The sequence below is a fragment of the Haliotis asinina genome, chromosome 6, assembly GCF_037392515.1.
Source record: "Haliotis asinina isolate JCU_RB_2024 chromosome 6, JCU_Hal_asi_v2, whole genome shotgun sequence".
Taxonomy (NCBI): domain Eukaryota; kingdom Metazoa; phylum Mollusca; class Gastropoda; order Lepetellida; family Haliotidae; genus Haliotis; species Haliotis asinina.
The window spans coordinates 8,311,181-8,455,359 of record NC_090285.1 but is presented as its reverse complement, the minus strand read 5'-3'; the positions used below and the strand labels follow the sequence as shown (position 1 = coordinate 8,455,359).

Genomic DNA, 144,179 nt, shown 5'->3' with positions numbered 1-144,179 from the left:
GTCGGACATTTGTACACTTGCTTGCTATGATATGCTGCATTATCCATAACGATGACAGAGTGCACTGGAAGGTTTGGGATCAACTTTTCCTGGAGCCGTGTGGAAAAATTATCAAAGTTCATCTCGTCATGATAGTCTGCTGATTTGAGTTTGTAATCAAAAACAAGCAAAGCATTTGGAACTAAACCGTTTTCACCCCCTGCATGAACCACAATAAGCCGAGGTCCGGTGCTAGACGGAGGTTGAACCCCATTTATTACGACTTCACCCTCAAGTTGCCAACACTTTGGGACAATGTGGTGTACATGCAACCATGTTTCATCTTTATTGCACGCAAGTATGGCAAACGCTTGGAAACAATGTCTTTACGCTCCATTAAAAGTTTACGGTTTGACTGCGTTTTTCGCCACCCAAACCCCATGTCTTTGAGATGTTTTCGAAAACTTTCCGTAGAACCCTTGTAGTTCAACTGGCACTTTGCCATATCATACATCGTATCCAGAGTGGGTAGTTGTTTTTTTACGCCATATAAACTTTGTACAAATTGACGGACTGCACACCGGTCGAAAGCATCAAGTTTGTAACTGCAGGTTTTGGGTTTGCGCAACTTGGTGGGACTGATAAATGTAGGTCCACTCGCACTCCTACCGCTCTCTGCCTTAATGCGCTTTAAAGTTGCCGTTTAGAGTCCAGTAGCAAGGCTACTTTGTAAAAGAGAATCTGCTTTGGTTGCACAATTTTTGTCCATATACATGATAACATTGTATGCTATCTCCCTTGCCTGAGAATGAACTATTTGCCCATGTTTTCCTAACTTGGACATTTTTTACTACAACTGAAATCTGTTTAACAGTACTGAGACAGGTGTAAAATAGTAGGAAGACAGGTGTTACACAGTAGCGAGACAGGTTTTAATCAGTAGCGATGTTTCATGTCACGGTTAGCATGTATTGCACGTGCATAATCGTCAAGCTACCTGTAGCAGCCAAGTGTACTCGCCCAATTCGTTGTACCACCTCTCTTGTCACAATTGCGTTTAGTGCGCAGGATCATCTAATATGTCTCTAGCGGTAGAATTGTTTGCTGTGATATTCCAACAAGAAGTGGTGTCTCGCATGAAGGCAAGTGAGAATGTTACATCACACCAAAACCATGTGAAACTGTTGCATCACTTGCCTCGCATGGAGCGCACCTGGAAACGATATCTCACACGAAAAGCAGGTGAAAGTGCCGCCGCGCATGACGGGTTCGTGAGGGTGCTGACTCGCATGAAGGACGCATGATAATAGTGTCTCACATTAAGGGCACGTGAAAGTGCTGAATTACATGAAACGCACATGGAAGTGCTGCCTCTGAAAAAAGGGGCATCTGAAAGTGATATCTGACATAAAAGGCAAGCAAATGTGCTGCATCGCATGCTGGGCACGAGAACGTACTGTTTCACACAAATTGCACGAGATGTCCATGGAAGTGAAAACACTTATGAGACTTTCAACACAGTGGCGAAGTACATAAAATATGGTGATGATAATGGTAAGTGAGTAATGCTGATTATTATTCTTGCGATACTACAGCTGGTGACTAGCCCGGATAACCACAATCATCCGAATGCACACACCTTGTGAAACAAATACACCAAACGGATATGTCAGGAGTTACACTCACCTTCACTAACCACTGAAGACTTTTATTTATTTTCTTTATGGTGAAGAGCTCGTGGTGCTTCAGTGCGTATATTCCAGGTGGGAAAGGACACTCACATGGGATGTCGTTCTCTTCAAGTTGTTTCGGACATTCTACGGTCTTGTTCACGTCAGGGCCAATCAGATCGCATAGATCAAATTTGCTGGAAAAGGGTAATGCATTAATAATGATTTATTAAATTCCGTTCCGTACATTAAACAAACAAGCCAAACTTGTAATGATGGGAAGTTGTTTTAGGGTAAAACTAGGTAATTGTTTTAATAAAACGTAGGTGCGATTTGCAGCTTACCGCAGGGGTAGCTTAAAAAGTTTGCTCGTCGGGTCGAAGACACAGTTTGATTCTCCACGTTTATTCCTGCCGTATTACTGGCTAAAGGTGGCATTAAAGTAAACTCATTCACGCGATTGGCAGTTTAACTTAGCATACTATATGCGCATAGTATAAGTAAATCATGAAATTCACGAAGGGAATGCATTGTCCTTAATTTCGAAGACCAATAATTATGTCAAATACTGCAGTTCCTCGCGAACGTCTTAAATGTATGGAAACAAAACAATAGCTTTGTGAAATATGACACTGGTTAAAACTTACTTATGAATTGACTTCCCAATACAGTTTATTTTTGTACGATTCGAGCATGAGTGAGTGAGGTAAAAGATATTTCAACATCACAACACGGACAACAGAAACGGGTTTCATTTTACCCATATAGGGAATCAAACGCGTGACTTAGTGATGCATCGTAGCAGTACTGAGCATTCCTCACATTATTTACATCATTCAGCTTAGCGTGTGAGGTTCCAGGTTAGAATTGGTCTTGAGCAACCCAGACCCGTGAAGGATCGGGGTAGAATAGGCCTTCAGCAACCCATGCTTGCCATAAAAGGCGACTATGATTGTAGTAAGAGGCGACTAACGGGATCGGGTGGTCGCTGATTTGGTTGATACATGTCATCGATTCTCAATTGCACAGATCGATGCTTATGTTGTTGATCACTGGACTGTCTGGTCCAGACTCGATTATTTACAGACCGCCGCCATATGGCTGGTATATTGTTGAGTATATATCACTTCAGCAACCCAAGCATGTCAGATCCGACTAACGGGCTCGGGGGATCTGGCTCGCAGATTTGATTGAAACAAGTCATCGTATCCCAGTTATGTAGTTCTATCATCATGCTGTTGATCACTGGATTGTCTGGTCCAGACTCGAATATTGACAGACAAGTGTCAAATAGCTGGAATATTGCTGAGTGGGGCTTCAAGCAGCAATCAGGCATTAGTCATCTTGCTTTTGCGTCAGTCACTCACTCGCCCTTGAGTAGCAAAAGTATGTATCAAAACTTACAGGGTTTGTATCTCCACCCAAAAGAAACCCAACTTCCTCTCGATCATCACATCCGCGGTAATGTTGCCCTCGATGGGCTGAGAGATGTTGACCGCTCCCCATACCGTAACGTTGCCTGGAATTACTACAGCTGTGGGATCCAGATGGGCGTCTGTGATAGACAGCAGCTCTTCAGTCTTGTTTTGACCTGAATAATAAATGGTAAACAGAAAAGGTCACTTGGTCTTTGCTGAGGTACTTCACCAGTGATGATTGTTCCACTTGTGTGTTAGGACCCCATTTGTGAACTAGTTTTAGCCGTCGAGTATTGTGTTTTATTGGTGGTAATAAAGTTGGCCTGCAGAAATATGGATATATATAATATATATGATGAACAGGTGACACATGAAAGGCAGTACTAAATATTTTTACTACATTAATCCGACCTTTGATGTTATTGTATCCAACTGCCAAATGTCAATGCTGTTCATGACTGGACTGTCTGGTCCAGTCTCACCTAGTGACAAACCACTGTCATAGAGATGGGAGATTGCCAGATGCGGCGTAAAACAACATACAAACTAGAACTATAGCCCATGAAGTTATTCCTTTACAGGAAGTAGCAGAAAGTTCAGATGTAAAAATACAGGAACCAGATAACACTCACTGCAGTCAACCACTTTGAAAGCGGATTTGGCAGCTGTTTGACCAACAAGGAGAAGGGTGATGATGCCGAGAAATGCGAGTGTCGCCATGACTTTGGGAGCGGTAAGAGTTATGTGTTTCCCAGTAAGAAATAAGTGTAAGCACTGGAATGGAATGAGGTCAGCTATCTGTCACGTTAGTGGAGAACTTGCACTAGATCAGTAACCTTTGTACACCAGAGGTGCGGCCCAAGAATCTTTGTAGGAAGGTTATCAGTGGACACTTAACACTAGACCACTTTCTTTGACAGTCCTGAAAAACAAATTTATGGTATGATATTTTTTTCATTCTCATTGGTTCGACAATGCTTAATCACCCGGACCGAGCGAGAGGAAATGCTATATAAATGAGAGAGGTAATGCTATCCATGTGTGAAATACACTTAATGTTGGGAAGCGCACGTTAAAGTTTCAAAGTATTGTCATCCCAAACTAAGCAATAAACAGTTACAACTGATTACATGTTACTTAGTACATCGTCCAAATAACCACAGTGGGGACCACAGGAGTTTATGTGTTAGGGTGGGGTTGGTGTGAGGTTAGTTATGTCTTCCTATTCACACCAAATTTCAAGCGTCCATTTTCACTGATAATCGAGGGTGTACCTCAGAAGTAAATGTTGGAAACGTCATTTCCTTAGACCTTTAGAATGGTCCGCTATTTGAAACTGGTAGAAAGTAACCATCTTACAAAAGCAGACTCTGGGAATTATTCTATGACGGAAATAGACAGTCACAGATTTCAGAGATTGGGAACCTACAGTGTCAAATGTGCTTATCTTCAAACTCGTTCTTATCGCGGTATCCGATAGACATCTGTTTTGTCATAAACCTTCACTGCACGTGAAAAGAAATAAACGATCAAGTGGACAAGCGGTGTGCAAAGTTAGATTACACGCGTGCTTACTATGTGTGGACCAATTCTTGGAGAACTAATCAGGTTAAAAAGGAGAAGAAAATAACCACAATCGCCCAAACGGAAGTGAAATTTTGTTACGAAATGTAGGCGAGTGTAGACTTGAAGCGCTCGTTAAATACGCCTCCGACTGCAATAGACGCCAAAGAGCGTTTACTTAGGTAATGGGTAGATATTGCAGTTAGTGTTTGTTTTATGAGACAGGGTAGCTGACAGACATGTTGGGAGATGTGTAAACCGTGGTTGATAGCATGAGCATATCATAACGTCGGGATCCGATGTTACACATTCAGTAAGGTCCTAACCCGATGAACCCCGTGGAGGTCCCGGAGTAGAATAGGCCTTCAGCAACCCATGGTTGCCATAAAAGGTGGCTGTGCTTCTCAGAGGCGACTAACGGGATCGGGTGGTCAGGCTTGCTGACATGGTTGACACGTCATCGGTTCCCAAATGCGCAGATCGATACTCATGATGTTTATCACTGGATCGTCTGGTCTAGACCCGATTATTTACAGACCGACACCATATGGCTGGAATATTGTTGAGTGCGGCGTAAAACTAAACTCACTCACCCCCTAACCCAATGAGGTGGTGTGAGCTGAAACAATGCGTCGAGACTTACGGTATGTGTATGTGAGACTGTCCGTTTGTTCAGCCAGCAGTGTCGCTTTTTAACTTGGATATTTTACTCAGACAAAGGTCACGATCCATGTTTGCTACATCCACTTATGTCATAACACCCTGGTATCGTACTCTACCTTCAGTTGTTGGCGGTCTATAGCCCGTTTTTATAGTGTATCGTCCTCTATAGTTAAACTGTTTTAGATTTATTTACTAGTTTTAAATATCTATCTGCGATATATTAATCTAGTTGTTTTACTGTAGTTTGTTGACAGGTTTTTGACCATTTACTAATATGTATAATATTAATGGTTCTCTATATTGACAATGATTCATCAACGTATGCTGTATCGTCATATCTCAGTGTGTCAGTCATTGGATCGTCTGGTCTCGACGCCATTGCTTGCAGACCACCACGGACAGTTGCAATACTGCTGAAGGCGGCGTCAGACACATTTTCAGGATGCAGTCCGAATTATACAACCGACTCTTTCTTAAGCTTTCTTAAGAAGGAGTGCAGGAGTTCAAACTTTCTTAAAAGCCACTTGCCACAAGGCTTGCCACAGCGCAAGTGACTTTAAGAAAGTAAATTTTCCAGACTAATTTTCCACTTGGCCTGATTGTTATGACATAGTCCTGATGATGTAATTTGAAAGTAAAAATCAGCATGGCATTTGGTGTTGTTTGGTGGACAATTTATTGAGGAGTAATAAATAACAAAGAAAGGTAACTCTACTTAAAAAAGCTTTGTCATTGAGACATTTAGTGGCTACATTTTGAGCAGATGTGAAATGAAATCGATGCTTGTTTGCAGTTTGAAACCATAAGTGAAAATTATCTATTATCCCACGGACAAGTAAGATACAATTATTTGATTGCCCGAAGTGAAAATTGACTTGTCCTGGGCGTCGGGTGATGGGATTTTTTAACCCCCGCCCCCGCCGTGTATTGCTGGGAAACTGCTAAAAGCGTAAAACCATACTCGTTCGCTCGCTTTGTTAAGAATATGGAGGGGATTTTGTCGTTTTATTGCGTCTACAAATTGATTCGTTTCCATCTTTTTTTCCAAATGTATGTCTCTTAGCTAAAAGTAATCTGATGCTGAGACATGTCCAAAATATATCAGTCGGCAAATATGATAGTATAGGCGTAAATGACATTCATGATGACAAAAGTAATGTAGGACAATATGTGCTGGCTTCAACTGACGGAATCATCAGCATCAGTATTTTGTTCTTTCCGAGAAAGATTTCTTCATCCACTCGGTTGTGATACTGTCCCACGACACACATCCCCTACACTGAGACACTACTTCCTTCCGTTCATGGCACCTCCTCTCCCTCCATACTCCACATCTGCACATCCTCTCCACCGAGACATACCACATCCTTTTAAAGCAAACATCCGCCGCATCGAGGCACTCCAAATATGCTGGTGGTTGTACATGGAATCCTTGCCTGTTCAACTGAGTGTCTTTGAATAGTGTGAGCATGTACCTGTGTTTGTCTGTTTGTTTGAGGGAATGAATGAGTTTAGTTTAGTTCAGTAATTATTCAGCTATATGGCTGCAGGAATGTAGGAACGGACGAGCGAATGACTGAATGAATGAATGAATGAACTTTTGTTTAACAAGTTATCAGCTACTTACATTTCGGGTTTACGTCAGTATACTATCTCTATCCCTGCGGTTGTGGCCTATAGATACATCTAATTCAATGCAGACCAAGACAATACAAATCAGTGATTTATATTACAACCAAAACCCACGCTCTGCCCACAAGTTCCGTAAAGTCAGTTTGTACATCAAACAACTTGGAGCCGATTTCTTCACAAGAATCGTCATCGGCCAGGAACAGTAAGTCGCATCCTGTTATTTGAAAATCCATCTAATTAGATAGTTTGGTCAAATAAACATGCATAAACTATTTACCCATTTTGGTTTGATTGCTGCTTTGATCTTCAAAGTCTGCAAACTGAAATTAAAACATTAAAAATGTACCATATGACCGATTCCTCTAGAATATAAAGGAACGTGACTCCCAGGAATTCAATGATGTGGTTATTTATCTAGTTCTCCCATAATCGGTTGGCTTTGTTTATACCCTTTAAACAGTTTCATAGAAACCGTTTCAGGCACAATAAACATATCCCTATTGTTTGAAGATGAACAGGATTCTCTTCTTGATTACTTCAAAATATTTTTACTTTTGCTCAGCTCATCGGCTACAAATCAAACATTCTCATGTTTACTAAATAGATGAATAGTGGAGTTTTGTTAACCGTATCTGTCAGCATTAGTACGAGATCAAAATCCTAGATATCGCCGAAGGATCTCTCGTAAGTCCTATCTTCTCTACATTAATTACGTTTGTATAATGCCCTAGACCAGCGAACGGTCTACAACGGAATCCATTTTATTTGTTTATAATTACATCTTTGATGAGCACGCTCCTCACACTGTCTGGGTAACTGACGATGTCGCGGTAATGTAATCAGGAAAACAAACATTGTTCTAACTGTATTTGAAAGTAAAAGCTCAATGTATTTATCTCTGACATTGTCCAAAATTTAGAAGTTGGGAGAAGGTTAGTCTGAAAGTGGATGTGTGTGGTATCTGTTGTTTAACACGGCTATTAATAAGAGAAATATCTTCGATTTTGCTTACAGAGGACGTACGTGTATGATCACGGTTTTCTTTCGCTGTACGCTGTTTCGGGTCCGTAAGAACATAGGTTCATGGGTGTCTGCTAAAGACTCTGAAGACTTCCATCGTTTCAATTATCATGTTTCGTTCTTATACAGCCTAGTGAACTGTTTAAATTGTTGAATGACGCACGAATACTTTACCAGGTGATGTACCGGGCCTAGTACCATAGGTTTCCTTCTCCACCTCGTCGCCTCAGATCTCATCCAACGTGTCCAGTCAGCAAGATGTCCTCCACTAGTTGTCCAGCTGTCCAGACGTTTCATGAGCATTCCTCCAAGGAATGGAAATTAAACAATGAGGCCTCACCTCTTCACCAGTTTGCATTATATATAAAATGGACGTATATGACCTTAACGATTTGAAGAGGCGACTAACGGGATAGGGTGGTCAGGCTTGCTGACATGGTTGACACGTCATCGGTTCCCAATTGCGCAGATCGATACTCATGATGTTGATCACTGGATTGTCTGGTCCAGACTCGATTATTTACAGACCGCCGCCATATGGCTGGGATATTGATGAGTGCGGCGTGAAACTAAACTTACTCACTCACTCACTTTACGATTTGACCTTAAAGATCCAGGTTGGAATTGGTCGTCAGGAACCCCTGCTTGTCGTAAGAGGCAACTAAAGGAATCAGATGGTCAGACTCGCTGGTTCCCAGTTGCAACGATCGATGCTCATGCCGTTGATCAGTGGGATGTCTGGTCCAGACTCGATTATTTACAGACCGTCGCCATATAGGTGGAATCTTGCTGAGTGCGGCGTAAAGCTGAACTCATTATTTTCTCGTAAGCAATTTTCATGTAATTATTGAAAACATCCGCTCATGACAAATCATGAGGTTTAGGAGTGAACAAAATGAACTTCTCATTTATATTCGTCGAGCGACAAGCATTGTAGGTCAGAACTGACAAGAAAGATGAGAACGTTCTTGCACTGGTCAAAGAAGATGAAGACGATGAGCCACAACGTGTGTGTAGGAGGGAAGCCTCCAAAGGATGGATATCAACGTACTTCACTTATTACCTCCGTAATTAAACCATTATTTTACCGATAATACAAAGATTGTGTGACACATTTGTCTTCTGTGTAATTGGGCAAAGTCGCTATTTCAGTAAGTAGACTGTTCATTCAGCCCCGCATAATGCTTCAGTTATATAAGATGAACCCAAAGCCTTGCAATTTCATAAGATATAGCTTATTTCCTATAATTACACCTCAATGCAACATGTCTATTCTTGTAAAGTTATTTTTTGTGCTATGATACGTTTACTTATAAGAGATTTGACAGTTCCTTCCTCGCAGACGTTAATGCAACGATGGCAATGAATATGGAATGTCTTTCCGTGCCACTTCGCAGCACAATCGGCTCCATTCTGTCGGGTCACATGACCATCTGGTTTGGCGTTTTCAACGGCAGCGTGAGCTTACACGTCTCAACAATTCTGTGAGGACAGATACTTGCAACTGACAGCTAGTTTTGGTTTAATTATGCAAAAACGTAAAATGGGAAGCAATAAGTAATTTAAACAAATAACGTCTTCGTCCGTTTGGCTAAAGTACGTATCTTCAACTAGTGACGAAAGAACTATCTAAATCATCTGACGCTGATATGGACAGCTGATTGAAAATTGAAAACGAAACGAAATTCCATCTGAAGTTGACTGGAAGAACAATGCGAAAGTGAGCGAGGTCTAACACCGACTTTAGCTAAATAACGGCAAAACCACATCGTTGGACAACAGGTATATGTGTCAACTGTTGAACTTAATTATGTGCAATTTATGTGTGAAAAGTTGAAACGCGGGCGCAAAACGGGCCTAAAGTGGCTTTTCATATGCTATGCAACGAACAGATCATTTAAGCAAATGTGAAGCTGTCACCATTTCTACGATTTATGCTCTTGATATCTTTAACTGGATTGTCTGGTAATGACTCCATTATACAGATACCACCAAGGCGGCGTAATACAGCACCCAACAAGACTTGGTATACAGTTAACGTATACCTCGATGTAACAAGCTTATACAGCGAAGAGCAAAATATATACATTCAAACGGTAGCAGGTAATGCAGGGCCACAAACAGAAGCAAAGTTGGTGGCGTAGAATACCTGAATGGGTGATCGTAAGCTGGAATACGGACAATTTTGAAACCTTCGGTTCAAATGTAGCTCATGTGACAAAAGTCTTTATTCGGAACATGCCTCAATTTGTCCATCGTTGAATGGGTACCCGTTATCATGAGAAGGCAGACTGTATACTCCCCATGGAGAAGTGACTAAAACTACTGCAGTCCAGTGACAGGTGATGTAATGCTTGTATCTAATATAGAGTGAGAGGGTGAGTGGTTTTACGTCGTTTTGAGCAAGACCCCATCAATGTCACGAGAAACAATGGAATTTGGCTTAGCATACTGTATCCATGTGCTGAATCGAACCCAGGAATTTGGTGTAACGAGTCAACGCGTTAACTATAAACTTGCCGACCAAGATCCCCCTCCCTCACGCGCCCACCCACCTCAGAGTAATGAGAAGCATGCACCTGTGTTGAGCGGGAATACAGCTTAGACATTAAGTTTTCGGTTTGATTCAGCCAAAAAACACAAATGGTTCTGCCATCTTGAACCAAAAATACCTGGTGGGGAATTCTCGTCATGTAACAGTTGAAGCACAGCGTGCTGCAGGCGAAATTGGACGACGCAGTCAAGAAATCACCTAATTAATGAATTTCAAAGTAACCAATGTTTCCTTCTTCGAGATCCCAGGGGGTAATTAGGTGGGTTACCTCCTCCACATGAATCCTGAAACAGACATATTATTACTATCGCTATTTCTGTCCACTGCGTGATGCATAAACATGCACGGCTCGTTCGTTCGTTGTCCTAAGTGTCACCCACCGACTACCAAACATTGGTTTAACAAATACCCTTTTTATCGTCTAGACGGTGACAATTCTCCTGGGCCATTCGACCAACCCTAAATGTTAATGAAATTATACCGTCACCGCCTTACCTGAATATTTGTTTCTGTCCAGATTAATGCCTAATGTCAATGGTGTGATTAATTGTTCAATTGTTCAGTTGATGCACATGTGTATTCTTTCTAAATATTTCGCCAAGAAAGTGATTGCGTTTGTGAAAAAGAAAGTGATTGTGTATGTGAAAAATGCTAGATCAGGCAAACGCTTAGTCGCTCATATTATATAATTTTCATGAAAACTTATTTCCATAGGACTTGCTTCGTTAAGGTGTCTTGAGAGTCCCTGAAGGGCAGATGTAGAACAGGCCTTCAGCAACCCATGCTTGCTATAAAAGGCGACTTTGCTTGTCGTAAGAGGCGACTAACGGGATAGGGTGGTCAGACTTGGTTGACACACGTCATCGGTTCCCAGTTATGCAGATCGATGCTTCATGTTGTCGATCACTGGATTGTCTGGTCTAGACTCAATTATTTACAGAGCGCCGCCATACAGTGGGAATACTGCTGAGTGCGGCGTGAAACTAAACTCACACGTTTACTCTTGTATATGGGAAGGCGATAATGAAACAGAAATGATAGGGTTAAGGGAGCGTGGGACAGATTTGGGCAACGAAACTGACTTTGATTACCAAACACATTTGAAGGACAAGTTTACTATTGTCTATTGAAACATATATACGCGCGCATTAAACACCTGAATTCAAGGCCCAAACAGGCAATCATATTACCCGAGCAAACTAGAGTGCATATTGTTACAACGCGTAACTGAAACGTTGAAAGAACTAGATGTGCAACCAACAAAAACACAGAAAGGTGGTGCAAGTAAAATTGTATTCTAAAGAAACTAATCTAAGTTCACTAATCAGTACAAATTCAGTACAAAGGTCTGACAATACACGTTCAGAGGCACTGTAGTTAAAGAGCAGTGATTAGGGCAACAATGTGTGTAATATTGCAACACGCAACTTCGCTTGGAAGGAACAATTGATCGGATCGTGACACCGAAAAAAAACTGCTGGTCTTCTGGTAACTGTAGTCATATTATGTATGGAATGAGGCGCAGGAGTTACCTCAAGTAATATACACAATAACAATTTGATAGAAAATCCTACGTCAATGCAGAACATCAGAGGAGGGCTCTAGTACAGTCTAGTACTCTATGTAAATATAGTAAAAGTTTAAATATAGCAACACTGCCCTTCCCTGAAACTACAGGTACAACCGTATAACCATACATAGGTGCACTATGTGTAACACGTGCTTATCACAATATCACAAAAAGCATGGGTCGCAAGTTCAGGTGTTGCGAAGGCGTCAAACTCTTCATTAAATTAAGAGACAACAGTACTAACAAGGTCCTAAATAAACATAGCAAGAGGAAGGCCTTCCGAAAATTCACGATCACAAGTTATCGATGTCGATGCTTACTAAAAAAATTTCCGCAAATTTATACGTTTGTGACTTGGCCTGATACTATACGGCTGCCTGGGAAGTAAGGCTCGCGCAAGATCTGGAAGACCAATGGCCGTGTACTTTCGTGTTTCAAGAGGTAATCTCATGACCCACGCCGAAGAATTGCGCCGGCAGTGGAGAAATGGAGTACAAGGGTGCCGTTGTACCAGACAGCCTTAACCTTAAGACAGTTACGTCTATGATAAGATATGGGAGTTACGGTAACCACAGCTGTAAGATCAAGGCGGCTGTAGATCTGAGGTTTCACCAACAAACAAGGTTCTATTCTTGTTTCTCGACACGTGAGCTCAAACCTATACCAGAACCCAAAACAATCAGCCGGTAGTCATCTTCATGTAAACGTTGTGCGCTATCAAACATACATACCGATATTTTCTAGACCATTCAGATCTCTCTAAGATTTCACAAAATTTACAGCGTATAAACCTCCAATTCTGACTAAGATAGTTTGGAGATATGACATAACCTTCCCTCCGATTGCTTTGGTGCTCAAGTTTTGAATAAACATTGATATCGACAGGTGAACACTCCATCTACTTGACTACCCACACCTACTTTATCGAAGAGCCGATGTAAACTTTTATCAGTCTTGGCCCCAAGGTCTAAGTGGCCTAGTCGTGGTCATTACGTGTCGATTTTGTCTTATGAGACTATACATGAAAGATCAATCACCTGCGTCTAACAAAGATGCCACTAATCCAGATGAGGGGAGGCACAGGCGTGTAAACAACATTATACAGCTGTCCACCTTGGTGTCCACCTATTGCTTATTGGATATCGATACTCTACTTACAGATATTATCCACCCACGTACGTATTAAGCTCGTGTTCACTTGCGAGACCTCAGTGTGTCGAGGTGAAACTCATGGAAGACAAATCCCAAGCTTGTTTCTGTCCTTTATGAAAGATGTCAGAAGGTAATCCCATCTGGATACCCTAGTTTTCGAAGAAATTGTTCCATACTATCATCTATACGAGATGGGCTTCTTAAGACGTGTTGACATTCAGTAAGATAAAATATTTGATTTTCATTTTTTACTATCTCTGAAATAAGTGTATCGCGAAATAGAACAATATTTTCAGAAGATGATATGTCGATTCACTCAAACTAATCTTACAACACAACGCTGTGCAAGATGAGACAATGTTTCGACCATTAACAGTGTTCTAGTCCTTTAATGTATTTAACATTATATGACAGAAGCAAAATCGATGATCGATGGGGCAAGGATGAAGAAGAGAATGTCAAAGTTCTGGTGGACATAATCATGTAGCTATGTCAATAACCTACACACAGGTAGCCAGGAAGCTCCTCGTTCCGGACTCAACGTGGACACGATGACTTGTTGTTCAAGAAGACTCGCTATTCGGGAAGACCTGTGTATGAGATTCCAGTTATTGATAGCACGTAGTAAGACAGGTGGCTTCGTAGGTTTCGACCTCGTCGTTGGTATCATCGTTAATGGTTAGTCAGGAAGTGCCGTTAGTCCACCTCCGCTTGGCTGGAAAATCTTGATATTCCTAGGATTTATTCGTAAAAGTGTAATTGTTAATTATTGTTGAACTAAGACTCTACCAAGCTTGTTGCACCTCCAATCGAAACTATACACGATAATTATTAATCAAATCATTAATCCAGTGTGAATGATTTTCTTCATGATTATAATAACAAGTTTTGATACATTATGTCATTAAACGTTCAGCAGAGTTTCAAAGTCACCGTGTCAGACGATAAAAAAACGTGAATGATATTCCCTGAATTCAGTTGATCTAAATCGGAAAGGAAGGGAATTAGCAACGGTGAATCACGGATCATTTGTCCTGAGCGAAGAAATGACGCAAACACCAAGCCTTTGGCAAGGCACTAACCTGATTCTTTTAACAAGTTGCGGATAATTCGTTATTCTACGTTTCAAGTAAGTTATTCTATATATTACACGATGACAGTGTCAGCGAGGAAGACTGCAAGAAGACACATGACGACGCCATTCCAGCAAGAAAGTCCTTGAAGACAATCTGTTGTTCAGTGTTGTGAGTTGTGTTGTTGAGTGAGTGAGTGAGTGAGTGAGTGAGTAAGTTTGGTTTTTACGCCGCTCTTAGCAATATTCCAGTACCATCACGGCAGGAGATATCAGAAATGGACTTCACACATTGTGCGCATGAATCGTACCGGGTCTTCAACATAACGAGTGAACGCTGTACCCATCAGACTACCCGACCGCCTTCGATACAATGCAAAAGGTATTACATAACATAGTAATTTTGGGCATGCCGATAGCAAGGACATGTTCATAATTTATGCATCCGTGAGGATCCTGTTTAGAATATTGATCTTCAGTAACTTAAGCCTGTCATAGGAGGCGACTAACAGGATCAGGTGGTCAGGTTCCTTGACGTGCCTGACACATATCGTATCCAGATTGCGTAGATCGATACTCATGATATTGATCACTGGAAATAGCAAACAAACAAAGTTTATGCATAAAGTTTACTACAAATATTAACGATTTTATGGTTATTCGTTGGTCGAATGGACACGATCAAACACATTCTCATTTTCTTCTTTAAATGTATAACATACATACATACATACACATACATACATACATACACATACATACATACATACATACATACATACATACATACATACATACATACATACATACATACATACATACATACATACATACATACATACATACATACATACGAAATGCGTGGCTGATTTCGTCTACTGAATGTGTAATCGTACAGGCACATTGTGTCTACACTTGTTTATTGTTCACAACAGATCTGTAACAAAGGTTACCATCTGCGAGATCAAGGAAAAGTAAACAACGGTGACATATATACTACAAACACATTAACAGATTGGTCACGTGTCACTCATCTGGTCTAGAGTAAGGATATAAATAGAATCGACAACACCTCTGTTTTGGGAACCCCGATTATACAATATTACACAAGTTTGTACTTTAAGTGGCAATAAAACATAACGATATCAGGTCTCAGTGAACAGCCGTCTGGGCCCCTGGAGTTAGGACATATTAATTTTGTTTTACGAAATACAGTTCTTTCTACCTCCACAAATAGTGTAATGAAGTGCACTTGGCCCTGAACTAGTATAGTTAACGTACGAGGACGCTTGCAGTAGTCCAGGGGAAAAGGTATTTTATTACACTGTACAAAGGCGTAGGGTGAGCTGTATTCATTTTATAAAGATGCCATTTTTGATACACACGGGAATTAATCTAAGCATAAAACAAACAAAACAAGCGACAGTGTCTTTAACGTAACTTAGCCATCCCCGCTCAGGACTAAATCGGGGGCTCTTCCAAATTGCCCCCTGCGGTACGAATCCCGTTTTCGTGAAAACAAATGATATACAGTGTGAAAATGGTCCACGTTCGGGTTATATATCTTTTCTATGTAAATTTTGGTTGCGTCTATGATTATCATAAAACACTCTGGACAACACACTTGTCTCTGTTTAATTGTGATTGCGACATTTATCCGGCAAAAATATGTTAAACGTAATGTTTTCACCAGTGACGTTGGCCAAGTGAAACAGCTGCAAACGAAAAACGCTTTACTGTAGGAGGCTAACGAAGCGATAACATTTGACATGCATCGTGAAGTCGGTTACCGAGGGTTCGTTTCATTACAAGGGGAAGGCGGGAATGGCGTAGTGACGTCAATACACTGTGACGTAATGAATAAAAAGTTAACTTTTTGTCTGGTTAAGTACCGTCAGCGCCTTTGATCGTTCAGCAAAGCATCTTAGAAACCATTCTAAATATGGAACGCTGCCCCATGTCACTGAATTGATAAAGCTTATCAAAACATTTAAAGGCAAACAGATGGAGATGGTTCCAATGTGATGCATCGGGATGTAAAACTGATGTTAGATGCGGTTTCCTGTTTAATTACACCATACGCAAATACTAGGAGAGAACTGAATGTTAAGTGAACCCTCAATCACACGAACACTGCTTATGTGAAAATCACTAAACCTTTATAAGTTAAGCTTACACATTAGTGTAGAAATATAGAAAGAAAAGTTCTGTAACGTCTAATATGGTCATAGAATGCTTTTGTATGCAAACACGTTTATTCCTTACAATTATTTTACAGCTCCTTATGTTTTAATGTACACTTTTCACAGCAAATGTTTTTGTTTTCTGTGATAATCAAGAGCCTTACTTTTCAGTGCCCAAAGTTCGGGCCAAGTGAAGAAAGCCAAAGCCTTCATTATGAAACCAGTAACGTTTCTTTCTCTTCGATGTGAATGATTTCAAGAATCACGATGACACGTTCACACAGTAACCAACCAATACTCGCTTTACTCAGCCCTTACAACAAGTATGGCATGCTGAAGTTCTGAAAAATGTCGATTTGGAAAATTCAATGTGGCCGCTGACATAACGAAAGAATTATACCCGCAAACTAGATTTCGTTAATCTTGAATGGAAGAGCTTTCATCTTGATGGCTTCATATAACACTAGTTGTTGCGACAGGACCATGTGTTAGATCTTTGTTGTATATGGTCTGATATATTGATGAATGGTGACAGCATAACGCAGTCTGGCTTGGATTATCATCAGTCATAGTACGCCAACTAATAGCAGCGGTTTGATTCAGGCAAGCTGTACATCAATATTCACCTCTCAAACGCAAATTAAGTACTCCATAAAGTTGCTCAATTACGTTTGCCAGTTCTGACTTAATGAATCTATGAGCATAAACTTCAGGGTTGTCTGAGATCTGAAACGAACTTTTTTTTAGACGCTCAGCAGGCTGATGTGAAGTTCCCAGCATGCATCTGCTACGTGGTATGTTGTTCATCAATCGTTTGCATAAATACGGGGAATGTCATTATGTCGTTGAAGCTAAAACTGGAATGAAAATAAGAAACGCTGTTTCGTCTTTTCGAACGTGCGGGCACATCTTCATCTGACAACAACTTCTGTTTTCAATATGCGACATTACAACAAGTGTGATACCTGCATCCATGACCTTCGTGTCTAGGACTGGATCTGATCAATGTACAAAATTCTGCACGTTTTGTGTCCAGCACATGACTGATGTGAGATACCTGCAAACCTCGTGTTCAGCATGCATCATATTACAAGACAAGGAAAGCATTGTGTCGAACAAAGGTTAGGATCAATGTACGATACCTACAAAGTGGGTGTCCAAATGCCATGGGATAAAATACACCTCTCCCATTCAGAACAAGACATGACTGATGTAGAACCTGAAAAAAACTCATGTTCAGAAGTCCATATGACTGATGTACAATAATTGCCCATTGGTCAGATCTCCACATGACTGACCTACAAGACCTACAAGAGTCGTGAACAATGGGCTAATTGAGTATATGGCCTAAAAGCCTCGCGTACAATGTGTGTATAACCTACAAACCTCGTGTAAAATGCGCTCAGTATATGACCTTAAGGCCTCGTTAGTGTATGAACTACAGACCGCATGTACAATGTGTTTGGCTCATGACCTTCAAGCCTCGTGTACAATGCGGTGAGTATATGACCTACAGGACACATATACAATGGGTTGAATAACCCTATAGGTCTAGTGTACAATACTAGCATTTGCTGCTACTCACAATCACCCCATTTGCATTTGACGTCACTCATAATCACACTGAAGTTAACAGTACTATTCATTATCGGATACAGTTTTTTGAGGAGGGTGGGGGTCGGGTTTGGAGGGTTGAGGAGGGGGGGAAGATTGGGGGGGTGCGTGTTGGAGAGGCGGGGAGCGGAGAGGGAGGGGTATGCAGACTATTGAGGAAGGGTACACATTTCATATTCACCCTACTTCCAATGGTCATTAATCCATGTTTCAGGACAAAAGGGATTGTGACCCCTTTCTGGATCCACTTTTGACTGTTGTCCAATAGGACGGCCTTTGAAAGTCACCTGTTTGTTCGTAGATAAGCGATCCATGTACGTCAGGTTTAATCGCTGTAAATACGTAGTGCTACGTTTCGGAGATAACTCGCACATCTTCATTAGATGACGTTAGATTATCGTGTCTCTGAGCTAAAGTAGTCATCATCATGAATAGTATTTTTTAATTTACACACGAAACAATAGAATGGATTGTGAACTGTAAACGCTATTGAAGCAAGTGTGAGATGTAACAGAGTGGTATATTTGTGATGTTCAGAGTCGTTGCGTCGCTGCCTCTGTACACGAGACAACTACGACGTTGTAATGTTATTGTGGACTTTTAACCATGATCAATCTGTCTCTTATACTGGTAGTGAGAAACATGGTACTAATAGCGACCGATATAAGTCATTTACTATGCTTTTGGTCCGTCTACCGCGTTATTAATGAGCTAATTCCGGTTGGTGGATTTAACCCAGCGTCACCTATGGCAGTGTAACTGTACTGTCCGGAGCGGACGCCTACGCATCGCAGACGCGATTTATAATTGGTGATATTGCCACAGCTTAATCACACGCATGTGCACATGCGCTTTTATAACTACAGCTCTACAACACGCACGTGCACATGCGCGTCTGTAGCTATAGCTACGCGGATATATTGCTACAGCTTAACTACACGCACGTGCACATGAAGGTCTATCGCTATAAATTAACTATACGCCCGTGCATGTCAAAGTCTATCGCTGCAGATTAAGTACACGCACGTGCACATGCGCGTCTACAGCTACAGCTACAGCTTAACTACAAGCACACATGCGTCTATTGCTGCAGCTTTTCTGCATGTATACGCACACGCACCTGCAAACGTATTAAGGCCAAACACCCCAGTGTCGAAATTTGATGTGTTGAATCTACGGTTGTGTCGAAGTCAGTAATCATTTTGCTGTTATGTCAAACGTCAGTTACATATTTACGTTGGACACCTAACGTCGACCCCACCAACCGTTTATTGACTTACAGTGATGTGCCATAATTATGTCATAATATGGGCAGCGGTAGTAATAGGTAGGGGTCAACTTAAAAGGCTTGGTGTGCACAATCTACAAAATGATGGGGGATCAAATTTCAAAGGGAACATTCTCATGGGTCACAGATAATGAAGGGGGAGTAACTCTATTCGTCTGCTTCATGTAAACCAAGTTCAAGGTCAATTTATCAAAATGGGAAAGAGAAGGAAAAGCTTGTCAAAGGAGGTTAGGAAATAATTATTGAGATGAATTTAGGTGGGATTTAAACACGCAAACATGGCAGATGCCATCCAGAGAGATCAAAGCACCATTTCAAAGTTTCTAAAGAGAGTTCATGTGGAGAATAATGAAGAGAACATGCCCAGACGTGGCAAGCTCCCAGTTTTGACAGAGAGGGAAGATAGGACACTTTTGAGAACTGTCATAAACAAAAGAAGGAGATCACTCGAGGATATTAAGTATTGTAAATAAGACGTTACCAACTAAAGGAGGTAAGAGAACTGTTCAAAGACATCTCCACAAGCTGTATCATAATAAAGGATTACTGAGGAAGAAATTGACAGTAAGTGCTGCGAAGAGATTAAACAGAATGTAATGATGTAGGACACATTTTTATTGAAAAACCCAGACTGACTGGTCCAAAAAGATATTTAGTGACGAAAGTCAAACTGTTCTTGAAAAAAATGTCTCTTTGGAGAACGCCTGGTGAGGAGTTCAGACCATATTGTGTTGGCAGCAGGGTCCCTTATTCTCAGGGGTACTATCCTACCATGGAGTCTGGACACTGGACCAAGTTGGTGGAAATATCAATAGTGAGAAATATATGTCTATTTTGGCCGAAAATCCGTTTCCTGCCATTGCCCAAAACTTCACAATCGGTAATTACCTTTTTTCAAGATGACAATGCCTCAAGTCATGAGTCTTACTTCACAAAAGACTTGAAAACAACTAATGGCCATCATATATAATCACCAGACCTGAACATCATACAAAACCTCTGGCTGCTGATCAACATCAGGCTACAGAGAGTTTCTCACACCATCAAACACAGGGAGGAACTTTTTTTCAAAAGATTCTCTGAGTCAGGATTTGGCAGTCAATACCTCTGCATCATGTTCAGGCACTATACTCATCTATTCCAAGAAGAATAAGAGCTGTGAAGATAAATAAAGGCTATACCACAAAGGATTAGGCGTCCAAGGTTTATTTTGGGGGTAAGTAAGCTTTAATGTTTACTGTTCTGTGACTCTCTAAACGTTTTGCCCGTAAACATGGCGGCGATTTTATGAGTGAGTAAGTTTAGTTTTACGCCGCACTCAACAATATTCCAGCTATATGGCTGTGGTCTGTAAATAATCGAGTTTGAACCAGACAATCCAGTGATCAACAACATGAACATCGATCTGTGCATTTGGGAACCGATGACGTGTCAACCAAGTCAGCAAGTCTGACCACCCGATCGCGTTAGTCGCCTCTTACGACAAGCATAGTTGCCTTTTATGGCAAGCATGGGTTGCTGAAGGCCTATTCTACCCCGTGACCTTCACAGGTGCCATTTTATGACATAATTATGGCACATCATTGTACATCTTGTCAATATTCTGTAAAAGCACGACAGTGCTTACATTTGTACCACCTATATGATCCTCTTTTATTTATACGTTAAACATATCTTGCCAAAAACAGGCAATGCCATTTTCTTCTGGGCATTGTGTATTCATTACACATTTGGAAAAAAACTCAACTATATCTATATTTCAACGTTTTCAGATTGTCAACGGCCCATGGGTCACTGACCTCATTTTCAGGTTAGATGACGCCATCATTATTAATCATCCCATGGCTTAAGATTGTAATCTCTGACTGGGACGCCAGACGACCCAAAACTGTCCCTAAGGCAGCCACTTTCACGTCCATATTGGATCCTGTCCCTACTTAGCCTGTACCCCTACTCCATCTTCATTAACGGCCGACACCACCGACAGATACACGTATCGTGGACGTTGACCACGTTGGCTCCAGGCGGGTATTACTTGGCACGAACGTTGTTATCCAAAGCCATGTTTAGAATGATTCATTGTCGTGGTCAGAGTGACCCTTGCGTCCGCATCCATTGAAAAAGACCACCGTGGATGATTGGCTTGTTGACTCGTTATGTTAGTAGCCCCCTATGTATTAAAGGCATAACATACTGGAGTGAGTGAGTGAGTGAGTGAGAGGGCAAGCGACCGAGTGAGTGAAACCATAGTGTTGTGTGAGTGTTCCTAGAACAAAGGCTATCAAGGTATTTAAGCTTGCGTTAGGTACATATTACAATATTCTATAGAGGACCCAGATTTATTAGTTTGTAAGACCAACAACACTTTCGCGAAGGAAGGCAACGTATGGAAGAAAAGCTATTTCGTTACAGTGAGGCCTCTCACTGTAATAAAGAAGTGGTTCATCCATATATTGCTATCCTCCCTTATTGGGGTCGCCTTCGTGAAGAAGTGGTTAGAGCGTCCGCCCGGTGTAGGGTATTCATTGTTAACTACGGCATGGTGTCTCAGTAAACTAGCACGCATCGACTCGTACAATCGCCCACACATGCACGTCGTATATGAGCGAAATATTCTTAGGTACGACGTTAAACACGATTTCCCCTCACCTCACATTCCTTTACTGCTCTAACTTCTAAATGCCTGTCAAACAAGTAACCGTTTGACGATGACTTAGTTGAAGAATGACTACATTTCGTTCTTAATATTTTCGATATTATCGACTGACATTTACAACAGCCTAATGATCATAGTACTATAATTATATTTACGGAATGTTAAACTGGCTTGAAAATAGCAAAAGTATGCAACAGTTCAGTCTAAGAAATTTCGAGAAAGCGTTGGTGTAGAATGTTCAATTCAGATAGTGTTATGCGTAGGATTTAAGTGCCAAGTTTTAAGTGTTCTTGTATAGTCAGACTCTTGTATGGACACACAAGCTGGTGGCAAATATCACATGCTCGGCTTTGCTATTCATAGGAATATTTTCTTGACGAATTGGTTTCTGACTTTACGCTGTAGAAATGTGTTCTTTGTATTTGGTTGCTTGAGGGGAAATGTTTACATATTGTTTATGCATAACATTATGAAATTATGAATCCAAATAAGACTGTTAACTGGGCTTATCATATTATGGCAGCTAACTGTCATTATTTGCTCCATCTTTTATGGTAAAATTATCAATTTTTATTATGAAAGAGCATGGATCGGCGAATTGTTTATAATAAACGAACTGGGACCTTATGAATTATGCATAATATCTGACCTTGACCCCTGTTATGGCAACATAATATTTTTAACGTATGCCCCAACATAACAAGCTCATAAAACAAGTCGAATAAGTTTTTATCAAAGGTTCAAATTTCAACAAATTGCCAAGTTGTTTCAAGAAGCCACAACCTCATTTAATCTGAGCCTGCAAGCAAGAATAACTTGAAATAGAACGCGGTATCACAGCGCAATAAACGCAGACAAGGCGTTGCAAAAATCAACAGAAGCAATAATTAACAAATACATTCCGAAGCTTTTATCCTATCTTATCTCTACCACGTACATCGGAGCGAACAAATCCCCTGATTCCACTTCTAACGGTTTTTCTATTAAACGCTTGTGTATTCTGCCCTTTCCGTGCTGTCAATGAAGGCTCTGTCGCGAAAGACATCGCCATGCCTCCTTGTAGGTTTCCTGCACTTCAAGATTACCAAAGCAGCTACCTATCATAGGCTGTGTTTGTCGAGAGCGGGAACCAACTGGTGAAGATGAGGTTCTGTCATCTATGTTGTTTGTTCTAGCGACAGGTGTCGCGTACGGTTAAGTCGGAAGGGGTGAAGGGGACAGCTGCCACAATGGAGCGGGTCACCAGTATGATAGAGACACCGGTGGAAAGGAGGTCAAGGTGCACTTTAACCCAGTTGTGACGCAAGTTCAACAGATGTGGATCATGACGAACACACATGTGTCTAAGCATGAATATCGCGGTGTTGTTCACCGAACTAGTGACCGAATTAATCTAGTAACATGGAATAGTGTTCCTGTTAAGCAACATCGTATCCCTGTAATTTGGGATGAAAGCCCGATGGACATTAAATGTTTTCTACCACGGTTAAGGAGCACACAAACTGCATTGTTAGGGAAAATAGGGATTCGAACCCATATACATTCAGGTTTCTAGCGTACCAAAGAGACGCTTCCGTTCATGATCGAGGCACCTGCCCAATTTTCTATGTTTGCCGCGTTCAAAATACTCCTACACGACGTGGTTTTATGAAAAGCAGACACACACATTCTTTGTAACTAGGCTTTTGTTTGGACGTAAATGATAGTATTACTCAAACAATGCTATCGCTTGTTCGAAAGCAACGTGTGCATAAGTTTTAAGAGTAATAAGGCAAAACAGAAATGGCGGCAAAAACGATATCACCAGTCTCATGCAAGACATTATTCGGAGCTATGACTTGACATGTGACAGAAACAAGACAAGATATTCATACATTGTTTGTGCGTTTTCGAAACCTGTTGTTTTCACGGGCCGTACGCGTCCTGAGTTTAGATTAATTATTGCCAGAACGGTACGACATTACTTCGCAAAAACAACTTTAGGACACGTACAGTGATATGCACACGTTGGGTTCAACAGTCACCGTTAAGCGCACTTGGCTTGACGCAGGTAGTCTCACATGTTAGGTTGATAAGACTTAATTCAGTAGTGCAATGTGCACAGGATCACGGTTTAATTTTACAGCTGTGGTCCACTTGCATGGTTGTGCAAACTCCAAGGGGGTTATATACTGATATTTTTAATTCGGTTGTTACACTCTTCGTTAATACAAGTGAAGATCCTGCATAGAATTGTTCTTCAGTAACCCATGCTTGTCGTAAGAGACGACTAACGGGATCTGGAGATCAAGCTTTTAGTTAACACATGTCATCGTATCCCAAATGTGTAGATCGATGCTCATGCCGTTGATGACCGGTGTCGCTCTGTCATCCATCACTAGGTATGATTGTTGTCACTGAATGACTGAAGGAACACTGATTAGACGACTACCTCAATATTCTGTTACTTTCAGAGTCATAACACTATGTGCAAAACGCCGTATGTTTTAGCCCTTGGTATAAAACAAATAACGGCCTCAGTTCTTGGGATAGCTCAGCTGACCAAGGCATTTTAAGAGCATGTTTATGAGGATGCTGATGACGTTTTACATCCTCTCCATGACGTCACACGGGAAGAAGGGAAGATGGGCCGTCAGTGCCTTACGCAAGCTACATCCGTCAAATTCTAAATGGATTTCTTTTTATCTTGAGATGATTTTGGAAAACGCTGACTCTGCCATTTCTTAAGATTTGATGCCAGCCGAACGCTGTTTCCATGCACACGTCACCACAGGATTAATGCGGATGCGGCCTATATCGCGCAATAAGCTCTCAAAGTGAATTCTTGCCTGACGTATTTCATCTTGACAAAATTGGTGTCACGTGTTCAGCAGTGCACAGTGACACAGAATGTGAAACGGAAATTAAATTGAGCCAATAAATTGGAAAACAGTTTGTTATGTTGTCCCGAGCTTTGGAATTTGTAGTAAAAATATTTTGTGACATTAAAATTTAGGCGCGAAACGATCTTTCATGAGCAAGTATGTGCACTTTGTAAAATAAATGCAAACAAACAGAATTAGTAAGAAAGTTGTGAAATATTTTAAATGTCTGAAATCTTTAAAGCCGAAGTATCACATTTGGCTCAGGTATTGTGCTAGGTTATAACCCCTTTGCCGAGTGAGCATGTAGTAGTCATGACTCAGCATGCAACTTTCGTCTCCATACCACGTTCGAGATATTCAAGGGGTGGTTGGGTAGCCCTGTGGTTAAATCGATGACTCGTCACGCCGAAAATCCGGGTTCGGATCCTCACATGGGTACAATGTGTGAAGTCCATTTCTGGTGTCCCCCACCGTGATGTTGCTGGAATATTGCTGAAAGCGGCATAAAACCAAACGATCTTTGGCGATCTTTGAAATAATATAAACTCGGTATCAAACGTGCCCACCCCACACAGTATAATATATGGCGCTTGGAGTTATTCAGTACTTGTTTGTGTTGGCAATCTTAAAGATTCGGGTTAAAACGAACGAATGAGTGAATGAGTGAGTTTTATGCCGCTTTTAGCAATATTCCAGCAATACCGTGGCAGAGGACACCACAAATGGGCTTCTCACATTTTACTTATGAAGGGAATATATTCCCAGACCTTCGCCATGACGAGCGAACGCTCGTTTGTACTGCGATCGTCTAACGCACGTCTAACGCACGTCTTTGTCAAAATGGGTTCTCCTGGTTTCTTATTTACATGAGACCTTGACGAGAAAACTGCTCACAACTTTATCTAAAGTTCATGTAAGGAATAAGTAACAGAAATCTAAAAGTGATTTATGAATTATTTACGGTTCTTAGTGAAACCAAATGGTTTAGTTTAATAAGCAACTCCTTCTTTAATGCTAATATGATGTGTATATTTGTCGAGCTGAAGTGTAGTTCATTTGCATACGTATCGTTGTCAGCTGCCGTGACAACTGACGACCGATGATTGAAGCGCCATCTGCACTCAGCGGGACGTCAGGAGCTCAAGGCCAACGCGCAGTGTGTACTTCTTATGACGTAACAACATTACTACAATGGCGTTAATTAAAATATCAATTACATTTTTCAATATGCAAGTACATGAAATGATGAATTTCCATTACCAGTTCCCAGACCCGACAGATGGATTCAAGCAGAGTGTGATGGGGGTAGGTTACTTGACAGGGGGAGGGTCTGACCTGGATGCGGTGCCCCCTGAGGTACGAGACACTAGCTTGCGCTGAATGAGGAAGAATCTGTTTATGGCCAGCCCAAACTGCGACCGTGATGGCGGATGGTGCGTCGGGAAGGAATATCTGACATGCCATCACGCTGCACTGCTCTCATAAACCCCTGAGGAAAATCTTTGGGAAACTAGGTTTTGTTGTCGCTCGGTACAAAAACGACTGTTCACGTACCGGACCTCGTGCAATGTCTGGCGGCTCCATTTCACAACGTCTACCGACCTTGACCTTTCTCCGCCTGAGAATGAGCTGAGACCAGTGCGCTTTCAGGGGATAGCAGCAGACGACCGTGCATCTGCAACACATCGGTAAGTTTAAGTTTTAAGACATGTTTTACAATATCGGCTATTAAAAAACAAATTGCATATAAGAAATGTAAAAACTGTTTCCAACACTATGTGCGTTTTGAATTCCAAAGAAATGTACATGTGTTCCATGTTTTGTTCTCAGGAATTATGACACAGATTCAATAGTTGGATTAAATGTTTGCACGAGTACAAAAATGGCTATCACACATGGCGGCGTTATCAGGCTCTATGATTCCATTTGCAAAGACACAACAGTCTGATCTGGTGTAGAGCTCTAACCTTTACAGGAACGTTATCACTGAAGAAGACGGCACTGTCAATCATAATGTGCATGTTTAGTGAAATCTGACAAGGTAGATATGCATAGGGCGGGAACAGGGAACATTTTCACCTAGCTTACAGTCATAACATTCATGACGGACAACGACCTCACTGTGCAACCGAACGACCTTGTACATCTCTAGCCTTGTGGAAACCATGCTTGTCTAATATTATGTATCAATACGGTATATACACTATGGGCAGTCTATACAACGCAAGGTATTCATTCATCTAGATGTTGATGTGTTTGCTTGGGATTATGTACTCCGTTTAGCATTAGCGTGTTTTGAAAACGCCATGTCTTTGGGAAAAGGATGACGGGACTGCCATAACGTGATGCACTCAGATAAACACTGAGGTTTGAACATGTCTTGATGTACACAGGTAGACATTGTTTTGTCCATTCACAGTGATATATTCAAATTGACATTGATATGCTAGTGTAACGTGATGTACTCAGATACATTGTCGTACTGGTGTCCTGCTAGGTCGACAGGCCAGCCTATCGTGATGTTCTCGAGTTGTATTAACCGTGTTAGTGTATCGTGATGTCCTCAGGTTAAAATTACCGTATTAGTGTATCGTGGTGTCCTCAGGTTAAAATTGTCGTGTTAGTGTAACGTGGTGTCCTCAGGTTGAGTTTGCCGTGTTACTGTATCATGGTGCCCTCAGGCTGAAATTGTCGATTGAGTTTATCGTAATGTCCTCAGGTTGAGTTTGCCGTGTTAATGTATCGTGATGTCCTCAGCTAGGTTAGAATTGTGGCATCAGTGCATCGTGATGCCCTCATGTTGAGATTGCCGATTGTGATATTGTAATGTCTTAAGATTAAAATTGCCGATTTGAAGCATAGGGATGACTTCAGGTTAAAATTGCTGATTAAGTGTATTGTCATGTCCTCATGTAGAAATTGTTCCGTTCGCGTATCGTTATGTCCTCAGGTTGAAATTCTCAAGTCAGGTTGTCCTAATGTCTTCAGCTTGAATTTGTCGTGTCATTGATATGGGATGTCCTCAGGTAAACCTTGCCGTGCTAGATGCTCACGTGTTTTAACTGCCGTAAAAGTGTATGGCGATGTGTTTAGGTGACCAGAACTATGTTAGCTCAGAGTCAGATACTCGGGCAGAAAGAGATTATTGCAGTGTGATGTTGTCAGGCATATATTGTGTTTCAGTGTGTGCTGTACACATATTTTCGTGCATGTATGAAATATGATGTACTAAGTAAACATTTGCCGGGAGCTCGGAAAATCTGACTGGCCAAAGCACTGACACTGTTTATGAAAACAGATTATCAATCACAGGCCCGTACGTTCCAAATGTTTACATGTAACTATGGCAATGTTGGCTGGACCTGTCTAAAGGTCATCGCCCTGGCCGATCGAAGAGTGACCTAATACGGCGTGTAGTACTGTTTTGTGGTCATATCCTTGTTGGAACTGCCAAATCGAAGAGATACATTCTGGTAATAAGCCTGCAGTGATGAACGCTAGTGTATCTAGAGGCGCCAGCTGCAAAACACACCAACGGGTATCTCAGAAAAAAGTGTACTGTGAACAAACGCGTTTAGCACACATACAATACATGGTTAGATGCAGGAACATATGCATCAGCGATTCTATAAGTTCTAAAATAAGTACACATTTGATGTGTCTCAACTGGTTTGCCTTAACACGTGGCATGAACCATCGCCTCACACACAATATATCCATGACGTAAACATGTTTACAACAAAGTGCCAATGACTCTCTTATCCTAACGATACAAACATGTTTTGAATTTAAACATGTTTACGACTTAGAGCTGGCACTATGTATTGACCTAATAACGTAAACATGCTTAGAATGTAATCATGTTTACGTCAAATATATGGCCGTGTATGATCCTAAATATGTTAGCACGTTTTGAAACATGGGAAAATATTTGTAACATATATGTACAGGCGGTTATATATCAGGTCACAATATGTTGACAAGTTATTTATAATCAGATGGCGTTTATAATTCCATTGTTATTGAAACTGAAATGTAAGAATAATCTGATGGTATTAACGTATTGGCTCTTTTGAGTTGGTTGTTTTGGAAATTGGAGCATTGTGTAAAAAATCATTAATAAATACACCCGAAAGCATATAAATGATTACATTACAACACAGAAAATATGTTCACACACCTAAACTGTTATGGTTCAAGTAACTGAAAGGAATCTCACGCTATCTGTTTAAGTTATGATAAGGGGGTACACCTGAGGCTTCGATTTCCATCGATTAATCGTAAAATCGCATTTCAAACCGATTTGTAACCCCCGGTGTGGTAGCGCCACACGTTTCACTTTGATTCGGGATTTCAAACTACGGAGTTTCATTTCCATTCTGATACTCTAAAAGAGAAGAGATTTGAGATGAAAAGTTTGTTCTATTTTCGTGTGACATGACTGTCCTGATGACAGGCTCAATTCAATATATTTGAGCAATCTATTGAACATGTATTTTCCAGCAGATTTGAGTGTGCACCTTGTAGTGGCAACATACCATGTTTCAGGTATATTGATGATATTCATTAGATATTCATAGAATTGTTTACATAGCATATCCTAGAAAATCCTAGTTACTTACAGTAACTAGTTATATCGCTAGTTAGGGTGGTTTAACTGTAGAAAATACTGAAAACTTTAAATAATATCACCTCTTTCGTATCCTACCCAGTATTGTAGATGTCATACCTTGATCGATGTGGCTGACTTATCACAGTGAATATGCCCACATTTTAAATTGCACACGCAATTCAACAGTTACTATATTTGTGTTTTAAAATTAAGCAAAGCAATACGTAGAGGTGAAACAATGCTACACTCATTCATGCTGCTGTCAATATCATTATTAACAAATAAAGCGTTCTGCTGTTTTGCCTACTTCATGATCAATATATCGTATGGGGCGAAGGGGTAGCCTAGCTGTTAAAGCGTTTGCTCGTCACGCAGAAGATTTGGGTTTGACTCCTCTGGAGCGCCCCACCCCCACCCCCCACCCACCCCCCACCCCTTCAACCTAATGATACTGCTGGAGTATTGCTAAAATCAGCCTAAAGCAATGTTCACTCATTTATCCATGACACCATTGCTTCCCAATATCTAACGACCCTTCTCCACATGAAAATATACTTGTTGAGTAAGCGCATGTAGCAATAATGTTGTGTATTTACACACAAGTCAATTTCAGCATGAACACTCATTTCTTTTCTTGGAGAATCTGTAACTAAGATCCCAGACGATTTTTCCTTGGTTCTGGCAGCCCTTGCTTCGTGAAGTTCAAATATCCTTCGGAGAAGAATCGTGCCGCTGTGAATATTTTTTGTAAATCAAATAAAGGCTAGAGTCTGAGTAACTGAATATAAAGCTGCACGACTTCATCCACGTTATGAGTATTGTCTCATGCGTCAAAAGGCGATGATATCAGATGACTGTGATATGCAGTGTATGCTGAATGTATGGTATACGTTTGACCACAAACCCATTTCTGATGTCCCCTGTCACGGTAGTGCTGGAATATAACTAGACGCGGCGTAAAACTGCACCCACTCATATATTCACCCATACATTCGTATTCACTATTTTACGTTTGATCCTTCATCTAAGTGACATGTTCCATTTGAAATGTAAACCAATAGGAGTGGTGATGTGTGCTGTAAGAACACCTGGAGTCATGGATTATCAACTTTGTAGCCTGTCGTTCCCTGGGGAAAACACCCCGGCAACACGTAACGGGAACTGGGTCGATGAAGACGCTTCGGGGAAGGTGACTATAGCGATTTGTCTCCTGCGTTATATTCGTTAAGCTATGGTAGCCAGGAACGTTGAGAAGGAAGGTCACTCGGTTTGTGTTCAAGAATTGGGACCGGTGTCGCCCGTGGTATTGTTGGTGGTATAATGGAGACCTGCGAGGGCTCGTGTACTTTATTGATGCCTGCCCACTAACGGCATGCCGAACACTCTCAGACTGCCTGCTAAACTACTGTGTAAAAGACCAAATTGCGTGTTGGATAGTGTATAAAAGACCAAATTGTGTGTTGGATAGTGTATGAAAGACCAAATTGCATGTTGAACCAATGTGAGAAAGTGCGCGGTGAAAAACTGTGTGAAAATCCAGATTGCGTGTTGTCCGAAAATTTTGAAAAGCCATATTGTGCGTTGGACCCTTGTGTTTAAGAGGTCAAATTGTCTTCTTTACCAGTGTGTGAAAGGTCAGATTGTTTCCAGGACCAGGCTGTGAAAGTTCAGATTGCGTGGTAAACCATGGCGTGGAATGCCAGATTGCGTGGAGAGCCTCTCTGTGTGAAACGCCAGTTCGCGTGGTCAGCCTCTGTATGAAAGTCCAGATTGCATGGTGAGCCTCTGTGTGAAAGGCCATCTTCGTGGTGAGCCTCTGTGTGAAAGGCCAGATTGCATGATAAGCCTCTGAGAGAGAGTCTAGACCGCGTGGTGAATCTCTGTGAAAGTCCAGATTGCGTACTGGACAACTGTGAGACAGGACCGACTGCGTGTTGAAACCCTGTATGAAATACCTGTTTACTCGCTAAATCAGTATGAGAAAGACAAGATAGCGTGCTGGGCCACAGAATGAATATGTCCTGAAGATAAGGGTATGATGTTGTCTTACGCCTTCCATGCTAGACCCTCGGACTGAGGACTGACCGTGCTAGCCCTAAAGCCCTCTAACAGTTCCTGTTGTGGGGGTTTGTTTTTTGTTTGGTTGGTTGGTGTCGGGTTTTTTTCTGTTGTTGTTTTTTGGTTGGTTGTTTCTTTTCTTTTCTTTTTTTTTTTTTGTTGTTGCTTAATTTGTGTTTTTAAATTTTGGTTAAGGTCCTCTTATATACAGACTTTCGTTGTTGAATGCGGAGTTAAAGAAAACACACCGAACATGGTCAAAATCGGGGATGTCGGGGCATGTGTCAAACACATTTCCTTCCCTCTCATAAAAACCTTGTAGAAGGGCTTAATGTCCATGATGTTTCCATACGGTAGTCCGTGTACACAACATCGTATTACTTTGTGATGATATCAGATGATGAAAATGCCATTGAATGGTGGCAAAGAGATTCATAAAATACATACACTGAATTCCCAAATGTTATCTGCGTCACCAACCTTGTGTCACCAACCTTTCAACAACAATTTGCTATACTGACTCATCTTAAAAAATGTCTTGAATGTTAATGATTTCACCATCAAGTTTTCTTTTGACTGGAAGTTCCCGCAGGGCTATGAATTGATTATTTACTCTTTGATGATATAACAAATGGTTAGAATACGAGAGCTAGATGATCTCTGCTTTCCTCTTGTCTAAGGTACAGCGCTTTGGCTAGGTCGCTGAATCAGCGTCATCAGTTCCATGGCTCAAATACTGTGTCAAAAATTGAATCTCATTAGTCAGAACTTATTCATGACCGCTGAACTAAACTAATGGACAAGATAATGAAAGCGAGTTCTTTTTCATTATTTCCGAGGGAAATATCAAAGAGGATTAGCCGTGAAAGCAAGTGAAGTCGTTGCAGTGAAAGTAGACCCTGGTTTCGAAAGGATAAATGATAATTATTCATATTCATCAACATTTGCCCCTGATCATTTGCATATAGATAGAAATTGGAAGTTTGTCCAGAAGAATAACGTTGATATTAAAAGCAGGTTTGCTGTAAAAAACGTCCGTTGGATAGAGCAGAAATCTGTTCCAAGAAAGACATAGCATTTTCACAAGTATTGATTAACCCGAAGCACGACGTGTTTCAAAAGATCATATTTTTATAATTCAATTTCAAGCACTCACTTAACCTCTATACTTTTCTCGCTTAGGTTTTGTTAGCCTCGTTTTCAAATTGGCTTAGACAGGTTAACCTGAAGGTGATTTGGTGAGGAACAACAGCTACAAGCTGGAACCATTTGTATTGTGAAAACCCATGATTATAGTTGGACGGTACCATAATGTATCCTCTGTTTCACTAAATGTCCTGAACTATCTTCTATGCACACTAATCGTGCAAATAATGTCTTCCAAAGAAAATTGTTCCAAAGACAACTTTCGGATGTCGTACTCCAAACAAGTATAATGTTTCTCCCTAAATGAAAATGAATGTCAGTAATGGCACCTGGAGACACCATCAATCAGCTCAACTAAACCACCAAGGCTCTTCTAGAAGTATACCGCTTCGTTTCTTCGATATCGTACCTACATTACTTACGTGCTGTCATTCAAGAAGAATATCTCCAGACAACCGCTACGAAGTACCTTCTCACCCTAGGGTAATTAACTATCGATAGTCGAACTGTGTCGAGTACATTCATTGAACACCTAATTATGTAACATTCTGCCCTCGTTTCTTTAGTAGGACACACTGTCATGTCCCCGCTGCCCTCGACCCTCGACTCTAAGGCTCGTCTTGTGGATCGCATTTGATATCGACCTCTGTCCAATACCGCCCACTCTCTTAACCTTGGGTTGGTTGGAGAGTAGGAGGGGAGGGTGAGGGGAGGGGAGAGGAGTGTTTCACAGCAGAAGAGGAAGGAATTTCCTTGTTTTTATGGCCTTGAGATATGATGACGATGCAACAGTAGTAGGTATGTAGTGCCTGTACAACCACACTTTTGAAATATCTAATTTAAGTTGTGTCAATGGGAATCTGTGCGGTTGTAAAGTCATAGTTCGCAAAAAGGTTTCACACATTTTGGTAAAATGAGAGATAATTAAGGATAGTTCCCGGCGGACGCCAGCAGTCGCTTATTGTGCTTTGTGTACATGCGTTCCGTTATTGGTGTGAGGCATACATATATATATGTGTATTTTTGTGAAGGTTATGGGTTTATAGGTAAGGGTATTAAAGCACTCTGTTTGTTACCTTTGCAACAAAAATGGCTCGACTGCCATATGAGAGATGTTGTTTCTGATTATTTCAATTTATACGATACTGTTTGTGAACTTGTGATCACACCTTTTGTATTAAAGCTATGTATCAACTTTTGTGCATTTACGAACATGTACACAAAGTTGGAAAGTGTGACGTAATTATGTATTTGGTGATGATGTCTCTACCTAGCGGGTAGTATTTTAGCCTAATACAGTGGTTAAAGCGTTCGCTTATGACGCCGAAGACATGGGTTCGTTTCTCAATATGAGTACATTGTGTTACGCTCATCGCTGGTGTCCCCCGCCGTGATATTGCTGAAAACGCCCTAAAACTAAACTTACTCACTCCATTATATCACATGTGCAACCCATGGAGTGAGTGAGTTTAGTTTTACGCCGCACACGGCATTATTCCAGCTATTCCAGCGGTCTGTAAATAATCGAGTCTGGGCCAGACAATCCAGACGTCAATAACATGAGCACCGATCTGCGCAATTGGGAACCGATGACGTGTGTCAACCAAGCCAGCGAACCTGACCACCCGATCGCGTAAGTGGCCTCTTACAACAAGCAAAGTCGCCTTTTATGGCAAGCATGGGTTGCTGAAGTCCTATTCTACCCTGAGATCGTCACGGGTCGCAACCCATGGAACCTGTGAAACTACATTTTATCAATCAACCTGGTATAGTGCAAACGATCACAGCAAAGATTAGTAAAATGTACCTGACACATGAAGACAATCATAAAAAAGAACACAGTACTGAGTTCAGAACTTCGTATAGTCATTGAGAAAGCATGTTCTTAACATTGATTCAGTGGATTATTATGCAGCATTTGAAAAAAAAATATAATTTGTAAATCAGGATTTAATTTTTGAAATCTGTGTCGCGTTGGCAAAATGTAACAGTATCTTAATGTCTTATCTTAACAATGTGTACACCGTATTAATAACAAAAGAGGCATCACCGTGGCTGGGTTTTTCCATCGTTCAGAAAAGAGCGACAAACAAGACGTTTCTGTCGCCAACTGTTGATTATGTTTCCTGTGCTCATCAGAAGCTTGTGTGAGTTCTGAGCCAGCTGCACTTGAAGACACAGGTCAGTTCTGTCACATTACAAAATAGCCCTAAGGCGCTTTGCCTTTTGTCTTTGATTCCAAACGGAAAGCCTCTCAGTTATTTCCTGAGTTTGCTCGTCGGAGATTGCAAACATTGTGTCGACTAATGTGGCTCGCTGTGACATTTTCATCATATTTCTATAACATCGTGCCAATGGAAAATGGCACAAAGGTCATTGACATCAGTCGCGGTAATAGAAAAGACTTATTTCAAATACCTCAAGGGAATCATTCTTTGGGAAGGTCAAAGGTCAAGGACAGATGAAATCTTACTAGTTAAACAATGTCAAAATAATAAATGTTTGTTATTGTTTTTAATTGTTGCAGGATTAAAAAAGTTCCTTAAAAAGTTCCTTAGACCGTTTGCAAGTACGGCTGTAATTGTTAACAAGTGTAGTGAGTGAGTGAGTATAGCTTTACGCCGCTTTTAGCAATATCCTGTAATACTCGGAAAACATGTTTCTTAGGAAAACATCACTGATTGCATACATGTAGAAGTACTCAACTGAATGGTATCCAAGATTATCGGCAAACTGTAATATGTGATTGGATTTGCTTCAGATAAACTTTGAGATGCAAGTAAGCTTCGAAACTGTCAAACTAAACTATGTTTTGAGAATTAGGCAAGTCGCAAAAATATCGTGACGTGAAAACGTCTGTTGGTCGCCACTCGCAAAAATGTCATGACGCAAAGATTTCGTGATTTACAGTATTAGTATCACGGCGGAGGACGCCAACAATGGGCTTCACACATTCTATCCATGTGGGGTATCGAAACTGGACCTTCGGCGTGACGAGCGAACGTTAGCCACTTGGCATCCCTACCGCGCCTCCAACAAATTACAAAACCGGAAGTTATAAACCGACAGTGATATCACTTCATTGTTCTTAAGGGACACTTTTTTTCTTAATATCCCTCAAATCCGATACAATCTCGCATCCTGTGGCAGTTATCTAAATAGTGTCCCTCTGACCCTGGCATTATTTTAACAGCGTCTTCCTGTCCCCGAGCTTTTAATTATTACTTGTTTTGAAGACTGATACGACTTTGTCTTGCCATCTCTGAATATGATCGTAACTATGGCATATTGACCAATTCGAACACCCGGTATCGAACCCGCAAGCTTTCGCTTACTAGTCTGGTTAGTCTGTCGTACAGACCCTGAAGAGAATATATCCACGAAAGCCCACACAAAGCTAGAAAATGTGGCAAGTCTAGATTTCCTTATAAGAAAGACTCAGAGCTCCATTTCATTATAGTATTTTATTTTTACTACGAACGTTTTTCAGTAAAATATGTTTATTTCAGAGACCAGGTGTTAGTCTATAGTTTGGTTGTTTTATCCACTTGGCTTCATAGGATCGCTGTGATGACTGAGGTTGTTTATCGGCATGAACCGTGTGTTCCTCGCGAGGAGTGCGGGAAGCGCTCGTGCAGGGCACGGATGGTCTCATCCCGTTGATTTCATAAGGGATTACGAAATATTGACGTTATATCTAACGTATATGTCTTCGAGAGGCGGGCATTTTTAGAAATAATGTCCACAGGTCATGTTATATCCTACACTTAGTATCGAGAATGTTTCAGTTGACAATTCGGTGGTAGATCTTTCAGTGTGACAGCAGCGGTCAAATGGAATCAGCTCCCTGACTCTTTAAAGAAATCTGATTCTCTTTCATCATTCAAAGCCCACCTATCTGTTCAACTGCTATCATTGTCTTTGCTAAAGTGCTTTGAGCGTGCATAGATGTGTGAAAAAGTTCTATACAAATGGAACTATTATTATCATTATTAACAAGTACTGATAACCGTTTGCAAGATGTATCTGTTGACGACTATTAATTACCATGAATGCACACTGGTGTATACAAAGCCCGTGGTCCGGTCTACCAGTTACAAGACCTTCATTTTTGTGCAAGTCGTGATGGCTGAGTGGGTTTGATGGCTGACTGTGAGCCGGCGATCAGGTTTATAACTGAGAAAGCATAATCCTAAATATGACTTTGGCCATCTTCATAACTGTTTCTAAGTACAACGGTGTATCTATTATTAAGTACACTACGATTTGTCGGTACGAGAATGTATCTATGTTGTCAAAGCGTCTCAGTACAAAGATAAATTAATGTCTTAACAGTTCATCGACTGACACCATCTTCGCTCTATCTTAACAGCTTCCCATTAATACGGTGCCATTTAAAAGTTCAGTCTTTCAACAAGATCATGTTACCTTGAAAGTGAAATGTTAATTGGTCTGCGGAGTGAGACAAGTATTGGTCTCTTAAGCTAACCCAAGGCCTGGAAGTGACGATTCCTCACGTCGCGCTCGATTAGAATTAGTGCTAATACCGTTACATAGGTATGTCAGATTTGTTGTCAAGGTGACCAGAACAACCTATACAATAAATAGTATATTTAACTTGTCCCTTTAATGTGTTCAGTATCATATTAGAAATCTTAAGAAAGTTATAACCCAAACACGTTGTCTCCTATCGCTTTACCTTTATTCCCTCAACGACTCAAATTTTCGATATGTACGTAACGTGTATGCATATCAATTGAGAAATATTGGAATGATAGCAATCCGGGACCCAACGGTGGCCGAAAGGTTCCCAGGTCGGATCACAGGCCCAGGTCGGATGACAGTTGTATAACATATTTAAACACTTGACTTAAATGACGCTGCACACACACACACACTCTCTCGCTCTCTCTCTCCCTCTTCCTCTCTCTCTCTCTCTCTCATAACATACAATGGTGTGTACAACTGATTAATGGTTTATGTATAAATGAATACTTTTGAAGGTATTCCCCACAATCAGATTATCTCTGCTGCTACATAAGCACCTAAGAATCCACACCTCGAATGAGCCAATCAGATCCATCTTGCAACATGTCAGGTTTATTCCGGATCAATTACATTCCAATGAATACAGAATTCCATTTAACAATTTTCCAATGAATGAATACATTTATGACTTTATGGCTCCAATGTAATGTCAGCTGTTTGGGATTCCAATTTCCGCTTGTTAAAAACCGCCCTTCCATCCACTGTAAAGCAGTAACATAATATATGAAATGGTGTAACAGTCATCCAAACAATGGTATTCCAGTCAGCTATCACACAGTATTATATTCAGGAGGTGACGTTCCAGTAAATCTCTATATGGTCTCCCGGTCAATCTGCATATGGTTTCCTTGTCAACTGCAATATGGTGTTCTCGTCATTCACATCATGGTGTCCTAGTCCGTCATTATTGATGCGAGGACCTTGTCTGTCATCAAGCGGTCTTTTATTCAGTCATCATGCATTGTCCAAGTCAGTCACTACTCCTGTGACCTAATCAGCTCCCACATGATTTCCTAGTAAGCCACCATACCCTGACGAAGTCAGTCACCATCCTGCGTCCTAGTAAGCCACAATCCTGTGACCTAGTCAGCCATCATCCTGTGACCTAATCAGCTCTCACATCCAGTGACCTAGCCAGTCCCAACAAGCTGTCTTAGTCAGTTTCCGCATGATGTCCAAGTAAGCCACCATGCCATGACCAAGTCAGTCACTACTCCTGTGACCTAATCAGCTCCCACACGATGTCCTAGTAAGCCACCATCCTGTGACCTAGCCAGTCCCCACATGCTGCCCTAGTCAGTTTCTGCATGATGTCCTAGTAAGCCACCATACCGTGACCAAGTCAGTCACTACTCTTAGGAAGCCCCAATCCTGTGATCTAATCAGCCATCATCCTATGACCTAATCAGCTCCCACAAGATATCCTAGTAAGCCACCATCCTGTGACCTAGCCAGTCCCAACATTGCCAGTTATCACTTGACGTCCCGATCAAACACCATATGGTGTCTCAGACAAAGACTACAATGTCTTCCACACATTGAATTACACGATTCATATTATAGTTTCTAATTAAAAAATTAAAATGAGACGATTACACATAGTTGTGTTCTGTTCACAATGATAGCCATGATATCTACTCTTCAATTCTTTGATACGGCGCACATGAAGGTCTTGCGCAGCTGAATATAAGGTGAGACTCACACGTTTGGAACAAATACGCTATTCAAAATATGTCAAAGGACAAAGAGATTAACAAGTGCAACGAAAAAGACACCCGGTGGCTATTACCTCAAATGACAGATTAACCATAGTGACATGAATGGACTTGGTAAATTGAAACGTCTTGTGAGTAGTATACATAGTTACAGCCTGTTACCTCAAGCAAAGTTGGACAAACACTTTCATCCATTGTGTACCACTGAAACTGGCATGGATGGCCCGGTCAAATCAACCAAATCGCCCTATTTTCCTCTGTAGTATGTATACATATGAGCGCATGTTTGAATTCTTAACTCACCCCGATGGAGATCCTTGAATCCTCATCACTGCAGTCGTATTCGTAGGTTTGAGAAAATAGTGTGATGTAAAGACGTGTATCACTTAGCATTTTCACATGAAACAATTCGCCAGAAGGTAAAAGAGGAATTGTCTAAACCGGCGTCCCTGTGTTTCACAGGGAGACTATTGCTATATTCTCCTTATGACTACAGTCTCAGACCATACATTTCTATGTGAAGAAAACCTCAGTCATTTCAACCGTCAAATCGTAACTCGTTAGTATGTTGACAAAAATACAAAAAAACTTCCTGACATAATTTTAAACCATATCTTAAATAGTTTGTGTTAAAGACAAAATTTTCGTTTGTTTCGTTGAGTTTGTGGGTGTTTCTTGTATTCAGAGGTAGCCAAATTGAAAGACACTGAGATTTTCCCCCAGGCTCCTGGTTTTAGTATCTCAATTCATATCTGTCATTTGGAGCAGCCAGAATATACAATGAAATGTAGCATGTAATCCAGAGGAAGGATGGCACTATAGTAGTCCTGACCTCTGATTTCTGTGATTTGTTTAATGATTTGAGGCTTTACAGATCAAAGGTATGTAAAGCCACAGAACGCATTTACCAAGGCTGGGTGCCCACAGTGCGTGGTTATAATTCTAACCTTCACCTACACATTCAGATGTCGATGTGGTTTCAAAATGTTCATGAAGCAGGTATTGATCATATGTCACTGTCAATCGCTTCACCTACTAAACGTTTCCTGGTAATATACTTTTTAGCCTAGAATAATCGTTAGGTCAACGAGATAAGAACTATGTCGACGACTACTTGAAATCATATATCACGAAAAGGATAATCCTCAACGTATTGCCCAGAGCAACGGTGCCGGCGGTAGTGACGAGGAGATGGTTGATGAGGTGGATGAGGTGAACGCATTACTGACGCCAATGAGACCATGTCCTTTTCCCATGCCCTGGTCAAACACCTCTGGAGCAGATGCGGCAACTATACCCCTGTGCTCCTCACTATAAACGATTGTGACTTGTCGCTACACAGACGTCCGGATTGTGCAAAGGCGATTTCTGAAATGATTCCCGAAGCAGATCTTCACGATACTTTATAAGCTTCTGTCAGGACTACGCGTATCAGTAACGACATTTCAACATCGTCAATTAGTCATGACACACTTAGAAAGTGTGTACCCCATTGCCAACAGAAGTGTTGCATTATATATACATGTATGAAGTACAACGTATACGCATCTGCTCATATACCATTCATTACATGAGTGTTGCATACTACGAAATTGTATGAAATACAACATTTATTATGTGTCACTGATTACATAAATGTTACATAGTACGTAATTGTAGGAAGCGTAACGCCTATATATGTGACTGATTACATGAGTGTTACATATTACGTAATTGTAGGGAGCATAACGCCTATATGTGTGACTGATTACATGGGTGTTACATAGTACGTAATTGTAGGAAGCGTAACGCCTATATATGTTACTGATTACATGAGTGTTACATATTACGTAATTGTAGGGAGCATAACGCCTATATATGTGACTGATTACATGAGTGTTACATAGTACGTAATTGTAGGGAGCATAACGCCTATATATGTGACTGATTACATGAGTGTTACATAGTACGTAATTGTAGGAAGCGTAACGCCTATATATGTGACTGATTACATGAGTGTTACATAGTACGTAATTGTAGGAAGCATAACGCCTATATATGTGACTGATTACATGAGTGTTACATAGTACGTAACTGTAGGGAGCATAACGCCTATATATGTGACTGATTACATGAGTGTTACATAGTACGTAATTGTAGGAAGCGTAACGCCTATATATGTGACTGATTACATGAGTGTTACATAGTACGTAATTGTAGGAAGCGTAACGCCTATATATGTGACTGATTACATGAGTGTTACATAGTACGTAATTGTAGGAAGCGTAACGCCTATATATGTGACTGATTACATGAGTGTTACATAGTACGTAATTGTAGGAAGCGTAACGCCTATATATGTGACTGATTACATGAGTGTTACATAGTACGTAATTGTAGGAAGCGTAACGCCTATATATGTGACTGATTACATGAGCGTTACATAGTACGTAATATATGCTATTGATTACATACGTGTTGCATAGAACCCACTTGTAGGAAGTGTAACGCCTATATATACCACTGATCACATACATGCTGCATAGTACGCAATTGTAGGACGTGTAGCGTCAATATATGCCATTGATTACATACGTATTCCATAGTACGTAATTGTAGGAAGTGTAACGCTTTAATGTTATTGATGACATAAGTGTTGCATAGAAACCACGTGTAGGAGGTGTAACGCCAAAATATACCACGGATTACATACATCTTGCATAGTACGCAATTACAGGACGTGTAACGCCTAAATATGCCATTGGTTACACGAGTGTTTAAAGTACGTAATTGTAGGAAGTGTAACGCCTATATCTGCCTTTGATTACGTAAGTGTTGCATGTGACTTAGTCGTAGGGCGTGTAACACCTATATATGCCACTGATTACATAAATGTTGCATATTTCGTAGTGTTGCATAGTACGTGATTGTAAGAAGTTTAGGGGATATATATATATGTGACATTTCTTACATAAGTGTTGCATGTTACGAATTTGTATGGAATACAGCATCTGTATACACCATTGATTACATGAGTGTTGCATATTATGCATATGAAATTGTATGAAACACAACATCCACATGTGCCGTGAATTACGGAAGTGATGCATATGAAGTAATTGTATGAAGTGAAACGTATGAAGTAATTGTATGAAGTGAAACGTATGAAGTAATTGTATGAAGTGAAACGTATGAAGTAATTGTATGAAGTGAAACATATGAAGTAATTGTATGAAGTGAAACATATGAAGTAATTGTATGAAGTGAAACATATGAAGTAATTGTATGAAGTGAAACATATGAAGTAATTGTATGAAGTGAAACATATGAAGTAATTGTATGAAGTGAAACATATGAAGTAATTGTATGAAGTGAAACATATGAAGTAATTGTATGAAGTGAAACATATGAAGTAATTGTATGAAGTGAAACGTATGAAGTAATTGTATGAAGTGAAACGTATGAAGGTGAAGCCTAACGACTACATATGTCATCGTTGCATACTAATAAACGTTAGTACTTATATACAGTAATTATGAGAGACATGTTGCATATTGGCTCGTCGAATGTAGCACAGTGCTTGCAAGCATGTACTTCGGTGGATGTCGACATGCAGCATAATACTTTGTCAACCCCACCAAAGTACGTCTGAAAATCTCCTAGCCGTTGATGATGATGTTATTGTTGTGGCCTTCCGGTTGTATTTGAAATATTTGACCTACATTAATTATCTAAGACATCGAGCTGAAATTGGTGAGATTACACACATGAAATTTTATTTACATTAATTATTGACCTTGGTTTTTAGGGTGTAGATATCGAATGGCAGTGCATAAGAACCAGCCTTGACTATCGCAAGAAATAAATACCGTTTGGTGTAAATAAAAGATGGCTGGGAAAATTCTGTGTCTGCGTCACTAAGCACCAGTGTGTTTACGAAAAGAACAAGCATATCTTATATCATTCTTGAACATTCACATACAACTGGCGCGGAAATGTCGTGGCTTTATCCCCATTCAGGTATCAAGGTTAAGAATAATTTGAGTTGACATTTAGAGAATGTATGCAGTTGATTCCGGCGGAAGAAATCCACTCTTTGCGATGCTGCTGATGTCTGATATATAATCTGTTCAGATTCCTCAGAATAAGAAACTAATTAAAAACAGGTAGTTTCCAAGAGCCCAATGTCGTTTGGCAAAGAGAGCAGTTGGCTTGCATAATTCAAGAAATTGTGCCCGTGTTTGGCATTCTTCAAATGTGACCGCCATACACAAACACAAGAATGCTATGGTTGCTGATTGGACCTAAAAATGCTCAACATATTTTCTTGATCTCCGTTAGGGCTATATAAGTACCGATTCCCGTGCTGGCATAATTAGAGAGCATCCCTGTGCAGTGTATTCGTCATTAGTGATTTCTCTGGTTGACACGAGGGTGATACGAGTCTTCCGGCGCTGACTACCGTTTCCAGGGCAATGAATGTTGAAATATTTCAGATGATCATTGCAAATGCACGGTATGTGCAAACATTTTACAAGTCTACTTTCTTCACACACATAAGACATGTCACCCTTGTTTATCTAGTGTATTATTTTCAGTGAGAGTATCTTCAACTGGATGTTAGGTGCAATGGAAATGCAACAGTCGGTATTAGAAGCCTTGACTTGGTAAACCTTGCAATGGTTAACTCAGTACAATACTCTTGTTAACACTTGCATACCTTCACTTGCAATTTATAATACAACCACTGTTTTGTCGTAAACCATTAGGAACGATTATGTCAGTAACGTCCACTGAAAAATATAAACTTCAGTTTACACACACTAGTGTAAATAGAGCCACTTACGTCAGGCAACTCTTCTAAACAAAATTTTGCAAAATATTCCATACGGTTTAAATGTAGTGTGTACACCTGAAGTAATGTATTGCAAAACAAATTCGTAACGTTGAAAGGTGTATTGTCATGAGTTCCATAAATGACAAAAATCTGAAAACCTGAGAATTCTCATCAAAACTTAACTTAAGGCAGCTGTTTACATGCACGATATTTCCGCATGCCTTTCAGCAATTTGATGTATGACCCTCATGCAATTCATTTGTACAAGGTTTATATTTTCGGCGTATGTAGAAAGATGTGCAGCTGTTCAAGCGTGAGAGCGAGAGACACACGCAATCAAAATAGATACACCAGCAACAACTTCTGTATTTCGGTACGGTGATGGAATAACAGCATTTGGCAAAAACTTTAACCCTCGCTATTATTTACGACCCAGTATCCTAAGATGAACTATGCTGGAAACATAGGTTAGCAATAAAGAGGTGAAATAGAACACTGTAGTTATAGTTTTTAAAAGACACAATTTCTGAAGTAGATTAATACAGTCTTATAAACAGATGGTCTATTTCTCTTCGCAACATCAGCACTGTCAGACTGACATTCAGAATCTGAAGATACGCGGAGGTTGGAATTGGTTTTCAGCAGACCTATGCTTGTCGAGAGGCGACTAACAGGGTGGGGTGGTCAGACTCGCATGTACCAATTCCCTAGATTGATGTTGGTCATGAATGGATTGTCTGTTCCAGACTATGTACTGACGCCATATAGTTTGAATATTGCTGAGTACGTCGTTCGTTAAATTACCAACAAACCAACCAGCCAGAATCAGAAGTGGCCCTCCATTGCAATGAAATGAGGACATTGTAATCGCTGACCTTGCTTACTGATATTATTGAACTCCCATTGTGCTTGCTTTCACTCACCGGTTCGACTGTGCAGTGGCAACCATGATGCTATGGAATATTGCCAACTGAGATGGTAAAAAAATCCATCCTTCCATTCATTTAACTAGGCTCTAGTACATCATAACAAACACGGCTATCAGAAATATCACAGTGCAGCGATGCCCATGTCAGTTTCATTTCATCCAACGATTTTTCAACACTACGTGTTTCTAATCATAGAGTAAGACTGGTGTTCTGGCTAAACTGGAAGACAACTGCCAGCTAAAGGGATGGTGTAAATCCTAGCCGTGAACGTGCAGGTGGCAAAAGCACTTTCTAAGTCCCTACGGTCTCTAGTATACTGAACGACCATCTGTTGTCGATCCATAGCCCTTTTTTTATTTTTTTATGGTGTTGCATCAACAGTGAGAAAGTTTACAAATTAGTTTTATGTATAACTGTGGTTTTGCTGCCCTTTGTTATTGCGTTCTATAATTCAAATTTCTATTTATCGTGTATTTTGCCCATGTTTAAGTCACGATATGACTCAAATATTGCCCATGAGAGTTTAAATATTAACTCATTCACTTACTCATAAGGAAGGTACCATTAAATATGTCGTTACTGATCAGCTCATGTACGTATGTAGGCGATCATTTGATGCTTTTATGAGACAAGACGTCTTCATCGTGATCCCCAGTAGGTTGTACACATATGAATATTGCTGTATGGCTTTGTTTTAAACACACTGGTGATAACATCAGCAGGTATGTAGGTGTAGGATCACATCATTTCTCTTCAAGACTGTGCCAATAGCAATACTTGTTTATGTACATGCATTCAATTCTACCATGTTGGATCAAACTAATGGATCAAATGGATCAAACTAATGGATGAAGAGGACTGAATATCCAGGTTGCAACGTAGGCAATCTATAGCATATTTTCATATTGTCATGCATAGTTGAAATGTTTTGAATTTAATGACTACTTTTAAATTTATGTCAGTGGCAAACTATTTGTTTTACCTTCCTTCGTTGACAGGAGTTTTATGCTTTACCTGTAATTATTATTAAACTATAACTCGTTATAGTCACGATATGTCACGATATGTCACGATATACTGCCGATTTGACAAAATATGAACTCACTTACTCACCAGATTGCAAACTATATTTCGTTATTCTGGACCTTGAACAATTAAGGTCACTAGCGTATTTACCAGCTTATTTTGACGCATGGCTCATCTTAGCGAGATTCATTTTTCAAACGTAGAGAGCATGGCGTTGCGCACGTCATCATTTCAAAATCCTTGCTAGAACCGTAGTTCACTGTGGCAAGATAACGTTTCTTCGCGTAGCTAATGATAACGCTTTTTTCATATTGCATAGCTCATCGTGTTGACATTCATTTTAGATCATGGTAGAGAGAATCGCCATCAACATTATCTTTAATTTCAAAATATAGTCAAAGCGTCGTATACCGTGGGTTCACTGCTATCGGAGGTAACATTTGGTACCAGGATATCATGTATTATGAAAGAAATGCTGTGATATTTCAAACATGCACCTACCGAGCTTCAGAAATAGACATATCGGTAGTGTGTGCCTATCCTAATACATGTCAGTCTGTTTGTAGTCTTTCATAAGGTGGTGTACTTTATTGTGGTCTCAGAACTTGCTCCTAGGGGATACGTGGATGACACACATCTGAACAGTTGCATCTACGGTGATCCCAGCTTTTTTTATTCGCATGAGACTTTCATAATGACGAGTACTTTAAAAGACTTCAAGGGTTCAACACATGGCTGGTACAATCAAACCCTTGTGTCGAACGGTTGTGGCGAAGTAAAACTTGATTTATGTGTATTCATTAAGCCGTCATTGTGCAGTTGTGTCAAACTCGGAAAACTCAAAGTATTTCCGTAGATCCCTTCAAATCGATTGTTTAATTGTATTAGTTTAAGTCGAAACCTATGGTGTGTTGCATTAATGTTGAAGCCTATAATGTTTTGACGAAAAACTGGAACTAAAAAGAAATTATACAAACTAAATTAACACATAATGTTACAAAATAGGGGTATACATATTGATTTCAGATTAGCAAAGTTGAGCCAGTACAGACGGTATAAATAATCCAAGCGGTGACAACAACCGTCACAGTCCATTTCATTCTGACAGCGTGCCTCAAGCTTGTTAATCGATTCCTATTACACACTGCATTCCCGCCCTCTGGGGCACCAGGGTTGGATAAACTGCCCGGCTTGTTGACGGGCTAAATACGATAGTCCTGTTCATCCTTCGAATAGTCTGACCTAATCCGATTACAATCCCACGTGTTGCAATGAGTGAACTTCCGTTATTGGACGTTTCACATTAAGGTAACGAACATACGACACGTTGTTATCGGGGGTGTTTAGAGTTATAGGCGATAGCTACAGGTCCAGAATCAAAAGACCACGCATTCGTAAAATCAGTTATCTAAAACAGATTTATACACATACTTTACACCTTCAGTTACAACAACACTGAATAATGATGTATCTTAAGTCACATATTGAGTGTTGTTGGCGTTGGGGAACCAGAGCTGTATTTACGAAGCCAGGATGCCTCAATCAAGGCAATAACGTTTGACAAAGGTCCTTAATTCTTCATGCATCTTCTTCCTGGATATGACGTCTTCGACGGGCACGAACACTTTCCAGATCCACAGTTGTATTGTCTCCATCAATTCAAGGTACAGATCTACATACTGATGAATTTTTACCTACTGATTCTCCCAAATTCTTGAATAACAAGAATGTAACGTCTTGAGAGTGGATTGTCCGCCAAGGTGAATGAGCAAGTTTAGATTTGCGTCATCTTTAGTAAAATTCCAGGGATATCCCTGTGGGAACACTAGAAATGGGGGCCACCCGGGTCTTCGGACGCTGTACCCACTTGGCTACCCGACCAAACCTTCCAGTATCGAGATCGATGTAGTATCACATTACTACCATACACCATCTTCTTTAATGGATGTGGGAGAAGTTGCGTGGCTCTGTATGTTAGATCGTCGTTGTTATCGTCTCAAGTTAACCATGTTTTTTTTTTCTGGTGCCTTTTTGGCCAACGCAAGCAGGAAGCAAATACCTCTATCACTCACCTTCAAGGCTATTATCATCCTAGTCTTGGGCCGAAGACAGTATTTGATTTTGAAATGACGTCATTAATGTATTAAACCCTGCCCAAAACACTATTCTTAACGTGGTATAGTATTAGCATGCGTTTAAAAGGATAAGATAGGAGTCTGCTGTGCTGTTTGTTCTATTTTCTATCATGTAGGGACGAACGATGGTGCGTGCGTGGTTGGTGGAATTGTGGGGTTCATTCGAAAAAAAGCAATGACCTTGAAACATCTGGATATGGACCAAAACTAATGCAGTAGGCTGTTCATTAAACAAATCGTCAGCTCCAAACATGGGCTGAGTGTTTGGTTATGTTTTGGTTTCTTTTTTGTTGTTTTTCGTTTGTTTGTTTTTCGTTTGTTTATTGAAAAGAATCCTGGTTGGCATGAAGCTGAATCTCACTTTCACTTGATGTTGTTCCCATAATCATGAATAGAAATATAAAGAAACAGAATTTCCTCTGAATGAAATGAAACCCCCATGAAGAGAGTAACTATAATCACAATATGTTATTGTTGAACATTAGCACATGAAAGTTTTTTATTGAAAATATTTCGGTATGAATAATTTCATTTCCAAAAACGTTAAATTATGTATAGTGAGATAATGGTAAACGAACAAATATCTCGTACTTTATAAATGTAAGGGTATCTGGCACATGTAGGGTTATATACTTTGCACTAGTAGGATATTCGTATGCTTGGTGCATCTATAAGTACTTCACACATGATGCTTGTACGATTGTGCAAAGTAAGGTACGAGAACGAGTACATCATATGGACGACTTATGCACAATAGAAAACATCATTTTTCTCAACCCCGGTGTCGTCAATGAGTCATCATCATCATTATCTATCCATTCTTATCAAACTTGTCCTCTGCCATTCAAACAAAATATGACATGTTTAGATATAACGGAGATGAGTGTTTGATTCACAGCACAATCAGTGTGAGTGAGTGAGTTTAGTTTTACTCAGCAATATTCCAGCCATAATTATGACGGCGGTCTGCAAATAATCGAGTCTGGACCAGACAATCCAGTGATCAACGACATGAGCATCGATCTGCGCAGTTGGTAATCGATGACATATGTCAACCAAATCAGTGAGCCTGATCACGCGATGCCGTTACTCGCCTCTCACAACAAGCATACTCGGCTTTTATGGCAAGCATGGGTTGCAGAAAGCCTGTTCTACCCCGGGACCTTCACGGGTCTCATTGCAAAGTCACCACTACGGAGTGAACTGCTCATGCCCATGCCAGTATAGACAGTGTTAATTACAGTTAAAATTGCTTACTGGGGCTGGAAAGTCGTGCAGGAAGACGGCATAGACAGGTGCCGGATTGGGCAATGTTTTAATGATCATATTATCATTGTAAAATGGCGGGAGCCAAAAGTTACGCCGACTATGACAGTTTGCCACATCAGACATGGCCGGTATTGGCAGGATATTGGCAGGAATTTTGGAACGCGTCGGCAACTGGGTATAGATTTTTTACGTTTGCAACGTTGGGATAAATATGATAATGCATTGAGGGGACAAATAAAGGATAGCATATTCTACCGGTTCTTCAGAATCTGTGAATGGCATACCTTGTGAAGAAAACTGGAGACAAAGAAGGCAACACTTGTGCTTTCAAGTGATACCTTATTTTTCCCTCAGTATATTTGTAAATTTATAGTTCATTAATCTATTTTTTCCTTGCTGACTTTTGAAAGTTCCATGACACTTTTTCTAATATATGTCAGTGTGTTTAAAAACCCCTCTTCGTCCAAACATGCGTCTAAAATATTCATTATTGAGCAGCCACAGGTACACGCGTTCATTGCGTGCAGACAGCGCCGTCTAGCGGCTGGATAAATGGCTTAACGTAATGAAATCCTAATGACCTGACAGAACTGCGTAAAGGACAGACCATAGTTCCTGATACGTGAGACCTCATAGTAATAATCACTGCAATCAACTGCACCTAAGGATGTCTACCAGAGATTGTGAAGAGAATGCGATCATCTATCATTAATGATGGTCTGTCCATCGAGGAATTGTTTAATCCGAGCACTCCCTCATCAGTATGCAGAAAATACGATGTCATGCACGCAATGATTATCAGCTTGTGCGTCTAAAAAACGTCTGAAAAAATATCGGGTTTTCACAGTCTTCGCAATACTTCGAGTACATCTGAACACATTTGTATTGCCTTTCGTTCCCACTTGTAATTTGTCGTAACGTTCAAGAATGGCGCGGAGAGTGGGAAGCGTTTGTCAAGGAAGGCAACGATCTGATGTCCAGGAGTAGTCGATAATCAAGGATAGCGACTGTACTGTTTCCCCACTGTTCACAGTGGCCTCCAGAAACTGTAAACACAGTCAGCGTTCAATGACCATCGCTTTCCGGAAAGTACTTAAAGTATATAAGTACGCTGCGCAGTATATTTCTGTTTTCAAGGCTTTCCGAATTCCATCGGTCACTGCCTTTTACACGTAGGTTGTGATCGAACAAGAAATTGGTATTCACAAATTAACCTCAGAATGGTTGAAAACTTAATAACACGGCTTGACCTTTACCAGATATTGCAAATTAAAGTCACCATAACACAATAGATACTGGGGATTCCTGGAAATGTGTGATAAATTAGTTGTTTTAGTCACATGCATCTCGTATTGCACAAATACTGATACTGTCGACGGAAGACTAACCTTCTAGTTCACGACATGTCACCCTGATACACAGATGGTCCCAAAAATACTGTGAAATTACCTTTTCATTGCTTTGAAAACGTTTCCGCATATTTTTTAACTTTCCTGTAGTCTATTCACTATGAGAAGGGTTGCATGCCAAAAGAACCTAATTCATTTTTTACAACTTCACAGGAGAGAAGAAAAACTAGAGTGTCGAAGCAGAAATGGGCTGATATCATAACATGAAACATGCAATGAAGGATTATGAATCGTTACTCACGTTTTCAGTAATATTTTAACATATGTTGCAAAAAAGACATGAGTGACTTCTCCATTACCCGAAAGAAAACGACCGAAGTCAGCACCCTTTATGTCACAAACGTTACGTGCCAAAATATACTAATTAACTAAAATACTAAAGTATTTTCATTATTTCGGTGTGAAGAATTCAATGCAACGAACTTCTTGAAAGAACAAAGGCTTCCTCGAAACTCTTGATGAACACATATACAACATTAATATTATTCTATAATTTATTCAGTTAGTTTTGAAAGGCAGAGTACCTGATCTGGGTTCAAAAACAACTCATCATCTGTAGCAACAACTGTCATCACAAAACTCTTCATCATCTTCACCTTCATCCTCATCACATTCGAGAGGTAGTGACTGGTAGTAGCGACGCTTCTCAACATCAATAACGTACGGAATATGTTTGTGAATGTCTTTCCATTTAGATTTTTTCTCATCTTTATCTGCTTTTTGGTTAGTTCCTGGGAATAGGCATTCCTCTTGAACTCATGAACTTTTTTCGACAGTTCTCGATGACTTATGTGTATACCGATATTTCACATCTGTATTGTGTGCAATTCTCTTCATTGTGCATGTGTCAATATCTAGTTCCGCACTAGCCTCATAGCTGAATCACCTGACTTTGCTGACAGAGACACGGTCACCATTTTGGTCTTTGAAAGTTGTCTTGATGCTGTTTTGACAGACGGTGCCAAAGTCAGTTCTTCTCATTTCCATAACAGAGAATGGTCTTGGGTGCGTCCTTACCTCTTTGATCACTGGTGTTATATCGCTTGGTACTATCGCCTTCTCAGCTTAAGTCCTTTGTTGTATCAAACCAAAGTCTCTATTGTCTGCCAGACGTTTGTGTCCCCTTAACAGAATGTTATGACCAAGGAGATCATAAACCTGATCCTGAATGAGACCACCATGCCATGGTTACGATTCTGTCCTCTGCAGCCATCAGAGAACATTATACAGGGTTTTGCACCGGTTCTTGTGTTTGCAAGACCTTTCTTTACACAACCCTACCTCTGCGGCCGGTTTCTTGGCCGTAGTTTTTGGATAAGCAGACATTATTCCATCGTGGTTTACGTGGTCGTGTATACCGAATTTGTATGAATCGAGTTGTCTGTTATAGTACGTTTCACTGTGAGCGAAAGTTGAATATCATGAGGTTCTGCTCTTAGTCAGTTGTGTACATATTTATACCGTCAATTGTATAGTTATCTTTGTCATAAATACAGTCATTATTCTCCGAGGAAAGTTTTGCTTTGTTGGCATCATTGCGCATTTCACTGTAGGATTGTTCAGCCTCATCAAGTGATATTCTTTTTTCTGCTTTCAGTTCTTTCTTTTCCTCTTCACCATCTCCCGATTTTAGTTTGGCATCAATCATGTCACATGTGCCACATGTGTCTCTTCGTGGAAGACCAATGGACAGAGAATATTCACTGAAGACATTCCTGTATACACGGTCTGTTAATTCTCCTGAGTATTTTTCACCTTGCTGAATTCGTTGCCAAACATCGGGATCATACTTTTTGATACAAAGCTTCCACATTCTCCTGATATTTAGGTTGTGTAGCAGATAACGCTTGTTTGGATTATCATTTGGCGAATAATGAGATTTCATTGGTGCATTGGGCTGTTTCGAGAACACGATAAGGTGTTTTATTTGAGGGTGTGTGTCTACCTCACTTGTTTGGTGGGGGTGATATTGGATTATCACTCTCCAGGATAACCCTCAAACATGATCTGTCTATCACATGCACTCGAAGGAAGCAGCCACAGCAGACTGCAAGCCTTTGTCCGTTGAGTAGCCCCACGTGGTAGCTACGAGGACATGAGTGCTGTCTAGCAACCTGATTTCTGTCTCTCAGCTGCTTTTTTCAGTCTCTTGATCAGTCAGTCCGAGGAGGTACATGTCTTGGTCTCTCTTGGTGGGTAATCTGTAAAGGTCATCACAAATTCTCTTAGCGTTATCCTCCATCTTTTCATTTCAAATTTCTTTCCGCAGTCCATAGACAATAGTTCTTTCTTTGCTACGATTTCATGCTTAAAATTTACGTACTCCTGTCCACTAGATCGCTTCTGTTTTCTAATATTCTTTTTCCACGCATATGGATATGCTTTCTTTCTTTTTCTCATATTATTCATTTCATTTGATCTTGTTCTTGTCTCTCATTTGAAGATGTTTGAATTTATGTAGTCAGATGCGTGAGAGTGTTCATCGGAGATTGACTGTTGATGACTGTCGAGTACGTCAACATGTGCTGCGATAGTATTGCCATTGACAAGAGATGCTGCTTGAGGTGGACCAGGAATGGAATTACGATTGTTTGTTGATTGAGATACTTCTAATCCAGACATATAACAAGACCATGGAACTGCTTCCTCGTCTGACGGTGACTGGGACATTGAATCTGGTTCATAGTCTGGATCATTACACAATCTTCATTTTCAAATACGCTACCCTGTAATACGTTTTTTATCATTTAGAACCTGCTTCTCCTTGGCACTTTTGACAGTATTCATCACTACACTGTCATTGCTTACAAGTTCCTCGGTAGTTTGGTGGCAGGACCACTGCTGTCCGTGTCAGTGTCCTCGTCAAACAGGAGATTAAGGAAGTCGTTTGTTGATAATCTGTTCATTATTTCAGTTGTCTGTTTTTACAGCGCTGAGATCTTGTTAGATAGAGTAAACCCATCAACGATGGGTGAGAAATGATTGATACCATGTACAAAACATACAGCACTAACGAAGTCATTTGCAAGTATGGTCCACTGATCAACTTCCTCATTTGGAATTACACCTATGAATGCAAGTGTAGTCGTTTCCAGGAGGACCTGGCTGGTGACACTGCTGGTGAATTGCAAACTTCAGTGTATTTTAGCCGCGGTATGGCAAAGGTGAGTTATAATGATTTTTCTCTGTTAAATCATGTAGTCTAAATAATCTATAGTGTGATCCTGATTGCAGTGTGCAGTGAGCAGAAGCTTCTCCACATTGCTGCATAATAGTTTGAACATTCATAATGAGTATCTAGTGTTGAAAGGCAGACACAACTTTGAAGATTGAGGTAAATGTATTTCCACCAAAGTTGAGAGCTTCTAGAAATCTACAGACAAAAGCTATGTTCCTGAATGAGGTGGTCGGTTCAAAGTACTGAAATATCTCTTTATAAACATCAGTTGGAAGACTATCCATCACGACTTAATGATACCTGAAAGAAACCAAAGTTTTCATTGTACTTCAGTATGAGTGAAAAGTAATTTCATACTTCATTTATTGAGGAATTTGTCACTCGCACATGGCTGTTGGACGATTAAAGACTTTGAAGCACACAAAGTGGAAGTTAAAATTAACACCCCGATTTAGAATGGTGTCAATTTTGGAAGTAAACTCGTATTTTGAGAGGAATCAGTGTCTAGACCTGAAAATAAATATATCAATGACTTCAGAATAATTGTTTTAGTGTACTAAGTTCATTTTATTAAAAGGTCGACATCCGGGATGGAAATAATCTTCAGCTACCCAAGCTTGTCGTAGGTGGCGATTAACGGGATCTGTGGTCAGGCTTGCTGATTTGGTTGATGTATGCCGTTATATATCGGCTCCGTAGATTGATGCTCTTGCTGTTGATCACTGGATTGTCTTGTCCAGATTCGATTACTTAGAAAACGCCTCATATTGCTGGTTATTGCTGTGTTCAGTGTTCAACAACAAACAAACAAACAAATTTAGAGAAGGACCATTTTTTTGTTTCTACAGATTGCCCTGCCACCCTCTGGAAGTTGATGAAAATGTTCAGAGGTCAGTTCTCATTCATTGGTTTTCGTTTAGTTAGTAAACATGGACTCGCGGGAAACAAATTTCACTTTTGGGAAACAAAACTGACAATACGGTTCCAGAAGTGAAATAACCGTTGATGTACTATGTCAAACACTTAAGCAAGTGGCATCATTAAATTGTGGTGTCTCTGACCCGGTGCCACTTACCCTTTGTGATACGCATACTGAACGACTGATGACATAACCTTAATTGAAGCACTTTCCATCCGAAATATAGCATTCCTTGATTATCTTGACTTACTGCAAAATCCGAGGCCTGGCTTTTGTCTTTAATGTCTATTTTCCTCCCGGAGGACTGGGGGTAATTATTGGGATGTGAACGTCAGAGCTGGTCGAAGTACTGTTATTTGCCGATTCAATGCCACGCGTAATGTCTGGTTGATTCCATTCGCCGCTATTTCAGTAAACGCTAATCCTTTGTCAATTCCTTAAACGCCTCGCCATTATTCCAAGAAATATGTGGTTTCCTGTACGTTTGGCACCTCCATGTCCTAGTGACACAGATATCTCCCACCATTAATCCAGCTTTCCCTCCCTCCCCCGCCCACCATTTACTTACTCAATCCATACGGTATGCTGACGTACAAGTACGTTGTCTTTTCTGGTGGTTTGCAGATTCTCACTTGTCAATTGTCCCGCGGCGACCATCGTTGACTCTCAGCATTCTTCCGCCCCCGCGACAGGCGCCATACTCCGCCCAGAACCCGTAAAAGTCAAAAGCTTCCCATCATACTAGGGTGAATTGAACAGGGGCCGTCTACCATCAGCCTTTGCTATTGGTCGTCCCTCGACGACAGTCGCCATTTGTGTCTGATTTATCTGAAATTGTTCTTAAACAAAAGAGACAACCTCCAATGTTTTAGTATGTGCGTACGTTCATGCGCGTGTGTGTGTGTGCGAGTGCGTGTGCGTGTGCGTGTGCGTGTGCGTGAGCTTCGTAAACCCATTTGCACGTTGCTATTAGTGATCTTGAACGGTCGTAAACCTCATTTCATCACACCAAAGCCTTTGGCTCCGTTTCGTACCTTGACCTACTCTGCCCGGAGATACCACGAAACAAACCGCATACATGTAGTACATTAACCAATTTGTCCCTAAGTGTAAACCCTGGAAGGAGGTGACGAACATATATCTCCCACACAGAAGACCGTTCATGAGGTTACTTCCATTCTAACCTACGGGCTGTGGCAGTTAAGGCGTCCTCTTACAAACAATGAAGTGCGTCATCATTACACTGTGTTCCAAGGTCATTGAGGCTGTTCCTATGTTCACACATGAACTACACTAAAAAATATGTTTTGAAATGTGTATGTGATTTGAAATCGACCTCGTAAGAGTTACTTCGTCAGCAAAATAATGATAAAATGTGTATGTATGATCAATTAACAACGTGACATAGCAGAAATTATCTCACTGATTGAGTTAAAACTTAACCTCATATCGGCAATATTTCAGCCACTTAATGATGAAAATGGTTTTGCATACACAATAAAGTTAAGTTGTAACATAATCAGTCATCAAAGCTCAGAAAAATATCTTGACTATCTAAAATTAGCATGTCAATCAACTATTCTTTTAACGAAGACAATGCAATATATAAAAACAGGCTGTAGATTTTCAACAGCTGAAAGTAGATCACCATACCAGGGGCCATAGGGACTTACAGTGCATTTACCACCTGTTGTTGGATTTATACCATCCCTTCAGCCGCAGGGAGTGTCCGGAAATTTAGCCGAAATTTAAAATGACAAAAATGCTACGTTCAGAAAATGTGGTAGGTTTAAATGTTACTTTGAAAGTTTTGGTACTTAAGAGGACAATAATTTTACGATACTTTAACCTCTTTTGATGATACGGCCACTAACAATCTAACTACCAATCATAAAAACAGCTTTTATCCGTTTACTAAATTTATGTCACAATCTAGGCAATGTTTGTTTTTCTTAAAAAAGAAACAATAACTAAATGAAAATTAGCAGAAGTAAACTTCTTAACACTTTTTATATTGAAATACGCATCCATTGTGATGGATAAATCACAGGTGTGATTAGAATGAATAGTGCAAAAAACAAGTGGCGCGACAAATAAGACTCAAATTAATAATTATCTTTTGTGTAAGAACGTCGTTCTTATAAACTAATGGCAACCTAGTGGTTAAAGTGTTCATCCGTCTCCCCGAAATCCTGGGTTCGAGTCGCCACACGGGTGCCTCCACAGCGATATTACTGTAAGATTGCTGAAAGTGAAGTAAAACTAAACTCAATCAATTAATCATTAAATGTAAAAGCCAGAGAATCAATCTTGTTTTTTGCTTTGTGAGTCTCCACTTGGTGCTGAAAACGTTTGAAAAACAACAACTGACAATTATCAGAGATCAGCTGTTTTGAAAATGGCAATCACGTCTTGCTCTATAATTTATTATCCCAAAATTTCAAGCCAAGACAGTCGGACTGGTAACTTGAAAATATCACCAGTGAGGATGCAAACTTGCCTGTCTGGTTTTCAACAATAAACAACGAAAATAATCAGGTTCCTGAATACTGTGTTTACTGCATGTAAGCTACTCGGCCTGCTTGTTTTATTTTCTGCCTCAGTCAAAATCAAGATCGGACAAATCTGAGTCATTGTCTGAGTCGGCAGTGCAATTTGTTTCAGCAGCAGGAACCTCATCATCATCCGCAGCTTAATGCTGTTGAATCACAACATCGCTCTTCAAAGCTTTATTTGATCTGGGTAAGAAGTCAGGTCTTCTGTGATGATTTTGAGTCCATCTGAACCTGTCTGGTGATACTATGAAAAGTACACTGTTAGGGAACTTAGGGGTAAAAATGTCTACCAGACCACCGGACTGGCAACTTTTGAAATACGACCGTCCGAGATGAATTTTGATCGTTCCGGGCGGTCGGGTAGGCGGGAATTTCAAACAGGGTTATAACATAGGGTGTGATACTTCAGTACAACAATGTTTGAAAGTATTCACGTCTGCAGTATGTCAGGCTTATCGTGACCATGTAAGCTATATATTAATAAAAACTAATTTAAACAACATATACCTGCCAACAAAGGACAGTAACATAACTAGAACATACCAGGTATGCATGTAAAAAAACAAGTAACCATAAAATGATGTTTATGCATCTGAGTGAGTGAGTGAGTGAGTTTAGTTTTACGTCGCACTTAGCAATATTCCAGCTATATGGCGACGGTCTGTAAATAATCGAGTCTGGACCAGACAATCCAGTGATCAACAACATGAGCATCGATCTGCGCAGTGGGGAACCGATGACATGTGTCAACCAAGTCAGCTAGTCTGACCACCCGATCCCGTTAGTCGCCTCTTACGACAAGCATAGTCACCTTTTATGGCAAGCATGGGTTGCTGAAGGCCTATTCTACCCCGGAACCTTCACGGGTCTTATGCATCGGACTCCAGACATCATAAAACCAAGATATATATCGCCAGCAAATGAAGGTACATTACCATACCAGGGACGATGGGAACCTACAATGTTCACCTGTATAACAAGTTTCGAAGAATTCTTAGAATTCAATTACGAAGTAATCACCGGAAGAACTAAAGAAACACACGTGATTCGGGAAATTCAGCGACGAAGTAATCACCTGAAAAAGTAAGGAAACAGCAAAGATTCATAGAATTCAATGGCTAAGTCCTCCCTTGAAGATGTAAAGAAGAAAGAAGGATTCGTAAGATTCTTAGAAATGAGGTACGATGTAATCACCGGAAGAACTAAAGAAGTACACAGGATTCATTAAATTCAACGACGACGCGATTACCTGAAAAACCTAAAGAAATAGCAAAGATTCATAGAATTCTATGGTGAAGTAATCAGCTGAAGAACTAAAGAATTACAAAGGATTAATATAATTCAATTGCGAAGACCACGCCCGAGTTTCGAGCACGTGTATATCTACTGCTCAAGTGGCAGGGGATTATTCAATAACACCACAGGTCGATGGGAGTGACCGTGGCTGTAGACGGTGACATTTGCGACGTCCAAGGATATCCCAAAAATGTGTGTCACGTCTGTGCTGGGTACGGTGGCGTGGTCACACCCTTCTCGTGGAGGTCCTCAGAAACAATAGGAGCCATGAATTTCGAATGCTTTTGTGCTCTCAACCTCGAAATTAATGCCAGTTGGCGCCTTTTTAGATCGGCGTCTGTCATCTTTAATATTTGTGTCATTATCGCAAACGTATTTTGCTTAGTACTGACAACGAAACCTACTCGTACAACAATGCTCAGTGTTCTTCCAACTTCCAAAATGCCAATTTCACGTAAGCGTCCCTTGACGTGACAGAACCTGCATGTAAACATCCTTTAATTGCAGTCGAGGTGACAATATCAGAGGCACTGATCATATTGAGGAGGCACTGCACATGCAAAACGCTTGCAAGAAAGTGGCGAAATTCCAAGAACTTTATAACACACTGTAAACGTAATATCATTTTTCTTCTAAATCTATATACAAACATACAAGTTGGTTCACAGATAACACCCCAGTGCCATTATAGGAAGACAATAACGTTCAAGAGAATCTTGGAACTTTTACTGTGAACCTTTTACATGTTTTATTGCGTCTAGAAGTGCAATAACTGATTGTTTTCAACAACATTAAGAGTGCTGGCGTCATAACAAGAACCAACATGTTGATAGTATTGTTCGTGATTGTATCCTGTCAGCGATAATATTACACTCCCGGAAACTAGAGAGAGCAGACAACAGATTGATGTTGTTGTCACCAGGTCTCAGTAACAGTTATCATCTTAAGCGGGATATAATTGTACAGTGTGGAAATGTCAGGAATCTTCGATCAATACCACATACATCCTCATGCCGCCAATGTATGTGAGAAAGTGGATCCCAGGTTTAAACAACCGCTAATTACCTGCTGGCATGGCGGGGTGACGAAATGGGTTCTTGGTGCAGACAAGGCACAGTTAGTCAATGCCAGAGTGTCTTTTGCTTATAACAGGCATTAGAAAGGTACAAACGATGCTGCCATTTCAACAAAAACTTCAAACAGCATTATGCGATCCTGCTCAAAGGTCGTTTGATTAAGGTTGTAAAATTCAAGGCCTCGGTGAAGCTTTGAAAAGGGTTCTTGGTAGACGTGTGGACGACATTTCAAACTTTGACCCATCAGTCACAAAGGTTATGTCTGATTCAGTTCCATAGTAATCTTGTTCTATATTTTCCCGTAATTCTTTTGGTGCAAACTTGACTAACCTTTGCATATGTTGTGATGGATGTCACTGTTCAGACATGAGGTGCTTGGCAGATGTCATTGCTCAGACATGAGGTGCTTGGCAGATGTCATTGCTCAGACATGAGGTGCTTGGCAGATGTCACTGTTCAGACATGAGGTGCTTGGCAGCTGTCACTGCACAGACATGATAGGGTCATCTTTTCACAAATGTTCCAACTAGCATCTTCGTGATTTGATTGTTATTCTCATACGACAGCATGCTACGGAATCGAAATGAAGGATATTCGTTATCAATATAGAACGTGTTTGTTGGTTATGTTGTATTTGCTAAAATATACTGAACAAAAATAGTTAGGGATATATAGTCTCCTTGCAATACGTAGAAGGGTGTTCACTTTGGTTCGTGGAATACAGATACATGTGGCATTCCCATGAAAGCCAGTGAAGCTCGACACATCCTTAGCTTCTATCTTTAACGCCACTTCGTTATTTCATTGTCTAATTACCCGTGAAGATTCCAGGTAGAATTTGGTCCTTAGCAACCCACGTTTGACTTAAGAGGTCAGACTTGTTTACTTGTTTGACACATGTAATCATTCCCCACCTGCGGAGATTTATGTTCATGATATTGATCACTAGGGTTTTCTGCTCCAGACTCGATTATTGTCGACCTTAAACAATGAACAAAATTCAGTAACTAATGTTAATTTTGTAGGTCGCGGATGGTATTTCGAAACAACTGTTATATTCGAGTTTACACTTTCTTTGTGAAGTAGAGATCCTAGTACTTTTTAGGGTTTGAGTCACATCCCGTAGCCAAACGTACACTTCCAGAACCATCCACCAAATCGACTGAGTGCTCTTAATACATGTATTTCGAATCAAAATTAAAGTTAACGTTTTGAACATACACAAAATGTATAAGCAGCTCCTGAGAACTTGTAATTCAAGAACATGAGACCATGATCTACCAAGGTCAGTCCGCCATTGGCGATATTTTTTGTTTGATTGGAATTATTAGAAGCTGGTAAGTAATAAGAGGGTAAGATCCTTTATGGATAACAACTTCTTTATTACATATGATGCGACGTTTCGGTATGGATCCTGATACCGTTGTCAAGCAAGAGTTGAGTAATACATCTCAGAGTCAAATCAGGAGACACAAGCCCTCAATCAACAGAGATCAGAGATATCTCATCCCAACTGCATACAATGAACTCATAAAAATAACAGATTAGAGCTCACCAGCCACCATTACTATTTACCCTATCAGCCATGTATACTTTGTCATAGCTACAGCCACTATTGGCTTCCTCTTATTGTCTCATCATTACTACCACCCATTGTTGTTGTTGTTAATCCCCCGCCTTTAATTCATACCTACATGTTGTTATTACTTTATCCCTGTCCATGTATATAAGTCGGTTCTGTGATGTATTACTCCACTCTTGCTTGACAACGGTATAAGGATCCATACCGAAACGTCGCATCATATGTAATAAAGAAGTTGTTATCCATAAAGGATCTTACCCTCTTATCATTGGCGATATTGTGCGAAATTTTCAACTTTACGTTTCTTTCCATCAAGAGAACATGGGGATATTTTATCATATGGGAAATAACACGCGATAATCTATTCATTTTCCAGGGTTTTGATACTTTCATTCTAATTATTATCTAGACAATATGCAGTTTATTCATTTAAGCATTATTAGGCAGACCAGCTTGCAACAATGATGGCACCAAGGCACCAGCGGTAGAGATCACCAATAGCGTTGGCGTACATCAGCAGTTGACAACTGATTGCAAGGACGCATCTACAGCTTGATCTTTCAAAATGAAACCCTTATTTTAATATATGCCACCTCCTCGAGCTCTCAGTCTTTACAAACACTACAACCTTTGGCTTCTCATATCCACCTCTCCTTTGTGCTAAGGTGCGGAATGCTCATCCGTTTACGCACACCATAACATAATCAGTGTCAACTTCACTTGTTTACATTCATTCGTGATTGGTGAGTTCTTGAATACGTCGCTTCCATTTCCTTCCCCCTGTTCGTTGATTTTGGTTAAAGTTTCGAATAAGCAAGACCACCCCAGGCATTGAGGTGTTTGATTCAGGAATTATTCCCTTCACGCTCGTCGACTGATGATAGTTCTTAAGTTTGCGAATCTGATTGCCGGTTTGGATTAGGCCATACGTTTCATGGGGAATTGTCAATCACTCGAAAGCTACATCTAATAGGTTATTACAGTAAATGTGTTGTCAGTGTTCGCCCCTCTTACTGTAATACCTCTCTGGTGTTTAATCGAGTTGTGCAGTCCGTTGGATGACGCTTTGCACTCTCCGACATCCCATCCTTCATCAATACAGACCGGGTCTTACCTTAATGAGGCTCTACCAAACTAGTTCAGTGGGTTAGTAACAGATGCGACTTGAAGTGTACTGTGCGTCAGTAATGTTCCATGTCCCAATGGTCTCGTTGCTGCCACAACCCTTCGAAGTCAATGTTACTTTACAATCATTCTGAGGTACTGGTTTAGAAATCGGAACTCCTTGTGTTCAGTGCCCTATAAAACCAAAACTAGGACAAAATGTCTGGGTTTACGTGCCTTAGGAATGCCTTCAGCTGCAACAGCTGAACCACGTCACAACTCTCAGGACTGTGGCCATTTTGTGAGAAGGGTTTTGTTCCAAATATATGCTAAGAATGAAAAAAATGAAACATGTTCGCCCATGAGCCGGCCCTTGGGTAAACAGTGGCCCCTGATAGAAAATATTTTATTTTGCAGAACAAAGCAGAACATACATCCTGTGTACAAATGCATAGGATGTATCTTCTGCATTGTTCTGCTCTGTTATACTATATACACTGCTCTTTCTCCTGTCGGTTCCAAAGTAATTGTTTTGTATTTGGTTCGAGAATGTCCTCTTGTGCACTAGATGTTGTACTGTGATATGAAGTATGTCTTGCTATGTGTTCTGTTGTGGTATGTAGTATGATCTGCTATGTGTTCTGTTGTGATATGTAGTATGATCTGCTATGTGTTCTGCTGTGATATGTAGTGTGTTTTGCTATTTGTTCTGCTGTGATATGTAGTATGTTTTTGCTATGTGTTCTGCTGTGATATGTAGTATGTTCTGCTATGTGTTCTGTTGTGATATGTAGTATGTCTTGCTATGTGTTCTGTTGTGATATGTAGTATGTTCTGCTATGTGTTCTGTTGTGATATGTAGTATGTCTTGTTATGTGTTCTGCTGTGATATGTAGTATGTCTTGCTATGTGTTCTGCTGTGATACGAAGTATGTTTTGCTATGTGTTCTGCTGTGATATGTAGTATGCTTTGCTATGTGTTCTGCTGTGATATGTAGTGTGTTTTGCTATGTGTTCTGTTGTGATATGTAGTATGCTCTGCTATGTGTTCTGTTGTGAGATGTAGTAGGTTCTGCTATGTGTTCTGCTGTGATATGTAGTATGTTCTGCTATGTGTTCTGCTGTGATATGTAGTATGTTCTGCTGTGGTATGTAGTATGTTCTGCTATGTGTTCTGCTGTGATATGTAGTATGTTTTGCTATGTGTTCAGCGACAGTTCTGCTATGTGTTCTGCTGTGATATGTAGTATGTCTTGGTATGTGTTCTGCTGTGATATGTAGTATGCTCTGCTATGTGTTCTGCTGTGATTTGTAATATGTTTTGCTATGTGTTCTGCTGTGATATGTAGTATGTTTTGCTATGTGTTCTGCTGTGATTTTCTGCCCTTTGCTCGCCTGGAAATTATTTTCTGTTCTTTTGTATCATGCGCTCTTTGTTTATCTCTATTCTGATGTGAAGTATGTCTTTTTCTGTTCTGCTCTCTGTTCTGTCTCGACGTTTTAATGCACATTTTGTATTTGTCCGGCTCCGTTGTAACACTATGCTGGTCCGCTGTGTCCCTCTCATGAATCATTATCCGTGCAAACTAAAACGAACTATTTTTAATTGCAACGGTCCATTTTTACAATGTTCAGCATTCGTTATCCCATCCCGTTATCCAATAAACTTGATTTTATAACGTAGCACACATGCAAATGGGATCGCATGGTAGGCAATGCGTTTAACATGTCTCACATCGCTGCAATGCCCACTTGCTCAGTAAGCAAATGTCTAACTCATTAGCGGTTTTCGCATATCTGTGTCTTTCTGTAAACCAATATTCTACACAAGATCGATGTACACCAAAAGGTGCATTTGATGCACTGTTTACCCAGGTATCGCAATCATCCGCAGTTTATGGGTTTATTTAAAGGAATTACCTTTACTGTAGACGTTAAAGAATAATGTTTCCATACTGGGAATGTCAATTGTGAAGAATAAGACCCGTTGGGTGAGGATGTGGTCAATCTCGATGACTTAGCACATCATGGAATCCGGATTATTGGTTTTAGTTTTACGCCGCACTCAGCAGTATATCAACTATATGGCGGCGGTCTGTAAATAATTGAGACTGGAACGGACCATCCAGTGATCAACAGCATGAACATCGACCTACGCAATTGTGACTCTATGACACGTGTCACCCAAGTCAGCGAGTCTGACCACTCGATCGCGTAGTCTCCCCTTACAACAAGCATTTGTTACTGAAGATCCTCTCAGGTTCATCGAATCCGAACTTATCAGTGTTCATGGTGTCAATCACTTGATAGTCTGATCCAGGATGAGTTACTTTCAGACTATGTTTATATAGCTGAGTGCGGCGATAGACCAGAAAACCAAATAGTAACAGTGCTTTGAAGAACCTGATGTACGATACTTATGACATGTACAAATATACATTTATCCCATCACAAAGATCTGTAACTAAAATACTGCATCGAGAACATAATATCCATCACATACAGTCATTGCGCTATTCCCACAATTTGTTTCCTTTACTGATGAGACAACGTGTTCGCTTGATGGTAAGCGTGACCCACTCAGCTGGTATGACCTGCCTTAAGCACATGGAGAGACATGTCACTATAGCACATGAGTGAGTGAGTTTAGTTTTACACCGCTTTTAGCAATAACTCGGCAATATCACGGCGGGGGACACCTGAAATGGGCTTCACACATTGTAACCATGTGGGGATTCGAACCTCGGATCTTCGGCGTGACGAGCGAACGCTTTAACCATTTGGCCAGTATAAAACTTGTCCCGACTACAAGTGAAAATTGGGACTTAAATCATGCATTGTTGTTGTCACACAAAACGTTTAGCTTCTATACCTAGAATACTGTAGCCCTGCTCAAGCTAATTTCATCAAGAGTTCTATAATGATCGCTCCGTGCATCGAACATTCATATGAAATAAAAACAGATTAGGGGTCTTATTTGTCTCGTCAACCTGGGTAACAACAGATAACGCTATTTACATACACGTTCCTCATACTTGAAAACCATGGAAGAGATGGTTTTCTCATAGGAAATTAAAACTGTTGTCAGTGCCTGAATTGTGAAAAAATGTAAGACATTTAGGGTGTCTTTATTTCTCTGGAAATGTTACTTAAGTTTAGAGCATCGATTCCTTGTTTGTGGATTTCTTATGCAAGGACAAGCGTATTTTTCTGATTGAGTGGAGTCTACTTCTACTTTGGCAAAACGTTTCAAAGAAATATCAGGAACTTGACTCTCTAATCGATGCCGTGAGCACTTACATGTTGTCAACTTACCCATTAGAATCAACAGCTTTTAGCCGAGTGCAAGGACGGTTTTTACAGTGTGTTATTTGTCTGTCTGAACTCGATTCACACGAGGTTTGCATGGTAGTGTTCATTTATACTTACGTCGCCTCTTTTGTGAAAGATGAATATAGCACACGGGTGCTGCACATGTATAGAATTGTATAGAATGCATACTTTGAAGCCTTAAACATTTGTATAATTGCAAAGAGTTGATTGATGACGAAAACGGATGCTTGTTGATGCTAAAATATAAAATGTAAAGTCGAGTTATTGTATGGGAAAATATAAAAATTGATGCTAAATATATAAAACAAGAAATAAAAAGATAAAAACACCTTAGTTTGAACATCCTTTAAAACATTGTACGGTGACAATGTGCAAAGATGAAAGCATTGTGTCTCGCACATGTTTGATGCAGTTCTGTTTGAACATATAATCATCATTGTCTTCATCAAGAGAATAATGTTTCACCCTAGTCTGTACGAGAAACACTTCACATGTATGGCTTCATTCCGTTATGTTCTTCAAACTTATAATGACCATTCAAGACTTAATGATTTGGTAATGAGACGTGAGGTCACGACAATTAACCCATTTTGACAGAGTCAAACTAGTTTTGTTGCGGGTTATCCTGAGCCAGAAATCCACTGGTCATTTTGAACGTGCAGTTCAAACAAGTAAAGCTGATTCAACATTTAGTTTTCACGCAAAAACTATAAGAAATTATAGTTCTCAGTCCGAGAATTTCAGACGGATGTGTTGATTGCAGAATCACTGAGCCATGCCATCACTACCACTACATCTTTTGCGACGTCTTTACATGTCATGTACCGTTGGCAAATTACTCTTTTGATCGTTTGTTTGTTGTTTAACTCAGCAATATTCCAGCTGTGTGACTGCTGTCTGTAAATAATGGCGTCTGGATCAGACACTGTAGTTGTCAATAGCATGAGCATTTATCTACGCAATGGGGGCATGATGGCATGTGTCAACCGAATCCTCGAGCCTAACCGCTTGATCCCTTTAGTCGTCTCTTATGATAAGCATTGGTTCATGAGGACCAATTCTAACACGGATCCTTACTGCCGCACAACTTTGTCTAAAGTTGATAAGGCACACACAATTCGAATGACCCGCCGGACCACCAGAATTGAATAGAACGGTCCCTAAGAGGATTCAAACCACATCCACATGCATTTAAATGGCAGCAGTGTAAACGTTTCATGGTTTTCACGGACTATCCATTCCAGAGGCGCTTTCTTATTTTCGTAGCTATTCGAGAGATTAAACATTACAAGCAGTTCTTTGTGGTTCAGTCAGACAGTAATCCCATCCTGAACATCAATCAACCCAGGCCCTCTTGTGGATTGTTATCGGTATTTGTAATTAATCGCTTACTGAGTATACAGACATGACTGCTTAGAAGCACTTCTGTTGTCAGCTGTGACTCCCAGACTGGTTAACTTTTTCACTTTGTTAATATAGGTTTCAGAGTTGCGTGCATTACTTGAAAAAAAATATCAAAGGGGTATTTGGTTTTAGGAATGATTTCTACCATTACGTTGAAATTGCCCTCTGCCACTCGATCTGAAGTCTGAGAAGAAATTGTAGAGTCAGTGAGGATAATTACATTTCGTTCGTGGCAAATGATGTTTTTCGTCAAGTTTCAAAATAGAAGCTCTACATAAATATGTTCCACGTAAAGGATGAAATAAGGTCTACTTAGCATCATAGGTTGAGGAAACGTTCTGACTGAAAACAGTGCTCGAGCGATTGATCGAATAATCGGTCAAATTATCGATCTCGTTTACGTCAGCGACCGATGACAAACCAACGGAAATATCACATTAAACTTCAGAAAGTATGTTTCTTTTTGTTGTGTGTGTTGAATCAAGACATAAACAACGGGTTTAGCTCGTGGAATTGCAATGTAAATAACTTACTCATTCGTGTCTCAACAAGAAGCATCCCCCATCGTCTTGATCACGACATTTGTTGGTGCTTGTTTCGTTTACACAGTGTTATGGGTGTGTCCCGTTATAACCCTCACGAGTTTTGTGGCAGGGTTTTGTTTACAATATGTTATTGATCGGTTGCAACTCTCTGATTATTGGTATGTATATTGTGAGCGATAACCAAATTGGACTTTTACGTTTTCATGTCTACATTAATCTTAATATGTTAATTGTTTCCATTTAATGCACTGAATTGTATTCAAATTAATTTCAGTGGTTCTGTTGAGAGACGTGTCCTTTTGAAACTGTTTTCGGAATGTTGTAGTCATGCATTCTGCTTTGGTTGTATTGGAGTAATCATGTCAGTCACATAACTATTTGTTTCTAATTTTCTTGTCGAAAATAGACTACTAATGGATTACAACTAAACTGTATCATAACACCACATACTCGCCTATTCTTACAAGTTTCGTGTTGCTATACATTTTAAGTTCATCGCTGAAGATGTTTAGTGGCAGCAGACAGATTGTGAGCACGTTTCCCAGGTTCATATGTTATGTCTAACCAGGCAACTATTTCGGGTTTGGATTTTCGGATCTCATCTCCATGTATCTCGTTTAGAAATATGGACATGTTGTGATAATTTAGACATCGATTCAATAGATGTGTGTGATAATACATTAAACATTCAAGACACAACACATCCCTACATCATTCCACAACACAATACAAGTCCCAAAGGACAACTGAATGAATTTGACAGAAAGTCTGGCTGTAGTCACTGTGGTTAAAAGGTGTTATCAAACCACCACGGCGTGGAACTTTGCTCATATGAAACGCTGGATTTTCCAATTTCACCTCATTATTTACAAACCGCATTTGTATTGATGAAATACTAGTACTGATCAATGTGCCGTTAAATAATATACAAACAGCAATAACATTTTCAAGATAATGCCATCTGCAAACATAAACGTTGTTTAAGAAGGACGAGTTGTTTTCATGTTAGTACAAATTGTTGCACAATTGTTTGAGAGGCATTCAAGAAGCTGCAAATTTGTCAATGACCACTTGTTCAACAAGAATGACAAGTCTTTATGAATGACCGACTTCTTTACTCGTCTGTAAAATCGCAACGTTTTGGAAAAGGCATATACAGAGACATATGTTCAAGTATTATACGGACACGTCGCTGTTATGCAATAAAAAGTTGATCATCCAAAAAAGACATGTCCTTTCTGTTGGACAAGAGCTCATTCACCAAGTATGTATATGGCTATCATAGGCGCTATTTGTAGCAGTCAAAGTATCGTACTTTTAGTGCTAGCCAAATGTTATACCATCACGTTCAATACGGATACCCCTCTCAGACACTGTGCTTGCACGTCCTTACCCTAAACCCCAATACATCATTGTGGTTCACTCATGTCGATTTGTGTTTCCCTACTGTTAGTTTCCCTAATGGACTTCAAAACTTTGTATCTTGCATCTGTGATAGTGTTTGCAATATCTGACTAAATCGTTTTTTGTCCTTTTGCGTAGGATGGTAGCATACATCTCTGAAAGCTTTTGAAAGTGGTAATGAAATAAGACTGCCACTGTAATGACGTTTCGCAGAGTAATCGGAACCTTAGCAAAATTATTTAGATTTAACCCATCCCTTCTTATTACCAGATGAAAGTTGTTTTTCAATCTCCATTGTGTGGTTGTCAAAATGAATGCATGCACCAATTTACATCTTATGTATTATGACAGTTTATGACAACCTGTCATCACTATGAACACATCTTATGTATTATGACAGTTTATGACAACCTGTCATCACTATGAACACATCTTATGTATTATGACAGTTTATGACAACCTGTCATCACTATGAACACATCTTATGTATTATGACAGTTTATGACAACCTGTCATCACTATGAACACATCTTATGTATTATGACAGTTTATGACAACCTGTCATCACTATGAACACATCTTATGTATTATGACAGTTTATGACAACCTGTCATCACTATGAACACATCTTATGTATTATGACAGTTTATGACAACCTGTCATCACTATGAACACATCTTATGTATTATGACAGTTTATGACAACCTGTCATCACTATGAACACATCTTATGTATTATGACAGTTTATGACAACCTGTCATCACTATTGACACAAACGTCGACCTTTGATACATATATGACATTTTGTAATGTTTGCTTGCATGTTGTTTGACGCCACCCACAGGAATTTTGATTATGTGATGCCGATCTGTGGTTAATCGTGTCTGGACCAAACAATCCAATCATTGAGGTCATGAGCATCGATCTATGCAACTGAGGTGCGATGATACGCTCCGTCAAAACACCGGGCCTGATGACCATCCGATCCAGCTGATTGCCTTTTACGATATGCATTGGTTACTGGAGACCAATTCTAACCCGCACTTTCACGAGTCACATTTGGCAACTCACTGGGTCGTAACAGTTTGGTCAAGATTCAAATGAGGGGTCGGATGTAACAATAGTTGCAGATGGTCCATTTGTTGCATTTTCCGTTATGTTTTTTTTTTTTTTTTTTTTTTTTTTTTTTAGGAGCACAAGTCGGACACTATTTCATACTTTATCATGCCTTGGAAACAAACTGGACTTGGACTCATACACGTACTGCATTTGCCAAATCCGTTTGCTGTTTATGGTGAAAATATGTGTATTGTTATTATAGGATATATTATAGGAACTAATGCTTGCTCAAGGCGCAGACATATATTCCCTTGGGAGTATACAATGCTTTCTGCGCACCGAGTTTTTTTTTGGCTTTATCATCCTTGCGAGATACCCATTCACACCTGGGTGAACTGGGACAAATCGTCAGAGTACTTTGTGCAGCTTGCTTCACTGCACGTTGGTGTATCCGCAACTGGTTGTTTGCACGTACACACGTACGTACGTACGTACGCACGCACACACACACACACACACACACACACTGACACATAATGTTGCCAATAGCAGAGTTTACCTTTTAGAATTCAGATGGCATACACTATTTATAATGCTATCACGGACCAAAACTTGTATATATAATAATGGTGAATTGTGGTGCTACTTTGATTTTCTAGGAAAAGATGCACACGACGTTGACTGAGAACGCTTATCATATTTGATAAATTGGTCTGTACACTTTGTAACAGAACATATTTCAGGTATTTAGTGAATTATTGTGCAAACACACAGGAAACGTTTTACAAGCGAGTCCCATCGTTACATTCCAGCTGACAGTTGACAGTTTACAGTTGACAGTTGACAGTTGACGGTTTATAGGGATTATGTAAGGAATCTGTAACCTTAAAAAACGTATAGACCAGGGTTTCATATCCGATATACCTTTCCTTATTTGCAAGAGATATACTGGTGCATGATACCGTCAATCAACAAGTTGATTTGGTTACCTCAAGAACATTAATGTCACCACATAGCAATCCCGACTGTGCAAGAAATTCTCTCAAAGCTTGTTGCATTTTTCGAGACATGACGGCATGTTTTTTCCCCTTTTTGTAATTGGTCAGTATATCTGAAGACCTACTTGGGTCACATTGCCCGGATGTTGCCAGGCCAGTGCGAGATTTTGGCTGAGACACCTGCTTCCAAGATGTTGACAGAGGAGGTGTGTGCACCAACCGCGTCGTCGGCAACGTGATCCTACTTGCGAATGACGTATGCGACGACCTCCCTGCTGCTGTTTATACACTGTCTACATGAGATTGCTATTAATACTCAGAGTGCTAACCTACTGAAATGGTTTTTGCTGTCTATATAGACTATAGAACTAGTTTATACTTCACAACATCGCGAACATCTATCGATTAATGAAAACCAGGTTAAACGTCTCGTTTCCTTAACTCAGTTTGTTAATGGGGCAATATTCCTCCCATAAAACATCTAAAAGGACGACCGGAATTGTGTAATGAGATCCTTAGAACTAAAAGCAGACATATTTGATCAATATAACAATAAACGACCCATTTAGTAGAGTAGACAAACAATGCAGAGTTACTTAAACCTTGCAGACAGCTATATATAACTGACATTGCACTCCTGTAACTGGTCAGGAGCCAAACATGGTCATACAGTCGTTATATTTATATGTGGGAAATAAGCATATTGGGTCTCCAGTGCCCGTCACTTGGGGCCAAAATTGACTAAAATGTGGATCGGGTGGTCAAAATGCGACGGAAAGAATCGATGCTTCTCTTGTCATCTTGTCAACCGTTTCTGTGGTTGACCGAGACTAGGTTACTTCGTTACTGAATGTCACATTTATCGATACATTGAATATTTTTAGTTTGACAAAACAAAAACAACATATACTATCAACAAAAAGAAAAACGCATAGGTGATTTGTGTTTTCAATAATTTATCAATTACCTCTTGTCTTCAAACAATCGTCAAAATATGTAACAAAAGTGGTAATGGCATGATATCCAAAAAGAAACGCACAGGCGATTTGTGTTTTCAAATATTTATCAGTTACCTCTTGTCTTCAGACAATCGTCAAAATATGTAACAAAAGTGGAAATGCCATGACATTACACAACTATACAAGTAAAAATCGTTTTTACCTGAAAATGTTGATTTTGATGAGATTTCTTACAACGATTAGAAAGGCATCGCCACAGCGCACCAGAAATCACCTTCAAGTTTTAATTGTAGAGCAAAGAGCATTCACTGTCTGGCAATAAAATCCAGATTAAATTAAGAAATTGGCTTTCTTTTTGAAGGAGTTTCAAGGTTAAATCACTACGTCACGTCTTGACTCTGCGGCACGCAACTTTGCCGTTGAAAGAATGCATGCCGGAAATTACCAATCATGCATTTCTAGGAGTCTGAATGTTAGTCTGAGCCAGAAACCCGACGTCGGGGTCGTGCTACGTCGTCACCATCGTGCTCACTTTGTCCGTTATCTACATGTATCTACTTGGTTGTATAGACATTACCGTCTTCTAAAGTGGTATAAAATTTCATGCTCCAAAGTCTATTTGCGTGCGATTTATACATGTTTGAAAATACATTTTCGCAAGAGATTTCACTATGCGTTTCTTTATGTGATAGTATAGTTCATACTCTACACAACAGTTTCACAAACACCACTTTGCTTCATCGGAAACGCCATGTTTAAAAGTGCTATCATAATCTATTCATTTAGGTGGGGTCGTATAACGCTTGAAACGCCCTCTCATAACACCGACCTCGATTTCCAACAATATGTGTATCTCTTTTTTGGCATATCCTGACGTGATATTGTTGGACTATTACTGAAAGCGGCGTAAACCTATACTCAGTCATTTCGTGATGTCATAAGTGACGAACATGAATATTTTAGTCAACACGGTAAATGTATCACTCAAATGAATTCATTCAGCATCTTTCAAAACAATTTCAGAAAGCATTCTTGGACTCTTGACTTATGTAGACCTCATAATCATAATATCCCCTAGTGCTCTCTTGTCCTTTGTATACAATATTTATATCATGTAAAGTCATTGTATCTATTTAGTTTGAAAAGTCGTAAAACTCAGTCAAAGGCCCTACCAGTGCCAACATTAATGTCGTCAACGAGGTACAATCCATTCGATTGGAGTCCAGTATATCAGTTATCACCTTGTCCGCGAATTCAAGACCCGCCTAGTATTCTGCGCATCCGACGATTAACAGCGCTTGACTCAGAGTCCAGTTTTAAATATAGTCCTGATATTTATCAGGACAATGTAAACCGTTAGCTCCAGACAGTGTAATCAGTCTCAACTATCAGGAAAGTAGTTCCGGGTAGGACGCTGCAATCTAGGGACCATTTCCTAAGATGTTACTTGCTTCCTAACAATAATGTACCTTAACGCCCGTCTCTTTGTCTTCCAATGTCACGAGCCTAAGAACACTGGACGTCCAGGATACATGATAGTTACCTATTGCTGACATTGATCAGACGTCGTGTACTGTACATCTTCACTTATTTGCAGGTATTTCCAACAATATCTCAGGCAATAGGTGAGTGAGTTTAGATTTACTCCGCCTTTAGCAATATTCTTGCAATATCCCGATGGGAACATCAGAAAGCGGCTTCATGCATTGCGACTATGTGGGGAAACAATTTGAAACTTCGATTTAACGAGAGAACGCCGCAGCCGCCGCTGTCACCGCCACCGCCACCGCCACCGCCACCGCCTACGCTGCTCATGAATACAAAATGTCTGTATTTTGGAGAAACGTAAAATGTAACAAACTTCATATCTTTTGACTAAAGTACAAATTGCAGGACTTTTTTGTATTGAGTTTCATACAGAACTCGTTTTCTGCATTTGATAACCTTATAGAAAGTCAGTCTATATTCATAGCCATGCCATCCAAGCCAATTTATATTTACAGAGGTACAAGCTGATTTTAGTGGCTCGAATCTCTGATACACAGCTAAAAAAGTAGTAGAATGTGTGTTTTCTGTGAAATGGTTATCCCGAATATATAAAAATAACAATATAGCATTTGTTATTCAAGTTTCTACGTTTGACATTTATGCATACAGCGGGCTGATGGGCCTTGAATGTGCTGTCGATACATATACCTGCACCAGTCTTGCTATGGAAGGATCAATGCTTGTCTTAAGAGGCGACTAGCGGGATCTCGTGGTCAAGCTTCCTGACTTGGTTGCTACATGTCATCAGTTCCCAGTTGCGAAGATCGATGCTTGTGCTGCTGATCACTTGAAAGTCTGGTCCATTATTTACAGACCACAGACACTATACTTTGTCGGACTTCATAGGGATATTATAACTATCTTTAGAATCTTAAGTTTACATTGTTGTTCTTCATTTTTATAACTATTATATGTAACTATTACATTTTAACTATGTATATATTGATAACGTAGATGATATTTTGGTCAAAAAAGATCTTCTACTTTTAATTCTGGTAATATTTACACTCGGGTATTAATGAATCACCTCCCTATTTGGAAACTACGATGTGATGCCACAGAAAACCTAGGTTATTTCACACTTTTTTCAGTTTGACTTTTCCTAAATCTTAGTTCACAAACTTTCCTCCATTCACAACAGATAAATCTGTAGATCACAAAACAAACAAATATGACTTTCACTTTTCAAAATAAGGTAATTTGTTTTAGCACAGAATAGCATCTTTTTTTAAAAGTCTAGGTATAGAGAAAGTGAATTGTCACCAATGCCAGCAACGACTCATTCGTAAACTGCTATCGATTATGCCTAAAATGTTGAAAGGCATGGTATCTATTTGCATGTAAACCATATACTTTAAAAAGGCCCAAATGAATATAATGGACCAACATAGTTTCAGATGAAAAAAATACGCTACATCAACCGACAATAATTAGTTTTCACAAGCCAAATGTTTGTGTCGCAGTGCGCACCGTGCATTCATGCATCTAGAATCGCCAAAAGACCAGGAGAACATGGGTTTGTGTTTGTGCGACTGAGTTAGTTTACTCTTTGGATATCGACCTCGCGCTTGGCAACGTCATCATACACTCGCTGGCTTCCCTGGGTGCCCCACGGGGAGAAATCGTACCAAGGACAAGCGCACGGCGTGGGACAACGCCAGGGGAAATAATTACTACCCTCAGGCAACGCCAGTTGTTACCTTTCTGTTACCTCCTGTGACGTTAACCTGGCTGATCACACGTTTGACAGTAAATGTCAACATTTACAATGTACTTGTTAGCGATCTGAATGGACAGAGCTATATTTGTGAGTTGTATGCATTTGAGAGTCTGACCACTTACGTTGGACTGAGGATAGTTGTGTTGTGAGTGGGGACAGTGAGTTGGAGAAGGGAGTGGTTGTAGTGTTGGTGGAAGGGTTCGACTGGAACATATTATTCGGTCACTGCATTCACAAAACATATTTTCTCTGGCTCTGGAACCCGCGCATTATTTCACATTTTATCCTCCAACGAAAAAATATTTTTTGTACAACTTCAAGTGAGATTCATACTTTTTTCAAAATGCCACCATTTTAGCACAGTAAAGTGAGACTGAGACGTTTAGAGTTCGCCCACTTGTTTTGTCTACATACCCTCTAGAAAGACCCATATCTAGTCTAAAGCTGCTCTGGAGAATTTCATATTACACTAACCCCCAAAGCATCAATCTGTAGTAATTTCCACACTCTGCGTACATTTGATGATAATTCGTTCATGACAATTAATTATTCCCCACAATGCGTTAAAATACGTTCCGCACGGCAGTGCACATTTATCTTTTCCGGAGCAGAACTTTAAAACTGTTAAATATATTTCCCCACCACACGTGACACATAGATGGCTCTGAGGGTCTGCCGGTGCTTCTTGGTAGCTTTGGAAGTCTGACAAAAATATTTTCGGCGTTTCCATGGCAACAAGTTTGACTTAGACTGAGATTGGTGATCGTGCTTCTTTTAAAACTTCTAACACCTCTTATTGCTCTCCTTCCACTTTTCTATATACACACCAAAACATTTGGCATAATCATAACTTGTAGACATATTCACGAAGGACGTTTACCGTTGTGGGGGATATTGACGATTTTGTTTTCTTGTTGCTCTTACAGCAAAGCCTTGAAGTCCACAGAAAAATGAAATGTAATGACAACATTGTTTAACGATATAGTACTGCAGTGTGACATGTTTACCTCGAGATTAATTGCAGTAAATATTGTCTCACAATTAGGTGGTAAACATCATGTGTTGGCCAATTTCCGGGTGTTATTGAGTATTTGAAGCTATTTGAATGCATTTGGAACCGACAACAAATTGGCCAACACATGATGTTTATCGACACTGTAAACACAAAAGTAAACCAAAGGGTTTTACTGTCTGCACTCGTTTACATCGAGTATGGCTACAGCAGTGAAGTGTCATCAGCAGGCCGTTTCAGCTGGTTCCCATGGTAGCATCTGGAGTTGCTCATTTGTGACGTCATTCTAACTTTACGTCACAATATGATTTGAATGACGTCACCACTGTTGATGACACAACAAAACAATTGATTACGTGGTTTCTACGTGTCAATAAGCAGTGAATAGCCTTGCAGTTTCAGGGAATCTAATACCATTGGATCATGTTTTTCAACCAATCAGATTACAGAATACAGTAACTTTGACTTTTGGTTACAATGAATAACACTCTTCCGAAAGCCAAATCAAGGTGACGTATACAACCACTTATTCCTAAATTATATTTTCAAAGCGCAATAAGCATGAACTTGGTCTTGTTTCATGTTTCATCCACATGTTCAAATTATAAAAATGCATCATTCTAGTCATGAAAAAAATGCCGTCTTTGAAGTAACGCAAATGTAACGCAGTCTGTTGATTTGAAGTCCACTCAAACTTAAAATGCCATGGCTAATTTCGAATATGTTTTGAAATATGTAGAAAATGCTATATTGTATATGCTAATCATCCTTGGTAGTGTATTCTCCTTCAAAATTGTCTTGTTCAATCAGTTTGTAAGGATCATGAACCGTATACTTTTGAAAAAAACCCCTCAGAACACCTCCTGTTATTTAAATTCGGGATGACTCATCTTCGTGCAATATGATGCAATTTGTCTGTTTCATGTTTTATGCTCAACTTTTCGGGAGCACCGAGTGTGGAACTGTTTCATGATTGTGAGTCACAAATACGTAATCGGGATATAGATCATTCCTATGGCAGCTGAAAAGGATTTGTCACTTTATTTAAAAAACACAACGTTTTTCAATCTAAAAGTGCCGCATTATTTGATATTTCTGTTGACTCTAAAGTTGTGTTGAAATTATACTGTTCAAAACTGAATTCTTTTATTGCAGAAACAACCAAACAATCCTTCGTGGTTTATAAGAAATATTTTAGGGCCCAGACGCATCACACCGTTCGTAGAATAAGTAATGCTTTCCAAAACATTCGACAAGAAAGAGACAGCACGTCTGAAGAGCACGCAGGTGTTCCGAATGCCATGCGTGTCAATGATAATTTGCAGCTAACATCTAATTATGATCTGATGTCATTTTATATAAACTGCGCTATCATTGATCACAGAGCGTCCGTCAATACCACTTGTATATTTGCAGCTTGACAGGCCTTAGTTTGCATAGCTCTACCCTGGCCTCATGTCTCCTCCATTATGTAGCGGATTCTCTCGACGACCACACAACAATGGAATAAAACGTCATTTGTATGATCGACTTTCTCCATTATTGATCGTAACCTTTCAAAAAACATCAAAGCAATTGAGAAACTTTCAGCTTCATCTCATCTCAAGTAATCTCAAGTAATGAAAGACTATCAACCCTTCTCCACCTCACCCGGAAGGAGCGCGCCCTCGCAAATTCAATACATGTAGATCAGTGTTGAGATGTGTCATTTATTGGCTGAGCGTGGACATGTGCTTGTGTGTCAGACCAGAGGCGCTTAACTATATCTCAATGAAGAACCTGTTTAATCCCAACATTCGTTGACATTACCACAAACTGACACTGAGGTTTTGCTGAAAATGATTACATTCAATTGTTCCGGCTTTCTCAGTTTATGTTTTTCGCGTGGAAACATGTTGTCGCAAGTACTCCGTGCTCCCGCTGTGTAACTTTATGTGTAAAGACAAGGCTAGAAAATAACCAGTCTCGGTTCAGCGCCGAACGGATTCCAATGGGTATAAAACGCAAAATAATCGTAAAAAACTATTTGAACGGTTATCCTAAATCAAATGCATCTCATCTTACAGTTGTGAATAATTCTATTATGTAAACTGTTATCTCTAAATATGGGACTGGGTAATATGTGGTATAGGCAGCGATCCAACTTATCTTGAAGCATACGAATTATTATGGGGGGAATAACAGAAGTATATTTTGAATTATATGAAGCACACCCTGAATGTTAAATGCAATAAATATATAATTTATATATCATATCTAGAATTCTATCAATGGTTGTGTCGAAGTAAGGATGGTTGATGTAAGTGATCCCTGTATTCGCCAAGCTAGTCTGGCTGGTACATGAAATGCCAGTACATATCTCGATGTATCTCGATGTTTCGACTTGTCTTGGGATTGTTCATTGATTCCATTTTACTGGTTATCACAGAGTTAGTACACATATCAGGTAGTCCCTATCACCGCTCCTGTTTAACGATGCTGTTGCCAGGATCTATTGATCCGAGGTTCGAATCCCAGACTCTGAACTTTCTCATCCTTGGCGTTTGTGTATCATACCGAGATCGCAGGATAAACAGGCGGCTTTACTTTGACCTTCCTTACATGAAATAAGCATTAATGTTACATTGTTGAAAAGAGCTATCATCTCGCTCACTGTCTAAATTCAAACCATGGTACCGTTCAACCACGAGTTAGTACAATCATACACAATTGACTACAATAATAGTACAAATGTTGCACAGACAAAGTTTATGGATACGATGATGGGTATCATAGTTCAATACCTAGGTTAAAACTGTATGATGTTCAAATGACCCCAAACATCAAACTAGGATCCATTCGGCGCTGGCAATTAGCGCTGGCTCATTGGCCCATGACGGATAAAGTTTTCAAAGGTTTTGTGAAGCTAATTCCTCCTGCGTTTTTATGATCTGCATGAAACGGATTTCTGAACACATTTTGGGCACTTCCTAAGTATTTATCACAACCAAGATGAGAAAGAGGGCCCCTAACCAAAAAAAGGATAAAGACAAGGTTATCAGATCCTATGTATTCTTATCATTTGCGAGTTTTTACTTTTCGTGATCATTATTGGGTTTTTAAACTATTATCGTTACAAATATCTGCAATGAAACATAGGCAGCGGAAAGAAATGAAAAGTATACATTAGGGTCATGAGGAGGCCGGTGTATATCGTAGATAATCAGCCACCCAACTGTATACTCACTGGCTTCTATCGCTTACAAACTTAATCCGCTGTAACAACACCTGTTTTTATATACTTCATTCTCTTTCATCTTAAAATCTGCTGTTTATTGCATATCCATGTTTGAAGTCATGACTGTCTTCATGTGCAATACATGTATATATATCCTATGTTAGTATTAGTTAGTATCCACCTGACGAAGGGACAAGGAATAGCCCAGAAACATTGTGTAAACAATAAAGAAGAAGTTGACAGCCATAACATTTTGTTTTATTCAGCAATGCAGTTTCCGTGTGTCACAGCAAGCTATCAGGAGGGCATTCTGGCTGAGACAGGAAACAACATGTGTATCAGTCCCGTTGTTCCAGAGGGCAAAAATTCGATTTGAATGAGGAACTACGTGTAGGTTTGAAAGGGTTTTGAGTCAAAGATTTCCTCGGGTCAGTTTCACCCATATGTCCTTAACAGAAATCACATGATCTTTGCTGACTGGTGGTTGGAAAAACACTAAAAGGCTCTCAACGTTATAGTGAAAAGGTTTTGTTATAAGAATTTCACTTCAAAAGCCAAAAATAACTTCAAATCAGACAGACAGTGTGTTCTCTGGGTCTCAAATTTACAAATATGCGCAAACAAAATACGTTTCCTGAAAAGACCCACAATTTTGTTTCACTTCAGGGAACACGAATCACTTCAGCATTAATCTTTCAAGTTTCATATAGGAAGTAACGTAGAGGATTCCTTGGCAGTTGACGATGTAAATTCCATTACTTGTGGATCCCAAAACCAACCTTTCTTCTGTCATCAAACTTTGCCCCCCAAATATTGTCACCAAATTGGGATCAAAACTATAAAATATTACGGATGATGCGGATACATATGCGCAACACTGGCTAAAGGTTAGGGAAATCCCTGCAAAATGCAAGTAACTTGAAATGGGAAACAAAATGACAAAAACTTATCCAGTCGCCTGGTCTCTCTGCGCAGCGTTTACAATACGTTAATTTGCAGGTCCCCGCTGGCTATAAAATCTACAGGTCCTGAATGAAATCTGCAAGTCAAACCAATGAAAACAAAATAGACTACACTGTACACACTTTCCTACAAAATCGACTAGAGAAGCCTATGGCGCAAACAGGCGTTTTCATTTTGTTAAAGAGAGCTAGCATTCCGATGAGGAAAGCGCTGAAAACCAGGAAGTGAAACTGTAACTTATGGTAACATTATAGATCATGGACGATTCCCGAACGTTAGTAAAGAAAAGAGGGGAAACAATCCAGTTGTAAACTGAAGGACAGATAATTTGTTGAAGGTCATACGGCCCTGCACATATTTGAAACTGCCGGCACGATACAAAACAACCGGCACTCAGCCTCCGGGTTGGTGGTTATTTCGAACGCTGTGCCTGCCCCGCACAAGAAGTAGATGGTGTTTCCTCAGGACCAGAGCTAACATTGCCATCATGTCACTACGTGAATCATTCGGTCAAGCAGGGTCGTAGTTACCGTTTCATAACTAAGGGGCGATGTTAATGTTGAAAACATCTTATGTCAATACATAAAGGTATCCTGTAAATATATTCTTGGGAGGCAGCTGCCCCCTTGCGCTCCTGGTCTACCTACGGCCCTGGTCAAGGAATTTGGTACATGTGACACCATATAATGCAACAGACGAGGTTAGTGTGATCACTGATGAAGGAATCGTCCAAGACCATGTAACAAGTTTCACTGCTTCAAGCTTGATTCAAAAGCTCTTCCACAATCCGTAAAAATGAAATGCTGACCCTGCAAATGTAACACCAATTTCATGTGTCAGAGGTGAACCGTGCTACTTAAAATGAAGAATAAATATTAATGTTGACTGGATGCGTTTGGGGCAATTGGAATTAAGACTGTGGAGGTTAAAAAAATCCACGAAAGATTTGATTGAATTTTATGCAGTCCTGGAAAGAAATACACTCATTTCTGTGGATTTTGAAATATGTTTACACGGCTACTGATGTTTACGTGACAAACTGTTTTATAATGGTCCATTCATATAAATGTCAAAGATATCTGCCCTTTACACAAAACGGAATCTGTTTCCCTGGATTGACAAGGCTTCGTATTATTAATACCACTGCTGTTGTGCTACATTTTCTAAATGTTGTGGCTACCGATATGGTTACATATCTATCTTGCCAAATTCTAAAAAATGAACGCCAATACCACTGTTCGTTCGTAAAGCAATATGTAAAATGCTAAACTGTCTAGTGTCTGATGGGGCAAGGCGTCAAGTACCTCCATCGCCAGCCATTGTGCTCTTCTACCCACTAATCAGCTCCTGTGTGCAAATTCGGACTGTAGGCTTGCCTCGTGATAAAATGTTCTCTAGTCACGCCGAAGATCCGGGTTCGATTCCCTACATAAGTACGATGTGTTAAGCCCATTTCTGGTGGCCCCCGCCGGGATATTGGCGGAATATTGATATGAGAGGTGTAACACGTTACGTACTCAAAGTATGCATATGACGCGAAAATGCTCTTTTCGATTTGTCCAAATTGTTAAAGGTGATTTGGCCAATACTTGTATGTTAGACCTAAGTAGATCGATTTTCTGATATTGTTAAATATCCCATTCCTTTCCATCGATCATCCAACGTGGGCTATAAATATAAGAGATCGGTGTAAATGCCTCGTTTCATCTTCCGATCTATAGATTCAGAGTGACAACAATCTCTTTACAAGACTGCGTGACACGCAAGAAGACAACTTTCCAACAGTCTATGAATATATATCGAGCAGTAGTTCAGCATCTGCAGCTTCTGGTTTCGTATGTACATCTCACAGTTGTCACAATCCAGCATTGTAGAAGGATTTCAAGGAGCGTCTCATGTCCTTGTTCTAAAGTCCCAGGCCTTCTTATGAGACAAGTGAAGGACATTTCCAAATTCGATGCATCACTCGCAAAACAGATGTTCCGTATTTTGACGAGAAACACATGCCCTGGCGTTACAGTTGCATTTCAGGTGAAGGCTTTACTGCACGTGTTAGCTCCTCATTATTTCACGTTTTGATAGTCATTCATAACCATATGCTGATGACAAGGCGGGAGATATTTCATAAACATGAAAAAATAATATTTTCAAATGTTACATTCTGATCGCCCAACTCGACCTCTACCCCAGCACCAATTACTGCTCTTGGTTAAATTTCTGAGTACGCAAATGCATTTCTTCAAACTGAATTTGAAAATATCAGTCATAATAATTTGGATACGAGAGGACAAAATGCTGATATTCAGATGAAAATGACTGGCATTAACTCGGCATTGTCCTGATTGAGAACACAACGTTCTGCAGCGACGCTTGTTTATGATACATATGCGTAATACGTTGACATAATAACCAGTGGTACTATTAATAATGACAGACATAATAACCACTATTAATAATGACCGTTCCAAATGGTAAGCAATCAATGTGTATTAGGTCTATCCTGGTAGCTATGACGTTCTTAATGGATTTAGTTGCTTCTTATGGATCTGTGAAGGGTTTCGTCGCGTCTGTGTGAACTTCCTGTGTTTGGGAGACCAGGGGAGTTTCCGCTTCAAGTACTCTTTTTTCGATCTCAGAATTATTGTGATGGATGCACATCTCATCACCAGTCAAAATACAGATCTTCCGAGTTGCGGTGTTACTTGTTAAGAGGGCATTAGTTCTTGTTACTCATAAAACCTTTTTTCATTCCTCAACCTTTGTCATCAGAACCAACGGGATAAAAGGTGACCTGACGTTCATGAGTAAATACTCCTGAAGTATTCTCTCTTTTGACCCGTACGAGAGCCCAACTGTCTTTGGGTTGAAATGCACCTGTTGTTCTGTACAGTAAACGGGGGTTATAACGTTTGTCAACTCGACTAATGTATATGGCAAGTTGCTAGGACGGAAAAATCGGTTCTTTGTATCCGTCAGTTCTGTTTAAGCGAGTTCGTAATTTATCTGGACCACACCATGTTTTCTTTCGTGGCGCTGGTGGTTTGTGGACAGGGGACTGTAGCATCTGTCTCTCAGGATGAAATTCGTGTATCCTCGTCCAACGTTTTTTTGGTCGAATATGATGAGCCAGCAATAACAGGATCTACTGGTCTTCTTTTTTTCTAAATTGATACTTGGTTTTGCCCATTTCCATGAAATAGGAGCTTGGCATTTCAAGGTCAAAGTCAATCACTTTCAAGAAACGGACCCGAAGCAAGAAAGGCGACTAAACTGACACAGGTTAACATCATGTCACAAGTAAGCACATCCACACCCAACACATCCCTGTCTTTCTGAAATCACCGCCTACCTATCAAACGGCGTTGGACGTTGTTATCACGCTATCAGCCATCGGCTTGCCTGTCTGGCTCGTTTATTTACAGGATGCTGTGATTCAGCCGTCATGGTGGTGCCGAATGCTGTGAATCTCAACAATCAAAACACATAGGGTTGTTGGGTGAGACAAGGTTCTCGGTGTAAAAATGAAAGGTGAACGTGCATTATTGTAACTCAAGCACGTATGTGGGTCGAAACTGTTATGATGTCAAGGTGTTAGGTGAAAGTGAGATCGCCAGTTTCTGTCATCACATTGGCACATGATGTATGCCTGACATATCCTCGTACCGTGTCATAAGTACCGCTACAACAGTACTGCTGGAGGCGCCCAACTTGATCCATTTGGGAGAGATAAAGTATTATTATTATATTATTATAATAGGGTATTTATTTCGCGCAAATATCCAGGCAACTAGTGCTTGCTCAAGGCGCTGGCATATAGTTCTCTCGATCATTGGATGTCAGTGTCAACGGCCCATCGTATTATCAATCTCAACTCCCTTGGGAGTATACAACTCTTGCTGCCTATAAGCGTACCGTGTTTATGCGGCTATCTCATCCAAACCAGATACCCATTCACAGCTGAATGGACTGGGACAGTACTTTGTCCAAGTTCACTACAAGTTCACCCTGTCCAAGTTCACTACAAGTTCACTTTGTCCAAGTTCACTGCAAGGTGTTTGCACGTATTCATGTGGCCACCATCTGGTCATATACCAACGGATACGTGGGTTCTTTTAAGTGCATAGGGGTGTGTACTGTACACTAGGGTTGTGACAACACTGGAACGCTGAGTCTGCTCACAAAGTTGACTCCAAGGTTTTTACACCTGATCGCAGGTGGGTTCGATCCCGACTCTTCAGCCTCGCTGGATCAGTAGCTACCGCTTTAGCCAGCTTGCCCACCGCGCCCAAAGGATTTATCAGTTGAAGACGAAATGAAAAATAAAGGACGAAGAGATGAATATAATGATGTTATGTTATTACTGATGCAGTATGCTACACATGCGTGAAATAAATTTGTCACGGTTCATCAGCAACTTTAGACATCTCTTTACATCTGATCACATCTATCTTTCTATCTTGAGACGCAGGGACTCGAAGATAAGGTTTTGAAAAGAAACTTAAAATATATATCATTTTCGAACCTTTCCATTAATTATTCGATGTTCGTTTCGACATTTTTATTTTAAATACTTTAAATAAATGGAAGTAAATACCTTTGCTCAAATTCCATGTTTTAAAGGAGACGACAGTTATTTTAAGTCGCCCTGAACGACGAGAATCTGATATTTTATATTTAGATGTCAAATTCTCTGAAGTTATGTAATGAGGGGATTTCTACAGAAACACCTGTGGGAACATTCATGATGACGTCACGACTGCATCGTGAGTGCCACGGGGTCTTTGAGACGTGGACAGTCTGAGGGACGATGTGACGGCCTTCTATTGATTCCTTCACGTACGGGTGAAAGAGGTGGTAGGAGCAAGCGCTCCCTAAGATCATCTCAAACGAGGCTGCGTGGGGCCTTTGTGTCCAGATCCCGGTGAGAAGGTAGCCGCCCGCTGTCACTTACTCACCCCTTACGTCACCCTCCACCCGCCACCTTTTGCCCTCCGTCCTACCCACCTACAACTACAAGTGATTGCTGTCCGCTAGCGCGTCTTTCCCCTGCATCACCCTCAGTCTCAGTGCTTCCAACAGAACGCCTGCCTGCTCCCCGATATCAGCGGAGCCTCCCCAGTGACGGTCCACGAGCCGATAAAACTCGGGAGCGCCCTCGCTACTGTCTCTTGAAGCGCCGTCACACCACAGTACACACATAGCCAAGGTAGGTGCCGTTTTCTATTGATTGCATTTCATAGCTGACATAAATGAAGCTGTGTTCATGGGGATGGTAGAGAAAGAGGTAGCTCTTCATTTTAGCAAGTGCCCTTGCCTCTTTTCGCCATTCCACCCTATCATGTACCCGCAATTCGTCTCCAGGTGAAAAGCGGGGCCGTCAAGTTTCAAACATCCTATAGACCTTAAGAAATTCTATTGCTTTTCGTGGTAAATTGTATTTTAAATTCATTCCATTGCATCTAGGCATTAGCATGCTATTTTCATACCTGTGTCAGTTAAAGTGCGTAATGGAAGTAAAAATTCTCCAAATATATATCTAACATGATAACGAGATAAAGCGCCTCTATCAAATTTCGCACAGCTGGCAATCGGAATTGAAGACATGTTGAGTATGTTCAACGTACCTTCTGTATATACAATTTCATTTTTTCCATAGAAAAACTTCATCTTTGCATTGTTTGATCCGTGTGCTAAATTTGTGTACCTCTTTCATACAATGAACATACGATAGTGCCGCATCTATGTGAGGGCTGGTGAAAGCGAAGTATGAAGAACATATACGTGAACAGTGTCCCAGCAGGTGCAGACTGTCACGCCAGTTTCACACTTGTCACTGTAGTTTCGCTGTAGGGCGAGAGTGACAATCGTTAAATCACTTCGATGCTCTCTGTAAACGAAAAAGTACAATTCATAAGACATCATAGATACTTTGTTGACAATGAATCAAGTGCTGTGCACTGGGCATTGTATTTTTTAAGATGATATACGTTTTCTTGATCACCTCTTCGTATTTTAACTTAAGAGGATATTTTGCTGCTGATGCTGGTCAAGAAACAGTTACAGATGACGGTGGCATTTCTTGCAATGTACCTGTGCCTGTCAAACAGTCAACTTTGACTGAGATTTAACGCGTTTCAGCGACTGATCATTATGGTGAATTTATTTCACATCATCATAGAGACAAGTAAAAGATTTCTATACGAGAATACAATGCTACTGATTAAATCAATCAATTAGCACATCAATTTAACAGCTGAATCTCTTTTACGTTTAGCACTAGTATTCGTACCACCTGTACTACCTCTAGTTCTTTATTCATGATTTGTTCAGGGTATCAAACGTATGTGCTTTCATGATATCTAACAATATCTATTTTGTGTACCTGTAAATGTTTGACAATACCCATTCCGCTAGTGACTTCTAGATAGTACCTGACGTTTTGATTATACCAAACTGGTTCACATTACCTGCTCTGCTCGTAATACCTGACTTTTTTTCTGGCTTTTTCACCACACCTTGCTGGTTAGGAGGAGGGTAACCGTTCTTACGCGTGTTGACACGCGTGGTATCTGACATGTTCACAGTATCATGTCCACAGTATTAGACTTGTTCACAGTACCAAATATGGCCATGGTACCTGGCAAGTTCATAATATATTACGCATCCATGATACTTGATGTGTTCATAATACAATACTGTTATTATTATGTTTTCTTATCATAGGATAGTTATATAGTGCTTGCTCAAGGCGCTGGCGTTTTTTTCCCTCGAAATCTGGACAATACAAGGCCGTAATACCTGATGCGTTAATAATACCTGAAGGATTCATGACACCTTACGTGTTGTGATTACTTGACGTGTTCATAATGCCATACACGATCACGATACCTGACGTGTACAATATTCCTGACGTGTCAATGACACCAAACGTGTTCACGATACTTGATGTGCTCAATATTCCTGATACCTGACGTGTCAATAATACATCATGCGTTCAACATTCCTGACATGTTCATGACACCAGACGTGTTCATGATACCTGACGTGTCCACAATGCCATACGTGTTCATGATACCTGATGCTTTGAAAAATCCAGAACATGTTTGCGGGATCGATTTATCCATGGCACAGCACCAGTGTATAGTACACGACGTGTTCATAATAACAAACCTACAATTTACCTGATATGTTCATAAAACCAGTCTTCCTCGTGTACCGACCTGTTTATTAAGCAAGACTTCATGATCCAGAACTGTTTGTAATACACGCCTGTTCTTGGAACGTCACTTAGTACCAGATACTTTGATAGTGCATGACTTGTTCATGAACCACACTTGTTTATAATACGGGATGCGTTCAGCTTTTCCGTAACATCACAGCTATTTAAATTAACAGACGACCCATGCTCATTATTTCTTCAAAAAGGTTGCTTTGTTTATGATACTAGAGCTGCTCATGTTTCTGCCTTGTTTGCAGCACGATGTGCATGATACTCACCTGTTCATAATACCTCACTTGTTCACAATACTGACCTGTTCATAATACCTCACCTGTTCATAATACCTCACTTGTTCACAATACTGACCTGTTCATAATACCTCACTTGTTCACAATACTGACCTGTTCATAATACCTCACTTGTTCACAATACTGACCTGTTCATAATACCTCACTTGTTCATAATACCTCACCTGTTCATAATACCTCACTTGTTCATAATACCTCACTTGTTCACAATACTGACCTGTTCATAATACCTCACTTGTTCACAATACTGACCTGTTCATAATACCTCACTTGTTCACAATACTGACCTGTTCATAATACCTCACTTGTTCATAATACCTCACCTGTTCATAATACCTCACTTGTTCACAATACTGACCTGTTCATAATACCTCACTTGTTCACAATACTGACCTGTTCATAATACCTCACTTGTTCACAATACTGACCTGTTCATAATACCTCACTTGTTCATAATACCTCACCTGTTCATAATACCTCACTTGTTCACAATACTGACCTGTTCATAATACCTCACTTGTTCACAATACTGACCTGTTCATAATACCTCACTTGTTCATAATACTGACCTGTTCATAATACCTCACTTGTTCACAATACTGACCTGTTCATAATACCTCACTTGTTCACAATACTGACCTGTTCATAATACCTCACTTGTTCACAATACTGACCTGTTCATAATACCTCACTTGTTCATAATACCTCACCAGTTCATAATACCTCACTTGTTCACAATACTGACCTGTTCATAATACCTCACTTGTTCACAATACTGACCTGTTCATAATACCTCACTTGTTCACAATACTGACCTGTTCATAATACCTCACTTGTTCACAATACTGACCTGTTCATAATACCTCACTTGTTCACAATACTGACCTGTTCATAATACCTCACTTGTTCATAATACTGACCTGTTCATACTACTGACCTGTTCATAATACATCACATGTTCATAATACGAGACCATGACCTGTTTCTAGTTCCATTGCCATCATGTGTTTGTCTTTAAAAGAAAGCAATTTATTTCCATTCGGTTTTACCTCAAGATATATTTCGATGACTTCCTGCAAATCGAATTTGCAGCCAAGACTAAAATCCTTTCTACATAATTGATAAATGCCAAGAGGTAATTATGCCGTGCGGGTATATCACTGTCGGCAAGTGAAACTGTTCATGTCTGTCCCACGAAAAAAAACTTTCATGTTGTTTAGTTTGGTCTCACATTTTATTTAATTGAACAGGCGTTCAACTTGGCTTCCGTTTTCTGTTACAGTGCAGCGATACAACGCAGTCAGACATATAGCTCTTACCTCGTCAAAGATCAAATCACTTATTTCCGTGCGTGCACGTCCAAGGTGTCTCGTTTATCAAAGCCTATTCAGACAGTTGCACAAAAACTCTAGCATGCTCTGTACACTTTAAGATCTAGGAAACATTTTAGTTTTGAGTGTTTCGTAATAGTCTGACCGTTGTTGCTCTTAGTCCTGCTGTGTTCGACGGTTTTATTATCCTTTGTAGTAGTAGTAGTAGTAGTAGTAGTAGTAGTAGTAGTAGTAGTAGTAGTAGTAAGGGCGGAGGAGGAGTGTCAGTAGTAGTGTTGGTAGTAGTTGGTTGTGGTGTCTGTTTGTTAACGCCGTACTATCCCAACCAAACAGCGACGGTTTGTACATAATCGAGTCTGGGTTAGACGAACCAGTGATCATCATCATGATCATCGATTTACACAATTTGGATACGATGACACCCGATCTTGTTAGTTGCCTCTTAAGACATTAATGGATTACTGAAGGTCAATTGTATCCTGGATCTTGACTAGTTTCTTGGTAGTAGTAGTAGTAGTAGTAGTAGTAGTAGTAGTAGTAGTAGTAGTAGTAGCAGCAGTAGTAGTAGTAGTAGCAGTAGTAGTAGCAGTAGTAGTGGGCGGGGGCGGGGGTGGGTTCATAGCTGAAGATACAGGAACGATGTCAAGGATGGAGAGTTATTACGCGTCATTTTAACACTGACGAGTACTCTTGGTAATGTGATTGTATGTAGATGACTATCACACCCCAGTATGACAGTTTTGAGGTATATCTGCTTGCGGTGCTTCAAGTACGAAACGTTATCGCGCATCTTGTTAGCGTTAGTCACGGTGCCTATCGTCGTATATGACAACGGGAACGGATTTTCATGCATTAAAACCGAGTCGAAAACAAAAAGATCCCCCCAAACAACGACATGGTTCATTAGTGCTGTCATATTTGGTATTTTGACATATTTTTCTAAATTGTTGTTCTAGCTAGACGGAATTTTCGACTTTGGATATCACTGTAGTTTTCAAGATGTATTGTTGCTAGTTTGTCCACGGCCTGCGATAGTGTCGAATAGTTATAGTTTCCAGTTGGTCACAAGATCACCGAGCTTTCCCAGCGGTTTTGGCAATTGACGGAGTCCTGGTAACTCGTGGAATATACAGTGCTTAGGTTCAAACGTGCCAAATACTACATGTAATACACATATTCCACAAAAACACTCGATATCACATGAGTGGTATTAAGACGTCATTTGAGTTGCTTCTCCTGGCGTGTGCGTCATATTGTGGAAGTATTTCCAGAACATAAGTGCTAAAATTCAAGCAGATAAATAACGTACGCAGTTATAATGGTAGGATCAGGGATGTGGAAGCCTTCCTGTCACACTTCCCAAGAACTCTCTAGTACTGACTGCCTGCTTATCGCAGATAAACGGTCGAGACCTCTCATAGTTTTTCCAAACAACTCTTGACTATTTTTACGTCTCTGTATAATTGTGGTGTCGTAGATTCTTTAATTACATTACAGTGATTCTGATGTCGCCTACGTTCTCTTTCGCCGGCAGTGTCAGTACCCTTGTGTAGCACAGTTGTATCATTCTGTCACATGCTGACCTGTCTGCGACCTTTCCGAGAATAAATTTTGGTCCATAATGAATCGTTAGTGTGTGTACCGTTTCCCGAGACGGTGCACATAAACTGAAAGCATCCAGTAGATGGTGCTTATTACATTCCTATCAGTTGTCATATGAATGATAATCGATGAGATTATTCTAAGCACAAAGACCATTAGACCGGAAGTCTTGGCAGCAGAATGCTGAACAAGGATGTGTCTGATATACACACGATCCGTACGTGATGTCCGGTTATGTCAGCAGCACACGTTGGGAATGAAGACTTCCGACAGATTCCCCCTCCCATCACCTCCACTCATAAGGTGTACTGACTGTCAACAGAAATCGTTGATCCCTTTGATCATATTAATTAGTCCACTCTGTACAATCACAGGTCCTCTTGATGTTACCCGGATGTATCGACTAACTTCCGGTTTCGATAAGCTCCAACAGTAGAATTCGATCACTGCAAGACGTGACGTCGTTTACCGAGACACCAACCCTCTGATATTCGCTTCATCAATTCCACTTTGAAATCAATACAGTTTATTTTCTCAGACCAATTCCGCATCTTCTTGTCTGATCTATGTTGTGTTGTATGTGAAGACCCTAACGGTTAAACGGACGCCACTGGAAATGCGTGGGCAGGTACGGAACATGTAGGTCTTCAATACCATAAAGTAAAAAAGCTTTAATGAACCGGACAAGGGAAAGGCAACGGCATCAACAGCAAATAGAATCCCACTTGAAAGTGGTGATATATAGCTCTGATTCGTCATTTATCCTTTCGCTTCGTTTCTTCTCCTGGCAAAGAAGTCGGCAAACATTGACGTGTCGTTCCAACTACCGTCGCAAGAGGAACTTCTTGACCCTCTCAGCCATTACTGTTCACACATCGTGTTCATCTCAACTTGTTAACTATTCAGGTCGGAGTCTGTTCTGTTCCATGACTCATCACTCCCCAAATAGCAACTGTTGCACTAGATCAGATTAACCTTAAATTGATCAGAACAAGTATCGATCTTTCACAATCATCGACTGCATCGTTGTTCTCCCTATGTTGCTGATTGTGTAGCGTTACCAATCGCAGTCGCAGCCTGACCTTACTTAAAAACACCATCAACTAACATGTATCAAGTCTATAGACACCTAGCTATGATCAACGCGTATTCTAACCATCACGTGCATGACTCCCACCAATGTCTTGACCGTTTACCGGGTTCGATTCTGCACACTGGTAAAATATGTGAAGGCCATGTGTTCCTCGATAGTAGATCCACTATTCGTAGGGGGCGGTGAGGTAACCAAGTCGTTTGCCTTTTCGCTCGACACGCTGAAGACCCGGGTTCAATTCCCGGGTACAGTGTGTAGAGCCCTGGTGTTCCCCTCAGTGATATTACGGGAATACTGCTAAAAGCGGCGTAAAACGTCACTCATTCGCACTCAGTGAAAAAAGTCTGTTCGGAGGAGAGAAGATCTAAGTTTGAATTCCTTGGTCACATTACTGTAATATGAACTTAGCGTGTTACCCTGCCTGAACCTTAACGCTTGGTGTAAGGGGCTGAAACTAGAACTGATCGGCTTGGAGTATGATATGTCTGGGGTGGGTATATTTAGAATACCACGGCTTGGTATCTCAAAACACGAGAGCGGTATAGATCGTAATTGAACGGACAATCAGGATACCGTTTTACCTCGGTCTTACTGTACTTTGGGAATGATGTTCACTTATGTGTGCCACGCAATAATTATTGCTGTGTGAATGACGGGAGAATCCGGTAAGACAGTCTATCTGACCACCAACACCAGGTGCCATACCTTTTTTTTTTTCCTTTTCTTTTTTTTTACTATATTCCTAATGCCTTTTATGCACGGTGGAGTGAGTGAGTGTTTAGTTTTACGCCGCTGTCATCAACATTTCAGCAATATCACGTCGGGAAACAACAGAAATGTGGTACCCATGGGGGGAATCAAACACAGGTCTTCGGCGTGACGAACGAACGCTTTTACCAGTTGGCTACCCCACCGCCCCCTACACATAGTGGATCCAGTATCGAGGAACTCTTGAAGATCATTGTTCTTCAGCAATCCATGCGTTAAAAGCGCTGACTTGTATGACATTTGTTATCGTATCTAAACTGCGTTGATCAATGCTTATGCTGTTAATTGTAAATTGTCTGGGCAAGACTATTTTTTACAGACAAGCGCCACATAGAAGGAATAATCTGGCGTTGACCCTTACAGTCATATCGGGTTATTCTGTATGTCACAGTGTCCTAAAACGGAAATCGTACTATCATCGGTTTGTGTCTTCCAGACACGGAAACGACACAAGGAAGTGCAAAGACTTAGATAGAGCATCCATAACTACTACTGACAATGGTCGGACTATGGTGGTCGATGATGTTTCGTCGCCCACGTTGCGAAAATCGGATCAGAGGGAGAACGTTTATCTGCCCTTGATATCCTTCACCACGGTGGTCACTTGATCACTCGACAAGCATTTATTAGATTAGTAACCAACGGGGCCACTCAAAATAGATCGCGCCATCATTGTCAAGATGCCCCGGAAACCCAAATACTGGAATTGTGGTATTTATAGATCTCACGTGTGCCCCTGGCTTTCATGCTCATGCGCAGTGCGCTTGATGTAACCATCGACCAGGTTGACGACTAATTTACTCATCGTTTGGTGGTTTAATTAACACGGCTGCGTGACATGCGTTCTTCTTGCTCCTGGCATGGAAAGGACTGCTTACCCTCAATACGGTCGATATGCTAACAGTGAGACGCTTATCAAAATAGAAGCGACTTACTTTCACTGAAAATGGTAATTAATCTACGATTACCGAACAATAGAAAGTTTTCGACAAATCGATAATGGTTTATCAATATATTACAAGCATGGTCTATATTAAACTGCAACAATACCAGAACACTCGACGCCACTGTGATAATGAATTATAGATGTATATTTCTGGATTTCCTTGTTTAAGGGACCAACGAAACGTCGACATTCATTGCAAAAACGTCCAATTCCTACAGCGTGCTTTCAAGGAGCCAGAATGACCACTTTGGGGGAAAGAATGTCTGAGTGAACGGGTTAAAAACACCACGACTAAGCATCATATGGATACCTGAGACCATACGCCATTATAACGGTGATTCTCTAGACAACAACGTGTTATTGCCTGTCAGTAGCGACGGTGTATCTCTTAACTATGACAGTGTGCGTTACAACTATAATGAGTGTGAATTTAGCTTCTATGTCGCGCTTAGCAGTATTCCAGCAATATCAGATCGGGAGACAACAAAAATGGACCTCACACACTATACCCATATTGGACCCGGGTCTTCGGCGTGACGATAAAACGATTTAACCCCTAGGCCACCCGACTGTCACGCAGAGAATGAGATCATTTTGGCTTCACGTGGAATCCCGACGTCATTCAGATCTTGAACACCTTCCTCTTTTGCTATTTTAACTTGTCAGAAAAATATCGATTTATACAGCTGCACACAAATCTCCTTAAAGGACAAGACATGTAATCCTCCCGGGTACCCGTTAGAATGAGATGGTAATGTGACCTTAGGTAGCTTGGGTTGTATACTCCCACGGGAGTTGAGAATGACAAATTATTGTACACTGATAAATGTCATAAATGATCAATTCATAAATTTATCCAGATATAAATATCCCTATATGAATACTATTAACAATGGGATCATTTACCACAGTATACGTTTAGTCGTTTTTCATTTCTGTATCTCATGACGGAGAACATCAACTCTAAATCATATTCGATCGCTTACATCATTTTCTGCATGACAAAATATGCATCAGCGCACAAATGAATGTGATTGATCACGTCAGACTGATCAATGCCGTGATGAATACGACTATAGCTTCGATTACCATATCTGCGTTCACTTGGGTGAAGTGCATAATTTCTGTATGTTTTGTTGATAAATCAAGATGTGCATCTCGTAAAGGTCTTGTATATCGCCCACTATATCGAATATTCTAGCGAGTCGTTATGTACTGTACTTTTACTCTTTGTTTAGTTTGTTATTTAACCCCACTCATAGCACTATTCTAAATTTATGGCGACGGTCCCTAACAACTGTGTCTGGGCCAGACAAGCATGTGGTCAACAGCATGAGCTACGGTGCTGTGTGTCAGCCAAGTCCGTTCGTCGCTTTCTCGCTTCTGTTGCTGAAGATCAATTGCAACTTCGATCTTCACGGGTTCGGACAGCTTGTAGGATGCAGGCGTAATATTTCAAAGTACCAATACTTCCCGTGATTCTCACGAATCTTCTCATCACATTTCTGTAAAAAATACATTCAGTGACGTAAATAATTAATTCTTTGCTTTTATCAGAAGAAAACGGCAAGGTCTGACGCTAGCGTGTTGGCATGGAAGTGTATACAGGTATATTATGAATGTTACAAGTGCCATTAGCTTACCTCACACATACATGTTTTTTGGCTGGCTAAGCGCTCTTCAGTTATTTTCAGTGTATCCCTCTTACATGCGGGGTACATTGCAATATACCCCGCTGCCAATGGCAACTCATTCGGTACTTCGTGGCGATACTTCTTCATCTCGAATACCATTGAATCAGGCATAATGCACAAAAATTACCGATGTTTTCGCGAATGCAAATCGATAGAAGGGAGATAAATCTAAATCTGTTTTTCTTTTGTTGTCTCCAAAATCCCGCGATGACTACGATAAGTTTTGACTCGCATTCCAATAAATAAATTTTGACAAAACGTTCCAGTGTAGTACATGCGAATATTAAGAAGGGGAATTACACCGCGGTGACTTTACTAAGAAAATACCAGCGAGAAAAACAGCAAGATGCTAGAATCGAATCGTTTGATTCACACAGGTTGGCTGAAGTATACGATCAAATACCCAAGCTTCATAGAGATCAGAATTAACATTGAGGTGTTCGGTAAGATAAATACGTTGTTCATGACCCCCTCTACATACACTGCATCTTCCCATGAGTAGATCGCAGAGTTATAGCCATGACCATGGCGAAGACTGTTACAACAGGACCGAGCCACGTCATCATACTGTGCGAACCACGTCATCATTCTGTGCGAGCCACGTCATCATTCTGTGCTTGTGTCACCAAGGTGTTGGTCAGTTTTGTTAAATTACATACTTCATATTCACTTGCTTGCAAACTCACCCTCTGACAGTTACAAATGGGAACAGACTCGTTCAGAACAGGAAAATGGACGCCGCATGTTTCACTTTTCAGTCAAGTCGACTTCATCCAGGCAAAGGACTTCATATAAACGAACACCCCAGTCACGTGATGCAGTGGTCCAATAGCCGTCCTTTGGAACACTAAGGCTGTGTTGTTTGAATACGGCTCTCGTTTGGTTGACACACGTATCATCTAATAAACTACATGAACTGTCCTTAAGTAATATCTTATCTCAAATGAAATCTCTGATATGTCGGTCCAAGCAAGTGATTCATCAAAGCGTTTGTTATCTGATTCTAAAGCTCTTCTTTGAAGGATTTACTATTACAGTGAGTGAGTGAGTTTAGCTTTACGCGCCACTCGCAAATACTCCCGCTAAATGTCAATACATCTGTCAATAATAGAGGCTGGACCAGACAATCCAGTGATCAATAGCATGAGCATTGGTCTGCGTAATTGGGAACCGATGACGTGTCAACCAAGTCACCGAGCCTGATCAAGATTAGTCGCTTCCTACGACAAGCATAGTCGCCTTGTATGGCAAGCATGGGCTGCTATACCCCGGGACTTTTAAGGGCCCTATTATTATAAATCACATTTCGTGAAGGGCATGAGATGACGTTGCCTAGGATTCGAAATCTTACACATCTTGACGCGTTATGGCATTTGGACTACCGACTGACTACCGACTTTTATTACAGAATCCAGAACTCCTGATCATAACCCGGTATCATAATTTGACGGGGCAGAAAACTCATGTCTGTTTATAGTCCACTCATGTGTCACCTGACATCCAGGAAGGAATGACTCAGCATACTTTAACATCGAAAATGAAAATGTCCAAGGAGAAACATAGGGGCCAGCAAGAAAGGTGACGGAAGCTCAACCGAACATACAATAGAACAAACTGATCTATGACCCTACGGTGAAAGCCTTATGGAACGGTGAAAGACGTTGTCAGTTACTGGGACAGTTTCATTTCACCGAAACATCAGACCATTGCTATCGGTCTGACAAGTGGGAAATTCGGACTGCATACATGTATGTCGGGTTCCACATGCACTTTCCTCCCATGTGTCTACTACTGATTTAAACAGTATGTAGCCAAGGCATCATTGTGTAGACAAGCATTACCGTGAATTAAAGGGTGACTCATGCTATGATCTTGTGATATATGAATCGTTTTTACAGTTCTTTGTCTTCAAAGCTAAGACAGTTGGAAAGATCAACCAACATATCTAAGATACGTCCTAGTACTTGCGTAGAATGCACAAAATACGTCACCATTACCTAAATGATTTGAGACTTGTCCGTATAAAAATGTATTTTCGCTTTTGTTACTGATCAAATGCCGACATCACACAGCTTCCTGTTGTAGTGAATGTACTTAAGACGGTGCAGTATATCGCATTGTATCATTTAGACATTGACGTTGCTGTGTTGCTCGAGAGGCCATGCTGTCTAGCACAGACATACGCCAACCACCTTCAGCTGCACCTGAATATTTTGTTGTTATTCGTTTATCATTCGTTTAATGCCGCGCTCAGCAGTATTTAAGCAATACTCTTCAACCACCATACTAGTACGATTGGAAGAATTAGAAGACACATCGAAGTAATCATGTATACAGTAATGAATGTTTTGAGAGTGTAACCCCACGTGCACTTCCTCATGGCCGTAGTAGTAATCGTTCTTGAAAGGTGGTAGGCGTGAGGCTTGAAATGAGCATGTGTACGATTTTTACATCACACATCACACCTTCCTCCCCCATCCCCCGACCCGAAAAAAGTAAGACAGAAAACATCTAAAACAGCCCGAACAAACATTAAAACATTAATAACTGTGTGATGTATGGTTGTCAAAATTAATGGTCTAATGTTTATCACCTATATTGAAAACCGAAGAAGATGAACACAGCGGTCAACCTTTCCGGCCTGCAGTATATGAATAACGGGTTTTATCAGCCTGACGAGTCAAAGGATTAAGCACTGGTTTGAACCACAATTTCTTTATGATCCAGTAATCAGCTCCATGGTGTCTATATCTATTCCACTTTGTGATGTATGCTGTGTATTTCTAACACTAATCTTGTACCATGTTTTGCCTAAATCCATTGCATCAAATACGTAATTCAATCCAACACTAATTATTGTCATTATAATCCAATGGGCGACAGGGAAGATCTATGTTCTTGAAAAAGAGCTTTTCATAACACGTGGATCATATCTTTTATGCCAAGTAGAATTTGTTTCTTCATATAATGGATATTAATTCCCTGGCGTTGACGTTTTACATTTTAATGTCCATTAATGTCGCCATGTGATAGAATAATCCATACCAAATAGCTTTCAGTCTTCATTTGAAAATGAAAAAAATATGTTAATGTGTTCAGAAAAAGCAAACATTTTCCAAAACGAGAGGTGCCCGAGAGGCGTAAACAAATTGTTTGTATTCTTTGGGTATTAAAAGCAATAAAAGAAATGCAGAGGAAGACGACATGTAAATAATTGACACCAAAATGTAAATACACTGTTTGTATTCAGTTTGGTATTAAACGCAGGAAAAGAAAGATGGGTGAGACCAAAGTGTAAAATCCAACATTAGAGAATATTCGGTTTGTCATTAAAAGCAAGACAGAAATGACTAGGAAGGCCAAAGCGTAAGTACACCATTTTTATTCCGTTTGGCAATACAAACAGGGAAAGCAACGAAGAGGATGGTACACTGTAGTATAAGACTCACCATGAAACCGAAGTGCTTCGTGTTTCTCTCTCTCTCATCTAATAACGATTCGTCGCAAGCGTTAATTATTGAAACGTTTATCCAATCTTTCAGGTAATCGGTGCACGTCTCGCTAACGTTTAGGACATTCACCCGGCAGCTGGAAAATGTCCCAAAGGTGTTGTAGTCCTGTAGGTCAATAGGGGTAAACTTATATGCCTTCTGCTTCTGGAGACATAGGTTCCGGCGTTCTTGAAAGTCATTTAGAACTTGGACGAACGTGAACACATGGCACGTTTTCTCGATAATAGCTTCTTTTTATTCTTCATACCATGTTTCAGAGCCAATTCCTGTTCCTTCATCAGATAAGCATTAAGAAGAAGCTGTTGTCCATAAAAAATGCCATTTCTTCACAGATTTTGTCATCGAGTGACCTGACAAATAGAGTGAGTGAGCAGCGAGCTTGAATGTCAAATTCTATATAACGGGTCTTCTATCCAGGGCATATTAACACGAGAATGGTCTTCACCCTTTGTATTGTATTCAATTTCTAATGTACGAAATGATACTATTTGTCATACAGTTCATCGTGAATTTAAGTTTCTATTTTCTTCCTGATGTGAAAATCATTCAAATGGAGACTGAAGCAAACAACAAATGGTTATTCATATCTTGATGTATTGGACGATAAATGATTCTCGACGAAACGCTGAGTTCAGAAACGTACCTAGTATGATGTTTAAGTCTCAAGAGCATGTCACATGCTCTTTGGGGGTTTAAATTAAGAATGACTTCTTGATCATGACAAAGTAGGTTTACATCTACAAACTTTCACAACCTTAGACAGTTGTCAGGAATGTATTACTGTGTAATAGTCGGGGTAGTGTAGCAATGGCTGGTTTTGAGTGAAACATGATATGGAATCTTTCAGAACAGCTGCAATGAGTGAGTGAGTGAGTGAGTTTAGTTTTACACCGCACTCAGCAATATGGCGGCGATCAGTAAATAATCGAGGCTGGACCAGACAATCCAGTGATCAACGGCATAAACATTGATCTGCGCAACTGAGAACCGATGACGTGTCAACCAAGTCAGTGGGCCTGACCACCCAATCCCATTAGTCGCCTCTTACGACAACCATAGTCCTTTCATGGCAAGCATGGGTTGCTGAAGGCCTATTCTACCCCGGACCTTCACGGCTCCAGAGCAGCTATAACGAATCAAGCATATTATGAATATTCTCAAAGGTATTTGGATAATGTAAGGCGGCAAGCCATATCTCTACCATCATATCAAGTACAGTGGTTGTATGAAGATCATTATGTACACCTTGAATATCCAGTTTAGTTTTTCAAGTGTGGTCACCATTACTACCATGTAAATATACTACAAACAAAAAGTATGAGAACACCCTATAATTTTGTAGCCGAGCTTGCTGTGTTTGGGCTTTGGAATCAAACATGGTGCTCGAGTATCTCAGCACCCTTGTTTTTCGTTGTTTTTGACAATGTTTCATTTCACTCCGTAATGATTCAATTTGCTTTGCTGTATGTTCTAACATGTCGTTTTAAGTGCTCATTAAGCAAACAAAGTTGTAGACTAACAGTTAGTCTCTGAAATGGACATATTTTACTAAAAACGTTCATAGTGAAAAAAAATAATATAATGAAATGGAGCCCAGAGACTTTCGTCAAATCTAGACTTGCCACATTTTCTAGACCTGCGTGGGCTTTCTTGGATATATATACTTCAGGGTCTGTACGACAGGCTAATAAAGTTGCATTTTCCTTACTCATTCTTCAATGTACTGTTACTATATGACTATAAAATATCAGGGTGTTCCTGTTATTGTTTGTAGCATATTATAGTTATTACCACTGGTATAGTAGATCAGGGCTAGAACTGATCTTCAGTAACCCATGCTGTCTTTAATAGGCGACTAACGGGATAGGGTGATCAGGCTGGCGGACTTACTTGACACATGTAGGGGATCTTCATTTTATTATTTACGATTAAAAATATTTAGGAGATTTATCGCAGATTTAGGAGATTTCTTACAACCATGGCTATTTGGAATGTAGTCGCTTTTAAAAGATGATTGATGTATGGCATGTAATTTGCATGTATACGATTTTCATTTTAAAACAAACGACTAGAAACAAATACTAACAAATGTTTGATGCAAGATGAGTGTCAAAATGAAGGCTCTAAGTGAATTCTCGACCTTCTTGAAAAAAAGTCAAAATCGAGAAAGAGACCTCATGCACAAGTATGGGGCTATTGCGTTATGCACGTGCATATCATGCGTTTAGTTTAGGGGTGGTAATAGAGAGACATGGTGGTGCGTTCTTTAGATGTCTGTCCTTGAAACGATGGTTAACATTTACACTTCCTATCCAAATTGAAAGTTCATTATCCCCTACTTTTTAAGAGTATATGTGGAATATTGCGGTGTGCGGCATAAAACTAAACTGGCATATTTTACACCGCCGTTGCAATTTAATTTTTTGCACAATTGTGTACGTATTTAGTAGTAGCTTGAGATTTTTAAACCTATTTAAGTTTATGATAGAATTATTAACTTTTAACATTTCTTTGTTGTAGGATAATTTCACCTTGATTTCATTTAATCCAAACATCAATACATGTGTAATACAGCACCATAAGCGCACGAGTTCATACAAGGCCTCACACATACGTGTGCAGTGGAGATATGATATCCGGCAATGCATCCGTGTTGCATCAGAGCCGTCTCTACCGTCGTGTATGATCCCGAAGCCATGATTCAATGCCACCCCATGAAGAATACCCTCTTTAAATTATGTAACAATTTTAGACAACGCAACACACATTACCAGGCCCGTCCACTTACTTGTATGTACGCATACGCAAAGTTGCTGTTTTATTGAAAGAAAAGTAAACCCAAATGATGAATATGGTTAATTTAAAATTCACTGTTGCAGGTGCCTTTGTCCGCTTGCTCAGTACAAGGCGGAATGGAAGGGCTGAAGACAGGAAGGTGCCCCCTCGTATTCCTGGGTGTTCTATTTCTGCACGTCGGCTGGGTGCTGGGAGACTGGGAACACTCGTGTTCACTAGAGACAAAGAGGGAGGGACCACAAGGGATCTGTGGGTCACGTCTTCCTGATGTGCTGGACCTCGTGTGTCGGGTGTACGGGGGCTACACCGAGAAGTGGTTCCGGAAGCGGAGTGACGAAGGTATGGGGAAGCAAAATGTCTGTTCTTGTAAAACTGTGTATTGATATACTGCAGGGAGGAGCGCAGAAGAACCTGAAACTAAAGAAATCTAGATTTAGAACTGCTGCAGACTTGGTGCGTAGGGTGGGGGAGGGTTGGGGGGTCTGGTGTGTTTCTTTTAGTGTCTGTAATACCACAGCCGACATTCTCAGAGCCTGCTTTCCGTAGTCTCTATTCTTTATACACTTCACTGATGAAAAATCGAATTCAGTTCAATTCGACTTCGCGACTAAAAACAAAAAATATCGGGCACGTGAAGTTTTTACATAAGGTGATCTTGTCAGTGACTGAATTCATTTTGCATATATTCTAATGATTACGCCGGAATCGAATAATTTAAAATAACTTCAATAACATTGTTTAAGAAGGATAATGTCAATAACATGTCATCATTGTGTTTCTTTTCATTTCAGATAGTAAAAACAGAATAAAAGATATTATTTTAGGAAAAAGGGATGCTCTCGCCTATCTTAGTAAACGAAGCACAAGCTCATTCGGCGAACAGGGAATCACCTGCGAATGTTGTTACCACAGGTGTTCTTACTCAGAGCTCCGGCAATACTGCAAATCGTCACAGTTAACAGGGGGCCGACGGCCACTACACCTGGGGCGCAAATAGCTGGACTCCCACCCACCTCTTCATACCTGCCTCCCCCCACCCCGCTGCTAGCTGTCTAGCCTCTTCCGACTTCACCCTCCGCTACGCCCTGCACAAGGACACAAGTCTCCCTGGCTGTCGATCTGTGTCCTTCGTGAGATAACATATCGCATTTAGTCTCAACATATCCAAGTCTCCAGCATGCGATGACCAACCAGCTGATGCTTGACAAACCAGTGCTTCTGATTATTTTCCTGAAGGTGCTTGAAATTCCTGTGCACGATCGTAGCACCTGCGACTCGGTGATCTGACAAGACACCATAGTGTATGTATGGTTGGTGCTTGGTCAACTTCTCGAAGGCAAAAATGAGACATCAACAAATTGTTGCACATGGAGAGATTTCTCAAGGACACCACATAAATGACTTGGATTTATGGTGTATGTACGGTTGCATTGGACATTGGAGTAGAGTCAGTGGCATAATACAATTATGACAGTGATTATAGACAAGGAAGCGTTATACGAGGTGCACGATCAGACTTGTCTCATTGTCCTCTCCTTATCAAAACACATCCTTAGATATTTCATTTAATCCTGAGTGTGCTGATCTTGCACATTATTTCTGGTCACAACATCAAACAAAGGGCAAGTCTGATCTTGCATTTTTTACGAAACAACAGCACGTTGATCTGAAGATCTTGTTCCTTGGTACCTCAAGGCCACAGGGACTTAATCAGGACTGAATTGTTTGTTTCATTACATGAGTTTGTTAAAACAAAAATGTATCTGCTTCATTTGAAACCTTCAAGTGCCATCATGTCAAATTTATGTCCGTCAAGCATTCGTTCCCCTTTGTACAACAGTCTACATCATCACTGAAGAGTTTATGCAAACTACACGCGGTTTTAAATTTCTTCAACATCTTTCTTTCTCTCATCAAATTCATTTTATCCGACAATGCACCGTATTGTACATGTAATTACAGAGCATTAGAGAGATTTTTAGCCTGCCAGAGATAAAAGACATAGGATCAAAGCATTGATATTCCTCATCGCGACTTGTTTAACGTGCATATTGATTTCAAGACAGAAACGTCCATTAATAACTCTGAAAATTCGTCTTTTAGTATTTACTCAGGAATCCATTGAGGATATCGATGATGGTTTGGATATTTTTATCTGAACATCTACGGTAATTTTAAAAAATTTAAGCGGCTCGCAAGAAGTAATATTATTCACTGTTAAGTATCAAGAAAAGGTTTAAATGACACTGAAGAGGCTTATTGCTCGCTTCAAAGCCAACAGAGTATCCAGTTGTTATTGTGGAAAACATGTCTTACTTACTTGAAGACGAGAGCTTTCTTCTTCGCCCACAGCATGACACGTTGTAAAAACGAGGATTATCTTCCTATTTCCTTTTCTTGTCATGCAATAGGTATGTTCAGATGTTTGCAAACGCTGACGCTAATGTGCTTTTGAAACCTGATAGCCTGAAAAGATGTCCTTGAACCAAAAAAATCAACGTATTTTGTCGATCTGAAGGTAACACATTATTGACGTTTTTTCTGTAACAAGTGTCATTGTTGTTGCCGTAGCAACGGTTTGTTCCGTACAGAAAGATGTATGGATTTAAACAACATGAGTTACATTTTTTATGAGACAACAGGACAGATATTAAATATTAAGCAGCCATAATTTCTCTGAAGACTGATGATTGCAGATATTGCAGATAATGCTATTACGATATTCTCAGTGATGGCAAATTAAACGTAAACGTTAGTCACAATTGTACCTTTGTATGTTTGTATTTACATTTTCATTTATGCCACGTTTCGTTCGTTTAGTCATTTGTATTGAACAATTCAATCAGACAATATCCTTTGTATTTGTACGTCAGTACGGAAAGTGTTGTCTCGATGACTGCTCATGTGATGTTTGTATGACAAGATATCAGCACGGTGGTGCAGGTTGTCACATGGCGATCAGATGGAGGGCTTTTCCACTGTGTCAACCAAGTGGCGTGTTACATCGTGACCACAAGATGGCGGAATGTTACATTTGACCACCAGATGGCGGGGTGTTACATCTTACCACCAGATGGCGTGTTTCTGGTAACCAACCGGTGGCGGTGTGTTACATCTGATCACTTAGAAGCGGGTTATTACATCTGACAATCGGTTGGCGTGTTACTGCTGACCAGCAAGTGACGTGATGTTAGATGATGACGACCAACAGGTGGCAAGGTGTCACATCTGATCATCAGTTGACGTGTTACATGGTGACGAACAGGTGACAGGGAATTACACATGTCCAACAGGTGACGGGGTATTACATCTGATCACCAGGTGGCGTGGTTTGACATCTGACGCCAACAGGTGGCATGGTGTAACATGGTGACCACAGGGGGCGTGGTGTTACATCTGATCAACGGGTGGCAGCGTGTTAAATGGTGACCGTGGTGGTGGGTGGTGATGGGGGCGGTGGGGGGAACGGGATCATAAAGGGAGGTGTAGGGATACACCGTAACATTCTGCATACTGGGAGGTGCACCGTAACTATCCCACCGTGTCATTCAGTACAGGTACCGTGACACGTCAATGGTGGTAGTCTGTAAAATACCGCCCTTTACAGAAATCACCATCTACTTCTAAATAGACAATACAGTTGTCTCAATGAATAAATACAATACGGTGACATATTCACATGTTCACAGTCGCATATTTCACACGTTAATTAGTTCACGTATCGTATCAAATCCACGCTCTAACAAGTACAAAAGAAACGACAGACACGGTCATGGGTGTTCAAGATGTCACCAGTCTGGCTGCATTTTGTTAAAGCCGTTAAAACATCCACACCTACCCCCGTGATATTGCCGGAATATTGCTTTAAAAAGCGGCGTAAAACTAAACTCACTCACCTAATACGCACTAACCATGACTTTTGCAAATCCCCACCCCTACTGCCAACACACGTCATTCCTACCCATTCTTCCTGCTCTCCCCAACCACCACCTGCTATGTTTCGCTTGTGTCCACCTCTGTCTGCTTGAACGGGAGGAGTTGGTTTTGGGTCGTGGTGGGAATAAACAGTAAATATCATTGCTTTCTTCTTCTTTTATGTTTGTCATCCGTCGGAAAAGAAGATGGTCAGCCGGATGAAGCAATGTGCGAACTAGTTTCCAAATGTTTCCTGAATATTGCTGAAAGTCACCAGCCCGAAATTCAAATGTAGATACGGGATTCATCATTAAGCTACCAATATAATGAACATTTCTATCTGGTCATAATTTTGCTTGATTTGAAAGAGTATTATATCTTAAGAAGTCGGAGAGAGTGATGTATTTACACAATGACCCCATGGAATTTCACTAGCCATTCCACTTTGGTGATTTGAAGACCACAAAAACACGAGCATGGTACACAGAATCAGAAGTCTAATATGGGATTCGAACACGCGGTAATTTGGTTCTAGTGTGCCTTAAAGGCTTCACTTCTGCACAGCTATGTGCGTGCCTGACTCTCGGCCATTCGTGCACTGAGTTAACTTCATGTACTTGTCATTGCTTGATATCCTGATCTCTCAACCACCCCACTATCGTAGTGACCAAATAATCCTCCCCGTCAATCTCGAGAAGGCCAAAGGTTTCTTTTTGTACATGACCTTGACCAGATGACTTCCACGTGCTTCTAGTCACTTCAGAACAGTTCCCATGAATAAGATGGATCGGGGTGATCCCACAAAACAGCGAGTTCAACATTGTATGACCTCAAGCATTGTCCACACGATGAAGAACACCCTACAGTACAAATTTGTCGCTGCAACTAGCTTTGATGGACTCGAACAATCTTTTATAAATTAGTTAGCATTACTGATTCGTTCTATATAATTCCATATGTTATGTAACCAGTGCATTTTATTTATCCGTTGTCCCAAGATGTCGCCTGTTCTGTTTGCTTGTTTGACAATTGTTTCCACTCCATGGAATCTTGCGAACCAAATTAGATATAATGGGCGATCTTTTTCAAGCTATCTTCATTCATTGGCCCGCCAGAGGCGAGCCTTTACGCAACAGCGCAAGAGATGTACCAGAAAATACCGTCCTGTTACAATCACACCAACAGAGAGTTAACCAGTATAGCCCCCAATATACACCCTTGTATTTGGACAGTGTATCGTCTTCACGAAACACCAATATATTGCCACTTCCTCAAATATAGATTGTTACGTGATTCACAAAGGATTACAATGAAAAATATTTTGTGACAGTAAACCACCAGGTGCCGATGCTTGAATATCACATTTTTTCACATTTCGTTGTTTCCGTACTTAAAGGCACACTATCACGCCACATTTCTCTTAAAATCAATCATACATTTCTCTCATTAACACTAACTATGACCACCCTGATAAGCTACATATAATTTTTTTTCGAAAAACTTACATTATAAGGTTACAAAATGAAATCAAAAAGTTAAAATGAATTAATGCAACTTTGCATTAAATCGACTCTCGCGCCCTCTACCAACCGAACTTTATTTCCAGCAAAGCTATACAGGTATGTCGCTTGGAACGCTCTTTACGAATATCTTATAAAGCAACTTGTGATAGAGGCCAGTTCGGCAAACACAGTTGCGACAGTTTTCGGAGTATGAAGGGATCGTTTAGATTCCATATATGGCAAGTCTTACCTGTTTGGAAGCTGTTCGCCTTGAACTTCCAGTTGTCTATTTTAAGCAAGTCGTAATGGATCATAAGTAATTATTGCATCAATACGAAGTTGAAGTGAGTGTTCATGGCCCCATAAATATATTATTAATCAAAATGTTGTCGCGAAAAGCGTGATTTTGTGCCTTTAAATCTCAGTCATATTTTCATGGCGATGTTTTCGAAACGTGTTATATGCAACGTAAATACTTTGAATGAGCGATTTCCCGACGGGAAACACCAGAAGTGGGGATTCGAAGCTGGATGTTCGGCGTGACAACCCACTACGCTACACCATCGCCCCTGGAGAGAAACAGTGTTCAATATATTTTAAGTTGTTATATATAGGCACAAGTCGATAACTGCATACATACCTAAAATATTTGCTTAAAACCCACGTAAAAAGTCGAAAGCACTAAAATCCGTGATATTTGGAGGGATTTAAGGTGCATGAGGTGTAAAATGATGGAAGGTGTATGGATGAATGGTGAATGTTTGTTGCAAATTACTGTCATGGTTATACTTCTTTCATGATAAATCAAAGATCATTGATATTAATTTAGCATTTATGGTTTTGTTTCACCCACAGAAAGCTTACAAATGTTTAAATATGTGTTCAAGTGTACTGACCATTTTTCATCGCATATTCATTCTCAAGTTTCAAAGTCCAAATGTTGCATTAACAGTGATGTAAACATCCGAAATTTTACACTTCACTTACCTCTAGTGACAACAGATGCACTTGGACATGGCCTGACAAAGCTTATTTGCATTTGGAATGACCTGCTTTTTATCGCTTACTAACTGTAACAAATCAGTATTGTCATATCTTTTCTCTTTCCATCAATATCTGGTTTGCAAAATGTTATCCCACGGCGGACAAGTTGCTTTGCGGGACTTTAAAGGAAAAGATTTGTAACAAGTTTGTTAAAAGGTCTGGGTATAACATAAAGCAAAATCATGTTTTTAAATATTTGTTATCAATTGTCTTTGACCATTCGGTTTTTAAAGAGTCGTAAAGCTCGAATATACCTCAACTGACTCACTGTACTGCCTGGACACAGAATACTGTTTAATTCACGCAAGGATGATTAGAATGTATGCTGAACTGAATGGATACTAGATGCATGGTACATTTCCATTTGGTATATTTCTAAAATACGTTGCCACCAAGATGAAATCAAGTGTAAGGATTCATTAGTATAAAGTAATTTCAACATTAGTTATTAAATTAGGGGCATTATTTCTTCAACTTTTAGTATAATCCATGGCAGAATGTTTGTTATATTTGAAGGCCTTGCCGCTGAAGTAACAAGTGCGGGTAAATAATTTGTTTGTTGTGGATTTTTTGTTTTGTTTTGTTACGTTTTTGGGGTTTTTTTTCGTTTGTATGTTTGTTTTGTTTTGTTTTTTCTGATTGTGCCAAAGTTCGCGACTACGGAGAACGTCAAACCTGTTTGGGGTTTGTTTGTTTGTTTGTTTGTTTGTTTGTTTGTTTGTTTTGTTTGTTTCGTTTTGTTTTTTCTTCTTTTCTGATTGTGCCAAAGCTCGCGACTACGGCGAGCGTCTGACCTTTCATGGCAGAAGAAACCGAAACGGTCTTGTTACCACCTTGCCACAAGCCTTTGCCTTTTTCAGAAGACGAAACGTTTTGTATATTGTCTGGCTGTCCGTGGTCAACGCAAGACGCTGCACATGGCTAAAAACAATCAGATCCTTCAAAACGACATAACGTCTCTTATCTGGGGGAGATACCCGGAGTGTGCTGGAACGTGTTCATTCCTTCTGATGGTCTACACTCCATCTCTGCAATAAGAAATACCCACAGACTATGATATGTAACCTGATATGAAACAATGGCCATCAGGTTGAGTATACATATAAGTACCATTTTCTCAGTGATAGCAGATGATACTCTTTCTGAGTGTGATAACCTTCGAGGCTTCAGTTTCCCCTAATGAACCCGTCCGCACAGTTGGCTAATGGATGACACAATATTGTATATTCAGCAGCATTTTCATACCCACAGAAATACGCTGTCAGACGGTGTATTTGGTTCAAAAATACCCTGTAAATATATCAGTATTGTGCCTAAAACTGTTAGGGTAAGTCTTCTTGGACTGGATGGTGTGATTATTGATCTTACTGGGCTGCTGTGTCTGTTCAGTCGCTTGTTTTCTTGGTATTTCTCACCACGACGCTACACAATCACGCATGTTTAAGAATAGTTGAGTCCAAACCCTACATTCCATCTGAAACTAGAACAACCTTGTAAAACAAAACAACGTGATACTGGCACTTGTTGTTCGTCTGTGCAGCTACATTCACATTAAAGTAATCACGCATCGACAGTCTACAACTATCTGCTCACAAAATCTTTCCCTCAAGATGCAAATAGTATCCTCGAAGAGAACAGACCAAAGGCGTCCATGTCATGTGGACAGTGAACGCTCAGGTAGAACTGCATATCGGTCTGTATAAGTCATAAAGCTCTGATTTCCTCCAGAACATTACTCTCTTTGCGGGGACAATACTGTCATTTGTGTCCACATTTATCTTGGCTGTTCTTGGTTAAATATGAATTGCTGATCATACAGTGAAATTATAGATGACTGTATGTTTAGCGCTAACCGTTACATACAACAAGAGCCTGAAGATGGTTGAAGGTGTGAGTATATGACATCTTGAGATGATCCAATATCCGTGAACGTTTCAAGACGTTACAGTTGCTATCTGTAATAGATTCTCAATGCAGGCATAACAAATAACAAACTCATTTGTATAGCGACTGGTATCCACCTGCCTAGTTGCTCATATGTAGGGTATTCGATAGGAATCACACGTTTATGATTCACAAACAACCATCTGCACATCACTTTCACAATGCTAGAAGATCGTTCCAGTTCGTAGTATGTTCCACGAGAACAAACCATATCGATGCCACGTGAACAGTGAATGTTCAGATATAAGTGCACAGCAGTCTGTGTAACTCATAAAGCTCTCATTCCATAAAATCAATACTCGCTTTATGCTGGCAATACCGTAATTGTTTTTTAGATTCTTCTTAGCAATTCTTGATTAAGTATTTTAGTTGATAGTCACACAGGTATATTATATGTGGTTCTATGTTTATCGCTAACTGTTACTTGAAACGATAAATTGAAGATAGTTGAAGGAGGGGGTATATGACCTTTTTGCATGAGTTGATCCAATTTAGCGTAACTCATGACAATTACTATGTATGATAGATTCTAAATATAGGCACACCATAATCCAGAATGGGGATGAGATGATATTAGTAAAAGGTTTGCCTGGCACGAACACAAACACACAAACATAGGCACACATATACAAGCAAAAACGACACGCACGATCCAACAACACACACACACACACACACACACACACACACACACACACACACACACACACACACACACACACACACACACACACACACACACACACACACACACACACACACACACACACACACACACACACACACACACACACACACACACACACACACACACACACACACGTTTTATCGAAAGATACGACCTGTTGACAATGTGACGTCTACCAAGCGTTTATTGTCAACTCAGACTGGTATTCGTGACATATCCTCAAGACTCAAAACATATTTCTTATAAAAGTGTCTTGAGGGGTACTATCGATTTGTAAGTCGATTTGCTAAGTAGGATTACCTCTTGCTGTCATATTCTTTAGCGACCCTCTCGCAACAGTCTCCTACGAGTAAAGACGCCTTTTGGCTGGAATTAAATGTTCATCGTTGCTCGGAGACATGGTCAATCCGGCGACACATAAAACATACAGAGAGCTGTTACGTTAGCATCAGAAGCCGAGAGGGAGAGGTGGATTACGATGTATCGAAATCAGATCTTTGCAGCCGAAAGTGCGCAAAGTGGTTTGTCATAATCACTGGCAGCTCATCTGGTGGATAGGCTTACCGTGCAGGTGTGATTGTGTCTGGGGCAATAAGAAAATTAGGTCCCTAGTTGACACAAGGCACTTCACTTATATACAAGGCGCATATATGCTCTTACGACAAGGCGTGGCTTTGTCATCTAATACTGGTACACAATCTGAACCGAAAAAGAAATGCCACACTGATGGAGAACATTAAAATGAGATGCAACCCTCCGTGCAGTCTAGCCAAGTTCCAGTCGTCCCAACGCTTGGCTCCTCCGATCTCCCCTAACTCTTGGCACTGTGTCAAAATAAGAATGATTGCTGGCATGTTCAGGATCCGCTTTCAGTGGTAGGGTTGTCACGATTTGCACACGCATTGTCAATTTTCACGAATTGCATATTATGGAACCTTTCTTCACATTGGAACATCTGCCTTCTTGGTAAGTTTGGTCAGTATGCTTTTTCATCAGAAACCACACTAACGCTGGTAACAAGTGTCAGTTTGGAGTGGAAAACATGTTAACAAAATGCTATAATTGTAATAAAAACACCACCTTGTAAGAACAACATTTTGCATTTAGTTTTTGAAAGGTAACGTTCTTCTTGTGATTCATTGTGAAAAAAGTAGCAATACGCATGGAAAGAACACTAACAGTACTGGCAGTTGTTAGGACTTTGTTGCTAGTGGTAGTATTAGTAGCAGTAGACTGGTTGTAGTTGTTGTCGTAGCAGTGGAAGCAGCAGTAGCAATAGTTGTAGTAGTTGCTGCTGCTGCTAAAGTAGTAGTAGTAGTAGTGGTAGTAGTAGTAGTAGTAGTAGTAGTGGTGGTGGTAGTGATAGTGGAGGTGGTGGAGGAGGTGGTGATAGTGGTGGTGGTGATAGTGGTGGTGGTAGTTGTGGTAGGACTAGCAGCAGTAGTAGTAGTAGCACTAGTTAAGGAGAAGTAGTAGTGGCAGTAGTAGTTATTGTGGCTTTGGTCATTGTGGTGGCATGTGTGGTAGCAGGTATGTTCTTGTGGTGTCTCAAGCTCATGTGCTTATGATATTTGTCCCTGTGGTAGTTAACGTTGTTGCGGTGATCGTGGTGACAGCTGGTTTTCATAGATACCGCCGTTGAGGCACTGTCCATAAAGGTAAGTATTAATCCATAGATATCGAAACGACAATCCACCCAATTCAATGTATAGTCAGAAACTCTACAAAGTGTCAAATGAATTATACCATCAAATCGTCATTGCGTGCAGAAGAAGTTAAACACAGTAGAATTTAAGTCGAAACATTGAAAGGTTGAGTGGGTGATCAAGGATGAATCAGGACAACCGGCACATGAGACAAACAGCTGTCTGGCCACAATCTCATCTGTTAACATTTAATCTGCAGTTCAATGTGGTTAGATAAAACAGTCTGGCAGAGAGCAGTATCAATTTTTCAAAGGAACTTTTTACCTTTCAAGTTGTTTATGAACCGTTTGAGTTGATATTTTGTCGACATACAAGACAGTTTCGAAAATATCAGATGACAGATTACAGATAATTCACATATTGACTATAATTCTGCGATGTCACCGTCGGGTAACAACCAATTAACTACAAGGAAATCACGAATGGTGACTATTGTTTTACGCTGCGTTCAACCAAATTCCAGCAATACCATATATGGGCTTCACACATTGTTCCTGGTCTTCGCTTTACCCACTAGGCGACCCACATTGACCATAATCTTACAAACGATTCTATCACCCAACGTTTGACTGTCCTATACATATGATGAGTTCATCCTCTCTATAAACAGCATGTCGACGCTCATCAATAGCCTCTCTGGATGACAACACAATATTCAGTTTCGGCCATGTCAGTGCAATGAAGAAGGATTCCTCAGAGTCAGAATCCGTCATTAGGAAGTCATTGGGCTGAAGTACACCGAGTTATTAACGATGACCCGATAGACATGTCAATACTGACGTATGTCACTCGCAATTACGACAAGCTAGATATTTCTGGCTCAATACGATACGATCATCTATAATCCCAAACAGGTGAAACATCGTTACTCGGCCCATCCTCGTTTAGCCCGCGTAACATAACTCATCCGCAGTAAGGTGTCTATGTAGATATTTTCCTGTACAATCAATGATGAGCTCAGTCATGGTGCATGTTATTTCATTCTTGCTGATCGTTGTTTGCTTTATGGTAATGTGACATTGTGACCTGAGCAGCTGGAGCCGTAGGTGTATTGACAATATCGGCATGACGTGGACACCAACGGGTGAGTGAGTCAATTGGAAATTTCTGTTGTCTCATGGCGTGTCTGATTGTAACAAGGCGTCATTTGTCAAATGCAGAGGTGAGGAGTACAGATTCACTCTGCTGATGTCACCTCTGACGTTAGGCTGTCATTGGAGTGACAGAGTGAGTGAGTTTACATTTACGCCGCATTCATCAACATTCCAGATACATGGCGGCGGTCGGTAATCGAGTCTGGACCACACAATCCAGTGACCAACAACATGAGCATCGATCTGCGCAGTTGGGAACCCATGACATGTGTCAACCAAGTCAGCGAGCCTGACCACCCGATCCCGTTAGTCGCCTCTTACGACAAGCATAGTCGCCTTTTATGGCAAGCATGGATTGCTGAAGGCCTACTCTACCCCGGACCCTCACGGATCTGTCATTGGATAATTGAAGATGTAACTACTCACTCATACTACAATACGTATGTGCAGGCTCTCTTCTCCTGCCTGTTTCAAACTGTAGTAAACGTTTCGATCTCAATACCTTCATAAATATTTGTGCGTCACATTGTAAATAGCAGGCTGATCAGTAGGTCACGAGACAGCTGATACACCCGTTTAATACTTTATACATCAGTCTGAGTGTTAGCTCAAACGATAGCTGATACACTTTATAATATATTTACCAGCAAGAGAAGTATGCCACAGGTCAGTTGGAATATTGACTAGAGACCGAGCAGAAGGTTTCAAGACTGTTGGTTATATATTTTATTTTTTATCTTACCTCCCACATAAATGTTGTTTTCTGATCCTCCAAGCGCTTTTCTATTATTTTCAATGCACTCCTCTTACAAGCGGGGTAAACTGCAGTGGCAACTCATTTTGGTACTTTGTGGTAGTACTTCTTTATCTCGAAAAACATTAAATCAGGCATGATGCAATTTATGATGCAAATTACCAATGTTTTGCGAATACAAATCGATGGACGGGAGATAACTCTAAATTTGCCTTTCTTGTGTCGTCTGCAAACTCTAGTGATGGCTACGAAACGATTTGCCTCGCATTCCAATAGATAATAAATTTTGACGAAATGTTCAAAATATTTTATTCTATATTCAGCGGCCAGAGCAACGGGTCACCAGACAGTTATTGTAATTCATTTTGTATGCATAGGTCGCAACATGCATTTATAGGGCTGACTGCTTTCTCCTAAAGACGAGTTAATCGAGTATTTCCATTTGGTTAAATACATTTTAGGAAAGAAATGAAAACTGACTGTGCCAAAGCATGCCATTACGGAGAACTTATGATCCTTCATGGGGGTTGAAAACTCGAACTATTTCGTGGAAGAGGAAAGGTTTTCACTGCTTGCTGGCATTACAAGACGTTACAGATGTCTCCATGCAATCGCATTCTTCAAAACGACGGAAAAGGCGATTGATGCTCATAATGATATGATACCGGGAGCTGAGTGGAGCTGGTTCATTCCTTCTGAATCAGACCTTCTCCGCTCCATCTCTATGATGAGCGATGTCAACAGACTATGTTATGCAACCTGTTGTGAGTCGTCGATCATCCGGAGTCACCTGGTTTATATTATTACCACTTTCTCACTGGTGGTAGATGAAGTCTTTCTCCTGAACCCGTCTGCACGGTTGTCTGATGGAACCCTCTAATTTGCCGACATTTTGTAAGGGCGCAATTTGGTACTTTCAAAAATAGAATTCCTTGTCATTTTGATGCCCACAGAAATGTGCTGCCTGGCTTTGTATTAGCTTCGAATGGAACCTAAAAGCATGTAGGTGAATTATATTGTTAACAGTACATCAATAGCAGTTAGAGTCTGAAGTTTGCATTCATCCTCTCTTCGTGGGCTGGGTCGCCTTGTTTGGCTCTTGATCCTCTTGAATGTTGTTGTCGCTTTCGTAGGTGTGGACATGGCTGTGGTGGTAGTCGTAGTGGCGGTTTCATGTTATAGTTGACGTCGTTGAGACTCAATCAGTAAAGTTAAGTATTGATCCACAGATATGGAAACGTAAATCCACATGCCACACTTCAGTTCAATGGACAGACAAAACCCCTGCAAAGTGTCAAATGAATTATACCATCAAATTGTCATTGCGTGCAGAAGAAATTAAATACAGTAGAATTTGAGCCGAAATGTTTGAAGGTTGAGTGGGTGATCAAGGTTGAATCAGGACAACCGGCGCGTGAGACAAACAGCTGTCTGGAAACAATCTCATCTGTTAACATTTAATTTGCAGGTCAATGTGGTTAAATAAAACAGTCTAGTAGAATGCAGTGTCGAATATTTCAAAGGAACTTTTACCTTTCATGTTGGTTTATGAACCCATTAGTTGATATTTTGTCGACATACAAGACTGTTTTGAAAATATCAAATGACCGATTATAAAGAAACACACTGAAGGAATAATATGCAGTATAATACAATGTTCCGTATAATGGCCAATGCAATAGATTTGGTGAAAAGCTGCTTGTTCAACATGACATCTGTGATACCGACGTGTCTCACACACTGACTATGATTCTTCAGAAAAGTGAGAGTCTTTAGGTAACAGGGAACTTAGTAGGCGGCAACAAGATAGGTAGATAGTGCTTTATTCATAAAAAGAGATATTTCCCATGACAATCAAGGATTCTGATAGCTGTTTGTTCTAAGGAAATGTGTCATCTTGCAAATAGTAAGCCGCTGAAGCTATAGATTTACTGAAAGGATCAACTCCATGCGCACACGACTAAATGAGTGAGTGAGTTGAGCATTTCTGTTGTGCCATGGTGTGTCAGATTTGTGTGGAGAGAGCACCTGAAATATCACCGACACTGGACGTAGCCCTGGGGCCAATAAACAAAGTTGAGAATATATATAAGAATCAGGAGGAGATTTTGCATTGGAACCCCCTAGGAAAAGACTGACATCTGCACTATCCAGCAAATTGGAACTACCGATGCAGTTATTCATCAGCCAGAGCAGAAGGTCACAAGATAGGGCCGACCTCTTACTCTTGAAGATAATCCTCATCGTGGTCTACATACTTCCACAGAAATATCGTTCGTAGTCTGGATCCCAGTTTGCCTGACAGGAAAAATGTAAAGTCTGACGGTGCCAAATCTTGCCATTACGGTAAAGTCTGACTTTTCGGGAGGTAGAAAACCGAAACTTTCAGACTTTCACCTTCCTATTCGCTACCTGACTCCTTGCTTGCAAGAGGAAACTTTTCCACAACTACTGTTGTCTGGTCAATAACTTGTATGGAGACATCGTTGTAAAGCACAGTTCATCCAGTCTCGAAGATTCACCATAAACCTTAATACTACTAAGAAAGGCTTTCTCAATATATACAGAACGTTTTCGTGACAGACGGAATACGGACCATGAGTATTTGTTTACACTTTCACTGTCAGAAACAGCCAGACAAATATGATAAACTGTACACACATATACACACTGGACTTCCTCATTGATCACATCCGTGTGGTGAAACTGGAGTAAATCATTTAGCCGAGAAGTAGGCGTCGCCAAGGCATCCGTTTCTCTATGCATATGAATTTTAACTTCTGTTTGTTTTGGCAATATCAAAACAAAGTAATTTGGTAAGACGTTTAACTTAACAGACATTGTCCATTACGATAAAAAACTTTGCTAGAGCTGGTACCAACGTGTTTCTAACACAGTCGAGGAAAACCGAATTTTCTTATAACGATACCCAAAAGACCGTAAGAGTCGTTAGTGTGTGTACTTTGATACTCTCAGGTGTGTTTTTCATTCAAATGCCTTTTTAAAAAAAATGTCAGCGATATGTACTTGTTTTCAGAATAGAGCTTGTTGATAGACTGCCTAACAAGGTTCTTTTGAAAGTTGTCCCAAATGTTTTGATTATGGTGATTTTGTGTGGCGACCCCTAACTGCTTAGCATCACCCTCACAATATTTGTGTTCCAGAACATTTGTCAGTACCCTTGCTGATGCTCCTAAAGCTTTTGATGCCCGCTTACTGAATTTAGTAAGGCCAAAAATGGTTTGCCCCTTCCGGTTTCAGTACTGAAATATCTCACACTTTAATCATCAACTGTTTCACGTCAGAATTCTCTTTTCATCAGGCATGTGTGTCCCGTGCCCGACGAGATAGTGCCTGTTGCGTTTCTGCGGTTTCACCCCGCCTCGACAGATAACAACTTTTGCATTTTCAACGATGATAGTATCTAAAGCATCTGTTGTAGCGGAGTCCGGAAATTGTTCCGATATCACAATGTTTTGGGTATTAGTAAATGATAAACACGTGTACTCTCTATGTTTATGTGGCAATTTTGTACAATGATAAAATGTGCAATTCATCAGTCCGTTTCCGACTCAACGGACAGTAGTTTGATCAAGGTTACAACATTCAAGGAGTCAGTAAGCTTTTTGAAGACGTTTTATTGTAGATATTTGGAGGAAACTTCCAAATCTGAAGCATCAGTGACAAACATTTCCCGATACAATTCACAATGTTGACTTATATCATATGTCCTTGAATTATTTCAGATGAACAATTGCTTAGAATGACCATATGTTTGTGATGGGTGCCACCGATGAGGCAGGATACGCTCACCGTTCACTTGCCTCACTTCATAGTGATTCATAAACACGCGCTCTGTAATCGTATCGCATGATGATATATACTGGATTGTCTGATCCAAACTCGATTTTTTTAACAAACAATATCGTACATCTGTAATTCTTCTGAAACAAATATACACATGATATCGTCCCAACTGTACAAGACCCGTGAAGGTCACGGGGAGAATAGGCCTTCAGTAACCCATGCTTGCCATAAAAGACGACTATGCTTGTCGTAAGAGGCGACTAACGGGATCAGGTGGTCAGGCTCGCTGACTTGGTTGACACATGTCATCGGTTCCCAGTTACGCAGATCCATGCTCATGCTGTTGATCACTGGATTGTGTGGTCCAGACTCGATTATTTACCGACCGCCGCCTTATAGCTGGAATGTTGATGAATGCGGCGTAGAATTCAACTCACTCACCCAATTGCACAATCCACTCTTCTTTTAGCACAGATTCCTTATGGATGTGAAGGAGGTTTGGGCGCTTCTATACTGATGTTATCCGTTCCATCTCTGTCATGATAGATACCGACAGACTATGTCATTTGACCTGTTGTGAGCCATCGATCATTGAGTCCAATACTACCATTTTCCAAGTGATTACAGATGAACATCATTCATATCTTGGATAAGAATTTGGCGACGCTTTGACAAGCCTGGTTGGTACATTCATCAACAACCGAATTCTTCGTTATTTTTATTATATCTGTCTGTTTATGTCGGACAACTGCAGTCTGTAGGTATACAGGTGTTGTATAGAGTTAGCTATGCACCAATAGCAGTTAGAGGATGACGTTTTCATTTTCACCTATCGTCCGTTTTTGGACAGGGTAACCTTGTATGGTAATTAATCACACTGAGTGTTGTTGTATGCAGATGGTCATGACGTTTTTCTTTGTTCGTCCTTTCAGCCATTGGCTTTACGGCCCAGACGTGGGTACAGGACATTGCGATATCTGGGGTATTACTGACCGCTATGGTGCACAACATCCAATGACGCATCCTTGAGGCCAATAAACCCAGTTAAGACCAGACCCATCTATGCCTAGAACAAACATATAAACTTGAATTGTACATGCTATGACGGTTATATGCACTTGGGTTCATACTTCGTGAATTGCCTGATCGAGTCCAGCCGCAGTTGTCGGCCTTGTTTGGAGGTCATTCCGTCTCATTTGAATTGCGTCCCAAAAGTGTTGTTTTGGACTTAAATCTGAGCTCAGGCCATTGTAGTGATAGCAGGTCATATTTGCTTTAGCACGTCTAATGCTGCCTTGGCGGTGTGGGCACGAGCCTTTTTTCGCTACAAAATGTGATTTCTGTTTGGTCCAAAATATGGTACAACGTGGGGTTTTAAGACAATATAGCAAGCGCAGTTTCACAGGCAACAATATTACTTACACTTCCATCACCCTACATTTAACTGTCATATACATATGACGGGGTCAACCTCCCAATCAATAGCATGTGAACCCTCATCAATAGCCTCTCTGGATGACAACACAATATTCAGTTTTGTTCATGTCAAAACAAAGAAGTAGGATTCCCCCCCCCCCCCCCATCCCCCCCCCCCCAAAGCGAGAGTCAAATTTCAAGAACCCTTTGGGCAGAGATACACCGAATCCTTCACGATAACTCAGTAAATAGTTATGTATGTCACTAGCAAGTAGGACAGGTTGAATATTCCTGATTCAGTATTTTCCAATACGATCCTACATGAACAGGTAAAACGCCATTGCTCAGTCCATCCTCGAAGATCCAGTGTAATATAACATATTCACAGTTAGTTTTCAGTTACCATTGCCTAAGCTTCTAAAATTGTGCGCTCGAATTTCTCTGTTTTTGAATGTCGTTCTGTCGAATGAGGCCAGTAAGGATACTTGAGTGGCGGGGGGGGGGGGGGGGGTTCAACAGTATGTTTTCTAATTTTATGAAAATATGTACCTCTCAAAGCTTGCTCAGTCATGGTACATGACAGCAGTTTATCAACAGTATCATCACCGCGTGAATGAGTTTGTTAACGTCGTAGTTCCGTTGTGTCATGGCCGGTCAGATTGTTATGAGAACGTAAGTAACCTCGACACAAGACATAGCTCTGAGACGAACGAACAGTGTTAAAAACGTAAACGCTATACGTAAATTGGTAAGATTTTGCACCATCCACGTGTTTGGAATCTTGAAAAGGTCACCCAAAGAGATCACTGTTAGATCGCCCTCTCAAAGGAAGCATCCTGGTCTCTGGCATATGAGATTAATTAATTAATTAATTAACAAGATATTGCTTGTCAAAATGATACGAGAGGTCGACGCAAGCAATTTGAAGCAGGCTTCATCAGTCAAATGTAAAGGTGAGTCCAGATTTGCGGTTGTTTGTTCATGTCATTCTGACATAAGGTCGCGATTGTGTTCAATACGTGTCTAGTTATTCATACTGCAAAACATTTTCAACATGTCCTCTTCAAAGTATAGTAAATGTTTGAACTACAATGTAATGAAAAGAATGAAGATTTTTATGGATATCAACTTCTTTATAATGAGAAAACAACGTTTCAGAGTTACGGAGTTAATGCTTACTCCTTCAGCAGGTAATGAAAAGCTTTTGGATCCCAATAGTCCAGGGGTAAGTCATACAGTAAAGAATAGGATGAGCAGTAGGTCACCAGACAGCTGATACACCTATATCATGCATATATTAGTCATTAGTCAAAGTGGTCGCTCATGCGAATGTTTGTATCTATAATGTATTGAACAACCGGATCAGTAGGTTACAAGAAAGTTGAAATATTTTGCCATATATTCATCGGACAGAGCATGCGAACACAAGAAGGTAGTCTCACAGTAACCCAAGACTGGTACCATTTCACCTTGCCAGATGCTACTTGACCTGAAAAGACTAACATTGCCTTCTTCAACAGATAAAATGTTTCGGCTGATTGTTGGTTGTCTGGCTGTTTGGGGCTAGTGCACGATATGGCTCAATACAATCGGATGCTTCCTGAACGACGTAACGTGTCTTATCGAGAGACTTGATGAACAGTGAGTTCATTCATTCTGATGTTCTCCATTCAGCAATGAGAGATGCCTTCAGGCTATGATATGCAACCTGTTGTGAGTCATTGATCATTGAATCGAATCATGGCATGTACATTATCATCATGGTCTCGGTGATGGCAGACGAGGATCTTTATGATCTTAGGAAATCTTCGAGGTTTTCATCTCCCTGTCCGCACGAGCGATTTCAGATGACGATGCACATGTTTTGTACGTGCTTCAACAGCAAACTTCTTAGCCATTTGAAATATGCTGTCTGGCTATGAATTTGGTTCACATGTGGCCTGTAAGCATGTAGATAGTGCGCCTAAAACATGCAAACTGTCAGGGTTAACTCTACATCAAGTCAGTCCTTCATGGACAGGATCGTCTAATTTGGTTATTGATCTTACTGGGTGTTGCTGTGTCCCGATGGCCATCCTCCCAGTCCTAGACTTACATAGAATATTGCTGACCACAATGTTGCGCAGTATCCAACCACACAGAGTTGAGAACAATTGAGTACAAAGACTAGTTTCCATCTGAAACCAGAAACAACATGTAAAACTGAACAAAATTATGTTGGCATTTCTTCTTGTTCGTCTGTACAACATAAATTCACAAGTAATCACGCATGGACAATCTATAAACAACTGTGTGCTCACCAACCGTCCAAACCTGAAACATCTTTCCCTCAAGATGCAAATAGTATCCTCCGAGGAAACAGCCAAAGGCGTCCATGTCATGTGGACAGCGAATGCTCAGGTATAATTGTACATCGGTCTGTATAAGTCATAAAGCTCTCATTCCCTCTAGATCAATACTCTCTTTATGATGACAATACTGTCATTTGTGTTCATATTTATCTTGGCTATTCTTGGTTAAATATGAATTGATGGTCATACAGGGAAATTATAGATGACTGTATGTTTAGCGCTAACCGTTACATACAATGAGAGGCTGAAGATGGTTGAAGGTGTGAGTATATGACATCTTGAGATGATCCAGTATCCATGAACGTTTCATGACGTTACTATCTATCTATCTATTATCTGCAATAGATTCTAAATGTAGGTATGATAAATAATAATAATAATAATAATAATAATAATAATAATAATCAGTGGATGCCCTTCCTTGGCACAAACAGCATATCTTAAAAGACATGATGGCATGGCTCGCTGCTTTTATTATCGTCTCCGCCATGCCTGTGGCTTTGACTCTGAGGTCCATCCATGGTACGACCCTGAACATGTTCAGGGCGTCCTGGAAAATGATGCTTTTAAACTTCTCTGGAATAGGCCAATATACAGCCTGAGACGAATTCCAGCCAACAAACCTGATCTTGTCCTTTTTGATAAAGCCAATGAAATTATTTATATCATAGAATTTTCTGTCCCTTTTGACAGCAATGTGATTGGCAAGATTCAGGAAAAGCATGATAAATATGCGGACCTCGCCTTTGAAATGTCTCGCTTGCATCCCAAGTACACTGTCGTCAGGCTCCCCATTGTTCTCGGTGCCCTTGGTTTGGTACCTCCTGATCTCTTGGCGCAGATCAGGAGAGTGCCCGGGTTCTCCACCGGGAGCACAGCCCTTCTGACAATCTGGGTAATGCAGAAGGCTGCAGTGTTGGGGAGCCTCCATATTCTCCGGAAAGTTCTTGGTGGGTTCGACTAGGCAGTGTTTCCTGGGAGAAGTCCCATTCGCTGTCTGGGCTGCGTGTAGAGGGGGTGAGGGCCCTGAGCTGATGATGAGCTTTACCAGTCTGACTGTGCCAGGATCACCCAAACCCTCTCTGCTGCATTTCTATCTCAATCTGTAAAAAAAATAATAATAATTTGAAATTTGAAGTTGATTTTGTTGATGGCGATGTACTGCTGGACGGTACAGTGATGGGAGTAAACCAGGTGAAGTCTTTCACCAAGTCTGCCCAGAGTCGGTCCTTTGTGGAGAAGCTGTCTGAGAAGCCATTGCATCGTGTGTATATGCAGTGTGTGGAACAGAACAGCAATCCAACCGACTCCTTCGCCTGGATGAAGTCGGCTGGTCTCAAATGTGAAACTGAGGGCTTCCTTTTTGCTGCTCAGGACCAGTCACTTCCCACTCGCAATCGCCAGAATGTGATTCTTAAAGAAAATATCAATATGAAATGTCGTCTTTGCAATGAATTTACAGAGACTGTCCAACACCTTGTCAGTGGATGCCCTTCCTTGGCACAAACAGCATATCTTAAAAGACATGATGGCATGGCTCGCTGCTTTTATTATCGTCTCCGCCATGCCTGTGGCTTTGACTCTGAGGTCCATCCATGGTACGACCCTGAACATGTTCAGGGCGTCCTGGAAAATGATGCTTTTAAACTTCTCTGGAATAGGCCAATATACAGTCTGAGACGAATTCCAGCCAACAAACCTGATCTTGTCCTTTTTGATAAAGCCAATGAAATTATTTATATCATAGAATTTTCTGTCCCTTTTGACAGCAATGTGATTGGCAAGATTCAGGAAAAGCATGATAAATATGCGGACCTCGCCTTTGAAATGTCTCGCTTGCATCCCAAGTACACTGTCGTCAGGCTCCCCATTGTTCTCGGTGCCCTTGGTTTGGTACCTCCTGATCTCTTGGCGCAGATCAGGAGAGTGCCCGGGTTCTCCACCGGGAGCACAGCCCTTCTGACAATCTGGGTAATGCAGAAGGCTGCAGTGTTGGGGAGCCTCCATATTCTCCGGAAAGTTCTTGGTGGGTTCGACTAGGCAGTGTTTCCTGGGAGAAGTCCCATTCGCTGTCTGGGCTGCGTGTAGAGGGGGTGAGGGCCCTGAGCTGATGATGAGCTTGACCAGCCTGACTGTGCCAGGATCACCCAAACCCTCTCTGCTGCATTTCTATCTCAATCTGTAAAAAAAAAAAATAATAATAATAAGGGCCTGATGATGTACGCCTCTTCGTGGTGGGCCTAGATAGGGGAATTTTATTCCCTGAACTGAACGTACATCACCCAGTTAGGGCTGACCCCCCGAAGCTGGTTTTCTTACTGGGTTACAAATCGACAAGAGGACTTGAATCTTTCATTTCCGCAGCCCAGTCAGCCTTCCTCCGGTAGCCAAACCAACCTTACTGGAGATGGGACTTGCCCCAGGGGAAGGCACAGAACCCGACCAAGAATATCTTGGTCACAACATCTAAAATCCACGCTACTTGAGTGTGCGATGGCGACTGGATGGCCTGATAATCCACGCATAAATGGCAAGTCGCTTAAGCTGCATTGGGACAATGCCATGCCCATGTATGCTTACCTGACGGAGCAAAATCTCCGAGATCAACTCCGGCGGCTAAAACACCTTACGCCCCGTGAGACAGTTCAGCCCACAACTGGTGCCCGTCAGGAACCTTTGCAAGAGCAAAATGCTCAAGTGGCAGCAGACCCAAAACTTCTGATGGACGTCCGCGTCAACCTCTTCCCTCTTCCTGGTGGAAACTCTTCCGAGAAAGAGCCAATTGGCCCCGAAATTTTGGACCCTCACTCTTCCTCTTCTTCAGTTGCAGACCTTACCGAAAATCCTGTTTATATTTTGTTTACATCTATTTATGAGGACATTTGTAATTTACCTTTAGAGAAACGGAGGCCAATTAACCAACTAAACGTGTCTTTTCCCAAAAAGGAAATTGATTTACTTAATGAAATTATCTCTTTAAAACTTCCTGCGGACTGTTCGTTACATGAAGTAAATTGTTGTGTCTATGCTGCCGCTCGAACTTTGGAGGAACTTCACACAGTTTTCAAAGAACAATCTCCCAATACTAAGAACAATAAACGAAAGAAAAACCGGTTTCAAGTTAAACTAACAGAAACAAGAAAACATATTTCCTGGATAGAGCTGTGCCTGAAATTAAGATCATTAGGGAATCCCATGTCTAAACGACAAAAGGCAATTTGGAGAAAATTAAAATTACAGTACAAAACAACAAAAGAAAAGGTACTGCTCCAAATTGTCGATTCCCTTAAGGCAAAAATAAAAGTTTGGACTGAAAGAAAGAAAAAATGGGAAAAGAAAAACAAATTTATCAAACAAAATAAACTTTTCAAAAATAATGAAAAGCAATTCTATAGGCAACTTAAAACAGGTGGTGATGGTGAGCATGATAAACGGCCTCCCATGGCTGCCAATGAAAGGTTCTGGAAACAGTTGTGGTCTGTACCCGGCAACTGTAACCTGGAGGCACCATGGGTAAGTGATTATGACCATGCAATGCATGAGAAAGTAACTAGGTCGTTTGTCTGTTACATCTCCCCAGATTGCCTGAAAAGTGTCATTAAAAAGTCCAAATCTAATACAGCTCCAGGGCCTGATGGCATTCGAAACCGGTATTGGAAACTGTTTCCCTGTGTCCAAACACCATTGCTTCACTGTTTCAATTCTCTTGTGGACACAGGTGATGTTCCTCCATGGTTCTGCAAAGGTCGCACAATACTCCTTCCCAAAAAGGGAGACTTGACTGATCCCAAAAACTTCCGCCCTATCACGTGTTTGAATACTCAATATAAATTATTCACAGGGTGTTTAACAAACCTCGTGTCATCTTACTGCTCGTCCAATGAGATAATTTACAGAGAGCAGAAGGGGGCGAGAAAGGGATGTTGGGGGTGCAAGGATCAACTTCTTGTACAGAAAATGATTTTGGAAGAGGCTAAAACATACCACCGCAACCTCTCCATGTGCTGGATAATACAAAAAGGCATATGACTCTGTCCCTCACGAATGGATTCTGAAGTCTCTTCAGTGTATTGACCTCCCTGAGCGACTACTTGATTTACTCAAGTCTTTAATGAGCTGCTGGTCGACTCAACTTGAGATGTACTCGCAAGGAGAGGTGCAGACTTCGGAATCTATTCCAATCAGAAGGGGAATTTTCCAGGGGGACTCCTTCAGTCCTTTGCTTTTTTGTCTGTCTCTGAATCCTTTGAGTTTCCTGCTCAATAGGAAGGAAGGTTACCATCCCGGACCTCCTCAGCACAGATCCCCAACACCTCTTACTCATCTCCTCTATATGGATGACATCGAGCTCCTTGCCAAAGGAGAGACCAATTTGAAAGAACAGGTTCTCCTTGTCGAGTCCTTCTCTAATGATATTGGCATGACATTTGGACTCGACAAATGTAATACTCTTCATCTGAAACGTGGCAAGGTAACTAATGATGGATCGGTCAAGTTACAAGGGGGAGGAGTTATTGAGCATCTTGTGGAAGATCAGGCCTACACCTATCTTGGAATGCAAGTTCGAGACACGCTCCAGAATGCCCAGATTCAAGATAAACTTCGGGCCGAGTATAAATCTCGTTTAAAGAAAATCTGGAGTTCAGAGCTAAATGCTCGAAACAAAGTCAAAGCCACCAATACCTTTGCTGTGCCAGTCCTCTCCTATTCCTTTGGAGTAGTTGATTGGACAAAACAAGACATCCAGAATCTTGACCGCCTGACCAGAAGGATCATGTCTGATAACAGAGCACACCACCCTCGTTCCTCTCTTAATCGTTTATATATGCCAATCAATTCTGGAGGTCGGGGTTTGATTAATGTGGAAGCTCTTCATGACAGAATGTTATTGTGTACTTTTGCACATATTTATTTGTCAGATGATCCTCTGGTGATGCACGTCAAGATTCATGATGAAAGCAAGGAATTCCACAGCTACTTTAAGCGTGCCAAGGTTGTTGGACACAATTTGAAATTTGAAGTTGATTTTGTTGATGGCGATGTACTGCTGGACGGTACAGTGATGGGAGTAAACCAGGTGAAGTCTTTCACCAAGTCTGCCCAGAGTCGGTCCTTTGTGGAGAAGCTGTCTGAGAAGCCATTGCATCGTGTGTATATGCAGTGTGTGGAACAGAACAGCAATCCAACCGACTCCTTCGCCTGGATGAAGTCGGCTGGTCTCAAATGTGAAACTGAGGGCTTCCTTTTTGCTGCTCAGGACCAGTCACTTCCCACTCGCAATCGCCAGAATGTGATTCTTAAAGAAAATATCAATATGAAATGTCGTCTTTGCAATCAATTTACAGAGACTGTCCAACACCTTGTTAGTGGATGCCCTTCCTTGGCACAAACAGCATATCTTAAAAGACATGATGGCATGGCTCGCTGCTTTTATTATCGTCTCCGCCATGCCTGTGGCTTTGACTCCGAGGTCCATCCATGGTACGACCCTGAGCATGTCCAGGGCGTCCTGGAAAATGACAGCTACAAACTTCTCTGGAATAGGCCAATATACAGCCTGAGACGAATTCCAGCCAACAAACCTGATCTTGTCCTTTTTGATAAAGCCAATGAAATTATTTATATCATAGAATTTTCTGTCCCTTTTGACAGCAATGTGATTGGCAAGATTCAGGAAAAGCATGATAAATATGCGGACCTCGCCTTTGAAATGTCTCGCTTACATCCCAAGTACACTGTCGTCAGGCTCCCCATTGTTCTCGGTGCCCTTGGTTTGGTATCTCCTGATCTCTTGGCGCAGATCAGGAGAGTGCCCGGGTTCTCCACCGGGAGCACAGCCCTTCTGACAATCTGGGTAATGCAGAAGGCTGCAGTGTTGGGGAGCCTTCATATTCTTCGGAAAGTTCTTGGTGGGTTCGACTAGGCAGTGTTTCCTGGGAGAAGTCCCATTCGCTGTCTGGGCTGCGTGTAGAGGGGGCGAGGGCCCTGAGCTGATGATGAGCTTGACCAGCCTGACTGTGCCAGGATCACCCGAACCCTCTCTGCTGCATTTCAATTTTTAATCTGTAAAACATAATAATAATTCATTTGTATAGCGCCTGGTATCCACCTGCCTAGTTGCTCACTGGCAGGAGAGTGAAAAGAGGAAACAAGATTAAAATATTGTTAGCAGTCCTGAGCAAAAGGTTTTTCATCTTGCTTTTAAAAAGTGGATTCACAAATGGTGCCTTCGAGTTCTGATGGTAAAGTGTTCCATAACTGAGGTGTGACACAGGAGAAGGCTCTGCCACCCATTTTACTTGTGGGTACTGGTTGGGACAAGGGCAGCCGATCAGAGGAGCACAGATCTCTCTCGATGGCGTGTAGATATTGATGAGTTCTTTAAAGAATCGAGTGCCGGTGTCCATGTAGAGAGCCCAATGAGTCAGTAGCAGACTCCGATTTTATAGGAGATACGCTGTTGATCTTGCAACCAATGGAGAGATTTTGAGAACTTGAGTGAAGTGATCAATCTCGCAGCCGAATTTTGTACTCTTTGCAGACGTGATAGAATCTCGTTAAGGATGTTGGCAAGAAGAGTGTTTCACAGTAGTCGTGGCGACTGGTGATATGAGGTTGTACAAGATGTTTGATGGCGTGAAAAGTCATAATAAGATATCTAATGTTTCCAATATTGCGCGTGTGAAAATTGCAGCTTGACTGAAGGTTGACTGGAAAATAACTCCTAGATATCTGTCACCGACAGAAGATGTTGCAACATTAATAGAAGGTCAAGGGTTCAGTTTTTCAAGCTGATGGCGAGTGTCCGGTGTTAGAAATTCTGTTTTCTCATCGTTGCATTTCTAGTAGTTGGAACTCATCCATGACCAGATATCAACAAGGCAGGCTTCAAGTGTTTTGATGGCGTTTCCTACAGCTGCTGGGGCAATTGAGAGATACAGTTGATTGTCATCAGCGTAAAGATGGAAGTACAGTGAATAGGCTCTAATGATCTGACCAAGAGGCAGGATATACACACCGAATAGCAGTGTGCCCAGAACCGATCCCTCTGGGACACCATTCTCGACGTTTTGTGTTTGTGATAATGTCTCACCAATCCTGTCTGGCTGTGTACGATTTGACAAGTAAGGTTGAATCCACAAGAGAGATGTTCCTGCAATACTCAAATTTTCAAGTCTTTGAAAGAGAATACCATGGTCGATAGTGCCAAATGCTGATGAAATATCAAGCAAGACGTATAATGGCACATGGTTACCCATGTGGAGGATGAGATGAAAAAGGTGAAAGGTTAAGTGTTCGCCTGGGACGAACTGAAGCCGAAACTTTTTTTCCTTTCATGGATGGCGTAGCCTGGCTCAGCACCGACACAGACGCACACACAGACTCACTCACAGATGCACACACTCACACCCAGTCAATCGAGCATGCACTCACAAAGACAACCACAGACATACACACCACACACATACATACTCAAAACACACCAACTCAACGTTTTATCGGAAGACACCAATTGTTGCAAAGTGCCTCATATAGTTGTAGATGGTGCTGCAACGTTGGTCACTGCGACGCCTACCAAGTGTTTGTTGTCAACTCATACGATTATACCATAGACTGTCATTCCCCGACAAATGCTCAAAACTCAAAACATATTTCTACTAATCCTGGCTTGATGGATAAAACCAATCTCCAAGTCGATTACTAGAAAGGATTAACACTTGTCAAATTCTTTAGGGACCCTCTCTGTACAATCTCTTACCAATAAAAATGCCTTTTCATTGGAATTAAATGTTCATCGATGCCCGGATTCAACGTGGCGATACATAAAACATACCGAGAGCTGTTACGTTCACATCGAAGGCCTTGAGGGAGAGATGGATTCCGCTTCATTGAGATAAGATCCTTGCAGCCGAAAGTTCGTAAAGTGGTTTGTCTTGATCACTGACAGCTCATTTGTCAGATACGCTTACCGTGCAGGTGTAATTGTGTCTGATGCACTAAGGAGAAATCGGTCCCTGATTCATACATGGCATGTCTCATATCCTTCGGTCTCTCTTTCTCTCTCTCTCTCTCTCTCTCTCTCTCTCTCTCTCTCTCTCTCTCTCTCTCTCTCTCTCTCTCTCTCACACACACACACACACACACACACACACACACACACACGTTTTCCCTTGTCGCAGTTGTGGCGGTAGTTGTGGCGGTAGTGGTGGTATCTGCAGTGGGGTTCTTTGTCATAGAAAACGTCACTGAGCCAGTGTCAGCGTTAAGTATTGATCCATAGATACCCAAACCACAATCCACTTGCCAGATTTCAATTCAATAAACAGACAAAAAAAACCCGACGAGTGCCAAATGAATTACACCATCAAATCTTTATAGCGTGTAGGAGACATTAAATACAGTAGAATTTAAGTCGTATCATCAGAGGGTTGAGTGGGTGATCAAGGATGAATCAGGACAACCAGCACATGAGACAAACAGCTGTCTGGCCACAATCTCATCTGTTAACATTTAATCTGCGGGACTGTGCGGTTAAATAAAACAGAGAAACAGTCTGGCGGACTGTTGATATTTTGTCGACATACAAGACTGTTTCGAAAACATCAAAATGTTAAAAATATAATCGTTAATAAAAAGGATTTGGTAGAAAAGCTACTAGTCACACGCTGACTATGATTCTGCAGAAAACTGACACGCTGTCGGAAACCTTAGAAGAACTCCGATAGGGTATATAAGTCAAGCAATATCAGAAATGGGCTTCACACATTGTTCCTATGTGGGAAGACCCGTGAAGGTCCGGAGTAGATTAGGTCTTCAGCAACCCATGTTTGTCATAAAAGGCGACTATGCATGTCGTAAGAGGCGACTAACGGGATCGGGTGGTCAGGCTCGCCGACACATGGCATCGGCTCCCAGATGTTCATGCTGCTGATCACTGGATTGTCTGGTCCAAACTTGATTATTTACAGACCGATGCCACATAGCTGGAATATTGCTGAGTGATGTGTAAAACTAAACTCACTCACTCCTGTGTGGGAAATCGAACCCGGGTCTTTGGCAGCGGAGTGCACTAGGCGATCCCCATTGCTCTCGTTACAACACGACCTGTGTGTTTGTCGAATGCCAGCTTGTTGCTAGAGTCAAATGACGAGATCAGTTGGTCAGGCTTGCTCATCCATGTCCTCGTGTCCCCAGTAGCAGAGACCGATGCTCAAGATGTCGACAGCGGATTGTCCGATCCAGACCTGATTGCTTACAGACCGCCCATGTATAGCTTGAATATTTCTGAGACCGTTATTCATCAACACACAAGTAAACAAACGCACCATCAGTTGCAGTAAGTATTACAGTTAACAAACAGAAAGTCAGCTGAAGCTATGCCAGTGTTCAGTGATCAGGTTTCAACGCCAAAATTACATAACTTTACATAATTTACAGACATACTTTTCAAAACAGCATTTTCAACCAAGGTCATTCAAATAACAACAAGCTTTACTCGTTTCAGAGATTCGATGACAATACCTGTGAATGTGTGTGTAACAGATTTGATTTGTATACGTCTATATGCCTTCCATAATATCCTCTTGGCAGAGAGTAGTAGGTGGCCTAATGGTTAAAGCGTCAACTCGTCACATGGTAAACCCGGGTTCGGTTCCCCACATAGGTACAATGTGTGAAGCCCATTTCTGATACTCCTCGCCGTGGTATTTACTGGAATATTGCTAAAAGAGGGGTAAAACCATACTCACGCTCACTCACTCATCCTCGTGGCAGCTTCCATTATAGCTGTACAGTGTTTATTTCTACTCAACAGAACCACTAAAAACATTCAGGTTTGAAAGACATGATATGACGCTAATTGCAGTAATGATTTGACGTGGTGTGCATGCATACTTCCTTTCAGATTTATGAGGTTGTTTTCGTGAAACATTCCATCCTCAATGTAGAATTATTTATAAACCTTAGAGGCTTTGATGTATTGAGCATGTATCTCATTTCTTAACCCTATTGAAGAAAGCTATGTCTTGCTTTACATGTCAACACAGTAAATGCCAGCGACATCCAGGACCTTCATGTTTATGATTCAGATGTTGCTCCTAGGCTTGGAACTCGCACATAATGAACCAGCTACATCACAGAATTCCTGGAAGAGAGAGGCATATTTTGTTACCATAGCACGAATACGTTAGGAGTGGCTAAGTTGTCTGAAGCGCGGCGATTGACTGTGCAGAGTTGCGTGCCTTGGACTTTGCGGACCTTGTTGGTCGACTCGATTATCAAATTCGCTATGAATATGTTTCTGCGTATTTCGATACCATCTCTCAAAGTGGTTTCACCGAGGTGAGATCTCATCTGTTCCTACACGCTATATTTTAACTTAAGTCATGTTGTACAAGGGATGGGGGTCGGGGGATAGCCTTATGGTTAAAGCGGTCGTCCGCCACACTGAAGATCCCACATGGGTACAATGTCTATAGCCCATCTCATAAAAGCATCTATCTTGAGAGGATAGAAATTCTGTTCATCAATAAGAGCTGAAAAGGTATTAAGTCAACCATTTAGACATTTTAATAAATTTGACCAAAAGCACAAGCATCAAATGTGTTGTTATCATGGCGTTTTTCATTGTCTTATGTATGTGTGGTGTTAATATATTTTGATTCCTTGTGAGATGAGCTTTCATTTGATATGTCACATGCCATATTTATTTGACAAAATATATGTGTGTCTAATTATTTTAATGGTTTGGGAGGCCATCTTGAAATTGACAGCCACTTTGAAAATGCCAAAATGCATGATATCAATAAATTTAGATTCCTTGTGAGATGAGCTTAGATTTGATATATCACATGACATAATTATTGACAAACTATCTGTGCGTGTAATCATTTTAATGATTTTGGCGGCCATCTTGAAATTGGCGGCCATCTTGAAAATGTACATGGTAGAATTTGCAGAACTTTGCACTTTGCACATGGCAATGATGTTCTGAAGCTTTCCTGAAAAATTCAGCTTTCTGCTATATTTTTCCAATGTCATGTCTAATGCTCCTGGCTTACAAAAGATCAGACCAACTCTGTGAGGGTTGTTTCAGAATTTAAAGGGAAAATAGTTGCACAGCAAACTATCATTAAAATTTTGACACAGTTCACAATTTGAGTGGAACTGAGAAAAGAAAGGAATGCAAAGAGAGGAACAGACAGGTGGACGCGAAGCACATGCGGACATTATTGATTCGTTCTCTTGTGGTGTGTTGTCACCATCCCGTCTCGCACACTTGACTACTCATCTCCCCGCCCCCGTAACAAATAGTGTTAATATCTTATTGATAGTTTGTTAAACTGCTTTTTGTATTTCTAGCACACAAACTCAGCAAAAACACTCACAGAATTGCTCTGATGCTTTAATTATGATCAGTGTTTCAATGAGTACCCTATGCTTATCAGTTGTCGAGTTAGATTGCAAATCATCGGTCCGCTTTGGTGCCAAATGGACCATAGTTATAGTGCCAAAACAAAATTATTTTTCACCGGTTTGCTAAGTTGGTGAACTGGGTATTGTACTGCAGAATGTAAACCAATCCCTTTTTGTTGTTTTGTGTTAATTCTACAATTAACTGGGGTTCTTGTTTGTGGGAAGGTCCAAAGAGGCCCGGTCTAGCGGGGATAATGATCAGGTCGAATCCTGGATTCGAACTTGGAACCACCGTATCTAGCAGCATATCTCGGGGACATAACTCTGCATAGCCCACTTCCAGACTTAAGACCACCAGCCTTTCCTTCCCCAATAATTTACGAAAAAGACTTTTCCACGCTATCACGCTAAGATATAATGGATAACGTCAGATTGACACGTTGCGTATACCCAGTAGGACATTGACCCCAATTGCCCATCTTGCTGAATAAGCAGTTTTGAGAAGAGGGAAATAGATTAATGAACGTTATTAGATATGGTTGAAGGAGATTTGGTAGTCTCATTGAAAACAGTACACTGTTACATTGTCATGGCCTATATTTATCGTGGATTAATGTCAACAATACGGAGGCTATCCGTCAGTTGTAGTTAGGTAGGGCATGTCGCCCACGCATTTGCTTTGATGAGGCCTGTTCGGATCTGATGACCACTCCAGTTGTTGACGTGTTTGATTCTGAGTAAAGGAAGTGGTCATCACCTGGTCAATTCACACAAGAGTCTCAGACACGGACCATGAACATTTGTCTTCAAAGATTTCTATCCTCGTTCTCTTAGACTGCTATCAACGGGATAATTGTTTGAACGGTTCCATTGTCATAATAGTAAGGATATCAGGTGACATCTCCCCTTCAAAGTACATTCGATATTGATCCCAAAGAACCAATATTTGATAACGAAGCATAAGGCCAACGCTATATCTTCAGCTGAAGATGATAGTTCCGGAAAAGCTGACAAGCGTCCGCTTCTCACAGTTCCACAGCATCAACCTTTCGGATTCTCAGTCAGTTCACAATATTTTTATCGTGTTTGCATTCTTTCTTTTCGGCTTTGTGACACATTGCACTATATCTGTCTTTCATTGTGCGATATCACTTTAGCACTGTTTCATTGTTTTTCACAATATGTATCCTTCCTTCATTGGAGAGCCGCCATGTTACATCTTATCTTACCTCGCACGTGAATGTCGCTTTCTGATTGGCTAAGCGCTATTCTATTATTTTCAATGTACCCGCTTACAGGCGATGTATTATTTTGAATATACACCACTGGGAATTCCGAACTCTTTTGGTGCTTCATGGTAATACTTTTGTATCTCGAATAACATTGAATCACGCATCAAGCACGGAAATAACCGATGTTTTGCGATTGAAAATCGATGGAAGGGGGATAACTCTAAATCTGTTTACCTTGTGTCATGTGCAAAATGGCGATTCGCCTCGCATTCAACAGAAGTGCTTCAAACAGTTCAAAGTTAAAATTCAGGTGTTATATCATGCCGCCTCAGTGTGACACTGAATCATGTATACATTACATTGAGCGTTGTCTTTGTTATATCATGCCGCCTCTGTGTGACACTGAATCATGTATACATTACATTGAGCGTTGTCATTGTTATATCATGCCGCCTTAGTGTGACACTGAATCATGTATACATTACATTGAGCGTTGTCTTTGTTATATCATGCCGCCTCTGTGTGACACTGAATCATGTATACATTACATTGAGCGTTGTCTGTGTTATATCATGCCGCCTCTGTGTGACACTGAATCATGTATACATTACATTGAGCGTTGTCATTGTTATATCATGCCGCCTTAGTGTGACACTGAATCATGTATACATTACATTGAGCGTTGTCTTTGTTATATCATGCCGCCTCTGTGTGACACTGAATCATGTATACATTACATTGAGCGTTGTCTGTGTTATATCATGCCACCTCAGTGTGACACTGAATCATGTATACATTACATTGAGCGTTGTCTGTGTTATATCATGCCACCTCAGTGTGACACTGAATCATGTATACATTACATTGAGCGTTGTCTTTGTTATATCATGCCGCCTCTGTGTGACACTGAATCATGTATACATTACATTGAGCGTTGTCTTTGTTATATCGTGCCGCCTCTGTGTGACACTGAATCATGTATACATTACATTGAGCGTTGTCTTTGTTATATCATGCCGCCTCTGTGTGACACTGAATCATGTATACATTACATTGAGCGTTGTCTTTGTTATATCATGCCGCCTTAGTGTGACACTGAATCATGTATACATTACATTGAGCGTTGTCTTTGTTATATCATGCCGCCTCTGTGTGACACTGAATCATGTATACATTACATTGAGCGTTGTCTTTGTTATATCATGCCGCCTCTGTGTGACACTGAATCATGTATACATTACATTGAGCGTTGTCTGTGTTATATCATGCCACCTCAGTGTGACACTGAATCATGTATACATTACATTGAGCGTTGTCTTTGTTATATCATGCCGCCTCTGTGTGACACTGAATCATGTATACATTACATTGAGCGTTGTCTGTGTTATATCATGCCGCCTCTGTGTGACACTGAATCATGTATACATTACATTGAGCGTTGTCTGTGTTATATCATGCCGCCTCTGTGTGACACTGAATCATGTATACATTACATTGAGCGTTGTCTTTGTTATATCATGCCACCTCAGTGTGACACTGAATCATGTATACATTACATTGAGCGTTGTCTTTGTTATATCATGCCGCCTCTGTGTGACACTGAATCATGTATACATGACATTGAGCGTTGTCATTGTTATATCATGCCGCCTTAGTGTGACACTGAATCATGTATACATTACATTGAGCGTTGTCTTTGTTATATCATGCCGCCTCTGTGTGACACTGAATCATGTATGAATCAAGTCGAACTATTCACAAATGTTATGACGTCATATATAGCTGGAATATTGGTGAGTGTGGTGTTATATTGCTGAGGGAGGCGTTAATCAATAAACAGACAAATGTAGCATCTCTACATAGCCCTTTATAAGATCATGCATAATCTGTTGGTGTTGAACCCTCCAATAACCGTTTACGCGTGAGGAACTTAAAAAGAATTGATGTTCACTGACAGTAACCCATGCTTATTGTAAGAGGCGACTAACGGGATTGTTGTTGACACATGTCATCGTATCAAAATTTGCGCAGATCGATGCTCATGCCGTTGATTCCTGGATTGTCTGGTCCAGACTCAAAAAGTAAACCCACTCACTCTTTAACTGTTTATAGAACACGTTGTAAGTGTGGCACCATATTACTGCATTTGAACTCTTTATAACACCATGCATCATCTATGTTATAATCTGCACAACGCATTCTCATGGTTACATTGCCCATTAACCTTCTGGGTGAGCCAGATAGAGAGACATCAAATCGATTGTTTTCTCCCATCGGTCCAGAAAAAAACGTATTATTTTCTCAAATAGCCCGGGGCAGAAGAAAACATTTAATGCATCAGACTTATGTGACTAACCTTTCTATAACCGTCACGGACATTGTCTTCGAACAGGAAGTGTTTCTTCTGGCGTTCTGGGTTTTTCACTTCAGCAGAGACATAGATACTGACACTGAAAAGACAAGGCGTCGCATAATCTTACACCAGCACCACAATATACAGAATTACACAAGAATCCCAAAATTAACCGTAGTCACTCAGACTTCGTCTAAGCTTAGTCTTGTTATTGATGCATATAAGTAAAATGTCTGGCTGTTCAGTAATACCCTGGATTGGGCTGAAGTATCCGAGTTTCATCATAAGCTTAGTAACATACGATTATCCCGAGTCAGCTACAAAAGAAATGGTTGGTCCGAGACATTAAAACTGACCTCCAATGTATTGTGAATAGAAACATTTTGCCAAACACCTTTCTTTCCTAACACAAATCAAAATCTGTGTATTTCTACACAGAAGTCGCATATCCTAAATATCTAAATAGAATTTCCGGTTCATCCATCACTTGGTTGTCTGGTTTGTTCATAGGCATGGCTGGAGTGCTGCTGTGCAGCGTCAGCCAAAGAGTGAAAAAATAAGACTAAGAATAATAAAAGTGCATTTCATGGCGCCATTTCGAAACATAAGTATGGTTCAGGCAGACAATCTGGTTGAATATTTAGTCAGGGAAAGCTTGGCGGAAAAGGAAGGTTATTAGAACTGATTTGAAAGATAACAAGGTTTGAGAGTTTTTGAGTTCTTGAAGTCTTAATGCAGATTATTCCACTGAGGAGGTGCGGCAAATACAGATGATCTCTGGCCAAAGCGGACAGTGTTTGTATTGGGGACAACAAGGAGAAATTTGGTCCGGGATCTGAGAGTTTGAGCAAGCTGGTAGATCTAAAGAAGGTTGCGAAGATAGACTGAAGCTGATCCGGATATACACTGGACGGTGATAGACAAGAACTTGAACCTAACACGGAATTGAACTGGGTGCCATTGAAGCGAGTTGAGTACTGGAGTGATGTGTGCCTGTCTTGACGCTAGAGGTGCACTTCTTGCGGCTGTGGTTTAAATAGGGCAGTAGGGCAGGTCATGCTTAGCCCTTTGGCGAACACCTGGTTTCATCACTGATTTTGAGTCATACATTTAGTCTAAAATAATTTTCACAGTTGGTCCTCTACATCAGACATAATTTATTTCTGAGGATAGTCAAGATTGGGTAATCTTTACACGTCCGATCTATATATACCCAAAACAGGCGAACAATGACAAAGTAAATATGTTACCATTGTAAAAATCAATTTCTCACATGAGTACAAGTCCATGTCTAATACCCCGCGATGATATTGCTGGAATATTCAAGCGTGGTAAAAACATACTACGTCACAGACAGCTTCAAATGTTCACATAATGTGGACTATTTCATAATTCTATTGAAGGTTTTCAACATTGAAGGACATAGTTTATCATGACATATATTTATGTTTAACAACAGATAATATATGCGAAAAAACAAAAACAGACATGAGACAAAATACCCAAAAACCCCGCTTGTGACGTCACTGTTCTGTTTCATATGTCACATAGACAACAGTCCTTGACATCCCGCTGCATCGTCGCCGACATACATAAATGGAAGCGTTAGTAAAATATATAGCCTTAGTTTCACAGGCTACAGCGAGGTAATTTCAACACAGATGTATTGTAAATGATCGGCTTGTAACTTGTGTTAAAGACATAGTTGTGCTACTGTTGTTCATGGTGTGTTACAGTTTTACTGTTGTTCATGGTGTGTTACTGTTGTTCAAGATGTGTTACAGTTTTACTGTTGTTCATGGTGTGTTACTGTTGTTCATGGTGTGTTACTGTTGTTCATGGTGTGCTACTGTGTCACTGTTGTTCATGGTGTGTTACTGTTGTTCAAGATGTGTTACTGTTCTTCTTGGTGTGCTACTTTTGTTCGTGGTGAGATACTGTCCTCGTGAAGAGCGGAGAAACAAAGGAGCGTCTGAAAACCTTTGATTCTTCTTTCCCGTTTGCTTGCTTCTTGTTTCTCGCCGCGCTGAGCAATTGTCCTGCAATATGACGGCGGTCTGCAAATAATCGTGTCCTGCCCAGACAATCCAGACATCAATCAAATGACATCATGAGCATCGATCTACACGAATTGAATGTGATGACTTGTGACCAACCAGTCCCTTCTTAGTTAATAAATATGAATGGACGGACGGGTGACTGGATGGATGGATGGATGGACGGGTGGGGAAGTGGATGGGTAGATGGTTTCGACGGTTGGATAATGATGGATGAGTGGACAGATGACGGATGGATGGACTAGAGTCGCCATTAGAAACACTGTGTTTTCAGTTGACTGATTTAGAAATTATGTGACATTAGGTGTATAAATAAACCCAATTTTAAAAAAACAAATTGTTTGCTTTTCATGTAAATATGGATTCTCGTCTTAAAGGTTATAGGAACGTAAAAATAATTTATGTCGAGACCTAAACCCATCCCCACTGGCTTGAATGATATACCATGTCGATCCCAGAACAATTGACTTTCAAAATGTTGTAACAGCAGGTTGTAACCCCGAAAGTTGCTGCATCGTGTTTAAAGTCTGAACCGTCTCACGAGACATAACGAGATCTCGGTCTGGAGCTGTTTTCACCGCTGCATGCATTTGTTGAAGCGCTAGTAAAATATTTTAATGTCTTTCAGCGCTGTCGTTTCTGTGGTAATCGTTGACTGGACTGCACTGCCGAGTACCCATGTGTGAGTCGTTGTTAATATCCCTAAGAGACGTGGAATGAGCAGGAAAGTTGGTTTCTTTAGACAGGAAGACAAATCAGACCTCGACCACTTACAGACTGATGTTTCTTTATATGCAACGCTTGGATGTCATTTCTTGTGCTTCCAGTTTATTGTTAAATTAAATTGCTTGCTAAAATCAGCATAAAACCATATTCACTCACTTACCCGATTTGTGAAAAGTTATCATTATGTATATGTATTGTTTTATATCAAGAACACTTGCTTTACAACACCACTGTGGATCATATGATTGCATCGCACGTGTCAGTATCAAATAAACGTGAACGATTTCAAAGATCAGATTCCCGAAAAAACGATTCCAAATTGAAACTAAAGCAGCTCCACACTACAGATCTAGATCCACATAAGAACCAGGTATGCTACGATTCTTAAAACTGGCAGTTACATAGCTCATTTCTCTTTAAACGTAAGAACAGGGCATGCTGTCATGCTAGACACAGACAGTTACATAGCTCATTTCTCTTTAAACGTAAGAACAGGGCATGCTGCCATGCTAGACACGGACAGTTACATAGCTCATTTATCTTTAAACGTAAGAACAAGGCATGCTGTCATGCTAGACACAGACAGTTACATAGCTCATTTCTCTTTAAACGTAAGAACAGGGCATGCTGCCATGCTAGACACGGACAGTTACATAGCTCATTTCTCTTTAAACGTAAGAACAGGGCGTGCTGTCATGCTAGACACAAACAGTTACATAGCTCATTTCTCTTTAAACATAAGAACAGGGCATGCTGTCATGCTAGACACAGACAGTTACATAGCTCATTTCTCTTTAAACGTAAGAACAGGGCATGCTGTCATGCTAGACACAGACAGTTACGTAGCTCATTTCTCTTTAAACGTAAGAACAGGGCATGCTGTCATGCTAGACACAGACAGTTACATAGGTCATTTCTCTTTAAACGTAAGAACAGGGCATGCTGTCATGCTAGACACAGACAGTTACATAGCTCATTTCTCTTTAAACGTAAGAACTGGGCATGCTGTCATGCTAGACACAGACAGTTACATAGCTCATTTCTCTTTAGACATAAGAACAGGGCATGCTGTCATGCTAGACACAGACAGTTACATAGCTCATTTCTCTTTAAACGTAAGAACAGGGCATGCTGTCATGCTAGACACAGACAGTTACATAGCTCATTTCTCTTTAAACATAAGAACAGGGCATGCTGTCATGCTAGACACAGACAGTTACATAGCTCATTTCTCTTTAAACGTAAGAACTGGGCATGCTGTCATGCTAGACACAGACAGTTACATAGGTCATTTCTCTTTAAACGTAAGAACAGGGCATGCTGTCATGCTAGACACAGACAGTTACATAGCTCATTTCTCTTTAAACGTAAGAACAAGGCATGCTGCCATGCTTAAGTAATTTTAGTGAATCTCTCGAACATGGGTGTAACGTGAACAACACAGAAATCAAACATTTGAGTGAATCTTTAATTCGAACTCTTTATCGGGATCATTGAAAAGCAAACAGAGCTCTTTCGTCGGCTGGACGAACATTGATAACAAATCGACATGAAATTAAGAAGAAATGCTTAAACTAAAGGCATTCTCAGGGGATACTACTTATTCCACTTTATAAGGAAGTGAATTAATATGATTTCACACCGCTTATGATTATACTAAAGCAGTGTTACGGCCAGAAATCGGCCCCACACATTGCAACCCATGTGGGGAATCGAACCTGTGTTTTCGTGACTTGACGAGCGAACGCTTGAGCAACTAAGCTACCCCACCGCCCTTTGACCCATAATGATGACGTACATAGTAGCGTTGATAATACATGGTATTCATGCACATTATAATATGTTATATGGAGTTAACAAAAAATGCAATATAGATGATGCATCACGCTATAAAGGCTATAAAATATGTAACACTTCAGACGTTAAGAAATAAAACAAAATCCCATCCCTATGGCGGTCGATATTAAACATATCAACATGACTGCGAGTAGATTTACGTTAAAATATTCTAAATTTGCGGCGAGATTTTCTATATACAAGTCCTCCCATAACTCAAACTTTCTATATGTCTTGAATGATGCATATTTAAGGTTTAGTGAGTGAGTGAGTTTGGTTTTACGCCGCTTTTAGCAATATTCCAGCGATATCACGGCGGGGGACACCAGAAAATGGGCATCACACAGTGTACCCATGTGGGGAATCGAACACGGGTCATCGGCGTGACGAGCGAACGCTTTAACCACTAGGCTACCCCACCGCCCATTTAATGTTTAATCGTGATTAAATAAAGACGTAAACATGCTGAATACATGTTGTGAAAATGTAATTTGTCATTCGTTCAGCCGGTTATGTCATACTCCATTGTTAAATCACACATGAAAACGCACTTCGAGCTGAACAAAACGTCATTGTTGTTTTTCAACGCGTGTTAGAAATTTATGAGAATGAACGTTCTGTGCTATTGATTGCTTGTGACTAAAAAGGAAACCCAGTTCAACGCCCCTGTTCAATCACCGTGACCTTGCTATGTGACCTGCACGTGCAAGAATACGTCACAATTACCCTGGCTCCCTGCGCTGTGACGAGCTTCAGTCTTGGAGTGAGTCGAAGTCGTTAGCTTCCTGGCCATAGCAAGTGGTATTCGACCATCAATCACCCTCGCTGATTTATCAGTCCGTTCTTTGTGTCCAACTCAATGGTTATTGTGTGAAAAAATATACGTAAGCAGCGATTAGAATGCCGCTCTAGCAATCCCTTTCAACTTGTACAATAGGTGTATAGAAAGTTCGCGTGACTTGCGCTGACGTCGGGAGGAAAGTTGCCAAGGCGCTACCAATATCTCAGAAAACGTCTGTTAAAGGTTATTCATGATGTGTTTAGGTAAGTGTTATTGGCTGTATAAAAATACAATGGGGTGTATTAGCAATATAACACTGCCCGTGGACCGTGGCAGTACGTGATTCGAGTCGTTTACCTGATATTGCAAGTGACGGGAGATCCCATGACAGAGTTAGGAGCCTTAGTGGACCAGTGGAGTACCATGACATATGATACGTATAAGCCGGCGTTTTCTTGATGCAGTTACACACAATCGTCACAGTGCGAAGGTGTATTGAGCAGAGTCGACTGTAGGTAGCACTTTGGTCGTCTGACCGATCTGGACAATATGTGACCATTGTGACGCTGGGTACTTCTCACAGTAAACGTGACCACATTTGGAGTCTGGCTATTTCTCATGGATTACCCTTCCTTTGGATAACAGAGGACCGGGAACACAGACCCTAGGCAGGACAAGGAAACGCTTTGATCAGGGTATTTCACAGCTGGATAGTTGCCCAATTAGTTCCAACATGATCGTTCGGCACGCATCTTCTGACGCTCAGGTGAGTCAAATTACAGGTAGGAACGCTACAGGGGGTGAGGTGGGACATCTGGACGAGTGCTTGCAGTGTAGGGGGCGGAGAGATTTATAGGAGAGAAGTTTAGATGTGGTTTCTGTGTCACTGTTCCAGCATCCGGACCCGGAGGCAATGGATGTACTAACAGGCAGTTTAAGTATCTTGGCCATTCTTTATGGAAGGGAGACGAGAGTGATAAGAGGGCATTATGAGATTTGCATGCACACTGTACACAATCTCTTAATGATTTGCATCGTCACTGCGTTTTCAGCTGCTGTATATATAATGCAAGTCTTTATTTAACATGCGTGGATCAGGTTTAAATCAAATTCCATCCTCACCCCAGGGTGCATGCTTTCTAAGATATAACTCCACACTCACACATACCCTTCCCCATCCCAGGCCTCCAGTGACTATGTAACAGGGAGGTATGTAATTTAAAGTCACAGTGAAATGGACAGTGGATCTCTAGTTCAGTCGTGACGTTAAGGGGAGGTCCCTTTGACAAGGGAAGGGTAGATTCATGCGTCTATGTCTGCAGCTGGGTAAGTCTTAAGTGTCGTTTACGAAAGTAGAATAAATACTAAATATAACCGGCAAGGGTAAGTATACTACGCAAAATTTGTGAAGATTACCACTTATGCTAATGCTTGGCAAAAACTTATTTATTTATGTAAGTAACATAGAATTATAAGGTGAGCTTCATCCTCAACAACATTAAGCATTTTTTCCAAAAATACATATCCATCATTAAACATTCAAGTCAAACATTAACAATAATATATACAATGAAAGCGAGTGGAGTGCTCCTAGTATATGGTTATTGCATCAAGTAATACAGATCAAACCATAATGGCAGTACAGTTTACAGTGATCATTGAGATCTGATGATAGTAAATGAAGCGCTCTTAGATTCCCTTTAAATAATTTTGTCTTTACACACTGAGATGTTTACACACGGCTTGTTTTTTCAGGAGACATTTCATGATGTACAAGGATAAATGTTCACACACAGAGCTATCTTTCATTACTTTTACAAATTTGTCAACATTGCAAAGGCTACTTGTGCTAATGC

The 144,179-nt window shown here is 40.6% G+C and overlaps 2 protein-coding genes across 3 annotated transcripts in view; one reads left to right on the top strand and one right to left on the bottom strand.

The window, feature by feature from the left end:
* Positions 1-3,805, bottom strand: part of LOC137286141 (ganglioside GM2 activator-like) — a 7,294-nt gene extending 3,489 nt beyond the window's left edge. Inside the window, exons 1-3 of the mRNA XM_067817816.1 lie at positions 3,700-3,805; positions 3,054-3,240; positions 1,666-1,846 (exon numbers count right to left, since the gene is read on the bottom strand). Coding sequence (XP_067673917.1) covers positions 1,666-1,846; positions 3,054-3,240; positions 3,700-3,787 — 456 coding nt within the window. The 5' untranslated portion in view covers positions 3,788-3,805. The remainder of the gene's footprint in view (positions 1-1,665; positions 1,847-3,053; positions 3,241-3,699) is intronic.
* Positions 3,806-26,236: 22,431 nt separating this feature from the next.
* LOC137287186 (con-Ins Im2-like) lies at positions 26,237-105,779 on the top strand. 2 transcript variants are annotated; one of them, XM_067819362.1, is made up of 3 exons: positions 26,237-26,586; positions 101,786-102,041; positions 102,494-105,779. In XM_067819362.1, the coding sequence occupies exons 2-3, from the start codon at positions 101,819-101,821 to the stop codon at positions 102,697-102,699; spliced, it is 429 nt and encodes a 142-aa protein (XP_067675463.1). In that variant the 5' UTR covers positions 26,237-26,586; positions 101,786-101,818; the 3' UTR covers positions 102,700-105,779. The 2 variants fall into 2 exon arrangements, with proteins under 2 accessions (XP_067675463.1, XP_067675462.1); XM_067819361.1 differs by lacking the exon at positions 26,237-26,586 and adding an exon at positions 85,334-85,639.
* Positions 105,780-144,179: the final 38,400 nt, after the last annotated feature.

Bases quoted from the DNA above. Each gene is read 5' to 3' on its own strand.
- LOC137287186 (XM_067819362.1), top strand. From the start codon at position 101,819: ATGGAAGGGCTGAAGACAGGAAGGTGCCCCCTCGTATTCCTGGGTGTT. The intron at 102,042-102,493 runs GTATGGGGAAGC...TTTTCATTTCAG, and splicing joins CCGGAAGCGGAGTGACGAAG to ATAGTAAAAACAGAATAAAA.